Raw genomic sequence first — 144,179 nt, 5'->3', positions numbered from 1 at the left:
TGAGGAGTCCATGTGTATTTGCTTAAGAATGTCAAAGTGCTAGTAAAGCTAGGGTTTGTTTTGCTGTTTTCAAGGTCATCCTTTTCACCCCCACTTTTTCCCCACATCCCTTTACCACCTCCCATATCATTTCTACCTAATCCCCCTACCAAAAAATACCAAAAACCCTAGAACCCTACCCCTATTCCTAAAAATCAATAATATAACCCTAAACCCTATCTCCCATAAAACCCTTGCAAATTATAATTGTGTGATGGTGTATATGTCATGATTCCTTCCCTTAATTCCATATTTCATATATTTTCCCTAATTTCCCTTAAAAGTCTCCCCTCCCTAAAATCTCCCTTGTGTTATTTGTCCCCTTGAAACAGCATTTCAACAATTAAAACAGCAGATTTTTTAGCAGAAGCAACAGTACATTTCAGCCACTTTGCTCTTGAAACCATGTCAGAAACCGAAACCGACTATGAGCAAAGTGATGACCGTGAGTCAACACCAGAGGTTGAGGTACAAAGGAGGCCTCACAGGGGTGGTAAGAGTGGTCACCATGTGAGAGAGGAGCCCACCTCTTTGACCTATTTGCAGGCTTGTCCACTTGCAGTCACATGTTTCCGCCACCTCTCATGTTATGAATTTTGCGAGAGGATTTCTCAAATTCAGCACCATAGGGAATTGGTCCGCTTGTTTTTTTTGCATCTGCATGATGGGCATGTAAATATTGCAGGGGTGGATTTTATATTGTCATCTGAAATTATTGCTCAAGCAACAGGGATACCCAATGTGGGAGAAGAGTGGAACAAGCGCAAACTATTGGACAGATTTCAGTATGAGCCCTACATTAAACCTGCCTACATGAGGTACATGACTAGTGTATTTCCTTTCATATTTTTGAGGGATGAGTATGCTCCCTTGATGAGGCTCATTATGCGCTATTTCACCTGTGAGGGCATATTTTCATGTTTGTATTCGTACCATATTCGCTTGCTGATGCATTTCACACGGGTACAGATGATGAACATACCATTTTTCATGTGCCGGAATATTGAGAAGATGGTGCCCTTGATGCTGAGAAAGAGCCCAGCACAGCAACACAAGAGCATCTATCATTATGGTTTGATCCAGCTTGTGGTCATACATCAGTTGGCTCAGCAGGGTATCCCACGGGAGGATTTTATCTCTCGAGATTTCTTCACAACACCAACATCATCACCCCCTGAGGTTGTTCATGAGGAGGGAGGGCCTTCATAGCAGCATGATATTCCTGAGACCAGACATGTCAGCTCCCCTCCATGGGTCAAATATCAGAAAGGCCACAGGGCCTTATTTGCATCAGCTAGGCGAGTATTTTCTCCACACCAGGTGGAAGGGGTCTCGCCTTCTTCATCAACACCGCGAGTGTTATCTCCACACTAGGTGAAAGGGGCCTCACTTCCGACAGCAGCACAGGTACAGGAGAGAGGCAAGAAGCCCAATATTGATGAGGGGCCATCAGGTGATCCAGGCATAGATGTTGTTGACCTTGATATCAGTTCTCCTAGCCTAGAGCCAAAGGAGATCATCCAGCACCTAAGGGCTGAAAATGACTCATTGCAGCAAATATTGGAAATGGAAAATTGGACAATCACCTACTTAGAGCAGCGCAACAAGCAACTTGAAGATGAGCACACTCTTGATGAGTTGCGGAGGATCCATGAAGACCGCAACTTGGCTCGTAAGAGACCCGGTGATTTGGTACCCGTTGAGCAAGAGGCTATGCTTCTCCAGGTCAATGCTCATTTGGAGAGGTTTTTGGCCAATGTTGAAAAGTGTGCAACAAGAAATGCTTGTTGAGAGTGCAACAAGATGATGGAGCTTAGTGGAAAGAGTCGCCTTCACTAAGTGGGCCCGCAGGCTATTTTTGGCGCAAGTCTATTTTTAGACTATGTCTATTTTTAGACATATGGATCATGTCTATGTTTATGGATGATTGATCAAGTTGGGAAAAATAGATGGACTTCTATTTTGGATGAAAGTGTGAGTGATCACAGTGTGAGTGATCAAAGTCTATTTTAGACTGGCTGTCAAAAATAGAAAAGTCAAATATTATTATCTCACAATAATATTTGGACTATAAACTTATTCTTATTCTCTTGGAGCACTTCAATTTGAGCTACAGAGGTGGCACATGCAGCTGTCAGAAGGAAATACGCTTTTCTTATGAGTCAGTTGAGTTGTTGCATGCATGACTTCAGTTAGAACTCAAGTGAGTTGAGTTTAGTGGACTGGAGGTACAGTTGATGGAGTTGTGTTCAGTTTGACTTAGTTAAACTAGTTGTAGTTAGTCTAACTGCAGATAGACTAATGATGAGTTGTTAAACTAATTATTAACTCATAATACAACTAAAGAATACATCAGTTAACTCAGTTGCATGTCAGTGCATGTTTAGTTCAACAGGGACAAGTGGTAGAGAATCAGATTGCTATCAGTTGTGACTATAGTTGTGCATCAGATCTTGCACAATCAAGGGATTGAGTATGCCAATGAGTTTTCTCACGTATTTGGCCCACATTTTAGCCTTTTCTCACGTCCACAAAGAGTGAGTGACTATTTTGCAGGTGAAAAACGAGTTTGGGAAGCCATTCTCATCAGTTCTTGAGCAGGTATTGAGCAGTGGAGGCAGGCAAGCAGCGGGGGAGATTTGGAGATCAAATCTGAGTTGTATTGTGTGTAACAGGTGGAGATACTTGTGAGAAGTATTATGCTTTGTATTGTTACATGATTCAATCAATATAATATACAGATAGTGTGGGGTTTTTAGCGAGATGCTTTCCCCGGGATACATACTGTGTTTATGAGTCTGATTGATGCTTCTATGTGCGCCTGTGAATGTTTCTGCTTCTGTAAATTGATGATCAACGTAGAGGAGATTATGTATTATACATGTTCCGCTTATAATTGTATGATCAGGATAATCTCTGTGAATATGTGTTAATTATTCAAAATTTCTACATGGTATCAAAGCTACTTGATTTGTAGAAGAGATTTTTACAGGATATCAAGCGAGGATTGATCATCAGATCTACCATTCAGGAAGTGTTTACATTCTATTTGTCTAGGCAGAGCCTGTAATCGGGCCAGCTAGCCTCTGGATTCATCCTTCCTTTGGAAGGTGAAATATCCGGTAAAAGCCCATACAGTCAATCTCTGTACGAGAAATATTTTGTTCTCACGAATTCTAGATCGGAAGCAGTTGAGTTGGTTGCTGGTGGAATTCGAATTTGCAGCAGTGTTTTCTTGGTGACAACGCACAATGTCTTTCAACAGATTGCGATTGGAGTATGCTCTTGAGGGCAGCTCAAACTATATTGCATGGAAGGACAGGATGGAGGCAGTATTGGATGATAATGGGCTGAAGGAGTTCATAGAGACGGATATCCCAAAGCCTACTGATGCTACTCAAGCTGATGCTTGGCAAAAGAAGATCGCAAAATGTCGAAGGATTCTGTTGGAGGGCGTGAAGGATCACATTGTGTCCAGCCTCCATGGAAAGGCTACTCCATATTTGATGTGGAAATCATTAACATAATTATTCCAAAGCAAGAGTGATCAGAGGAAGTTGGCGCTCAAAGATAAACTCAGAAACATCAAATGCGAGAAGGGAGACAGTATTCCCAAGTATCTCACGAAGTTCACTCAGTGTCGAGATGAGCTGGGAAGTGTGGGGGTTACTGTCGATGATGAGGACTTGGTGAGCTTGGCTCTCCTTGGTCTTCCGAAGAGTTGGCATTCCTATCAGGACTCTGTCAATGGTCGGGAGAAATTGCCAGGATGGGAGAGACTTTGGTCGGATCTTGTGCAGGAGGAGATCAGGCGAAGCACCAGAGATGGTTCTTCATCCATGCAGGATGAGGAGAACTGTGCCTTAGCGAGTAAGGCGAGGAAGGAGAAGGGGAAGGTTTCTCTTTCCGAATCCAGTTCTTCCAATGATGGGAAGAAGGTTGACAAGGCGAAGGTGAGATGCTTTCGTTGTCATGAGTTGGGTCATTATGCTACTAATTGCCCAAAGAAGAAGTCCAAGAAGGGATCCGAGGAAGGATCTGAAGGTGAGGCAGCCTCACTTGCTTCATAGTTTGAGTTGGACTTCACACTCTTCGCATGCATGGTTTCATCCATGATGGGAAGTGGTTGGTTTCTTGACAATGGAGCTTCTTTCCACATGACCGGTTACAAAAGTTTGTTCAGTACTTTGGAGGAGAAAGATCTCCAGATACTCATAGGGATGGGTAATGATGAGAAGTATAGTGTCTCAGGTGTAGGCACGGTTATTTTTCAGAGGGAGCATGGAGCTCGCCTTACCTTGACCGATGTCAAGTATGTACCAGGACTGAAGAGAAACTTGGTGTCGATCGCGATGTTGGAAGACAGAGGATATGATGTGGTCTTTAGTAAGGGAAAGGTTTTCCTTAGACACATCATCACTAGACAGGTGAAGCAGATTGGTTCACGGGTCAAGAACCTGTATGCTCTTGAGGTTCAAGATGCATGCAAAGCCTTGAGCAGAAAGGCAACTGATGGAGACTTGGTGGTTGAGAGGGAGCGTATATTACCTCTCAACATGCAGAGCCAGAAGAAGTCTCAGACGATTGTGGAGGAGCCACGATTGGTGCAGCAGCTTAAGGAGGTTGTGGAGGAGCCACAACAGGGGAAGCTGAAAGGAGATCGAGTAGAGACATCTACTCATCCAGAGACCTCCAGTAGGGGGAAACTTCAAGCCAGGTGGGCTGAGGGATCGCATGCAGCCATACCTCCAGGTAGGAGGTGGGGTGATGTGGATTGATTGTCCCAAGGAGGAGGGGCAGGATCCTTGAGGTACCCAACCTCTTGGATGAGACCTTGCTACGGGAGCCCTGATGTGTAGTAGCAGGAACTGACTGATTGGGTAGAGACAACTGCGGATGGAGTGGCAGAGAGAGCGATAGTGCAGGGAATCCCAGGACAGCGCATAGCTAGTAGGCTGTAGCAATGCGAGAGGCACAAGTGTTTTGCACAGTGCTAGGTGGCACAGAGAGGTGTGCAATGGTGCGAGATGCATGGAGATGTTGCAGTAGCGCAGATGTCAGAGAGGGAGCACTTGTCAGCAGCAGGTAGAGCTTCAGCATCAGAGGGTGTTTCTATCCCAATAGGGAGGTCAGTTGGGAGGTGCAGTGCGGATGCAATGCTGGGAGATAGAACCAGCAGCAGCACGTATGCAGTCAGAGATCAAAGTGACAGAGGCTAGAGCAGTCAGATACTGAAGAGCACAGAGATGCAGAGTTTCAGTCGACAGAGGCAATAGCAGTCAGAAACTTTGATGATAGAGCAAGTGGACCGGCCAGATGTGTTGCATGGAGAACATTCCAGAGTTACAGGATCGGGTTTGAGATGAAGCCTTTCTTGTTGAGAGGGAGTGTTGAAAAGTGTGCAACAAGAAATGCTTGTTGAGAGTGCAACAAGATGATGGAGCTTAGTGAAAAGAGTCGCCTTCACTAAGTGGGCCCGCAGGCTATTTTTGGCGCAAGTCTATTTTTAGACTATGTCTATTTTTAGACATATGGATCATGTCTATGTTTATGGATGATTGATCAAGTTGGGAAAAATAGATGGACTTCTATTTTGGATGAAAGTGTGAGTGATCAAAGTCTATTTTTAGACTGGTTGTCAAAAATAGAAAAGTCAAATATTATTATCTCACAATAATATTTGGACTATAAACTTAATCTTATTCTCTTGGAGCACTTTAGTTTGAGCTACAGAGGTGGCACATGCAGCTGTCAGAAGGAAATACGCTTTTCTTATGAGTCAGTTGAGTTGTTTCATGCATGACTTCAGTTAGAACTCAAGTGAGTTGAGTTTAGTGGACTGGAGGTACAGTTGATGGAGTTGTGTTCAGTTTGACTTAGTTAAACTAGTTGTAGTTAGTCTAACTGCAGATAGACTAATGATGAGTTGTTAAACTAATTATTAACTCATAATACAACTAAAGAATACATCAGTTAACTCAGTTGCATGTCAGTGCATGTTCAGTTCAACAGGGACAAGTGGTAGAGAATCAGATTGCTATCAGTTGTGACTATAGTTGTGCATCAGATCTTGCACAATCAAGGGATTGAGTATGCCAATGAGTTTGCTCACGTATTTGGCCCACATTTTAGCCTTTGCTCACGTCCACAAAGAGTGAGTGACTATTTTGCAGGTGAAAAACGAGTTTGGGAAGCCATTCTCATCAGTTCTTGAGCAGGTATTGAGCAGTGGAGGCAGACAAGCAGCGGGGGAGATTTGGAAATCAAATCTGAGCTGTATTGTGTGTAACAGGTGGAGATACTTGTGAGAAGTATTATGCTTTGTATTGTTACATGATTCAATCAATATAATATATAGATAGTGTGGGGTTTTTAGCGAGATGCTTTCCCCGGGATACATACTGTGTTTATGAGTTTGATTGATGCTTCTATGTGCGCCTGTGAATGTTTCTGCTTCTGTAAATTGATGATCAACGTAGAGGAGATTATGTATTATACATGTTTCGCTTATAATTGTATGATCAGGATAATCTCTGTGAATATGTGTTAAATGATTCAAAATTTCTACAGCCAAGGCCAATAAAGATAAGGACCTGCTCCGGAACATGAAGAACCACTATTGGGCCCGAATGCACGTATGCAAAGCAAGAATGAAGGTGCTCCAAAGACGGTTGGCCAAAGCACTAAAACGAAGGAAAAGGCCCGATCCCCTCCACATCTTGGTTGAGGCTTTCTTGAAGGAGCATGATGCTAAATGACTTAACTCCAGCACAAATTTCAAAAAAAAATTGAGCATTTTTGGGTCACTTGTGAATTTTTGGGCAAAAAACAGGTTTTCTCCACCAACACGTCGCGCGTCGCGCGCGACCCTTTCGATGGGCAACTCCATTTCGATAAAACTCAGCATTTTTGGATTTTTCATGCAAAGATACACCTGCTCAGCAATTACCAAGAGATTTCATCAAATTTTGAGCCTCCAGAAGGTCAAAAAACAAGCAAAAAATGACTTTCTGCCACCTTTTTGACACACAGGAAGCAGTCTTGGGAGATTGCAATTTTGGAGGGGCAAATGGCCACCAAATTCAGAAATTCCACTTGGGTTGGAAAGTAGACATCCAGACCTTTCCAGCCTCATTTGGACACCTGGAAGTGCCTCAAAATCAGCTCCAAAGGCGCGCGATGTGTTCAGGATCAGGGCGCGACGTGTTGGGTAGCTTTCACAGAAATTCACCTACAGCTCAGCAAAACGCAGTTTTGACTGGATTTGACTTTTTGGAGTAGATTTTGATCCTCCTTGTTGTAAATGATGTAATTTTATGATATTTTGACACTTATTTATCTCTTCTAGAAGATTCATTCATGAGATAGGCAAAAATTTAATGAATGAATTGGTTTCCTAGCTTATAGAGGCAAGTTGTTTTGACTGCCTAGTTTTTAGTGCTCAGTTTAGAATTGGTTGAAACAGCTCCTAGGATAGTGAGCTCGAACCCTAAAGGCAAGGAAAGATGTTAGATTGCCTATATTATGTACTTTCTTGGTCATTTTCATGGTTGTACTCTTGAGGGAGAAGCTTCTATTGTATTACTCATTGTATCTCTGCAATTTTGGCAAAGGAAGAAAGACCAGGGTTTTGCAGTCCTTTTTGGGATTCCTGTGGTTACATGTATTGATGGTGTGTTTCTATTTGTACTTGTAAGTTTGTTATGTGAATCATCTCCTTACTTTTCCTTCTGAAAATTAGGCAAATGAAGTGTTAAAGTAGAATTCATGATTGCCATGCTCTGCTTTTAAGTTTGCTTAATGTTTATGTTTTCATCTGTCTAAAGAGAACTCTTGAAGGTTTCTTGCTCTCTTTAGCTCCTCACCTGTCATTCCTATCCATTCACTTATTTCAAAGGCATCAATACAGTCTCCTACCTTGCCCCAAAGAACCCCCTGCAAAAATTGTGTCCAATCCCCGCACCCAAAATTTCCTTTTCCCGATTTTCCACCAAAATCCTAAAACTTCCCAATTCAAACCTTTTTATCAGTTTACTAGCCTAAAATCAGTGTTTCCTTATTGGTTATCTCGCCCGTTGAAGATCTTTACCAAGACAGACCGGAGAGAGCCCTCTCCTGCCCCGTAGGGCTAGCTACGAGGCTAAGTGGTTTGATGTTGCCTTGGAGTTTACCTTTTTCAGCCTGAGGTGAAATTTCAAGCGCTAACAGTAGGAAGGAAACTGAGAAGAGAACTCCTCGAGACAAGTAGACATGACTGTTCAGTGAGGCAGGAATGAGGAATAATGATGAGTATCATTCCAAGGTGGTTCCTCCAGAGAAATTACTTCCATGATACTCTCATCAGCAAGAAAAGTCTTGGTTAAGGGATTAGGAGATTCTAAAGCACCAAGCCATGGGGGCTGAGGATACGTATTGAAGGAAGTTCTCGAAACAGGAAAATTAGAGGTTATGGAACTTGAGGCCGAAACAATTTCCTCGTAATTGATTTCATTAGGACTAAGTGGCATAACCTTGCCCCAAGTATCAACAAGATCTAGTGAAGGTATGACCCAAGGATCATATTTGACTGAGATCGTGTTGACAGAGGCAACATGAGGAGGTGGGAGTGGAAAAATCCCCATCAAGGCAGAATCTTTAAAAATACTTGCCCCCACACTCTCATAAGGAGCAACAGTGTGTTTGACAAACAAAACATTGCCATTTGAGGAGGAAGAGGCAAAGAAGGACAGTTGGTTGACTGTGATGATCATCCCTTGATGGGGAAAACAAATCACGCGGAATAGGGAGGAGGCTACAACATGCATGGCATGGGTCCAGCTCTATCTGAGTAGAAGATTATAATTGAGATTAGCGTCAATAATTTCCACCTTGACGTGTATTGTCTTGCCCTCCAAAGTAATGGCAAGGTTGGGTAAGACACCGAAGGGTCGTGAATCGCACCTGTCGAAAGCTTCCAAAGTGTTAGGGGATTGGTTCAAAGTATGAGAACCAATTGCCTTCCAGCAAGCGACTGACATGATGCAGGTAGAAGTACCTTCATCGATGATGGTCCTATGAATGGTTTTCTCATTGAGGATCACCTGAATGAGAAATGCAATATGATGAGGCAGGCGCAGAATTTGGTTTTCTAGGTCAAAACATATCAAGTTGGAATCAGTAGGATCAATGCCCCCAATAGTCGACAACAATGATTTCCGCTAAGACGGACAGATTTGGAGTACCTCGAGAGTAGACATAGTTGATGGCACCTGAGCCAAATCCTCAACAATATTATAGTGCTAAGCATCTTGAGCATTGGGATTGTATGAGGAATTCCTTAGCACACCTCGAGAAGGTGGTCGAATGGCAGAATCAAGGTTAGGGTGCTCTATGTGAAGAGGGCCAGAAATCGGGGCTAAAGAAGAAGAGGTGGCCTCTTTCTCTTTCCCAGATGTTGGAGCAGGAGTTTGGTAATCTTTTGATCTAGTAGCCACATTAATAGGCGTATTCATCATGAACACTTGAGATCCTGAGGAAGCAAATGATTGAGGTTGGTCTACCATTTGAGTATGTTGAGCCGGAAACAGATCTTTCAAGATAACTAGGGTCCCTTTGAGAAAACGACTAACTTCAGACCATTGGGGACAATCCTTAGTATAGTGATCCTCCTCGAAAATGAGGCATGGATACTTAGGCTTTTGTTGGGAAGAATCACCAGCAGATGACTTAGGAGGACCTTATTTTGGGGCATCTACTTTACCCTTGGCTTTGCCTTTCTTCTTACCTTTAGAGAATTTGTTCGTTGTGGTAGATCTAACAGCGTGAACCTCTAAGGTTTTACCAGGGCCAAGTGGATTCTAGGAGGAGCTATTGGAAGCAGTGTTTGAGAACGACTTATGTTTGGAAGAATATTTGGTAGGGGTCTGGGACACTGAACCAATTACTCCATCAAGAGGAGGTGTAGCCTGTGACTTCGATGTCGTGGGATCGGATGATGGCCACGGAGCATCGAGTAATAACTCATACAAAGTGTTAGAGTGAAAATAAATGAGATCTAAGTACTGGGCATGAGCAATGGCTTGTTCTTCGATAACGCATCCACCCATAGCTATATCGCAAGAAATTGGAGCGGCGAATGACTGGGTAAACCATTCAATGAGCAACTGATCAACAATCTCAAATCTGATCGGGCGATTTCTACGTCTCCATTCATGGATGTGATCAGAGATTTGTGTCATAGTATATTTCTTAAGCGATGTGAGTAAATAGGAGCCATTTTCATAGTGAACTCGAAACTGAAAATGCGTGAGGAAATCCATGGCTAAAGAGTTGAAGTCATGGTAAGTACTTCGAGGGAGCTCAATGTACCGCTTGGCTGCAGCACCTGTGAGGGTTCATTGGAAAAGACAGAGATGAATAGAATCATAAATGTAGGAATTTGAAGAGCACCAGAGGTGATATGTCATCACATGGGCTTGAGGATATTCTTTTGCTTTCCCATTGAACTTGGGACAACCGCTCGGGATCTTAGACGATGAATGAAGAATTGGATCATTCGTGAGTCAAGACACATCTAGCAACTCTAGTGTAGCCAAGAACAGCAATTGAGTATTGAAAGGAATTGGAGGTCGATAAGTGGGTCCGACCGAAGGAGCTCATCCCTGCTAGTAAGGATTTTTCCCCCATAGTGGAGGGTTATGGCCATATGGAATTTGGTTTTTCCCCTACTGTAGGTTAGCTTGGCCTAGGGAGGATTTTTACCTTGAACACCTTGGAATTGTCCGGCCATAGGTTGTTGGTAAGCAACATATGAGTTAAGAAGTTGTTGAGCGTGTTGACCTTAGACATATGGATATTGCACCTGTTGTCCCTGAACATATGGGTTTTGAACCTATTGTCCCTGAACAAGAGGATTTTGGACCTGCTATCCTTTGACGTAAGGATTCTGTGCTTGTTATCCTTGGACATAGGGATTTTGGACATGCTGCCCTTGGGCAAAAGGATTTTGAGCCTCTTTCCCTTGGACATTAGGATTTTGGGCCTGCTGCTGTAGGACTTGACTCTAACCTTATCCCTGCAAGGGTTGACCCTGGTTATATGTATATAAGAGTTTTTTCTGCCCGGGTTGGCTCTGCTGCTGCAAGGATTGACCTTGTGGCTACGAAGGTTGTCCCTGCGGCTACAGAGGTTGGCCCTGTGAAGACATAGGTTGGGAGGTTTTCGGAGCATACTGCATCTGTTTTTGCATGGTTTGTTGCAACTATTACGAGGGTTGCCCCTGTGGTTTTTGCAATTGTCCTTGTTGCGGTACCATCTACCCCTCTTGTTGCGTGGATGGCCCTTGCTACAAAAAAGGTTGCCCTTGTTGCTACAGACGTTGTCCTTACTGCTGCAAGGGTACTTGAAAAGTTCCTGGAAATTTTCCAAATTGAATCTGGCCATAGCCACCTGGAAAAGTGGATGGCCCAGGCTGAACATACTGTCCAGACTAAAGAACGTAAGGCGTATTGACCATTCCTTGAGAACCATATGGAATATAAGGAGCTTGGTACTAAACCTGAGCCTCATAAGGTTGCTAATACTAGAAATTTCTTGACCCAGACAGACCAACGGGATTTTCGACCTATTGGTATTGGACATTGCTCTATCCAGCAGGACCAGCAGGGTTTTGGATAACACCATAAGAAGGTTGGTTCATTCCAACCATGTGAGCTTGTGAGCTACTCACATTGGTGGTGCGTGACATCATAGAAATACTCAGATTCTGCCCCCCAGGCAGTGGCACAGCTTGTCCACTTACTGGAGGGATCGAAGAACTAACAGTAACATGCCTCGACTACCAGTTGAACTGGATGGGTGACTGAGACGGACTAGACAAGAGGGTTTAGAATGGTGGGTTGCACCAGGACTGGGGTAACGGCCTGTTGGGAGGTCGAGTTCGCAATGAATGAACTTGTAGTAGGCATGGCGCCAGATGCCCAGACAGGGTTGTGATAAAGTGATGAGGCACTAGGTGTACCTAAGACCAATTGTGCTAAAGTCACATAATTAGGTGGAAAATCCTGATACACATTGATGGGAATGCTCTTCGTATAGGGGAAACCTTCAGGAGGAAATTGATGTTCTTCCTCTTCGATAGTGTCTGGAGTAGAAACCTTCGATTGATCTGGAGAGGTAACTAGAGCATTGCCTTCGGGTTCCATAGCTGGGAACAACGATGACGAACGACCAAAGATGTATGAGGGGATAGTTCCAAAGGAACACTCGGATGATTGTACAGACTATACGGATGTTGCGGTGATATCACAACAAGGTCGAACAAAGAATTCGGAGGATATATAACCAATCCAAACTGACCGTCAGTAGTCGGCGAACTCTTAGGAGTCTGAATGGGATTGTCGGAGATTCTGGGCCAATATCAGCAAGTGACCCAGTATCTGAAGTATGTGGAGGATGAGATAACAAAGGTTGAATGCTCAGAATGATTCTGAGTTGAACACCTTGGCCCTCAAGTGACTCTAGTAATTTAGGAAAAGACTCCTCAGACAATATTTCAGATGGAGGAGAGGAAGAGGAACTAGGTGAACCAGATGGTTCAGCCACGATGACCTTGTCTTAGTTAACAAGAAAAGAGAGATAAATTTCAAGGCTTTAAAATATACTTAGGGAAAACTCACAATTTGATCTAGAAAAGACTAATAGGATGTTATAAGATTGTGGACAAAAATTTTTTAAGATGCATAAATAAACTGGTGCTCTTTCATGTTTTAAGAGTCAAGAAAGAAGCAAATATGACTCTATCACTTTCGATTGGAAACGAGCTCGAAATTAGAAGTGCTCGAACGATATTTTAAGTTTAATGAGTCGAAAAGATCCAATGAATACTCCGAATGATCTAGGTAAAAAGGATTACCCGGCAAGCGTGAACTGCAGAATACCTCCCGGTGAACCAAGAAGTACGGGTAGGCAATCTCCCTGAATGTTATGTTTGATGTATCATGTTTGCAAGGTGGCGCACTCAGATTCCTATGGATAAAGGATTTCAGCCTAGAGGGGTCTCCCGTTATATACTTGACAGTAAGGGGAGCACAAGTTTGTGCTAGCACTGTCTAATGAAGAAGCTAATGACAACTACTAGGTTTAAAGACGTCGGAACACGTCTCTAGCCTAGACCTTCTAGATGTGATTGTTATATTTCAAATGTGCCTTAGGTTAATTGAGTTCATTTTAAAGTTTATCTTGAATTATGTCTCAGTTTTCAGGTCTTAGCGATGTGACTCCAAAAGCCCTAAATGCAGCTAAATGAGATAAGACCCTTTCAATTCAATGAATTGTCTACACTAGAGTGGGTAGAAACACAATCAAATGCAAACAACCAAGCAACTGAAAGAAAACTAATTTTTCACTACTTCGCTTTTCGAGAAAATAAACTAATGAAAAAATCATTCCAATTCCTAATTTCCTAACAAGTACACTCCAACATTCCTTTCAAAATTAAAGAGAAATATTTTTATTTTTAAATTCCAATGCAATCCTAGTCTTCAATGAGGCTAACTACCGTAACATACTGATGCAGCAAACTAGAATTTTGTACTTTTCATGAAATGACAAAATTAATTTCTCATAAAACACTTCAATGAAAAAATTTCGAGAATGTTGATTCTCAAGAAAAAGAAAAACATGAAAAGAGAATCTATTTCAAATTAATGACGTGATGACTTTAACAAAAACAATACAGGCAATGTGATCTATTCCACAAAAGAGACGTTTAGACAAGCAAACAAAACTACTCAAACTTGTGTAATGGAAATCAAAGCCATAGTAGGACCATAGATGAAATGCAAGGAGTAAATGCACCAACAATTTGACTCACCAAGTTCACAATCATCTGAATGGATGACAACCTAGACACCCTAGGACCACAAACCATCCAATGACCCAAGAAATCAATCGAAACAAAGGAAAATCAACAAGCAAATAAACCAAATGAAAAGTAGTGTTCTAGTCAGGGAGAAGATGGTCTAAACAGCTTACAAGGCATAAATCAATAGAGCAAGACACACTAGCCAAGATCTGGGGTGAACCCTAATCTTCACTTACGGACATCGGTGTGACTGCCTAATTGACAATAAGCGCCAGAAGGGGGTCGGCGTGACTATTTCTAAGCATATCGCGTTGATCGGCACTACTGTTAGTGCAATAAGTGCGCTGAGTGAGGATGCAAAGAAAAAAATAAAAAATTTCAAAAGTTGGGAGCAGACTTGCTACTATGAATTTCAAACCCAAAGTAGCAAGCAGAGAAAAGCAGAAAAAACTAAAGGGAAATGGTGAAACTAGAAAAGTTCACACAAAACCATGAAATTCCAAGCAAACAAATGCAAGGATTGGTTCCCCAGTGGAGTCGCCAATTTGTGGTGAAGTAAAATTCTAATTGTGGACACAAACAATTCCTCTAGCCCGATAGCGGGTCTAGCCACTAACAATACATTCTATGGAATATTTCCTTAGGTTAGAACCAATTAAGAGGGCCTACCTCTTAGTACGCTTATCCAATTTGGTGATGGCATTTCTTACTTGCTCCAGCTATCTCTCGTTTCCTTCCTCGAACACCTAAAACAAGTAAACAACAACTGTGATAATAGAAAAATTGTAATTCAACCTACTTAACAAGTCAAGAAGCATTAATCCATAAACATGCGAGATGATAGATTATGTAGGAAATCAATCGATAGTTGCATATATACTAAATCAAGAAGAGATTACAACTGTTGTCCTGATGTTGTTGTTCTCCTCCGACAAATCCAGGTTCCCACACACTTTCGTTATCATTCCATGATGGCCTCAATGATAATAGTTTTAAGGCTCTTCCCTTTAGTCTTCACACTAAACCAAATTCACACTCTTCCCTCACACACAACTAGAGAGCTACAACTATGAATAACTTGTTGATTACTCCAAACTTAATTAGCACTATCAGACCAACATTAACACTAGCTTGTGCTTGGGAAAAAGGGAGGTTTATATAGCATGAATTGAGGGGAGATGGTTCCTCTTCTCATGAGAGAAGGTCTTATCTCTTGAGGTAGTTCCATTCTAATAGGGGAAAGGAGCCCAAACTGACATCCTCGACTCCATCCTACCCAACCATTTACCAGACTTCCATTACGAAGCTTCTAGAGTTGGAAGCTTCAGATCCTTATTTAAAAAACTTTCGAAAAGAGGATTGGCATGACTAGAACAAGGCTCAGTCACTCCAGTCGGCACTAGGGACAGTTATAATCCTTGCATATCGGCAAAGGAGGACAAAGGTCATTAGTTCCGGTCTTGTAAACTAGGAAAAACAAAAGATTTGTGGGAAATGATGCAAAAGGGAATTGTTCTACTCATGAAGAGGGACACAATGGGAGTTTCTTCATAAAGGGGAAGCATGTAGGGTTCACTGTAGAGGTCCTCCAGGATCATGAAACAGGGAGAACATGGATAGTGACAAAATTTTGTGTAACAGTCACTATAGCATGACCCCATTGATAAATTTTTGTTTGAGCCTAGTGAAAAAATCAACTGACATGATTTAAACAAACGGAAAGAACAAATGACTACTATCTTCCAATGTAGGTGCTTGTTGGAAGTAGTGACCAAGAAAATTTTCAAGCAACCATGTGAAAAATATTTGAAGTACTAGAAAATTGTATGCTCATGGACCTAGATGAGAAAGGAAAATTGAGAACCCCACATGCATATAAATATGCCAATCATTGATGTTATTCAATGTGGAAAAAACTATGGAGAAATGCATGAAATTCAAACGAAGATATTATCTTCTATCTAATAAATATGTTATTCCAATGTAAACGGAGGCAAATGAGTTAATTTTTTATCATCTATTGAGGTTGAAAATCATTATGGGAATTTTGAGGTAAAAAATGGGCCTAAAAAAATGTACTAACAAAATAAACTTTAAAAGAACCAACAAAATTCAAGATGATGATTTCATCCTATGGGTAAATATTTTAGGAGGGAAAAGAAGAAAACTACTTTTTTAATTTTATTTCAGCTTATCTCCTTGTATGTTTAATCAAATGTCAAGTGTGGGCACTTATTGGATTAACTTATGCATCCAACGGGCACCCTTCGCATACTTTTGAGTAGATCCACACTGATAAAAAAAGATGAAAATAGATGAAAAGAATGTGGAGTGGTTACTCGCTAGAGGCATAATTCAATTCCTCATCTAACAGGTGTATGCACTTGACATTTGAGTAACCTATAAGGAGATAAGATGAAAATATAATAAAAGATGTATTCATTGACAAAACATTTGAGAAGTTATCAAGTTAGTTGTTGTAAAAAGAAATGTGAGAGAGTTAGTTTGTTAGAAACAACATAACTTTTGAGTTTTTTTTTGCTACAAAGTATAAAGGAAAGTAAAATCAAGGATGGAAAAAACAAGATTGAAAAGGAACTTTATACAATTTCACATTTTGGTAAATGTAAAAGTAGAACTAAAAATTCAGAATCTTATCCTTGTGAAAAGTAGGTCCTTTGAATGGTTAAACATAGAAAAGGAAATATAATTTGGAACATGGTATGTCAATTAAGAAGAATGTGTACACTTGTTGATGAAATTCCATATAGGTTTCCCTAAAAATGAAATTTTCGATGAATTTACAATTGGATAGGTTTGATAATGTTATAATGGTAGAATCTGTTATGCTCTTAACCTGCAAAGTAATACCCGAACACAGAATATGCGAAGAAAAGATACCCAGAACACAGAATATGCGAAGAAAAGATACCCAAAACACAGAATAGCAATGATTTTATTATTCAGAGAGAAATGTTCACAGGCCTCTTCGAGGGGGCAACCTCCAATAGAGCAGAGCTCGATTACAAAAACAAGACACGATACTCCTCGCAGGGAGTCTCTATCATTTATATATGACTCATACATGCAATACCACGGGCCAATACCGTGGGTTTTATTAATACCATCTATCTAATACTACCGCCCATTTACCATCTATGTAATACTACCGTCCATTTGCAACTAACTGTGGTCCCGTCATTAATTGTGGGTTAACCACTTACAAATATTAATATGGCCTTTATTGACTCTTGACTATGACGTGATCCCATGACATAAATAAGGGGGTTAGGGTGGGACCCTAACATGCCCTCCCCCTTAATACTAGCCTTGTCCTCAAGGCTGAAGCTGCGGAAACTGCTGAAGAATAGTGGTTGGTTCCCAAGTTGCATCTTCCGGAGAGGTGTCTTTCCATTTGACGAGGACCTCCTTAATCATGCGGCCGCGCAGGTGCTTGTCTCGTGTGTCTAGAACCTGTTCAGGTTGAAGCCGGATTGACCCTTCTTTGTCCAATTCAGGTAGACTGGTTTGAACTCGGCAATTGTTCCCAATCACTTTCTTGAGGCACTATACATGGAAAACTGGGTGGATTTTTGTTGTAGGTGGCAAAGCCAACTTGTAAGCCACTTCTCCAATGCGCTGAAGTACTTGGTATGGTCCGTAGAATTTTGGAGAGAGCTTTTGACAACCCTTGTCTTTGAGTGATGTTTGCTTATATGGTTGCAGCCTCAAAAAGACCTGATCCCCTTCTTGAAATTGGCGCTCTGAGCGATGTTGGTCGGCCTGTTGCTTCATACGGTTCTGAGCTTGATGAAGATTCTCGCGCAGATGGGCGAGCATGGTTGCGCGGTGCTGTAGGAGTTTATCCACGGCTTGTACTTTGGAGCACCCCTTGAGATAAGAAGTAGGGGAAGGTGGAAGTTGACCATAGACTGCTTCATAGGGAGTCATTTTGGTGGTGGCATGATAGTTGGTGTTATACCACCATTCAGCCAGAGGTAACCACTGTACCCAAAGGTGTTGCTTTTCTGAAGTAAAACACCTAAGGTAGGTTTCTAGAAATTTGTTGACGGCTTCGTTTTGACCATCTGTTTGCGAATGATATGAAGTACTGAGTTTGAGTTGAGTGCCTTGTATTCTGAAGAGTTCCTGCCAAAAATTACTGGTGAAGATCGGGTCGCGGTCGAACACAATAGAAGTGGGCATGCCATGCAATTTGAAGATCTGATCCATGAAAGTTTGAGCAACCAAAGTTGGTGTAAACGGTTGGGGTAGGGTGCAGAAATGAGCATACTTCGATAGTCGGTCCACAACCACCATGATGACTGACTTGTTCCCAGACTTTCGAAGACCTGTAATGAAATCCATGGAGACCTCCGTCCAAATTGACGCTGGAATGGGCAATGGTTGTAATGTGCCTGGTGTGTTGACGGTTTCCCCTTTGTGGCGTTGACAGACGTCACATTCTGCTACGAAAGTAAGGATGTCCTGATTCATGCCGGTCCAAAAAAATGATCTTCTGGTGCGAGCATACGTCTTCTGAAAGCCCGAATGTCCTGCGATGGGAGATGAGTGCAATTCTGCCAAAATGCGACTTTTGAGGGTGGATGTTGGTGATATTACGACTCTGTCCTTGTAGCGAAGAATATCATTTTGCCACGAGTAGCCCTTGCTGGAATTAGGATCTACCTGCAATTGAGAAATGAGTTGGGAGAGCCCGGGATGTGAAAACCATTCCCTGCGAGCCTCTTCAATCCAGTCTGGAATGGGGAGGGAAATTGCGAGCAAAGTACTTTCCTCCTCAAATTGGCGCGACAATGCATCTGCTACACTGTTGTCTTTCCCTTTCTTGTAAATGATCTCATAATCATATCCCATCATTTTGGCTAACCATTTATTTTGTTGTGGGGAAGATAGGCATTGCTCCAAAAAATATTTAAGACTGTGATGATCTGTGCGGATTTGGAAACGTCGCCCCAACAAGTAAGGTCGTCAGGTCTCGACTGCATGTAAGATGGCCATCATTTCCTTCTCGTAGGTAGACTGGCCCAGATTCCTCACACTTAGTTGTTGGTTGGTGAAGGCCAATGGTCGCCCTTCCTGCATTAAGACCGCTCTAATACCTGTACCTGAAGCATCACATTCAATGACAAAGGATTTGGTGAAGTGAGGTAGTGCTAAGACGGGAGTGGAACACATGGCGGTTTTGAGAGCGGTAAATGCCTGTTGTGCTTCCTCGTTCCAGAAGAAGGAATTTTTCTTTAGGAGTTGAGTTAGGGGCTTCGCTATGCGGCCATAGTTGCGGAAAAATTTACGATAATAGCCTGTGAGACCCAAAAATCCTCTCAAGCTTTTCAAGGTCTTAGGTTGAGGCCATTCTTGCATTGCCTGGATCTTTTTGGGGTCCACCTTGACACCTTCACGCCCCACAATGTGGCCCAAATACTCAACTTCTTCCATGCCAAACGAACACTTAGACATCTTGACAAATAATTTATGCGTGCGGAGCAGTTGCAAGAGTAGATCTACATGCTGAAGATGTGCCGCCCAAGTTCCACTATAGATGAGGATGTCATCGAAGAAGACAAGGACAAATTTTCTGAGATATGGTTTGAGGAGGTGGTTCATAAGGCTCTGAAAAGTAGAGGGGGCATTACAGAGACCAAATGGCATGACCAGGAACTCATAATGGCCTTCATGAGTTCTGAAAGCCGTCTTGGGAATGTCGACTTCCTTCATGCGAATTTGGTGGTAGCCTGAGCGAAGATCCAACTTAGTGAATAATTGAGCCCCATTGAGTTCGTCCAGCAAATCGTCAACCACCGGGATAGGAAATTTATCTTTGACTGTCAACTTATTGAGGGCCCTGAAGTCGGGTCACATTCGCCACTCCCCATCTTTCTTGAGGACCATGACCACTGGGGATGAATAAGGACTAATGCTGGGACGAATGACACCTACTTCCAACAATTCCTTGATGATTTTTTCTATTTCATTCTTTTGGGTGAACGGATATCCTTATGGCCGCACATTTGGGGGTTGGGCCCCTGGAACCAATGTGATGCTATGATCATGTTCCCCTCGAGAGGGTGGAAGCTCATGAGGCTTGTCAAAGACCGTCTGATGTTTATTTAAAATCTGTTGCATCTCAGGATGAATTGGCAGAGACATGGTGTCGACTACCTGGATGGCATTAAATTGAGCTACCACTCCATGATGGCCCTTTTTTAACAATTTTTCCATCCTATGCGAGCTGATGATAGAGGGGGATCCCGCTTGTAGTCCACGGAGGGTATGTGTGGAGTTGTTCTGCTTAAAACTCATATATAACTCCTGGAAATCCATTGTGATTGGCCCAAGAGTGCGGAGCCATTCCGCGCCTAGGACAATGTCGCAACCCCCCATGTGTATTGCAAACATGTGGGTTTTCAATTGATAATCCCCCATTTGAAGTTTGACATTTTCATAGTGACCTTCACATTTCATTGTGCCCCCATCTGTAATCTGGACTTGGAAGTTAGAAACTGCCCGGACATAACAATGTGCTGCTTCAGCGATCTTTTGATGGATGAAATTATGGGTACTTCCACTATCAATCAAGACTACTACTGGGCGATGTTTAAGAAAACCCCTGATTTTGAGAGTTTGAGGGGAAGAAATTCCTGCCAATGCATTTAGCGAAATAATTGGTTCATCATATACAATCTCCTTTTGGTTATCTTCTTCGATCGCCTCCGGTTCCTCAAGTGGTGGATCTTCCTCGGTGGAGCTGTAGTCAGTGGCATCTATTTGAAAAATCTTGGGCTCTTTGCATTTATGACCCGGGGAATATTTTTCATCACAGTAGTAACATAGTCCTTGCTTCCTTCTTTCAGCCATTTCCACAGGTGACACCTTTTGAATCTTAAGTGTCTGAGTCGTGTTGGGAGCCTGTGAGGGACGACCTTTAGCGGGGAAGTTGGGGTGGCTGGATTGGGCTGTTAATGCACGTTCCACCTTACGAGCTACCTGGAAAGCCTCTGTCCATGTGGGAGGGTGGTGGAGTAGAACCTGAGCTTTGATGGCTTCTTTAAGACCGCTGATAAAGCATTCCATGTAGAACTCATCTGTGAGACCCTTAGTGCGGAAGGCTAAGGCTTCAAAAGCAGTAATATATTCCTCCACTGTACCCATCTGTCTGAGCTTAGTGAGACGCCCCAAAAAAGAGTCTTCCTGTTCAAAGCGATTTCGAAGAGCTTTCGCAAATTGGGCCCAATTCTGAAAATGTCCATTGCAACGCTGATGCCATTCCTTCCATTGCCATCGTTCATTGTCCAAGTACATGGTGCCCACCATAAGCTTAGTCCCCTCATCTATGATATGATTCAATTGGAAATACTGCTCCATTTGTGCTAGCCATGCGGACGTGTGAGAACCGTCAAATTTATGCATATCCAACTTGGGAGGTCGCTGACTGGGTGGTGGATGGGTGTGCCAGACATGAGGAGAGTGGCTAGACTCACCCTCATGGTATTCATGGCCATTATACGCCTCCTCGTGGGCTGGCTCCTTGCCCTTCGAGAGTGCATCATGTATCTGGAGACTTATTCCTTTAAGCTCAAGTTGGATATCCTTCACCGCAGTTTGGAGGGAGTTCACATGGTCTTAAATTTTGTCTATCCTTTCATTGGCCATCGCTTCAGCGCGAGTTTCTACCATACACCAACCTGATGAAAAATTGGGACCGCCTAAAAAAATTTTACTAAGAAATTGAATGGTACCACCGTGCTCAGCTCATCGTCCTGATTCTGATGGGCTAGATCACCAATAAGCGCCCCGGAAGATCTCAGACTCGTTTTTTTTTTTGGAAAACTCTTAATGGAGTTTTACTCCTTCCTGATCAATACTGCAGTTGCCAAATCCTCAAAATGTCAATGCCGCCAAAATTCCTGCGAAAAGTATATCCAGGTACAGGAATCCTTCACAACTACTCTGATCTAGTGGATCTGAGAGATCTGAATGGTGGAACAACTGCTGCTGTTGATCCGATGGAGCTGCGGGACTGATGTCTGCTGTTGTTGCACTTTGTGATCTGGAATAGATGATGTCTGATCCCCCGATAGAAAGGGAACTATGGTCTTGAGGAGTGTCAGGTGCTACAGATCGCAACATACATAAGGGTCTGACAGTAGTACTCGGCCCAATGTTTCAGGGCTCTAACCAAGGAGGGTCGACCGTACCCTTAGCCGTACAGACTGACTACCCTATCGTACGAGCGAGTAATATCTCTGAGTGCTGTTCTCGGTGTACTGTAGCCACAAGATGGCCGAAGGTTTATCTATGGCGAGGTTTCAAGGGAGCTAGGGGGCTTCCTATATACCCAGAGGGTACGTGGAAGACAGTCCGTGCGCGGTTCTGTCTAATGCGCTACTACTCGAATGGGTACCCACAGGGGTTACAAGGGAGTCCAATAGACATGACCACCTCTTGTATTTCTTGCGTGCATGCCTCCCCAAATCCGTAGGTTTATGCGCTTAACGACAGATCCCGTGGTTTAAAGACGTCAAAACACGTCTCTAGCCAAAAAAAAATTGCTAAAAATTAGAGATCCCACCGAGCCCTGGAAAGTGCTCTGATACCAATTGTTATGCTCTTAACCTGCAAAGTAATACCCAAACACAGAATATGCGAAGAAAAGATACCTAGAACACAGAATATGCGAAGAAAAGATACCCAGAACACAGAATAGCAATGATTTTATTATTCAGAGAGAAATGTTCACAGGCCTCTTCGAGGGGGCAACCTCCAATAGAGCAGAGCTCGATTACAAAAACAAGACATGATACTCCTCGCAGGGAGTCTCTATCCTTTATATATGACTCATACATGCAATACCACGGGCCAATACCATGGGTTTTATTAATACCATCTATCTAATACTACCGCCCATTTGCAACTAATTGTGGTCCCGTCATTAATTGTGGGTTAACCACTTACAAATATTAATATGGGCTTTATTGACTCTTGACTATGACGTGATCCCATGACATAAATAAGGGGGTTAGGGTGGGACCCTAACAGAATCAGGGTTCTATCCATTGTGATTATGGTTTTCCTAGTCATGTATGCATTCCCTCCTATGCTTTTATTTGGCCTCTCTTTCTTCTCCATGGTTAGTTTTCTCAACTGGCTCTTTTGGGATTTTGGTTTAGTGTGGTTCTTTCCTCCCCAATGGTTTTGTTCCAAGAATGGAAGAGCATATCACCATTTCCTTGATGCCTCTCTCCTTTATTTCATCTATTTATCACTAGGAATCCCATCTTGCTGACTTTGGGAAGTGTAGGTGAGAAGACTTGCACAAATATTGTTCTCTAATTTCTAATATGACCAATGATTGTAGATATGGTTCTCTTCCTCCTAATAAATGGTACAAATGAGAGAAGGCAGAGGAAAACTTTCCTCACCCATTCAATAGAATATTTTGGGGACTAAAATCCTCCAAAAATGGGGAATTTTGATCTAGATCAGATCATTATATTGTTTTTCATCCATCTTGATTCTTTCAGAGTGGAAAAAGTGGAGGAATCACTTCAGAGGACCATTTTTTCTAGTGAGACCCAGTTTGGAAAACTAGGGTCTAAAACCTCTTGACAATAGTTTGAGGAATCAAATGGTGCTTTTTGGGGGTAAAACATTTCCACTTTGTGGTATTATACATACAAATACCTTCTAATTGCACAAGAATCACCTCAATTGGAGTTCATATGAAAAAGTTATACAACTCAGAAATTGACCTTCCTGTTTTGACCACCATAATTCGAGAGGATGCCACGTTAGACCCCATCATTCATTGAAAAGGGCCTAGCCACATGATTATGATTTAGAACACTAGAAGATTCAATATTATAACTCTAGTTAAGATTTGCAGAATTCAAGCCTAACTACTAGTAGGCTATTGGGTTGTGTTATAACCATGCCATTAGGAGGAAAAGGGGTTCCATTCTATTAGAGTGCATTTTGTTCCATAGATTAGAAAAGTACCCAAGGGATGATAGTCAGAGAGAAAACATAGAGAATTTGTACATATAACATCCCATGGTTGCAAGCCTCATTTCATTGTAACTACATCCATCTTCCAATTAGAGAAAGAGAGCAAAGAAACTTTACCTTCCAGCTATATTTTCTTCTTAAAGGGTTTCTCGGGTATATATTGTGTTCTTATTGTTTTGAGTGATTGTATTTTTGTATATTTTTCATTTTCCACATTTTACATATTGCATGCAGGAAACTATAACTTAATAAATCCCAAAGTTTAAGGAAAAATTATCTGCATAGAATAGATTTTGGGTTTTTAAGTATAATTGTATGATATATATTATAATGAACTATCCAGTGGAACATCCATGGTAGTGTTAGGAAAAATATGAGAGCGGGGAGGGTGAATAATCAGTTTTAACTCACTTTAAATTTTAATTTCACATTCAGAATTGTATACGTTATTGTTCTTCATGCAAACCACGTGTGTACGCGACTCTAGTGAGTGCAAAACACATATATATAGTTTACTTATTTTTTCATATCTTTCATCAGTGAGTTAACTTTAACCAATTCATTAACCATCACGAATACATTAAAAAATAGATAAATCATAGCACATAAGCAACACATAGAATACCAGGATTTTAGGTGGAAACCCAATGTGGGAGAAAACAATCGTTGTCGTCATCTTTGTCTCCTTTCTTATTATATAAATAAAATATTCATTACATCTTGTACTAGTTCAGACTCTTACCAGCATGCAGGCACCCACCTGCAGGAGGCTACAACTTCCACTCATTCTCCAAAACCCACTGGAAGGGAGCTACAACCCCTTAATCTCTTTTACTGGATCCTACTGCAAGGAAGCTCCTATCCCCTCACTAAAAGATGCAACCCTGAATACCTTGTGGACCATGTTTCAAAATGTTTCACACTAGATCCACTTGTCAAACAATCATCAAACAACTTGTAGGCCACCTTTCATCAAATTTTCACACTAGACCTACACCCGACATTATGCTCAATACCAAACTAAATACTAAATCTGAAATATAATTACTAAATCATTGTAACATCATCTCACTGAATACTAAAGCAAACCGATTACTGAATTGAATCTCAACTAACCATTGCAACCAGATCAAATCAATGCACAACCATGTAGAAATTATGGTATAGTGTTATTGAAATATTTGGGCACTGCAACCCCGATAAAAAATGTCCATAAACCAAGGGCTTCTAAACCCCTAAAAGTGTTGTTTCATACCCTAAAGGAACAAGGTCAGTTGATTACATCATTTCCCAGAAGTTCTCCCTGAAAAACTGCTCAGAACTGGTCAAAACTGGACCATACATACTGCTCCATGCTAAGGGTGCGATGCATCTCACCTATTACACACTAGGGGTGTGATGCATATTGGGAATCCCTTCTGTAGGGTGCAATGTGCAAGAGCAGACAAATGGCAGAAGCAGTTTGCTAGGTGGAAACTCGAAGAATCTTCTAGAAACTGCTCATATGACACTTAGCTCTCTGAATTCGCCCAGGGATGAGTAAGAGATCATGAAATCTCCAATTGGAACCAAGAACTATGAGTGAAATGACACTAATCAAAATCCCAGAAGTTGACTCACTCTCTTGCAAAAATCTATATATGGATCCCTCATCCTAGAGATCTAGAAGCTGGAATTTTGTAATCTGTAAGGAAGTGTTGTTGGTTTCTCTTTGAAGACATTGTTGGGTGATCTTGCTTTGTATGAGGTGAAGAGGGCTTTCATGCTGGGAGGATGATGCTGGATCAGACAGCTTGGTTGTAATCCTCTCTTCTACTACTTCTATCAATAAATCTATTTGAGTTTTCCTCCATATGCTTGTATATCTCTGAATCTTGTATTTGTATATTCATTTATATGGTTAATGTACATTTGATCCTACATTGTTTATGGTTATAGATCTCTATGCTTTGATGGTATTTTTCTGCTTTGACTCTACATGTGTTCTTTGAAGTGGGACAAGTGAGGAAGGAGTGGTGAAAGCTCTATCAAAGGAGAGAGGAAACAAGCAAGGAGACTAGCGAAAGATTGAAATTGGTACTCTCTGCTTCTCTCTCATCTATCCCTCATAAAGGAAAACACAAGTAACATTAGTTTGTTTGTTTCTAAGATAGCTACTTGTCTTAGTGGCACTAGCAGCTCTGAATGGACACTAGTTTTCCCAATAACGAAATGGTGACTCCACTGGGGAGCGAATAGTTTGTTTTTTTTGCTACTGTTGTTTTCTTTATAAACCACAGACGGAGCCTGAAGTTAAGCGAGCTAGCCTTCGAACTGATTTTGCTATGAAACTGCAAAGTAGATCAACGCTGCTTCAGTCAATCTCTGAGTTCGTTTATGAACTGAACATCTAACTTGCAAACATCCTAAGTGCCCTGGTGGTAGCTCAAATAACCTCATTAGATCAGCCCCTATACTTTGTGTTTACTGTCTATCATTAGCTAAGCCTAAACACCTGAACTTAGCTGCAAACTGTGAGTGAAAACCAAGCTCAATCTCGTCCCTAGACCATTGCATTGTCTCTTCTTTGCAATCTGGATGCATCACACCTCCCGTGTGTTGCAGGTGAGATGCATCCCTGTGTTACAGGTGCGATGATTGAATGAGACTGTTTCTGCCTCCAGATTTTGTTTTTTTCTTCATTGTCTTCAGCTTTATTCAGTAGTTTTTCTGTCTATGATTAGTATATCACTGTTGAAACCATCTTCCTTTGCATTATTTCAGCCTCCATCAGAAGGAATTGTGAATTTTTTTTAATGTATTTTTCATCATTTACAGTTCTCCTTTGCAAATAGTAGCTTAATCTAACTGTCGTTTTTTGATTTGAAAGTGTCGCAAGTGTCATTTTCAGTCAAGAAAAAGAGTGTCGTAAAATCTTCCTCTTTTAGATAGTTGATTACACTTTTGCCATTGTATTTGATTTGAATTAATAGTATTTCAAGTGCCGAAAGCAATTTTAAATTTGAAATCGCAAAGTGTCGTCTTAGCCTTCATTTCGTTCTTTGAAGAGAAAATTGTTAGTACTGTCGCTTTGAAAGAAAATAATTCAACTCTGTACTTAGTTTTCTTTTTGTCATTCTCACATCATGGAAACTGAAAAACAATACATGCATGTGCATTTGCATTTAGACTGCATGCTGAAATTGATTTAGAAAAAGTGCATTTAGTGTGTGCTCTCTGCTCTATGTTGAAAGAATTTCATCTCTCTTTCCTTAGTAGCTAGGATTTTCATTGCAAAAAGAAAGTAAACGAATGTTTATCATCTTAGATTGCACATTTAGGAATTGTATATCTACGTCACACAGTGAACCTTAAAGGAAAACTTCTTAAGAAAGATCAACTATAAAATAAACCTCAATGAACATAAAAACTCTTTGGAACCTAACGCACAACATTTAGAAGTCTAGGCTAGAGACGTATTCCGGCATCATAAAGCCTGGTAACTATCACTTTCATCGTAGGCTGGGTGATTCCTCCTCTTTGAAATGACAAGTGCCAGTACGGACTTGTTCTCCCACGTACCGTCGAGTATATATTGGGAGACCACAATAGGCTACATCCTTTATCCTTAGGAAGTCGTGTCTGCTGCCCTATCAATCGCAATGCATTGAACACAACATTCGGGAAGATTGACTGTCATGCCGTAAAAATTATTCTGTAGTTTTGAGATTGGTTTGGTAATCCCTCTATCTAGATTTCCAGAGAAGTCACTTTCATTCCTTTTCAACCTCCTTAAAAGAAAAGGTCCATCTGAGCACTTGTCACTTTAGGCTCATTAAAAATCGAAGGCGACTAGAGTCATCTTCAGCTTTTTCTCGGCTCTTAAAAATTGAAAAAGCAAGCTGTGTCAAAGCTTCATAAAATTCATTTAATTCAGAATAACATTTTCCCCTTTTTATTTTGAGTTGATCAAATAATCCACAATCATGGAAGAAAGTCAATCAAAACCCCGTCATTCGCGGGGACTAACGAGTCAACCATCTTTGACTTCAGAAACGAAACCATTCCCGGCCAAGCGGTCTCGTTTAACTGGGTCAAAGTCTCTTGGTTTATTTGAAACTTGTGCTTAAACATCCCTAGAGACAACAGTTACTCCAACTATTTCTGGTATCCCTGCTTCTACAGAAGAAGTTCCACAGTTACAAGAGGACACTAGAACTGATGCTAATGTAATGGTAAGCACATCTATTCCTGAACTAGATCCATCTAGGATTGATTCGGAAGGTGTCACCCCTCCAAAATATGTCGCTACAGAGTGTGTACCTTCTTTGGTACCAAAAATATTTTACGAACCTGACGGTCTGCCTCTTCCACCTAGACTGATTTTGATAGAAGAGATTGTGAAGGATCTTCCATCCAGTACCCCATTACATTTTGAAACTGGGATCCACCTATATCCTTCTAATTCAGAAGTTAGTCACCATTCATCGCAAGTTCCTATAGAATCACTAGGAAGTCTTTTGGATAGACTCAATATGTCTGAACAACCATCGACATCTAGGACTATGTCATCCGATACAACAACAGCAGAACCTCCTGCCACTACTCCAACAATGTTTGCTAGTATACCATCTGTCCCAACTAGCTCTCAACCGCTAGATGAAGTTTGCCCAGAGACTGTTTCGATAGTATGGTTTGTTCCCTTTTGTTCTTCTGGAATAATATCTAGAATTTCTTGTGTTGAATCTCAGCAAATTGATCCTTCACGACAGTATCAATTTGGGCAATCCAGTCTACAAATACCAATGTTCTCTTTGAACACTGGATTGCCGCCATATGGGGGTAGTATTCCTTTTCATTGTTCCCTCTAGGAGAACAACCATATGAGAGTTCACAACAGAATTCAGGTCAAGCTGGAATTACATCCAGTGATTGGGTGCCAATACTACCTCAATGCAATGCAACCAAATCTACCTATGTCGAATATTCCCACTACACCGGCTATTGTGACGATGTCACAAGTACAAGTGTTTCCTATTGTATGTCAACCTCAAGTCTCTCAGGTCGTAATACAACAACCTCTTATCTCAATGACTCAACCACAATCATCGATTAGTGGCTCCTTAACTGAAGCGACTCAGGCTCAAATGGGTACTATCACCCCTCATCTTGGTCAAACATCCAGTATTGGACAACAGCAAATGGTCTCACAACCATGGCTGGTGCAATATCAACAACCGCAGTTCCAGCAAGCTTACCGAGGACCTAAGAAACAAAGCTTTGTGGGTAATGGACAGCCGTATATTCAAAACGGTCACCATCAATCATATCATAATGGTTATGCCCATCAACCTTATCAAAGTTATCAGCATCAAATACATTATGCTAGTATGCAAAGACCCACTGCTCAGGTGATCCCATCTTATCCTAGGTATGCTTCGCCAAACCTAAATCAGCAGTTGCCTTTCGTTGCAACTTTAGAATTACCAGATCTAAATCGGCTAACAAATGATCCAATTGCTTATGCCCCTTGGTGGCTAGCGATTCCTCATAAAATTCCGTCAGATATTCCTAAATTCAACGGAAATCCAGGTGAAGATCCATCAAATCATGTGATGACCTTTCATCTATGGTGTTCATCCAACACTCTCAATTATGATTCGATTAGGCTTCACTTTTTTCAGCGAATGTTAATTAGTCCGACAGCAAATTGGTACATCGAATTGCCTAGAACTTCATTCGGTAACTTCAGCACCTTGCCACCACCTTTTTAACCCATTTTCAGTTACCCATAAGGTACGAAACAGGAAAGGAACTTCTTACCAATTTTAAGTAGAGGACAGCCACTCACATATCTGATCATATTCATGAATGGCGATCTCATCGTTGAATGGTAAAAACATATGTTCCTGATCAGCTGCTAGCTGAATGGTTTATTAAGTCATTGTTACCTTCTATTACAGAAGATGTGGCTAAGGGGGGAGTTGTCATTGAAGAGAAAGTCATTGCTCGTGCGCAATATCTAGACTTGATATATACCCAATCTGGCACGCTCTATGACAAAATTCCTGATGCTCCTAGACTAGAATTTTTCATTCCTCCTCCTCCTAAATCAAATAAAGACTCTCATGCCGGCAATGGCGTGATAGGTACAACCAACATGAAAACCACAAAGGCTACATCTAAGAAAGCCCATATGGTTTCTAGTCAAAAAGCAAATGAAGAATTTCTTGCCTCAGAGGTTAATGTCGTGTCAATCGACAAAGGCAAAGAACCGAAGCAAACAAGGGGCAAGAAGAAAGGGAAAATCAAAAAGAAGAAACAGGATGATTCATCTCCTGAAAAATCTTCTGCAAACCCTTCTAGGAAAAAGAAACCTCCTTCACCATGTCACATATGTGATGAAGACCATTGGATGAGAAATTGTCGTATAAAGCTGAGATTAAGAAGTTCTTTAAGAGTTCAAAAACCTCAGCAGTTGTTGAATTGAGGCTTTTGTGATCCATAATATTTATAAGTAGGACTTCGGCGTAAATCACATAAAGAGAGACATTTGTCGACGCGTTTCGAACCAACTAGTGTGGTTCTTAACGGATCCGTTTCCAAACCTAGAAACCAATCTAGTTGCTAGCGATAATTCTTCCCCATCCCAAGTGCTTGTGTTGTCCATTTTGAAACAGCAAAACAATGCTTTGATATCGACAAGGAATAACGATTACGGGAATCCACAGCTGTCGAACAACAAGGCTACAAATCAACCTAGTAGTTCGACAACAACTTCAACCGAAGTTGTGCCACCCATAATTCCTGAGCTAACAATAAAGCCGCCATAGGGAGTAGTACACAAATCGACATTTAATCCTCATGCTCAAGCAGCACAAAATTATAATATAGTAGAGGATCTGGCCCAATCATCGTCTGCTATGTCGACACTTGAAGTATTGCAAAATTGCCCCTCCCAAAAGCAGGCTCTATTATCAGCAATAAGTGGGATTGACCAAACGGATTCCAATCTCATGGCCTTTAATCATAAAGGATATGAACCTTAGTTATCAGCACAACTCGCTTTCCTCATCCAAGTGAAAGTCCTCAACAAAATTGTTCATTGAACAATTATTGATGAGGGGGCATCTACCTGCATTATGTCAATGAGTTGCTGGAAAACTTTAGGATCACCACCCTTGTCAAGATCATCAACGACATTAAAATCATTCGATCGACGAACATACACCCCTTACAGGATTTTAAGTAACTTACAAGTTGAAGTGGGGGGGGAAACAGTAGAAATTGACGTCGAAGTTATCGATGGAAGCCTCGATTACAATATCCTACTAGGAAGGCCCTGGATTTATGCTATGGCTATTGTTGTATCAACTTACTTTAGAAATATTGCATTTCCTTTTCAAGGATGAATTACAATCGTTGATCAACAAACCTTTCTCCCCAACAGTTCACAAGTTACAGGAAGCATTCCAATGATCCATGGAAGCTCTCATTCACTTCAAAATGTCTGAGTAGGCTTACTAAAAGACCCTGCCTTGATGGGTACTTTTTCCCTACCACCTCCAACTAATCTGGAGGAAGTGGTAGAAGTAGGAACCTGCAATATGATATCTTCCATTCATAAGACTTCCGAACATTTTGTTAGCATGGATCATCAACAAGTATTGCCTCCAAGCCCAATAGAGATTTTGTAGCAATCACTTTTCTCAGCCTGGGTGGCAAACCCGAATCAACGTTGATTAAGTGTTTGGGTAGATAGGTCAAAGGAATATGGCACCTCTTTAAATCCTTGGTCACATGTACATTCTACAGACGAAGGAATTATTTAGTCGATGATGATAGGAGAGGCACCATGGGAAGATTACCACCATCGTTCCCATCTTCCGAATTACAACGAAGATTATTCCAGCGACCTTGATCATCCTTCAGTTTTTGATTTTCTATCAAATACTATAAATATGGTGGATTCCGAGTGAAATCTATCCAATATTGAAGAAACTATCACCATAAATATCTCGATAAAACCTAATGTTGTAGAGAATATTCATGTCGGCAAATCTTGTTCTTCATCAGAACTGGAAATATATTATGCTCTCTTTCACGAATTCAGAGATGTCTTTGCATGGTCATATGAAGAAACACCAGGAATTGACTCAAGCATAGTCGAACACGAAATCAAGATGTATTCAGATGTCAAACCGGTACAACAACGGCTTCGATAGGTGCACCCGAAGAAAGTCACTGCCATCAAGGCAGAAGTTGAAAAAATTTTACATGCTGGTTCCTCTAATTGATTGGGTATCGAATATTGTTCCTGTGATGAAAAAGCAAGGAACAATTAGAGTCTGCATTGATTACAGGGATGTAAATCAAGCTTGTCCAAAGGACAACTACTCTACACCCTTCATCGACCAGATAATTGATGAATGCGCCGAATGCGAAATATTTTCGTTTATGGATGGATTTTCTGGGTATAATCAAATAAATATCTGCCCACAGGACTAGTCGAAGACTGCATTTATATGTCCATGGGGCACATTCACGTACCGAAAACTACCTTTCAGTTTAAAGAATGCAGGGGCAACCTTTCAAAGGGCTATGAATTATGCCTTCCATGACATCAAGAACATCATTCAACCATATCTCGACGATCTTCCGACCCATTCACGAAAGTAGACTGATCATCCGCAGCATTTGAGAGCTATATTTCTACGTTGTCGTCACTACAAGATACGACTCAATCCACACAAGTGTGTGTTTTGTGTCGGTTCTGGTCGTTTACATGGCTTCATGGTTTCTAAGGATGGAATTCGACTCGACCCATGTAAGGTTTAGGCAATCATCGATATGCCTCCACCTTCAAATTTTCTTCAGATTCAGAAACTACAAGGGAAAGCAAACTTTCTGAGGAGGTTCATTCCACATTACGCCGAACTTGCTAAAGGTTATATGCGTCTTTTGAAAAAAGAAGTACCCTTCAACTGGGATTAGGTTGCGCAAGCTTCCTTTGATGCTCTAAATGAATCCCTAATAAAAGCATCATTAGTATGCTCCTAATTATCAAAAATACTTTAACCTATATCTAGCTGCAACAAATACAACCATCGCAATGGTTTTAGTTCAAGAAGAAAATGGAATCGAACATCCGATCTATTATTTAAGCCGAAAATTAAATGATACAAAAAGCAAGTACTCCTGTGTTGAAAATTTGGCTCCTGCAGCTGTTCAAGCAGTACAGAGATTTCGACACTATATCCTCTTTCGCAAAACTACCATTTTGTCAAATTGCAACCCCATGACTTACATTCTGTCGCGTCAGTTACTTGGGGGAAAGTATTCAAAATGGATAGCTATTTTTCAAGAGTTTGATCTGAAATTCGTAAAATCCAAATCAAAGAAATCTCTAGTTTTCGCAAAGTTACTATGTGACTTCCCATCATCATCCAACGATTCAACATCCAAAGCATTAATCATGGATGAATCTTTGTTTCTGATATCATCAAGCGATCAATGGTATGGAGATATAATCATCTATCTCCAAACCCAAACACACAGACCCAATACCTCTCGCTCAGAACAACAACGTACTCGATACCAAGCAAAAGACTACATGATCATCGGTGATACGCTTTACTATCGCGGTATTGATACAGTTATGTGAAGGTGCCTCACCCATGAGGAGGCCGAAAAAGTCCTGAATGATTGCCATTCAGGTGCATGTGGGGGGCCTCAATTTGGTTATGCTACGGCACAAAATATTTTACGAGCAAGTTACTTCTAGCCAACAATGTTCAAAGATTGCATAACCGCAGTCAAAAGTTGCCATGCTTGTCAAATCTTTGACCGCAAAACCAGAATACCACCCACACCTCTGCATCCAGTAGTTGTTGTTGGGCCATTCGCTAAATGGGGCATAGATTTCATGACATGTAACCCCACCTTGGCCGGAGGGCATGGGTATATCATAGTCGCAGTTGGCCATTTTAAGAAATGAGCCGAGGCGATGCCTACATTAAACAATAGTGGCGAAACGGCTGCTCTTTTCTTTTTCAATCATGTAGTCTCTAGGTTCGATGTTTGACAGGCTATAGTCATAGATCATGGATTGTATTTTTGCAATCACATGATGGTCGAATTGGCTGCCAAATTAGGATTGTCCCACGACAATTCTACTCCATATTATCCGCAAGCTAACAGACAAGTTGATGCCATCAACAAAGTCCTGAAGCGCATGCTACAAAGGATGATTGGAGTCCACAATGGATTTGGCGCCTAATCCTGTACTCAGCCTTGTGGGCATATAGAACCTCACTAAGAAATGCGACCGATTTTACACCCTTTCCGCCGGTGTATGGCCTGGAAGCTGTATTACCAATTCAGTGTGAGATTTCATCTCTCAAGCTCGCAATCGACCTTCTCCCCGGAAGTTCAGAGGAAGAGGCTCATTTCTTGGAACTAATCCAATTGGATGAAACCCATCATGATGCTGCCTTGGCTAACGAAGCTCATAAGAAGTGAGTTAAGGTGCAATTTGACAAAAAAGTCAAACACTGTGTCTTCTCAAAAGGTGACCTGGTCTTGCTTTACGATCAGGAATCCGATAAATTGGAAGCAGGTAAGTTCCAATCTTTGTGGATGGGTCCCTACATTGTTAAATGAGTGTTAGCAAAAGGAGATTATGAGCTAGTAGATTACGATGGGATTCCACTGGCGCACAACCCCGAAACGGATTGTACCTTAAGCATTACTATGCTTGACTAAGTGTAGTAATCTCTTTATATGCTTTTTTTGCATTTTTGTTTTCGTCAAGAGTGATTGTTTTGGTTAGGAAATCCACTTTTACATTTGTTGCAGATGTCAAACCTATTGGAATCATTTGTTGGATATGCCGACGGAGCTATTCGTAGTACTCGGAACCTATCTTCTGCGGCTTGGACCATTTTTTATCCAAGTGGCAAGTTAGTGAGTTTCAGAGGAGTATGTATTGGTCAGTCAATGAAAAACATCGCTGAGTATAGCGCGTTGATGGAACTTCTCTCTGATGCCATCACACGTGGCATACGCCGACTTATTGTCAAGCTAGACTCACAACTTGTCATCCTACAGCTTATTGGCATCTATTATGTTCAGAATCCAGCTATCTATCGTATGTTCCTAAGGGTCAAGACTTTGGAAAGATAGTTTGATTCTATTCAATATCAACACATTTCCAGAAACTTAAACACATTAACTGATTCATTAGCAAATTATGTGTTAGATAGACATTTGCAGCATTTATAAAACAAATCATTTTAATCAACATTTGCAACAGGATCATATAACTTAACCAAAATAAAGCTCCGAAAATCAAAAATATATATAACTGTTTATAGTTTGTCAAAATTTTCTGTGTCCAAGACAAAATTGGTCACATGATCTAAAAAACTAAAAAGTGCAAGGAAGCACCCTAGACTAATGGTGCTGGTGATAACAAGTCACCGCCTATGCAATCATACGTAAGAGCCTAGTCCATCAGCTTGGCATGCCAGTAGTATGGCGTTGTAATCTCAGAGGTAACTCGTCAGTCCTCATATCCTGAATACCAAGGGTGAGACCCTCGATCTAATCCTGCAATACTGCAAGGGTCTAAACTACGTCCAAATCGCGAAGAACAGCCCTCCCTACAACCTCTCCTACTGGAACGGCAACTTCTACCCTCGGGCGCACTGCTGGTCCCATTGGTCCAATATCTGCACAAATATATGGGTTTGATTAAATCTTGATATCATTTAAATGACACAAGAACATTATAAAAATAATAAACGGAGATATGGTCAGATATTTTTACCTATAACACCCCACTACTCGCCAGCCGGCAGCACCAAATCTGGGTCACCCCGGAAATCCATCCCAGCATACGGATAGTCGGCAAAGACCATCTCCTGATGGTCGAATGACTCAAAGAAGGCATCAGAGAATGAAATCTGGGACTGAACAGCATGTCTGGCCATAAGATCAACCCATCTCTGCATCCGTAGTTCCATCGGTACTGGCGGTCAGAGTGAAATGTATTGTGGCTGCATCAATGGGATCCTCTCCAAGACGAAAGCAGTCATAATAGAACCATAATCAAAGTTCTTGGATCTTCCATTCTTCACCTTGGTAAGTTGTTCTTTTATAACTGGAACTACTGCATCACACCAGTTGAATACCTTTGGTTCAAGGCATTCCAAAGCATACTGCATATAGGTCCTGTTGGCCAAATGAAGGGCCGTCCTACCAGCCAATCTAGCAAAGGTGAATAAAATAGTCCTCAAGGACCAATCAGTGACATCTCGGATACTGATCTTGCCATCCCTGCTCGGCTGAGATCCATATCTACAGAATTGGTGAATATAATCCCTCACGGATTCACCCCCATGGGCGAATCCTGATAGTGAGAGAGGGGCACCACGCCTCGATAAATCGGTCAAGAAGTAGATATTCTCAATTGTCAAAGGGATGGATTTACCTCGAATCTAGAACACTTGGTTGGTAGGATCCCATGTGTTATCACTTAAGAATTCTAATGCCAAAATTTCTCACATTAGTTTGATGGTAAAGGTCGGTGCTAGTCTAAGTTTGATTTTTGTTTGCCTTAGAGTCTCAGTCTTAGGAGTCTTGAGTCAACTATGCATTCTCATTCATCACCGGTCTCATAACCATGTGTCAGTTTTGTCCAAAGGTTACTATGTGCCACAAAGCTCTTTAGGTGATTTCGTAGTGCATAAATCATTTTGAAGTGTTTTCGCAGCGCATAAATCCTTTTTATCAGTTTCGCAACGCAACATGTTTTAGGTGATTTCGTAGCGCATAATTCAAAATTTACACTGACTGTGCTATGAAATCGGAGATTCGTGCAATCCGTAGCAGATATTTCCTAACTGTCAAATATGTCAAGTTCAGTTATGGTTGCATCATTCATTGTCAGCTTATACACTCCACATATCATGTCCAACTGCTTATCTCCATCATTACAGCCGCTAGGTACCTTGGTACACATGGATTGCAAGTTCCAAGAAAAGCCAGGTATTCACAGTCTTAATGATAATTGTATTCGTTACATGGGGAACAAGTCTCCAAGTTTTCAATTTGAAGGCCTTGTTATCAAGCGAGGTAGTTATCAAGCGAGGCATCCATTCAAGCGAGGCAGAGATTGAAGTTTGAGAAGCACTAGCATTTCAAACCTCCATTACGCTGAAGTCTCATGGAGGGATAAGCAGAAAGAAAAGACCACAGATTAGGCAGCTACTTGAGAAATGAACCTGAAGGTATAGACATTGTCTTGAAAAATAAAGAAGTTGAGCATGCATTCAAGCAGGTTGGATGTTGGAATTTTTGTGAGAAACTCCAGGGAGGTCATGCACAAATCACCAAGGAATTTTCTTTGAATTTCACAGGCCTGAATTCGAAGGTTGGGATGATCGAATTGCAAGTCTCACCAGAGGTAATATCCACAGTTACTGAGATTCCAAGGGGACAAGAAACTTTGTTTAAGAATTTCAAATTTGATATGAACCCCTACAAATAATTTCTGAAGCCGGAGTACATTGACTCAAATTTAAACAAGTCTGTGCCTAGAAATTATGTCAAGGACTCATATGCCAATCTTCTTACCTATATATAAAGGTACCTTACCTGTGAAGGGAGATATAATAAGGTGTATTCATACCATTTCAAGCTTCTGCTACATTTTACAGGAAAGATATCCATTGATTTACCTTTTTACTTATTTCGTAGCTTAAGAAAAATGTGTGATAAGGTGCAGCTAAGGAAAGAAGCCTGTGAGACCTCATTGTTTCACCACGATTTAATTAAGTTTATTGTTCTACATGAACTCCAGAGAGTAGGTAGGGACTCGCCCACATTCATATTCATGTCTGGTTTCAAGAACGACAACGGTCTCAATCCTCTAGCTGCAAAAGATCTTCCAACAACAACTGGTCATCAGGCAGAAACAAGATCCAGGAGGTTTTCAATGTTGAAGGCTAGGAAACAAGTAAGAGAATTCACCAAGCCACTGACTATCCAGGATACACCCCAGCAGTCCCTAAAAGAGAAAGCTTAGATCAAAGAAGGTGCACATGAATCAAGCACAGGTGAAGGAATTCAAAGAAGAAGGACTAGGAGCCAGGTAGCTAAAGAAAAAGGAAAATCAGTGATTATTGAAGAAAGCCCTGTTTCAAAGGGAGACTTAAATGACTTACTGCAAGCCATTGACATTGAAGAATCTCCCCTGGTTCAAGCAGATTTAATAGAGTCAGGAAAAGACAAGGCTAAGAGAGTCAAAGCCTCGAAAAAACTCAAGTTTGATGATCAGGTTGATCAATTTGTATTTAAACCAAGGAGACCCATAACGAGGAATTTTAAACAAGTACAGGAGGTACTTCCAAGAGCAGATGAAACAGGGGAGATAACATAGCCTCATGAAAGAAAGGATAAAGGCAAAGCGTTTACCATTCAAGAAGAATATACTGTGGAAGACTTGAAAAGGAGGTTGGAATTGGCAAACTTTGAAATTGCTAGATTGAAGAAAGCCTCCAGGAAATTTGCAATTAAGGAGGCTTATTTTAACCAAATGCAAGCTCGGTGGGAGGACAAAACATTTCAAATACCCGAGGTGGTGGATTGTAATGTTCAATTCCGTAGTTGGACTGTCCTTGCAATAAAGGAAGCACAGTTTATCAGAAAGGTCAATACAAAGCTGAGAGTTGGGATCAGAGTCATGAAGAAACAAATTGAAGACTTAAAGATACAGTTAAGCCAGCAGAAAGAATTTCCTTAAGGCAGTCACACATCAAGTAAGGTTATGTTTCAAATTTTGATGGTTTTCCTTGTTATAATCCTTCTTGAAGAATCATACCTTTCCACTCAGTTTTGAAAAGATTTGGAGCAATTGAAAAGGATGTTTAAATATCAAGAGGCTCAAAATAGCAAAATTTTGGTTGAAACTGTGTTTTTGGAATTACACAACAGTTTCGTAGCGCACTACGAAACTGTTGAAGATGATGACTAACACACAGCAGTTTCGTAGCGCGCTACAAAACTGTTGAAGCTACATAATCTAAACTCAGTCAACTGATTTTGAAATACAAAGGGAAATTTTTTGAAAAAGGAATATCTTCAAGGGATCATCAGACAGGTGGAGGAAACATATATTCGAACCCAACTCTAAACTTTTTGTTATAAAGTGATCACATTTACTACAGTCCAAGATATGTCCAATAGCTTGGAGGAGCTTTGGTCTTCACACATGGAAAAGGTTGACAGCACATCAAGGACGTGGCATTCTAATATATTTTATATAATCAAAAAATGAAGGGCATGGTTCATTGGATTCGAATATCTTTGAGGAAGACCAAAGCCAGATAAACAGGGGCAGTTTCCTATTTTTCAGGGGCAATGGAGAAGATGTGACATTGAGGACCAGTATGGAGCTTCGAACATCCACCACCGCCAACTAAAAAAGACCACTTGTCAAAGAAAGATAATGATTGTAATTAAGGTTATTATTAGCATGATATGGAGTTATACTCCTATTTGACTTAGATCTCTAAAAAGTCCAGTAGCAGTTTGTTACATTTAATAGGTAGTTAAAATTTGAATAGGTGTCATAAGAAGTAGAAATCGAGTTCCCCTGATGTTGGAGGAGGAATCTCATCTTTGTAAAAGAACTCTATATATAGGAGAAAGGGCAATGTACCAGGGGTTGGAAATTTATAAGTGAAAGCTCTGATATTTGGCTTATGTAAAGACTCTGTTTTTTTTTTGTAATACAGTACTGGCTTATGCTTCTCAAGAATCATTAAGAGTTCAATGTAATGAGTTTCTTTTGTTGTCTTTTCATGTTATCTATAGTGTATGAGTATCTGATTACTTAGAAATCTCTTACAGTGCTCTAATTTCCTTCATATACTCATAAACTGCCTTCTATGTGTTTGGTGTGTTGAAATCTGAATGCCTTGACTTCTATGCAAAGCCAACCCTGTTAATACTGAATCATATATGACTCCATAAGCCCAATGGATACTTGTTAGTTGTGTTTACACCATTTTCATTTCTTAGTTGTTTCACAAGAGTTAGCCATCTTGATCACAATCAAAAACCTTTAATCCTTTGAGAGAGCCCTCTCAGGTTGGGGAGGATAAACCTTAGCCTAAAGTAGGTTTGAAACAGTTACTTGAAGTCTTCCTGGTCTGCAGCCTTCCAGGGCCTTATATTGAGATAACACCATGCATCAAGAAAATATTGCAACAAATTGATTTATTGCCTCATGCTGGATATGCGGAAGAATTTGAGCAAGCCATAGTTCTGAAATGTAGTCACCGTACCCAGATCATGTAAAGCAACCATGTCCTCATCTTCATGCTCGTTTTCACGCCATGTAATGACCATCTTGATCTGATGAATCTCTGAAAAACAAACAAGAGAAGAATTAGGATCCTGATTCAGGCAAAAACAGGGAAAATTTCCATGAAAAACAGTGCATAAATTTTCCTTTTTGCGCCCATCGCACCCCAGCTGTGAACTAGGTGGGATGCATCCTGACTGGCCGATGGACAGCTCAGTATGCATCGCACCTTTCGATGTATACTAGGTGCGATGGGGAGAGAACGAATTGTTCAAACCCTAGAGGCCCAGAAGAATAAGAAAACATGCTCAGAATCAGAAAAGGAAAGAATGCAATTGAAGAGCTTAGGGTTAGCTCCTACCTAGTCTAGACGGCACCGAAAATAATCCACAGAATCTCCCAAAATCAGCTGGTAAAAATAGAGAGGGAAAACACCTCCAGAGCTCCAAAGATCCCAAATTTGAATGAAATGGTAAAAACGAGAGGTAAAAACTACTTTTATGTTACTATTCACGTAGTTCAAGTAAAATATTGTTGTTTAACTCATTTTTCAAGCATGTATTTACATTTCTAATCAATTTGATGAAGTAGTTGAACAAGCAGTACGACCGTCAGAAGAACATAGTGTTAATGGTGAAATCAACATCTCTGACTATTATCACGAGTAGTTTTATGCGAAGTTCAAGCTCGTTAAAAAATAAACCTAGCAATGAGCACATGTTCCCCCAGGGTTCAAGCTCATTAAAAAATGAACCCACCTTCGGTAAATAACCATTGCGATCACATAATTATCAGCTTTTGAACCTTGGTCGTGTTCTTACCATCACCTCCACTCTTTTTTAGCCGATCATGTGCCTCCATTTGATTGTTTACCCCTTTGAGGAATAGCTGCGACGAGTGATTCTATTAGCCACCTTCTTTACACTGTCGTGATTGAAAAGTTCCAAACCTTACCTGGAACCAGTTGATATCCAAAATATCACTCGTTCCTCAAAAAACGAATCTCCTTTAAGCTCTTTTCATCTGACTCGTAAAATATGAAAAGATCACCAAGAAATTGGCCTCTCCAGCTCGTTAAAGCGATCGGAAGTGCCATCCCTCCTCTAGATTTTAATCTTTTTGGACCTAAGGGATCATTACACAAAAATATTGAGCGCTTGCCTTGTTTGTTTGTTAAAACTATCGAAAAGTCATCCATTTCATATTATTTTATACTTTTTTGGACTTGAGGGATTATATTACGAAAAAGGACTACTGGAGTTGCCTTTCCGTCCCTTTTTATACTCTTCAAAGTTGAAAAGGACCGAGTAATCCTTGTCGTTAAACTCATTAAAACAATAGTGACAAACTTGTCCATGTAGACAAGAGAGAGTTTCATTGTCCCTAGGCTCATTAAAACATAGCAACAGGTTTGCCCGAAGGGCAAATTATAGAACAAGAATATGTTATCCTCCTCAAGCTTGACAAAAATAAAGAGGTACTGGTCAGCAATGACTGGGGAAAAAGGGAAGAAAACTTGAATAACTTCATTGGTAGCAGGTCGTTCTTGAACATGACACTTTCACTCCATCACCATGATTGAGTCAGGTTGGGTTATTCCGTTCACCAGTCATATCACCATTAGTCCATCGTACCATCCATATTAGGGTCAATGCTACCAATCCATTTCAATGTCACCAATATGTTCAAGAGAAGTCGCTCAGAGAATTCATCAACCTAGCTAATGCCTCATCCGCTGCAATACCTTCACTCTCCATTTTTCATGACCGCCACCCTGAACCTTGTATCATCGGTTCATTTTCACCTCCACAAAATCATTTGCTCCATTCTGTGTCGTAGATGTGGGATTCATTAAGGCCCTCCTATGACGGGTCACTTCTTGTCGACATCAACTCATTATCCAAGAAGTTGACTTAGGAACAACCCTTTTAGTACTTTGAATCTTGCATGCCTCAATGGTAAGTTTCTCACTTCCGGCAACAGGTTTACATCAATGGCCTTTGACCGAAAGATTTTGCATGGTGTTCGAAATCAAATCATGTATTCACACCATGTGAATTGTACTGGAGTACCTTGAGGGTCATTATCATTATCAATGATTCCTCTCGCGCCTGTTAATAGCTTACATCATTGGCTAGTAATCAGGTGATGTATTTCCATGTTCGACATCAGAACATCTTTTCACATGGATCAACTTGTACTTCGGGCAAAGATTGAACGAGTTGGAAGACCCCAGATCTAGTTTCATCCTTCCGGGCTGCGATATATTCAGGAAAAACAAAGACATCAAATGTACATCACAGCTGCATAGATAATCACCTAAACTAAGGGATGATGGCTCTACCAGAATCATCAGTCTGCCACGCAGACGATTGTCTGTCTCATGTACATGAAAATGAATTTATAAAGCTGAGCATGGGAATTCCCACCTCAGCTAGATCATGAAAATATTATGAAGATAATGTATTGTATTGTATCTTATTACAGGTCACCTTCCAGTTCAAAAAACCTCGGATCCTCATTATAAAACATTTCACCTGACATTAAAAGATTTACGACCTCATGCTTTAGGGGGGCAACTATTATAGACATATTTGGGCACTGCAACCTGTTGTGGTCACCAACAACCCCCCTCTTTGTTTGATATTAGCAATAACACCAAGCAAAGAGGGACCCTTAACAAAAAATCCAAAAAAATATTTGTATCAAAATTTTTGTATTTCTACTCCCTAAAGCTAGATCGCATTGTGAAGAGAGAGTGAAGCGTTTCCTATGCGCATAAATGAGCTGAGAAGAAGCGACGGGAAATCATTGCATTGCATATATTGAAAGCGCCCTTAAAATAAAAACTTAAGGAATTGCCGACGGCCGATATGCGACGTCGCATATCGCAGCATCGCATCAACAGCACACAGTAAATGAAAACGCAATCTGCGATCTTGTGATCTGCGATCTTGCGATCTGCAATCTGCGATGAATGAGACTATCAATTCCTACGATGACACTTCTTGACATCGCAATCCTCAATACTGCGATGCGAATCGCAGGAACCACTCATCGCAGGATTCCCTCGACATGGTCTGTAAACCCAAAATTGAGCGCGCACCTTAAGGGAAATTAATGATTGTACGCAAAAATATCCAAGAATGATTGTGTTGCATTTTTCGAAGAGTCAAGTCATTATGAGTGTCATGATTATGCATTCATTAGAACTTAAAACTTTCATGTCAATATTTTCGTCATTTCTCTTTTCCCTTGCGTAAACTGTAAGGCAGCAACTAATATAAATCAATATGCAGGAAACATCTAAGGAAAAGGGGAAAGCGCCAATACTAGGAGAACAGAGAGGAGATGCCTTCGCAAATGGATGCCGCATGCAGCAGGACCACGGATTCCAGAGTATCACTCAATAGACACTGATGAAAATAGACTATCTAAGACTCAGAGTCAAAGGCGCACAAAAGCAGCATGTTTGCAAAAGATCCTGAAGCTCAGACTGGGTAAAGCAAAAAGAAAAACGCTAAAGAGGGAGGACGCTCCAGAAAAGCCTGGAACAAAGAACGGAAGCAATTTTCAATACGGAAGATTTTTCAGGCAACAAAATCCCTAACTCATTGAGTCATTCGCACGGCCGGAAACCGAAATAGCAACAGCACAATCAGTTTGAAAGAAATCTGGGTTATACTAAGTATACACACAGCAAATACACCCAGCCAGAGGAAGATTTTCGAAAATATCTTCTAGTTTGTCAGAAAGAGGTGCCAGCTTTTGTTATTTCCACTTTTATCGCTCAAACGAAAGGAAAAGACAACCAGCCGACTCTTTTCAGGCGAACGTTGCATCGCTTACAGCACTAAGGAGCAGATACAGAAACGGTTAGAAATTAGATTCAATTTTTAGAAATAAATTTGTTTTAGTAAAAGGGTGGTCATTTGAAGCCGTTTCCTAAATTTGTGTAATTAAGATTAATTAGTTAGTAGTATTTAACCCTTCTCATGGCATTTGGAGAAGGGTCCAGAAATTTGTCAAAAAACTTGTCCTTAGAACATGCACTTTTGCACCCTCGGAGGGGGTTTTTGATGAATGGATGGATCGAGATTTATTTATGTTTGCATTTTAATGTCTGCTACTGATGTTGCACTTCTGTACTCTTAGTAGATATTAGAACAAGTAGAGATAAATCGTTATTGCTTGAAGTTTGTGAGTGAAATCAGTCATAAATGGTACTTTTATCTCTTGACGAATTTCTGCTTATATTCTTAGAGTGATATGCAGCTGAGTTGTTTATGTGTTAATGTATGAATGTGTGGGTTACCATTTGGCACTTCTGTACGGTGGAGTCTTTTATTTATGCTTGACATATGAATAACTTATTATGCGATATGTTGTTCACAACTGTTTTGCCTAACTTTTTATGCAGAATGGTTTATCTTAATTGATTTCTATTCTTATGATAGCTGAATAATATTTATTACCAGTTATTGTTCGAAATCTTTTTAGATCGCATAATAGAGGAAATCTACCCCGGGTTAGCGTAGATTATATGTGTTGTTTTTGTTAGATTACAGTAGCATAGAGTCAGTTTAGAAGTTAGAATTAAATTAGCTTAAATTACTTCTAGATCAGCATCATCAAACTCTACACACACATACACACCCCCTTACATTGGGAAACTGGTCCCATTATCCCCAGTCAGACCCGCTATACCAAACTGACAAGGAGTTGCCAACCAAGTTCCAGACCGGGTGGGTATCCCCCTTGTTGTTGACCCGATTTCCGGGCCCTCAACATATTTGGCGCTAGAAGGAGGGCACGAACTATGAATGGCAACTAAGTCAAAATCTAAATACCATTCTGAGAGTAAATCACCCTCATTAACTCCCCTGACTTCTCCAGTACGGTTAAACCCGGAGGTAGAAGTCGCTCGAGTATCCACCGCTGCGTCCTACCCTAATATATCAGACCAACTTATCATTGAACCCCCTGAAATTCAAACTTTGATTCGTAAACTCCAGGGATTCTCTATTTTTTCTCAGAGGTCTGATAAATCTCACGGCAGCGTGACTTCGCAGTACAATCCTGCTCATCCCCTGACCAGATTGAAGAGTGAAAAATTTGGCATTCAACCAAGTGAACTCCCTCTCCCTACTAGGAAAAGAGCAAGGAAAACACCACCAGAGTCTGACAGTGAGACTCTTTCATCTACTTCGTCCATTTCAACCCCCTCACCGCGAAGTCAACCACCCACATCCTCATCCCAAATCACTCATCCATCTTCCACAACCCTTCCTCTTCAATCATCAAGGATCATAATATCTTCATCGTCTCAGCATCAGGGACCATCCTCTGCACTTTCATTAACTAGCAGCTCAATGATGGCCCAGTCTCCATGGAACAATCTTGGGGTGGTTTTAATGCCTCCACCCCTGAGCCCAATACCGGCCCATCCTAAGAAATGGCTACCTAAATTCAATCCAGAAAGAGGCATGCTAGCTGAAGAGCATATCAATAATTTCATGCTTTATGTTAATCTCAACGGAGTTACCAACGAGGATGCTATCGTCTGGATTTTTCCCTATACAATGCAAGGAACAGCCGGGTCATGGTACTTTTTGTTACCTTCCGGGTCTATCACAAGTTGGGACATTTTTCAAAGTCAATTCCTCACCAAGTTCGGTGATGACAGATCAACATCGACATTGATTAACGACCTATCTAATCTTAAAGCTGAGGCTAGAGAACCCATTAAAGATTTCAATTTACGGTTCAATAAGATCCTCAATAAAATTCCCGCTGCTTCTCAACCCAGCAAGGAAGTAAGATGTGAATGGTATATCACGGCCTTACCATCAAACTTGGCTATCTTCGTAGATAGGGAAAACAAGACAACCTTAGTTGAAAACTTGACAGAGGAGTTAGCAGTAGAAAAGCGTGTAGTAGCCCTAGAAAAGAGATCTGCAATAAAGGAACGCAAATCTAAGAAAATCTCTTTCAAAGAAGACACCAAGAAGAAGCAAACGAAAGATCCTTTCGATATGGAAGTATTACAAAAAGTGTTAAAGGCCATGTCTAATGAGATGATTGACATAAGAAAACAAGTTGCAAAAACTTCTTCAAAAAATCCCTACAGAGCTTTTAAAAGAAATCCTACCATGGAGGTAAAACCACCCAATGCTATCTCAAACGTCGAATCTGAAGAAGAAGAAGAAGAAGAAGAGAGTACCACTGAAGGGCAAACTGATGATGAAGAAGTTTTGGAACTACAAGGAATGTGGGATTTCATCCTCCCACAAGAAGAAGATCAAGAAGCATTTTCGGTTAGCACACGAAGCAAAAATCAACTTGATCCTCCCAAAACTACCCCTAAACAGAAGGGCGCAAGCCCTGCAACAAAAGATAAGGTCGCAACAAAGAAAACAACCGCTAGAGCGACCCAATTTAGCCCAGTCCAATCAGATCAAGCACCTCTATCAAGAACACTGATAGTGTCGGATGAAATGGAGTATAACATTATCGATGACATGAAAAAGACTAGGGCTAATATCACTCTTTACGAATTGAGCAAATTGAAACATCAACAGAAAATAATGATGAAAGAATTACATGTTGTGCCTACTACATCTTTACCTACAGCTGTAGCTTCCCACAACATGGGAAGACCTCCAACCAACATGATCAATAAGATTGATCCAAATGACACTGCCTTGATTGGAGGAAGATCAAGATCTCATACTCCTCCTTTTCTTCTCACTTATGAAATTTTCAATAAAAACGTGCACAATTGCTTGGTTGATTATGGTGCTTCAACGAATATTTTACCCAGATCAATATGTGCCAAATTGAATGTTCAACCACAAAAATCCGCAGTGCGCATAGTTCAACTTGATCGATCTCAAGTCGAAGTGATTTGTGAACTTAACCAAGTGACCATAAGATTGTCGTCTAACCCGAAAGTATGCCAGGTTATCGACATTCTAGTAGCTGATATCCCTGAATTCTATGATTTAATTCTTAGCAGGGATTGGTCTGAAAAACTCCACGGATATTTCTCAACTGACTGGTCGCATTTGTGGTTACCCTACAACGGTAAACCGAATCAAATAAAGGTTGAACGAGAGTTACACCAAAAGTACATAGTGACTAAATTGGAAGGAGAGAATGAAGCAATAGCATACAACAGCAGTATCATATGCAATTACTCGGTAGATTCTTTCCTCGGCAATTTCAATGCTCATATTTCACCTTACTTAGAAAATTCAGTTTTGTCCCAAGTTGAAAATTTTTCTCAAACTGATAATTCAAAATGTGTTAATTTTTTAGATAACCCTGTAAATACATCTTTGTTTTGGAAATTATATTTTGATGGCTCTAAATCTAACGAGGGAGCAGGAGCAGGATGCGTTCTGATTAGCCCAGACGGAAATAAGACCATGCTTGCGTGCAGACTTGAGTTCGATTGCACGAACAATACAGCGGAATACGAGGCCTTGGTGCAAGGCCTATACAAAGCAATCGGACTGAACGTTAAGTATCTTCAAGTTTTTGGAGATTCTGAGATTGTCGTCAAACAGGTACGTAACACCATACATTGCCTGTCGAGCCATTTGAAGCACTATCAATCTTTAGTACAATATCTGACTGCACATTTCATAGCATTCGATATTTCTTCAATCCCAAGGCTCCAAAATGCGAGTGCAGACCTGTTAGCTAACGTAGCCTCTAGATTTATTCCCTCCGAAGATTTTAGTCTAGATAGATTCTCAATAGAATTAATCTTTAGACCATCCATCCCTGACAACATCACCAACTGGAGAGTATTCAACGACGATCCTAACATTGTAAATTTCCTCACTTCTGAAGGATCCTACTCAAATCAAATAATTGACGAAGACCATCATGATCACCAAATACAGCAAACTGGCACTGATAATGCTATACCTAAATCGGTGGTTAAGTTAGAAGATTTATATGATTTAAAAAGTCGGTTTAAAAGGTTTGCCAATTCTAAACTCTACAGTTCAACTCTGAATTATGAATTAGTGAACCTAGGAACCGATGAGAAGCCACAAAATGTTAATCTAGGCCACGGCCTAGCTCCTGAAGAAAAATCAGCATATATCCGTCTTTTGAGACAATACAAAAACGTTTTTGCATGGAATTACGATGAGCTAAAGACATACAACACTTCTATCATTCAACACACTATCCCTATGATTGACAATGAAAAACCTGTCCAGCAGAAGCTCAGAAAAATCCACCCTAACTTAGAAAATCAGATAAAGACTGAGCTGAATAAGTTGTTGAGAGCCAGAATAATTTTCCCCCTCAGACATTCCAAATGGGTATCCAATATGGTGCCCGTTAGAAAGAAAAATGGAGATATCAGGATCTGTATCGACTTCCGGAATCTCAACAAAGCCTGTCAAAAAGATAATTTTCCCCTCCCACCTATGGAGCAAATATTACAGGCAGTAGCAGGCTCAGAGTTAATGTCTTTTCTGGATGGATTTTCAGGATACAATCAAGTGCTGGTATATCCCGATGATCAGTTAAAAACCACATTCGAACTAAATGGGGCACATACGCATATCGGAAGATGCCATTTGGTCTGATCAATGCCGGTGCTACCTTTCAGAGAGCCATGGACGTCGCGTTTAAAGGTTTAGTCAATAAATCGGTAGTGATTTACCTGGATGATATAACAGTGTACTCCAAGAAACGAAGCGACCATCTCAAAGACTTGAAACAAATCTTTCGAAGATGTTTAAGGTATGGGATTTCACTTAACCCAAAGAAATCTTTTTTCGCATTAAGTGAAGGGAAATTGCTAGGATTCATAGTGTCAAAGTTTGGTATTCACATTGAACCTGACAGAATCAAAGAAATTTCCGAAATATCCGTACCCCATAACAAAAAGGCCATGCAATCTTTCCTTGGTCAAATCAATTTTGTAAAGAGGTTTGTCCCGGATTTTTCATGTATTATTTCTCCTCTACAAAATATGATAAAAAAGAATTCAAATTTTAAATGGGGTCAAGATGAACATGAAGCATTCAACTTAATCAAGCAAGCTATCATCAACGCTCCATCTTTAGCAACCCCAAATTTTTCAGAATCTTTTATCTTATACACATTTGCCTCAGATAAATCTTATGCCGCGATTTTAACTCAAGCAAATCAAGAGAAGGCGGAAGCTCCAATCGCATTTTTTAGCTCGAACTTACAAGGTGTTGAACTCAATTATTCAGATGTGGAGAAACAGGCATATGTTGTTTTCAAAGCAATTAAATATTTCAGACCTTTCTTACTTAAAGCCCATACCAAAGTCGTAGTACCGTTTCCAGCGGCAAGAAACCTTCTGATACAGAAGGATGTGGGCGAAAAGAGAGAAAATTGGATTACCGCCTTACAAGAATACGATCTTGAGATCAAGCCAGCAAACATCGTAAGAGGTCAAGGCTTCTACAAGATGTTAGCTGGAGCATCGCAAATTCCTGAGAACTCATCTGAAGAGGTACATACATATGAGGTAAGCCTAAACGACGCAGAATCATTATATGCGGACACCATTTATTATCTTAAGAACGGGTATGCTCCATCACACCTGGACCACACCAAGAAAAGAGCTCTAAGATTGAAAGCTAAACAATACCAGCTCATAAATGATGTTCTGTTTAAAAGGAATTACGATTCTGTACTTCTTAGGTGTCTTGAGAAAACTAAAGCCAAAAAGGTTTTGCAGGAACTCCACGATGGACCAGCAGGTGGACACTATGCTGGAGAAGCTACTGCACATAAGATCTTACGTGCAGGATATTATTGGCCCACGCTGTTCAAAGAATCATAAAATTACGTAAGGAAATGCCAAATCTGCCAGACTGCTGCAGGGAAACAAAAGAAATCGTCCATGCCACTACAGCCGGTTAACATCGAGCAACCATTCAGCCAATGGGGCTTGGACATAATAGGTGAGATCGTTCCTCACTCTTCTAAGCAGCATAGGTATATCCTCAGGGCAACAGATTATTTTACTAAATGAGTAGAAGCAGTTCCTCTCAAAACAGCTAATTCTGAAAACATTATTGAATTCATAGATCAATTTATCATCACTAGGTTTGGATTTCCAACAGCCTTAATGTTTGATAATGCATCATACTTTTCTGGAAATACAATGACTGAGTTTGCACTTAAAATAGGGTTCAAACTGAAGTAGTCTACCAACTACTATCCGCAAGGTAATGGGTTGGCTGAATCAACAAACAAAAACCAAATCAGGATTATTAAAAGAACAGTCGAGCAAAACCAAAAGAATTGGCACAAAGCGCTGGTAAATGCTTTATGGGCAGATAGAATTACGAAGAAAGCTTCAATCGGCACTTCTCCCTTTAAATTAGTTTATGGGAAAGAAGTGGTTCTTCCAACTCACTTAGTCATTCCCTCTTTGTCTTTAGTACAACACATCGATGAAGTATCTACTTCCTCCTTACAATTGAGACAAATGGAAATAATCAAACTAGAAGAACGACGAGAACAAGCTAAGAAAACCCATGCTCACCACCAAGCGCTAATAAAATCCTCTTTTGACTCAAGCATAATGACCAGAAAAAGCTTTCAGATGGGAGATTTAGTTTTAAAATGGGATAAGGCTCATGAAGAAAAGGGCAAACATACGAAATTTCAGAAGCTGTGGCTTGGTCCTTTTCAGATTGTAGAAGTCATAGGCCCATCGACGTTTGTGTTGCAGGATTTGGCAGGTAGAAGAGATTCTTTGCCTGTGGATGGACAGATTCTTAAAATGTATTTTCCATAGAAGATCATTCTTCTATTTTTGTAGGATAGTTTTATTTATTTTTATTTGTTTTTCTCTTTCTTATAAATAAAACCGGTTGTAAATGATCATCAAAAAGGATTCATGAAAGAGCACACCAATTCTCTATCAGATTTTGATTTCGCTTGTACAAATAGCAAAACTTTTCGAAAAATCTGATTTTTATTATTGACAAATAGAGTTAACTTTAGCCTAAATATGATGTTAGTTTCAACCTCAAAAAACTTTGATGAAAGCAACCTTTGGTAAAAAAATGTTTTATGTCAGCACAATGAAAGGTATCATCAATAATAAAATAAATATTCTCTGTAAAGCTGTTGTTTTCAAACTCTATTATTGTCATCCAGAGCTTTCTTAAGGAAAAACAATGACTTCCTCCCTGCTAAAGGAAACCGCAGCATTCAGAGAAACAATCCAAGAAAACACTATATCTCAAAGAATAAGAGGTCTCATCACGAGCCGGCTTATCATGATCACAGATATTATAACTTGCTGACTTTGCCAATACTATCTATCAAAACAGGGCAACGACTCAAGATTGTTGCAATCAAAAGACAAGGGGTCTCATCACAAGCCAGCTTGTTTAGCAAAAGTGTAAATCAAGTGAATGACTGTGTCATAATTTGGCCACCAAACCAAGACATTGTTCTTTAGAGAATAAAAAAGGAAAAAGTGTCAAAAAGGATTTTCCTCTGAAATGTTGTAAATAACCTCAAGCAGGATAAAGGATCATTGCTGGATAACAGGTAACCCTGTCGAGGCTATCGACGCCTGCGGGCAGCAGAGGCTCTACCTACGACAAATGAGCATATTTTAAAAGCCAGTACGTAGAGAAGACCTTATTTTATCTTTAAAAAGACCGAGTAATGTCTGGTATGAATGCAAGAATTAAGCCTGAGGAAGCAGACAATTGGAATAAAAAGGTTGTGACAAAGAATCATTGACAGGATAAGGAGTAATGTACTCTATCTGTCCATAACAAAATTTAGGCATATGAAAATTTTTCTGTTTCGGAAGTGAAAATTCAATAGAAAAGTAGAGATAACTGGTTCTTCGCAGTGAATCGCCATTTTTGTGGTCACCAAAAACCCCCCTCTTTGTTTGATATTAGCAATAACACCAAGCAAAGGGGGACCCTTAACAAAAAATCCAAAAAAAAAATTGTATCAAAATTTTTGTATTTCTACTCCCTAAAGCTAGATCGCATTGCGAAGAGAGAGTGAAGTGTTTCCTATGCGCATAAATGAGCTGAGAAGAAGCGACGCGAAATCATCGCATCGCATATATTGAAAGCGCCCTTAAAAGAAAAACTTAAGGAATTGCCGACAACCGATATGCGACGTCGCATATCGTAGCATCGCATCAACAGCACACAGTAAATGAAAACGCAATCTGTGATCTTGCGATCTTCGATCTTGCGATGTTGCGATCTTGCGATCTGCAATCTGCGATGAATGAGACTATCAATTCCTGTGATGACACTTCTTGACATCGCAATCCTCAATACTGCGATGCGAATCGCAGGAACCACTCATCGCAGGATTCCCTCGACATGGTCTGTAAAACCAAAATTGAGCGCACACCTTAAGGGAAATTAATGATTGTACGCCAAAATATCCAAGAATGATTGTGTTGCGTTTTTCTAAGAGTCAAGTCATTATGAGTGTCATGATTATGCATTCATTAGAACTTAAAACTTTCATGTCAATATTTTCGTCATTTCGCTTTTCCCTTGCGTAAACTGTAAGGCAGCAACTAATATAAATCAATATGCAGGAAACATCTAAGGAAAAGGGGAAAGCGCCAATACTAGGAGAACAGAGAGGAGATGCCTTCGCAAATGGATGCCGCATGCAGCAGGATCGCGGATTCCAGAGTATCACTCAACAGACACTGATGAAAATAGACTATCCAAGACTCAGAGTCAAAGGCGCACAAAAGCAGCATGTTTGCAAAAGATCCTGAAGCTCAGACTAGGTAAAGCAAAAAGAAAAACGCTAAAGAGGGAGGACGCTCCAGAAAAGCCTGGAACAAAGAACGGAAGCAATTTTCAATACGGAAGATTGTTCGGGCAACGAAATCCCTAACTCATTGAGTCATTCGCACGGCTGGAAACCGAAATAGCAACAGCATAATCAGTTTGAAAGAAATCTGGGTTATACTAAGTATACACACAGCAAATACACCCAGCCAGAGGAAGATTTTCGAAAATATCTTCTAGTTTGTCAGAAAGAGGTGCCAGCTTTTGTTATTTCTACTTTTATCGCTCAAACGAAAGGAAAAGACAACCAACCGACTCTTTCCAGGCGAACGTTGCATCGCTTACAGCACTAAGGAGCAGATACAGAAATGGTTAGAAATTAGATTCAATTTTTAGAAATAAATTTGTTTTAGTAAAAGGGTGGTCATTTGAAGCCGTTTCCTAAATTTGTGTAATTAAGATTAATTAGTTAGTAGTATTTAACCCTTCTCATGGCATTTGGAGAAGGGTCCGGAAATTTGTCAAAAAACTTGTCCTCAGAACATGAACTTTTGCACCCTCGAAGGGGGTTTTTGATGAATGGATGGATCGAGATTTATTTATGTTTGCATTTTAATGTCTGCTACTGATGTTGCACTTCTGTACTCTTAGTAGATATTAGAACAAGTAGAGATAAATCGTTATTGCTTGAAGTTTGTGAGTGAAATCAGTCATAAATGGTAATTTTATCTCTTGACGAATTTCTGCTTATATTCTTAGAGTGATATGCAGCTGAGTTGTTTATGTGTTAATGTATGAATGTGTGGGTTACCATTTGGCACTTCTGTACGGTGGAGTCATTTATTTATGCTTCATATGAATAACTTATTATGTGATATGTTGTTCACAACTGTTTTGCCTAACTTTTTATGCAGAATGGTTTATCTTAATTGATTTCTATTCTTATGATAGCTGAATAATCTTTATTACCAATTATTGTTCGAAATCTTTTTAGATCCCATAATAGAGGAAATCTACCCCGAGTTAGCGTAGATTAGATGTGTTGTTTTTGTTAGATTACAGTAGCATAGAGTCAGTTTAGAAGTTAGAATTAAATTAGCTTAAATTACTTCTAGATCAGCATCATCAAACTCTACACACACATATACACCCCCTTACATTAGGAAACTGGTCCCATTATCCCCAGTCGGACCCGCTATACCAAACGGACAAGGAGTTGCCAAACAAGTTCTGAACCAGGTGGGTATCCCTTTGTTGTTGACCCGATTTCCGAGCCCTCAACACAACCCCAATCACAAATTTCCATAAAACAAAGGCTTCTAAACCCCTAAAAGTGTTGTTTCATACCCTAAAGGAACAAGGTCAGCTGATTACATCATTTCCCAGAAGTTCTCCCTGAAAAACTGCTCAAAACTGGTCAAAATTGGACCATACAGACAGCTCCATGCTAAGGGTGCGATGCATCTCACCTATTACACATGGGGGGTGCGATGCATACTGGGAAGCCCTTCTATATGGTTCGATAAGCGAGAGCAAACAAATGGCAAAAGCAGTTTGCTAGGTGGAAACTCAAAGAATCTCCTAGAAACTGCTCATATGACACTTGCCTCTCTGAATTCACCCAAGGATGAGTAAGAGATCATGAAATCTCCAAGTGGAACCAAGAACTATCAGTGAAATGACACTAATCAAAATCCTAGAAGCTAACTCACTCTCCTGCAAACATCTATATATGGATCCCTCATCCTAGAGATCCAAAGGCTAGAACTTTGTAATAAGTAAGGAAGTGTTGTTGGTTTCTCTTTGAAGACATTGTTGGGTGATCTTCCTTTGTATGAGGTGAAGAGGGCTTTCATGCTGGGAGGATGATGCTGGATCAGACAGGTTGGTTGTAATCCTCTCTTCTACTACTTCTATCAATAAAGCTATTTGAGTTTTCCTCCATATGCTTGTATATCTCTGAATCTTGTATTTCTATATGCATTTATATAGTTAATGTACATCTGATCCTACATTGTTTATGGTTATAGATCTCTATGCTTTGATGGTATTTTTTTGCTTTCACTCTACAGATGTTCTTTGAATCAGGACAAGTGAGAAAGGAGTGGTGAAAGCTCTATCAAAGGAGAGAGGAAACAAGCAAGGAGACTAGCTAAAGATTGAGGTTGGTACTCTCTGCTTCTCTCTCATCTATCTCTCATAAAGGAAAACACAAGTAACTTTAGTTTGTTTGTTTCTAAGATAGCTACCTGTCTTAGTGGGACTAGTAGCTCTGAATGGACACTAGTTTTTCCAATAACATGTAGATTTGAAACTGATCATGAAATTTACTAAAACACGTGACTCAAATCTACTCTACTACTCTGTGAAATTCAATTCCAAATAGAGAACACAAATCATAAACATGCAAGAATAATTATCACGCATGCACAAATATTTATCTAGGGTAAATAAACTGCTCAAAACCCCTTCCTATCTGTATTACATTAATCAAATAATAGAGAAGTAATACATATACTTTCTCAAACTTGAGCACAACCTACAAGTGTATAGTCTATCTCTCTGCCTGACTAACTGACCCTAGCCAACACTTAGCCAATTTTCAAGCCCTTTAAGCTCTTATTTCCTTGTGTTTTTTCTTGAGGAATTAGTCCCCTATTAATTAGGAAATCCCATCAATTAAATTGCGCAATTCCTTTAGGTTGGTCCTCTCACTACATGCACCACTTGTACACATTGGAATAGTCTACAATTGATAGTATACTGCCTTGGAATCCAAATATCAATGGGGTAACTCAAATTCTCTGCATGCATCAATTATTTTGGGATGATTGATTAGTTAACTAGTTTATCACTGAGTTTGGTTGAAGTCACACTTCCACAACTTGAACTTCCACTAGTTCCTCCAATAGTTAGAACTAGTTTAACTGACAATAGCTCAATTTAACTTAAATAGATTGTTACAAATTAGAAATCAATCATACTAAATTGAACTCAAGATTCCCCAACTCAAATTAACTGAGTTAACTGAGTGACAAGTTCCATGTCACCTTAGTTAACTACCTCCAATATTTCTGTTGAAATGGAAATTCGAATTTTCTCTAGTTTGATCAAGGAAAGATCAAACTGAGATTTTATTGCTGCATTTTCAACATTCCCTCTTAGCAAGAAAGGGATTATCTGTCACCTATTCTTGCCTCTATAGCACTCGAATTTTCCTCTTGAAAAATCCTTTGTCAAAATGTTTGCATCTTGTTCCTCTGTTGGAATGTATTCTAACAACATTATTTACCTCTGCACACAATCCCGTAGATGGTGATACCAAATATCTATATGCTTGGATCAGTCATGAAATATAGGATTTTCAAAGAGCTTAATGCAACTTTTATTATCACAGTAGATCACAGTTGGATCCATCATCTGACCAAACAGTCCCAAAATAATCTTTCTCATCCAGATTGCCTCAAATGATGCTTAACTGAAAGCCATGTATTCTGATTTTGCTAAGATGAGTTCCATAGATATTTGCTTCATGTTGTATCAAGAAATAGTTGTGGACCCAACATTAAAAAATTCCTCCTGATGTACTCTCCCAGTATGATGGACTCCTAGCCTAATCTGCATCTGTGAAGCCATGTATCTTCACTCCCTCTATTCGTCTATACATAGTCCAAACTAGGTAGTGCCTCTGAGGTACCATAAAACATGCTTAGATGCCTTCCAAAATAATTTGGTTGGCCTAACCATAGCTTGACTCAAATAGTTGACTGCATGGCACATATATGGTCATGTGTTCATAATATACATTAGTGAACCCACAAGTCGTAGATAAATGGTAGCATCCACTTCCTCACATAAAGTGGCATCCTCTTTCCTCCAATTGGTTGCTAGAGGAGTATCCATGGGTTTGATACTCTCCATGCAGAACTTCTTCAATATCTCATTTTCATACTTTCCTTGAGAGACAAACAGTTCCCCATCTCCTTTCCATACTTCCTAACCGAGGAAGTAGTGCATGAGTCCCATGTCCTTCATTTCAAATTCTCTTGCAAGGTACTCCTTACAATATCTAATCAACTTCTCATCACATGCTAAAATCAAATCATCAATGTATAAGACAATAATCAACAATTTACCTTCTAGCACAATATGATAAAGGTTTGTATCCGCTTAATTTTTGTTGAATACCAACTCAGTGAGATAGTTGTCGATCTTGGTGTACCATGCACGAGGTTCTTGCTTGAGCCCATACAATGCTCGCTTGAGTTTGCATACATGTGACTCTCGATCAAAGGTTTCAAACCCTTTTGGTTGCTCGATGTACACCTCCTCCACAATAAATCCATTGAGGAATGTTGTTTTTACATCCATCTAGTGGATCTTCCACCCCATCTATGCATCCATTGCAATAATTGATCTAATGGATGAGTACCTTGCTACTAGAGCAAAGGTCTCCTCATAGAAAATTCCCTCAACTTGAGAGAAACCCTTGTCCATAAATATGGTCTTGTAGTTCTTTATGCTTCTTTCTGTTGCATGATTTACCTTGAAGATCCATCTCAAACCCACAATTGTTTATCTGTTGGTTTTGGGACCACTTCCCAAACACTATTATTTACAATGGAATCATATTCCTCCACCATTACATTAACCCATTCAGATTTCTCTATTTCTTCCTCGAAAGAGGATGGCTTAGTCTCTACAAGCTCAGTCATTAGAGAAATGTAGCCAGTGAATCGATCAAGTGAGCCTGCATTGTGAAGTGGGTGCTCCCACAATCTCTCTAGCATCATGCGATAATCTCTCAGATTCCTTGGTTCTTTTCCTTCCTTATCTGGATGGTTGAGTGGCTGTCTCCACTCCATGTTCCTCAGTTTGTGTTTGCTCCACAACTTCCTGATTCCTTTGGAGCTAAAATCTCCTGATCTAGTTGCAACTGAAGCTCCCTCTCAAGAGAACATATCATTGTTTTCTCCTCATCAAACTTTACATCCCTTTGTACAACTGTCATTCTGAGGAATAGAAATTACACACGGTGGTTGTGAGTATTTTCTGTGTAACCTATAAATACCCCCAACGTTGTTTTTGGCTCTAGCTTATTCCTTGATTCTTTGGAGACATGGTAGTAAACTAATGTGTGACACATCCAAATTCCTCCTTGAGAAAGCTTCCTTCGGTGTACTCATGCCAAGAATCTAATGAGGAATCCTGTTTTTCAAATAGACTATTGTGTTGCATGCTTTAGCCCACAAATGTAGAGGTAGACCTTGGTCATGAAACATATCCCTTGCTTCTCCCACAATGCTACGTTTTTTCCTCTCAACCACGCCATTCTATTGTGGATTATGGGGTGTTGTCAAATATTGTCGAATTCCATATTTTTCACAATTTTTTTTAAACTCATTTGACACGTACTCACCTCCATTATCGCTCCTTAGAGCCTTCACAATCTTTTCGGTTTCTTTCTCAACCAATGCCTTCAATTCAACAAACTTGAAGAATGTCTCATGTTTCTTCCACATGAATAATATCCATCACTTATGTGAGAAATCATCTACAAAGTTAACATAATATTTTTTCCTAGCAGTGGAGGTTATAGAGAAAGGTCCACAAACATCAGTGTGGATCCTTTCAAGGACTTCATGTGCTCTATTGTCCCAATCATGGAATGTGGATTTTATGTACTTCCCCAAGGTACACCCTTTGCATGTATCTTGCTGCTCAAGTGCTCCTTTGGGGAGGCCTATGGTTATCTACTACATAATCTGCAGGGCACCATGATGCAAATGGTTGTCTTCTATGCCAAGTATCATCGACATCATGACTTTGCAGCTTCTCTGTCTTTGTGCTTAATGCAACATTGTCTTCCACATATAGCTTGTACATTTTTTTTCACATGAACCCCGATTTTCTTCACCTGTCCTATGGCTATGTGTCTCAGGAATTCTTTCCCTTTGCTGAAGATCACATGATAACCACAGTCTTCCAAAACTATAATGGAGATGAGATTTTTATTTTGGCATAGAACAAACATGACATCCTTGAGTCTGAGAGGGGATTTTGACTCCCTCTAAAAGGTGACTGTACCAATCCTTGTTATGCTTTACCTTCCATCATCTCCCATCTCAATGTGCATCTGGGTATCTTTCTCCTTCAGGTCACTAAAAATTTCTCTATTCCTTGTCATGTGGAATGAGGCGCCACTATCCAAGTACCACACGCTCACCATCACTATGCTTGCCATGCATGTGATGAGAGTGAATTCAAGCTTGAACTATGAATCTAGGGCTTCACCTGCCACTCCTCCTGAGGTATTATTGCTTGCCTTCTTTTGTAGACACTTCGTGGCATAATTCCCAAATTCATGACAATTTAAACACTTAATTTTGGACAAGTCTTTCTTCTTGCCCCCTTGACTAGATTCTAGTTTGGATTGGGATTTCTTCCCTCTTCCCGACTTTTCCTTTCCAGCCAATGCACAATTTTCTTCATCCTCGCCCTTAGATGAAGTCCCATCTCTGGTATTCTGCCTTATTTCCTCTTGCACCAAATCAGACCATGAGCGTTCCCAATTTTGTAGTTTCTCCCTCCCATTCACTAAATCTTGGTAATTATGCCAGCTCTTGGGAAGGCCTAGAAAGGTTAGGCTTACAAAATCATCATCTGAGAATATGACACCAACTCCTACAAGTTAATCATGACATTGTGTGAACCTACTCAGATATTGTTGAATAGATTCATTCTTCTACATCTTGATATTTCGAAGTTTATCCTTGAGCACCAGTTTCCTGTGGTTGCTGCTACTCTGGAACAAATTTGTCATTTCTTGCCACATCTCATATGTATTTTCTTTCCCGTGGATATTTGAGACAATGTGGTCTCGCAATCCCTCCAATAATATTCTCCTCACCTTGGCTACACACTTCTTCCATTTTGCTATATTCTGGGAATTAGCAAATCTTGGTTTCGCAATGTCATTATCAAGAAATTCCTTCAATCCATTGTCTTCTAGCACTCTTTCCATACAGTCCTTCCAAGCAACAAAAATTGAGCTTCCCTCAAGGGCATACTCGAGTCTTAGTCCATAGAAATCCAACCTTCTAGCTCTGAAGAATTGATCCTGCAAGTTCGATCCTCCTAATAAACAACTTCGAAATTTCTCCTGTACTATGAGTCCTGCTCTGATACCATGTAAAAATTATGGTGTATATTTGAAACTGCTCATGAAATTTATGAAAACACAACACTAAAATCTACTCTACTCCTCTACATAATTCAATTCACAATCGAGAAAACAAAGTTATAAACATGAAAGAATAATTATCACAGTGCAAAAAAATTTATCTAGGGGAAAGAAACTGCTCAAAACCCGTAACACATACGCTTGCTCAAGCATGAGCACAGCCTACAAGTGTATAGTCTATCTCTTTGCCTGACTAACTGACCTTGGCCAAAACTTAACCAATTTTCAATCCCTCCAAGTTCTTATTTCTTTGTGTTGTTTCTTAAGGAATTCAAACCCTATTAATTAGAAAATTCCCTCAATTGAATTGCACAATACCTTTAGGCTAGTCCTCTAACTGCACACACCACCTGTACACATTGGAATAGTCTACAACTGATAGTACATTGCCTTGGAATTTCAATCTTAATTGGGTAACTCGAATTATCTACATGCATAAATTATTTTGGGTTGATTGATTAGTTAATTGGTTGAGTGTGGTTGAAGTCACACTTCCACAACTTTATCGTCTACTAGTTCCTCCAATAGTTAGAACTAGTTTAACTGACAATAACTCAATTTAACTGAAATAGATTGCTATAGATTAGCAATCAAACATACTGAACTGAACTCAAGATTCCCCAACTCGAATTACCTGAGTTAACTGAGCAAAAAATTCCATGTCACCTCAGTTAACTACCTCCAAGATATCTGTTGAAATGGAAATTCAAATTTTCTCTAGTTTGACCAAGGAAAGGTCAAACTAAGATTTCCTTGTTGCATTTTCAACAAACCAATCCACAACTGATATAGATCATCCTAATCATGACATCATTGACATACAACAACAAATGCAATAGAACTCATCAATTTTCATCATCTTGCAGCATTGCAAACCCTGACCAGATTTTAACTAAGAATATATACATGACTGTTATTAATCAGACCTGCATATATACACGCTTATCATGTGAAACACCCGCATACATATTTCAATGTAATAAAAAACATATCTTAGAATATATGTGTGACTAAAAAATAAATAAATTAAAATAAATAATAATAATAATAATAATAATAATAATAATAATAAAATAATAAATAAATAATAATAATAATAATAATAAATAAATATATGTCTATGTATGCGACTATCTAGAAGCAATACCTACATATAGATCTTAAATCACAGAAACAAACCTTCATTGCATACACAACTCACATTCTAAAAACTTCATTGTCACACATTCATATCATTATAACCACAAATATATCATTGTTAGCTACTTAAACATTTGCAGCAAGCAAATCAATAAATAATATATATCAAAATATCTTCAAATATTTCATATATGAGTCTTCTCCTTACTTCTTGGTGCACACCTGTTCCAAATCAGATCGCACATGAACAAACCATTTTATTCACACACATAACACCTTGATATCCATCTCCTTATATAACTTTTTCCTTGGCCAATACCTTAGGTAAATCCCTTGGTAATGTTGTTAGTATTTGTTGACGGGATCAAATAAATGTTATCGCCACAGTCAATATGGGAAATTACCATGGTAATGGCCCCTAGTATCTAGATTTCCATGGTTCCGATAATGTATGCATTTTTTTCTCACATGAACTGCATATGTACACAAATTCACAATAACCACAAATACTTTTCAATCTTCACTTTTTTCATCCATCTATAACTGAACTACCATTTCTCTGTCCATATCCTTTGTAATATTTGTACCAATATTCCTCATAGCCTCACTAGTTACACAATCATCATATTATTATGATGTTGACATCAAGGACATATTTATCAAGCATGTTGCCATTGTTGAAAAATGTGTAACTAGGTTCGGTCTTCATTAGTATGAATTGAATTCTTGTATATATAAAATGAAAAATAAATTATTATTATTATTGGAGCATGGGTTTCATGCTCAAACTCTTTTATTTTATAAGTCAAGCACCCATTGGGTGCTTCTAGGTTTTGTCCTATGTATAAGAGTCATTGTCATATATGGAAGACCATGTGGGCACATTGTAAATTGTAAAATAAATTTTATTTTGTCTTGAAAATGTCAAAATACCTCTAAGATCAAGTCGGACTACATGAGCTGTCAAGTCAACCTAAGTGAAGAGACATTTCCACCCTTGAAGGAAGCCTATATATAATAGAAACTCATCCTCCATTTGGATCATTCATTCACTCATCTCTCATACGAAATCTGGGAAGCAGATTCTTCTAGGTAGCATAATCTTCTAGGGCAGTAAAAAATCTGGTTAGCAGTTTCTTTTGGGCAACAAAATCTTCTGGGGAAGTGCGAAATCTAGGCAACAATTTCTTCTGGGCAGCAGAATCTTCTGGGGCAGTACAAAATCTGGACAGCAATTTCTTCTGGATAGCAGAATCCTCTGGGGCAGTGCAAACTCTGAGCAGCAAATTCTTCTGGAAGTAAGAAGTTAGGGTTTTTGCACTGGGAAGTCTAAGGTTTGATTTTGAAAGCAAGAAGAGAAATAAGGCAAGCAAAGGTCCCTTAGGGTTTCCTACTAGACCTAGGACTTGAATAAAGGCAAGCAAAGTCAAGGGAAGAGAAGTTAGAAGGAGATCGAAGTCTCCTAGGGAAGAAGTAATAGTCGTTGGGCAACAAAATTTCAGATTCATTGGGAAGTCAGAGATATTCTAGCTGGACGCTGAGGAAGACTTGATCTTGGATGGTATTTTTCTGAGTCTAGGTCATGGTATTCATCAATTGAAATATCTAAAAGACAAGAAGATATTTTCGGTTTTTCCCCTCAAGAGGAGGGTTTTTGTTAGGATATTCCGACACATAGGATATAGTTAAGTTCAACTTGGTCTAGTGTAGAGTTAGGTATAGAGTTAGGTAAAGTGTGTTTCTTTACCGTTGTACATTTTGTAACTTACAATCCGACGGTCACGATATGTAGTGATCTGACGATTCACTCTCTCCTCGGTATTACCGACACTTGATCCGTGGCTTGACACCCGATTGGTCCATGAGTTCTATTTAAAGCGCATGGAGGGTCATTGTTCGGGTAATCCGTGCATGAGAGAAGCTTATGTAAATTTTCATTCTTTGATTAATAAATTGCCTGTAGTAGCCACGTTGGCGCAGGCCGTGGAGTGTTTCCCTCTTTGAGGGTTTTAACCACGTCAAAAATACTGGTGTATTGATCTGTGATCTGGTTGTGAGCGGTGTCCTTTTGGTGTTCTTTCTGAGGAACTTACCCTGTAAATTCCTACATGGTATCAGAGCTATTTGAGGGCCGCGTCCGTTGGTGATCCAAATCTGAAGCTGGTAGAACTGCATGCGGCTGTCGTTTCCTAGATCTGTTGTTTCTGACTGCTTTCGGGCCGAGAGGACTGCTCTGTTGCGTTCGGAGCATCTATTCCAGTAAGGAACCCCTTTCATTTCACGCGAAAAGGTTTCCGGTAGCCCTAGCTGCCTCATTTTTCAGATTGGGAGGTATACAGTGTTTATTTGTAGTTTACTGTTATTTTCTATCTGCTTATTTCGGTTTCGGTTTATTTAGCCCTTTTTTTTAACCGGATATATACCTTTCATTTCTGCGTATGCTCTTTGCCCTGCGACTCTGTGCGATCTGGGCAAATCAGAAACAGAAAGGAAGGATTTTTCTCATGCGTATGCTCTTTTCCCTGCACCTTAGTGTGATCTCGGAAAATCAGAAACATTGAGAAAAATATTTAGTTTTTCGGCTAAAGCTAACTTTGAGCCGCAAGGTTCATTTTTTTTTAAAATATCTAATTTTTTGGCTAAAGCTAACTTCGAGCCGCAAGGTTCGTTTTTCTTTGCATATTCGTGTTGGGTTTTGTGTTTTGTGTTTTGTAGGGAAAAAGAGCTTTCTCAAGGCAAGCACGCAAACCAAGGCCCCCCCCCCCCCCCTCTCTCTTTCTCTCTCAAATTTTTTGTATAGATCAATTGGTTCAAAGCTATTTTAAGAGAGTAGAGGTCTTGGGTTCAAGTCTCCATTTTGTGGGGGCGGATTTTTTCATTCCCACACATTCGCGCACTTTGCCGGCAACTTCAACAAATTTTTTTTCAAAAAGCCATAACTTTTTCATCCGGAAGCCTTTTTCAGAGCCGTTTTTTTTAAAACAGCCTAATTTTTCAAGATCTATCCATTGAAACACTTACTTTCAGCATCTTCAGCTTCAATTTTTTTTTAAAAAAATGGAAAGTCCATGCCAAGTCATTCTTGACAGCACTAACTACTTCCAATGGATAGCCTACATGGAAGATTTACTTAGAAGTAAAGGTCTCTACAGAATAGCCACAGACCAAGAGAAGAAACCAAAAGATGAAGACAAGGCTGCAAAATGGGAAAATAGACAAGATCAAGCACGTGGTTTGATAGGGATGTCTATTTCTCCTGATCTTAGATTCCATATTGCAGAACTTGAGACTCCTCATGAAGCATTGGAAAAAATCGCTAAAGTTTTTGGGATTAAAAATGAAATTAGAGCCCATCAACTTGAAAATGAGTTGCTTACTTTGGATCCTAATAATTTTTCTTGCATTGAAGATTTCTTGTCCAAATTCAAGACCCTTAGATATCTCTTGGAAGGTGTTAAGGTTAACAAAGAATATGGTAACCTTATTTATTCCATCCTTACTAAGTTGGGACCAGCCTACTCTGTATTTGTTTCCACTTTCCATTCTACAAGGGAAGCTTTCATTTGTCAAGGAAAAGACTACAAGGCCCCTTCCTTTGACTCCTTTTGTGATTCCTTAATAAGAGAACAAGAAAAACTCTTACACCTTGGTCTTCTTAATCTTGGAAACTCTTCCAAGAAAGTGTTAGCCGCCCAGCAGCAACCAAATTCAAAGAATCCTAAGAAGTCATATCCTAAAAAGAATGGTCCTAAACCAAACAAGGGTCCTAAGCAAACTCAGCCTCAAAATGAAAGATCATTTCAACAAAATGATAAGACCAATAAAAACAAATGGAAGAAGACTGATAGAAATTGTAACTTTTGTAATCGAGATGGCCACTTAGAATCTAAATGCTTTAAGAAGATGGAAGCCTTGGAATCCGCAATGAAGAAACATAACATCCATGTGGAGCATACTTCAACTTCAACTTCTGGAATGGCACTTTCTGCATGTCGTTGTCAATCATCTCAGTCTGGTTATGCATTAAATGTATCTTCTTCTTCTCCTTCTCATGAGTCGCTCATTGATTCTGGAGCCTCTTATCACATGGCCAAAAACCAAGCCATGTTTTCTTCTTTAAATGATTGTAACACCAAAAATATATATGTTGGTGATGATAGATCTCTTAATGTTGTAGGGACTGGAACTGTTCATCTAGACAATGGTCAGTTTAATGATGTATTATGTGTTCCAACCTTATCCTGCAACCTTCTATCTGTATATCAGATAACTCATTCAGGTGAAGGTAAAATTGTTGAATTTTCACCTCATGATGTTGTAATCAAGGATCTAAGAGATCCTAAACAGATTCTAGCTACTGGTATTGCTGATGATTCCACAAGGTTGTATAAGTTTCACAACTTTGGGTCATCAAATCTTCCCTCAGTATTTGTTGCTCATAATGATGAAGTGAGCAAACTTTGGCATGAGCGATTTGGTCACTTAAACTATCGCTCCCTTCAGCATCTATGTAAAGAAAATATGGTGACAGGTCTTCCTATGGTATCTTGCAGAGATGGTGTTTGTTCCGGATGTGTACTCGGAAAACATCATCGGGACAGTTTTGAAAAACGTACCTCTTGGCACGCCTCAGCCCCTTTACAGCTTGTGCACAGTGATTTATGTGGTCCACTTCCTGTTGCTTCATTCTCTGGCTGCAAGTATTTCTTAACTTTCATTGATGATTTCTCCAGACGCACTTGGGTATACTTCTTAAAACTCAAGAGCGAAGTATTTAACACATTTTTGGCCTTCAAAGCCTTTGTTGAAAAACAATCTGGACATCAAATTCTTAAGCTAAGAACTGATAATGGTGGAGAATATGTTAAAAACACATTCATCAACTTTTGCACCGAAAATGGAATTCAAATGCAACATACTGTTCCATACACTCCACAACAAAATGGTGTAGCTGAAAGGAGAAATCGCACCTTAAAGGAAATGGCTAATTGTATGCTGCAATCTAAAGGACTCAGTCTTAGTTTTTGGGCCGAAGCAATTAATTGTGCAAATTATATAATCAATCGCACTCCTACTAAGGTTCTAAAGAATATCACTCCAGAAGAAGCTTGGAGTTCCATTAAACCAGATGTAAGTCACTTTCGTGTTTTTGGAAGTGAAGCATGGGCCCATATTCCAGATGAAAAGCATAAAGCTTTAGAACCTAAGAGTGAGAAATGTACTTTTGTTGGATATTCTGAAGATGTAAAAGGTTAAAGACTTATTCCATTTAAGTCCAAAAATGTTATCATTCGAAGAGATGTAAAATTTGATGAAAATAAATCGGCCTGCGAGCCTAGTCCGACGGATGTGCCACCTCTTCCTATCTCTTCTACTTTTGAAAACATTTCTTCTTCCGATGATGAAAGTGAGGATGATAATCCTCCCCCACCTTCTCAGGATCCTCAACTTCCAAGATGGGTCCGTGCTACTCGGGATGCAGCAGGTGATCTTGCCGGTGATCCTACAGATCAGCGACGTACACGTTCTCAGTTTGAAAGAGCCTCTTCTTTACTGGCTCAAGCTCCAGTAAATCATGATCCTGACACTTTTGCAGAAGCTTCAGGCCATCCACATTGGGAAGCAGCTATCAATGAAGAATATCATTCATTGTTGACAAATGATACATGGGATCTTTTTCCTCTACCAAAGGGACGCAAACTTGTTAGATGTAAATGGGTTTACAGAACCAAGTATGGACCAGATGGGAAAGTTGATAAACATAAAGCTCGTCTTGTTGCTAAGGGTTTTTCACAGGTTGAAGGCATTGACTACACTGAAACCTTCTCCCATGTTGCCAAAATGAACTCTATCTGCCTTGTTCTTTCCCTTGCTGCCTCTTTAAAATGGGAAGTCCATCAGATGGATGTTAAATCTGCCTTCTTGCATGGGGACTTGCATGAAGAAATCTATATGGAACAACCCATTGGCTTCATCAAAACAGACTCCAGCCTTGTATGTCGACTTAATAAATCTCTCTATGGTCTCAAGCAAGCTCCTCGGGCTTGGTATGCCAAAATGGATAGCTTTCTTTTAGAATCTAGCTTTTCTCGGTGTTATTCTGACAATATTGTCTACACCAAGAAAGTGGGCAACTCTCTTATCATCCTTGTTCTTTATGTTGATGATCTTATTCTTACTGGTAGTGATCCCAACCTTATCAACCATGTGAAGTCCAGCCTTAAAAAGAAATTTGAAATGACAGACTTAGGACACTTACACTATTTTCTCGGTCTTCAAGTCTTGCAATCCAAGGAGGGTATTTCCCTTTCCCAGTCCAAGTATGCTTGTGATATTCTTCGTCATTTTCACATGGAAGACTGTAAGCCAGCCCCTTCTCCCTTTCAGTCTGGAGTCAAACTTTCAGTCTCTTGTACTTCTCCTGAAGTTGATGCTACATTATACCGTCAACTTGTAGGAAAACTCTTGTATTTAACCCATACTCGTCCTGACCTTTCCTTTGTTGTTGGCCTTGTTGCTCGGTTCATGCAAAACCCCCGTGAAAGTCATTGGAAAGCAGCTAAAAGAATACTTCGTTATGTTCGAGGTACAGTTCAGTTTGGGATTCATTACAGTGCCAAAGCAGCTCCTCTATTAGTTGGTTTCACTGATTCTGATTGGGCTGGTGACCCTGATTATCGGAAGTCTACTGCCGGTTATGTCTTCACTCTTGGTTCAGGACCTATTACATGGGCTTGTAAGAAACAGGTTTCCATTTCTCTTTCGTCAGCAGAAGCAGAGTATCGTGGTGCCGTGGAAGCTAGTAAGGAAGCCTTGTGGCTTCGTCAGATCCTATCAGAGTTTGTCTTTGAGCAGCAGCATCCAACCACACTTTGGTGTGATAATCAAAGTGCCATTCAGCTATGCAAAGATCCAGTCCAGCATCAGCATAGGAAACACATTGAACTACACATGCACTTCATCAGAAAGCTCATTCATGACCATGTTCTTGAAGTGCAATATTGTTCAACAGATGATCAGGTTGCAGACATCTTCACAAAGGCTCTCACAAAGGCGAAGTTCACTAAACTTCGATATATGCTTGGAGTTCAGGAAGTTGTCACTAAGGGGGGATAGGCTCTAGTGCCTCCTTCCTTCTCCTATTGTGTCATATTTTTAAATCCTTCAATCCTATCCCAAGTTGTTCTTAAGGGGGGATGTTAGGATATTCCGACACATAGGATATAGTTAAGTTCAACTTGGTCTAGTGTAGAGTTAGGTATAGAGTTAGGTAAAGTGTGTTTATTTACCGTTGTACATTTTGTAACTTACAATCCGATGGTCACGATATGTAGTGATCCGACGGTTCACTCTCTCCTCAGTATTACCGACACTTGATCCGTGGCTTGACACCCGATTGGTCCATGAGTTCTATTTAAAGCGCATGGAGGGTCATTGTTCAGGTAATCCGTGCATGAGAGAAGCTTATGTAAATTTTCATTCTTTGATTAATAAATTGCCTGTAGTAGCCACGTTGGCGCAGGCCGTGGACTGTTTCCCTCTTTGAGGGTTTTAACCACGTCAAAAATACTGGTGTATTGATCTGTGATCTGGTTGTGAGCAGTGTCCTTTTGGTGTTCTTTCTGAGGAACTTACCCTGTAAATTCCTACAGTTTTGGCCCTGGCTTGTAGCCTATATACAATGTCATTGTTCTTACTGTTTCGGTAGTTGTTTGATGTAATTCACATTGGAATAATAAATATCAAAGCTAATAAGTAAAAATGTAACACAAAAAATTATCAAGTCAAAGAGAATTAACATATACATTTCCCTACTGAATTCTCAACATGTTATTGTAGCTTTGGTTATCTAAGGGCATTATGAAGATCTCCTCTACAATGAAGAAGGTCATCAAAAGGATTGCAAGCCATCTCAAGAAAAGCATCAAAGAGGTATGGAGTCTCATATTCTCTTCAAATAATGAATCAATCATAGAAAAACATGAAGGACTCTTCTCTTCTCTCTCTGAAGCATTTCAAGACGAAGACATCTAGGTAATTGATAGTGATGCATCAAGGAACATGACTGGTCACTCTCACCAATTAAAGACCTTATCAAAAGGAAAATATGCTTACTCTGTGGAACTTGGAGACAACAACAGTTATCCCGTGAAAGGCAATGGATCATCATCAATAAAGCTATAATATGGAAGCAACATCCACCTCAACAACATTCTGTTTGTTCCAGTTTGTAGGTTTCCCTCAAGCTTCAGAGGGAGCCACCAACAACTCTCAAAGATAAGTATCTCATGTCTTTTTACTTTTGGGTTCATGTACTCATTTAGTCTTGATTATATTAAAAACTAATCACCTTTCTCCCTTTGTTGTCTTGATTAGGAAAAAAATCTGCAAGAAGGAGGATCTCTCAAAACAAGGTTAGTTAAGAAACAAAGGTATGCTTTGAATACATTGATTAAAATGATTATTCATTTGATAATCTATTACTAAATTTGTCGTGACTACTTGTATTGAATCTTAGTGATTATTGTTTGGTGATACATCTCTTGATAAATCTACCCACCCTACTCATATTCTTGATTGACTATGTAGAACCCTAGACAAGTTCTGGAAAACCCTAACCAGAGGGTATGCTAATGTGAATGTGTGAAAGCTGATTAGGGATATTGTGAAATGCTAGTTGAAGTCTTCAGTGGTGATTTCATGCTTGGGATTTTGGTGTGATTGCAAAATCCTAACTTGTTAGGATGGAATGATAAGGTCTAAAATCCCGGAACTTTTGATTTTTTGGTAATGTAGGGTTTGTTCTACATTGGAACCCTAGCTCATTAGGGTTTGGTGGAATGTGTGAGAAAGGCCCTCATATTGTCTTAGAAATGTTTTCCTTGGTATAATTTTTTTTTTCTGATCAAACCCTAGTGTAATAAAGATGATTGTGTGTCTAACTCTTATTGATATTTGTGAAGTTGGGTTTGACTAACACATGATATGATATATATTTGCATGATGATAAAATCTAGGCATATATATGGATATGTTCTTTTGGTTAAAGTCCTAGGTTGGACTAGGTCAAATGTATTTATGTTATTAGACATATGATATGTTGATGTATGGTTATGATTTCCTAGATATATGTTGACCTAGTCATTGATGGTCATGATTTAATAGAAGTCCTTGTCTGAGATTCTAGGATGTTGATGTTTGGAAATCTAGGGTGTTATAGCTAAACCCTAGTGAACTTAAAATTGTCTAATGTGTGTAATGTAACAATCTAAGATCTGCGGTTTTTAAGTGAAACCTTAGTCAGAATAAAATCTCTAAAATATGATGATTTGAGATATGTGAAAGATTGTTGAAATTCTGAATCTTTGTTTGAGATTTTTCAACTAACCCTAGTGATGGTTGGTCATGTTAGTGACTATTTGATGGTTAATTGAAAATCTAAGAGTTGGAACTAACCCTAGTGGAAGGTGGTAAGGTTAATGAATAAGTTGTGATTAACTATGATTGATTTTGTTGTATGAGCGCTAGGATTCGTATGAATCCCTATTGAGAAGTTTAACATATATATTTTGAAATATTGTTAGATACTTTTTAGATCTATATTTGTGTGAATTGTTTCTAGGGTTTTCTATATGTTGTATTAAGGTATGTCATACCTTTGGAACAAACATTGAAACCGTAGATGGAATGAGAAAGTGTTTTGAAGTAGTCTAGGGTGTGTATAAAAAGTCCCTAGCAAGATGTTAAAGAGTATATGTCTCTTGTTTAAAAGTTTGGGTATATGATTTGTATAAAGTTGAAATGCTTCCATGATTCTAATATGGCTAACATCATGCTTCTATAGATTTGGTTGTACTTGTTATCTAAGTCGTGCAGGTACACAATCTTCAACTTGGGGAAGATGCTCAATGTGACAAGCATAAGAGGGATTCCGGATAAATAGGTGCTTCCTGGTTGAGAGGGAGTGACAAATGTGGTTCTCTGCTTCATGTGTCATGCACTAGACCAAGAATAATAGTTGTAAGTCTGAGGGAAGGCCATGAGTAGGAAAAGGAAACTCGAGAATGCATTTAGTAGTGCTCCTAAAAGAAGGAAAGTAGGATTCGATTGTAGAATATGTTGCAACATGTGAAGGTAGTTGGGAATAGTTTGGTTAACGAAGTTGGTGTATGACTTATTTGAAGGACCGATGAACCCTACAGTGATACGTTGTGATAACAAAAGTTGTATTCGTTTGTCTGAGGACCCAATGTTTCATAGGAAGTCAAATAATATCAAAAACAAGTATCAATATACGAGAGCTAGTACAAAATGGTGTGGTGCAGCTACAATATATCTCCACAAATGAGAAAGTAGCTGAGATATTGACAAAATCACTTCCAAACAAGAAGCTTGTATACTTAAGGGACAAGCTGGGTTCAGTGGATTTCTCCTCTTAGATTGAGAGCAAGGGATAGGCACAAGCATTCTTATCTTCACTTAGGAAGAAAGAATGGAGGGTTGGGTAACCATCTGGCATTCGATACTCTTAGAGAATATGGTAGGGAATTCAAGATAAGAGTAGTTTTGGAATGATATTCTTTGAGGATTAGCTACCCAAGATAAGAATAGTCCAATGAGAGGTCATACTTTGTGAACACCTAGGTGGGGTATGTACCTTGGAGAGGCAATGATGTTGGTGTCTACACATCATTGGTCTTGCCAGCATTGTGCTCTGATCTTGTGGAGAGATAGAGTTGTTAGTCAAGGCCTTGCTATATAACAATGTTGGTCATTATGATGTGAGACAGATGGGTTACCAATCTCACTCTTCTTATGAGATCTCTTCAGGTTGAGAATGTCCATGTACCTTCTATGAATACCTCCCTAGTAAAGAGGGAGTGATGAAAAATGTGTAACTAGGTTCGGTCTTCATTAGTATGAAATGTATTCTTGTATATATAAAATGAAAAATAAATCATTATTGTTATTGGAGCATGGGTTTCATGATCAAGTTATTTTATTTTATATTTCAAGCACCCATTGAGTGCTTCTAGTGTTTGTTCTAGGTATAAGATTCATTGTCATATATGGAAGACCCTATGGGCACATTGTAAATTGTAAAAGAAAATTTATTTTGTCTTGAAAATGTCAAAATACCTCCAAGATCAAGTCATCCTACATGAGCTATCAAGCTGGCCTAAGTGTAGAGACATGTCCACCCTTGAAGGAAGCCTATATATAAGAGGAACGCATCCTCCATTTGAATCATTCATTCACCCATCTCTCATACGAAATTTGGGCAGCAGAATCTTCTAGGTCAATACGAAATCTGGGTAGCAAATTCTTCTAGGCAGCAGAATCTTCTGGGGCAGTACGAAATCTGGGTAGCAGTTTCTTCTGGGCAGTAGAATCTTCTGGGACAGTATGAAATCTGGGCAACAGTTTCTTCTGGGTAGCAGAATCTTTTGGGGTAGTGCAAATTCTAAGCAACAGATTCTTCTGGAAGTACAAAGTTAGGGTTTCTGCACTGGGAAGTCTAAGGTTCAGTTTTGGAAGCAAGAAGAGAAGGAAGGCAAGTGAAGGTCCCTTGGGTTTTCCTACTATCCCTAGGAATTGAATAAAGGCAAGTGAAGTCAAGGGAAGAGAAGTTAGAGAGATATCGATGTTTCCTAGAGAAGATGCAACAGTTGTTGGGCTGCAAAATTTTAGATTTACTGGGAAGTCGAAGATATTGCAGCTAGAGACCAAGGAAGACGCGATCTTGGATGGTATTTTTCTGAGTCTAGGTCACGGTATTCATCATTTGAAATATCTAAAAGATAAGAAGATATTTTCGGGTTTTCCCCTCAAGAGGAGGGATTTTATCCCTCCTCTGTGTCATTGTTCTTACTATTTTGGTAGTTGTTTGACGTATTGCACATTGGAATAATAAATATCAAAGATGATAAGTAAAAAGGTAACACGAACAGTTATCAAGTCAAAGAGAATTAACATATACATTGCCCTATTGAATTCTCAACATGGTATCATAGCTTTGGTTATCTAAGGGCATTATGAAGATCTCCTCAAATATGAAGAATGTCATCAAAAGGATTGCAAGCCATCTCAAGAAAAGCATGAAAGAGGTATGGAGTCTCATATTCTATTCAAAGAAGGAATCAATCATAGAAAAAGATAAAGTACTCTTTCTTCTATCTCTGGAAAATTTCAAGACAAAGACATATGGGTAATTGATAGTGGTGCACCAAGGCACATGACTGGTCACTCTCACCAATTAAAGACCTTATCAAAAGGAAAATTTGCTTATTCTATGGAACTTGGATACAACAAGAGCTATCCTCTCAAAGGCATTGGATAATCATCCATAAATCTAGAATATGGAAGCAACATCCATGTCAACAAGATTTTGTTTGTTCCAGTTTGTAGGTTTCCCTCAAGCTTCGGAGGGAGCCCCCAACAACTCTCAAAGATAAGTATCTCATGTCTTTTTAGTTTTGGGTTCATGTACTCATTTAGTTTTGATTATATTAAATACTAATCACCTTTCTCCCTCTGTTTTCCTGATTAGGAAAAACATTTGCAAGGAGGAGGATCTCTCAAAAACAAGGTTAGTCAAGAAATAATGGTATGCTTTGAATACTGTTAACACCCAGGTTGTTCCCTATGACTCCCAAGGGAATACGGCCGGGGTAACCACTAACCAATCTTTGGATCACAGTTTCTAGCCAGACTGTAATCAGAGAGGGCTCTCTCTTTATGATTTGTCTTTGTTATGATGGTGTTTTAGGCTAGCTATTATGCTCAGGTTTTGGTTTATGTTTTGGTCGAAGGATTTCTTTCAAGTCTTATGATATAGTGTTTAGATAGTGAAATACCATTGGGCAATGGAGTCTGGAGTTGTGAAATGACTTTATATGCAGGATTGGTGGTGTTCAAACTGCAGGGCCTATTGTGTATCATAGACAAACAAAATTAGCTTAAATGGTGATGTATGTCAACCAATAGAAAGCAATTAAGAATTTTCTATTAAGTTGGTGAGGTGAAGGTGAACACACTGCACAGGAGCATAACTTGAATTCCTGTGACAAAGGCCACTGTGAAAGGTGTATCCTGAAAGTGCAGCAATTAAGAATTACACTTATCTAGATTACAGCTGAAGAAAACATTCATAAACAACACAGATTGAACTCAGGGTACTCAGTGAATAAATCCTGAAAGTTATTCTTTTTCCTTGTTGCTTAGTATTTAAAATTAGATAACATATATGGATTTTAACAAAACAAATAATTAACAGAGAGAGTTACAGAGACTTATTGTATGGTGAAATACACAGGAATCCAGCAGTCATCAACATACACCAGAACGCATTCAACACTTCAGAAATCCGAGAAATTCCATCACTTTCTTTATTAGACTTCAGAAAGGATTACAGCATAAGAATTTCTTTAGGAGAAATAAACAACAACCCTTGCAAGCTCATACGAAGGGGACTTTATAGGAATGTTTATACAAAATATCTCAGGCATTGAGTCATCTGAGAGAGAAAATATCCTCATAACTTCGTACAGAAAGTAGAAAAGAAGTTATTACAACTTTGAATGCAGCATAAATGCTCTTTATGTCTGTCAGAGGATAATTTGACCTTTGGAGGTTAGTGAGTCGGTTGAGCCACTTTGATTTAATGCTGGAGAACACGTCTTTATGCTTGTTGCGCTGTATTTTCTCGGGTTTGCCACCTGCGATTGTGATTGCTGCTGTGGTGACCGAATAGCCCTGCTGAGTTGGATCAGCTTTTATCTTTCCTCTGTATGCTTATCTACCAAAATTATGCCTGTGTATGACTACTTATAAACTGGACAAAAATTAACATTTACAGGTTCTGGCTTGATAATATTATCTGTGTCAAATTTTTCCAGACTTCCTGTGTGGGAAATTGGTGCTTCACAATTGCCTCTATGGTTTCATCTGCTTCTGTATACTTAAAGAAATTTGGAGGCACATCAAACAGATGATTGATCTCATTCATAATAAAAAATAGGTTGTCCACCCTATTGTATAAAATTTGTCCTGATGCCGGCCCTGATTCTGCTGAAGTGTTGGGCTGTCTTGCAATTTGTCCTGCAGCATGGGCATCAACCCTCTTGATGTAGTTTTAAAGGGTAAGCAGTCTTCCTACACTGCTTAATATGCTGGGGAGGCCTCTGTTCTGTAATGCCTGAAATCTGTCCATGAACTTGTTGATTTCAGTCTGCATATCCTGGGTTCTTCTTTCCAGTGTTCCAACCAGGTTCCGTAGTGTCAGGACCCTTTTAACCATTGAGATTGTCTCAGTCCTGTGAGCAATTCCCATGGTGGCCAGTTGAGAGCTTGTCCTGTTATTTAAAATATTTATCATTCTGGTGGCAGCATCAGGCATGTTGCCAAGGCTGGCTCTAGCTTTGTGTATTTCCCTGTTGGCCTTTGTAATGAGTACTGTTTTTTCATCTATAGTCTCAATGTACTGCCACTGATTGGTGATAGACCGACCAATATTGCCCCAAAGGACTGCTTTTAGCTCTGCAGTCACCTTTTCTAGTGTGAGATCCTTCTCAAGCTCAGTTATCCTCTTCTTTAGAGCTTTTATCTCTCGTTCCTTTTCAGCTGTATTCTGTTTGCTCTTATCATATCTCTCATTTATTTTAGCCAAAGATTCTTTGGCTGAATTGAGCTCCAGCATTTGAGCTTCCAGGACTTGAATTTCATTTTGGAGTTTCTGCATATCCAGACTATGAGTCTGTTCTGTTGCTGGTGCAGTTGTTGATGTAGTTGGTGCTATAGGCCCTGTTTGCTGAGGAGGAGGGGCAGTTGTTGGAGCAGCTTCTTCAAGATTGATTATTTCAGGAGGAGGCTGGGAGGTTTGACCCTCTTCTTTTTGTTTCAATGCTGCTGTAGTGCTGCCTTTGCAGCCTCTGATTCTCCTAGTTTGTCTTGAGTCCGGATTAGCTCCTTGTATAGAGATATCAACAGGGTTGTGGCCTCTTGATCATGCCTTTGCTGGGCCACATCGTCTGTTTGAGGGTGGATTGTGGCAGGGAGTTTCATCTTTCTCCTCAATGCTGCCATGTCAGCATCCCTCAACTTCAATATCTCTTGGATCCCTTTGATATCTTTGGGATCATGTCCAATCTCAATGATTATTTCTTCCAAGGACCTTATTCTGTTGTCCTTTGCCTGGGATGATGCCCTCTCTAACTCCAGTTGAGAGGCTGTATTGTTAAGGCTATTTTGTAGCCTATAGTTATCCAAGGTCTGGTCTGCCAGAGAAGCATAGACCATCTCACCCGTTTGCTTGTGCAGTTCTATTTTGTCCATTGGGTGGATATCCTTGGCAAGGACTTCCAAGTTAGTCCTCAAATAATCAGAGGCAGTTTGGGGCTGTACTGTTGTTGGCATGAAATGACTCATGATCATTTTGCCTCCCTGCACATCATATGTAGACATGAGTCTTTGCTGATTGGTGGGAGCCAAGTTTAGCAGATGGTTGTACAACTGTCTTTTGATGGGCTCATTTCTCATCTTAATATCGATGAACTGTTGTTTGATACTAGGCCCACCTTCCCTTTGCTGCCTGGAGGAACTTACTTCTCCTCCCATTGCCCTATCCTGTTCCTGTTGAAAGGAACTTGCTGATGTTTCCCTGCTGGGTGGGACCATACCCAGCGGCTGCCCTATTGGCATCTCTTCCTCTGAAAGAGGATTGATTCTCTGCCTCTTCTCCCCATGAGTTTCTGACGTTGTAAGGGGAGTTTCTCTGTCCCTTTTCCTGCTTGTGTCCTCCTTTTGTGGAGTCTGGAGTGTAGATGCCTCAGCTGAAGTCTCTTGCCTTGGAGGCTCAGTTTGTTCAGTGGATTTAGGGACTTCCACTGTTTTCTTTTGCTGGGCAGGCTGTTCCTGCCTTTGTTCCTTTTGTTGTTGCTGCTCCTCTTGCTGCTGCCCTTCACCCTGCTACTCCATCTCTTCTTGTTGCTGCACTAGGGTTTCCATTTCCTCTTCGGTCATAGGAGGTGGTTGTTCCACCTGCTTTTCTTTACCCTTGTTGACTGTCTGTGGAGGATTCATGGCAGCTTGAGGATGCTTTGTTGAGGACGAGGCAGCTGCTCCAAGTTGTTTTTTGTATGAGAGGGGAACCTGTCCACAAGTTTCTAAGTCAGCTTCCTTTTGAATATTTCTAGCCTCTCTCTCTACAGCTCCTCACTAGTAATTTCCTCTTCTAGGGTACCTTCTTCCCAGCTTAATGTATTAGCATACTGCTCAATCTCAGGTTTCCTCACATGTGAATAGCTGCCCAATTTGTATTTTATCCTCCTGAGGGAGACAAAGTGATTGGGGTCATAGGGTATCCATTCAAAGCTAGTTTGCAGTCTGAGGGCCTCTAGGATACTGTTTGCCTCTTTCCACCCCTCCTCTTTTCTGTTGTATAGGAAAGGGCCCAGCTGGCTCCTTACTTTTAACTGTGACTTCTTGTTCTTGCTTTGAAAGTGGAGGTAGTCGGCATTCCCAAACTGCTTGAAATATTCTAAGGCAAAAAGCCTCATGGGGACATACCTCGGCAACCTAAAAGGCTTCAACTCACAGCCATATATTCTGATGACTGTGTGGTCTTGGTAGAGGTACCAATTACCAATGCTGTAGGTTTTGTTCAGGTGGAGAATTCTCCTCATGTCATCAGTTAACCTTGGAGGAGGAACACCATACAATACTGTCATGGCTGGATGAATGAATAAGTCAATGAACTCAGAGTATGTGTATGGTGATACAGAGGCACAATGAAAGACAGAGGTCCAAAACACAACTGACCTTGGATTTCCCTGGGCATTGACTTGCTTCAAGGGAATAGAGAAGCTGGCTGGCTGATAAAACAAGAATAGGTGGTATATGTATGAAGTATACCTGAACAGTCTTTCCCTCTTCAAATTCATAAGCTGGTCATGGATCTTATCTGCAATGTATGTAGCATAATCATAATGTACAGTTGGGGGCTTACCAGGAGAGAATATAGACAGCATTGCCATTATGATTTCATCCACATCCTCCAGTCCCTTGAACCCTAGGACATAGCTGATCAAATCTACTAGCATTCTCCCCAATTCATTCAAGTATTGATATCCAATAGGAGGAGTTCTGATGGCTTCAGAGCTTGGTTGTACAAACAGCTGGTTGATTTTGATGAGTTGGTCATTTGACAACTTGTTCCCCTTCTTTATCAAGTTCTGCATGTGGAGGGGGGTCAATGGCTTTGTAGTATGGAAGTGCAGCATCTCATTTATACTCTCTGGGGTGATATGGAACAGGACTGAGCCTGTAGGGCTGATGACAGCTCTCTGGCCTGGGTCATAGCACTCCTGGCATCTGTAGATCAACTCTGGCATAGGATTTACCTGGGGGAGGTTGTAGATAGGCAAGTTTGAGTCCCAAATCCCTAAGATGTCTGCTCCACTAAGGTGCTGGGCTTTCAACTCATTTAGCATCTGAATATTATATTTGGAGCCCAATGGAAACCAGTCTAGCATTTGATAATCCATATCTCCCAGGGCTTTCCATTCTAATTCCTGGTGAGGGGCATTGAGAGGCTTGATGTTCAGTGCAATTGGAGTCTCCATGGTCTATTCAGTTTCTGTCTTGCAGGTGAATTAGTTTCAAGTGAGCAGTACAGCACAGAGGTGAGTTTTTGCAATGCAACTGTGAATTATGGGGAGCAGAGGGTGGAATGGACACGCAGCAATTGAAATACTACTCAGATTATAAATAAGACCAATGCCTGGTCTCCCTCTGTCTTCTATGGCAGGTTTTAAGTAACTTGACCAACTGTCTCACGTTTGCGCGAGCAGTTTACAGTTTTTGACCCACAACTCGGGAAATGAAGGCTCTGTTGGTGGTTCCAAGGTTGCAATTGTAATTAAAAGTGCTTGCAGAGGAAAGCTATCGGTGAAATAGTGAGTTTCAGTGTTTCTTAAGCATTCTGAGCAATTTACAGTGAATTTCAGGCGTATGGAGGATGAACTATGAGAAATACCTGGCTAACCGCGAACAGAGGTCGTAACTGTGGGTGGAATTGGTGCTCTGGAGGTCTTCAGGCCGTTTCCCGCAGGTGGCGCAGTTCAGAACGTAAAAATAGCATGCAAAGGAAACAGTAGCAAATGAGCGAAAAGTACAAAAAACGCGTTTTTTGGCTAAATATGGACTTTTTGCAATTTGGCGCTTTTTCTGTGATGACGTCACCATGACGTCATAGGGTGGGGTTAGCCTTGGATGACGTCAGCATGACGTCATCGGATGAGGTGGCGGGCTGCCATTGGTCCACGGGGTGACGAGGTGGCAGGCGCATTGGCACGGATGCGGACCAAAGTGTGATGCGGTGGCAGGCAGGGTGATGACGTGGAGACTGCGATGGACCCTTAAACCGGGCGGTGAGGGACCTAACGGTTACGGTTTAGCCCTAGCCGCCACGGTTTCTCGGGGCGGTTATGATACGGCCCCGCAATTTTCAGAGATTGCTCCGAGAGCCCTCAATGGGCGACGCGTGGCCGCGCCCTGACGTAACGCAACGTCACTTTCTCGGGCGCTAAACCTCTGTCGCGGGGGTCGCTCCGATATTAATACGGACCGTCGGATCTCTTGGATCTGATACGACGGTGGACGGGGGAATGATATGTTCGGGGGATATGCATGCGGGCGGAAACCTTCGGATATGGGTTTTTTTTCAATGTTTTCAATGTATTTCAAAAAATAAACCAAATGCATGCGCCAACTTTGGTTTAGGCGGTCAGAAGTGGGTTTTTTGGGTCTTTTCGTGATTTGAAAGGGGTTATGGGTAAAAGGGGCTTGCATAGGGTTTTTCTTGGCAAATAATGGATTAGTGAGTGGAATGACTTGAGGCAAAGGGGGGGGTAGATGAGGTGTAGGTTTATCCAAGTGGCCAGATGTCACTTTGATCCCTGACATAGGACTTATTGGCTATAATGCCAAGGGGAGGGGTATTTATACAAAATTTGGGGTTTATACACCATGGTGTTTAATATTAGTAGGGGAGAGGTGATATAGGGATTTATATAGTAAAGTTAGAGTTAATATGGATGAGGGGAATGAAGGGGGAAAACACTGAATTTGTTTGTAAAACACTTGGTTTAAAGAGTAGATCAAAATGAAAAGATTTTTACACAAGAAATGTGGCTTTTGAATGAACAAGAACCATCATGAAACCATGATCTTCTTCCATGAATCTCAGCTGATAAGGGGATGTTAGTGATGAAAAGAAAGGGGGAAGGAGGGAGGTTAGTCATGCTCCTTGCTGTAACTTGATGAAGATGAACACCTTGTCAATTTATAGACTTTGCCTTGGTAGGCACAGTTAACACATCTGCAATGGTAAAGATAACCTTTCTGCAACCCCAACTACTTACCCAACTACTTGCCTAGCATTTTTTATTTCTTCTTAGAGGGTGCACTTGGACTTGCAGACCCTTACTTGCCTTTTCTTTTCTTTGGCTTTTCCTTTGTTTTTTCTATCTACTTCTACCCTTATCTCATCCAAGGTCCCAGATTAAGCTATTGGGAGCCTTTTCTTCTCTACCTGAACTACTTGTCTGCCAAGTTTAAACAGTTTGGACAGACTCCTTTCTCTATTCTACAACTGCAAATTTAAACCATGGAATGATCCAGATTAAGCTGTTGAATCATCCATCAAAATTTGAAGCTCATACCAAGCTATAAGCATAGATTGAGTTCTCTTGGAAATATGTGATCTTTGAGTCATCAAAGCATAGCATATTTGGACCTTCCATAGCCAATCATGAAATATGAAACCTATTGGTATAGGTATCTAACAGACGCTCCACATGGGGATGGTTTTTCTTTTGAAATACCAAGAACAGCAGGTCAGAATGCCTTGGCCTTTTACTGCTTTTATGAACTTGAAGTTTTGCTGCTCTGAATTGCCCAAATTGTGTGTTTTTCTTCTTTGTAAACCTCTGATTCTTTTCACCTTTTGCTGACAACTAATAACACTTGAGAAACTGCATTTTTCAATTTTAAATAGAAAGTAATATATACATTTGGGTATGTACAATGGAAGCTCATGCCGCACTTAGGGGTGGTATTCAAAATAGTGCTTCAGCATCCTGCCATTCACAGGACCTTCATCCAAGTCAGTTTCACTAAGACTTTTGAGGAAGTAAGTATTGTTTCCTTGCACTGCTTGGACAGTAAATGGTCCTCTCCATAAGGAATCGAATTTTCCATGTTTTCCTTTCTCTTCTCTTCTTGCATCCCACTTGAGGACTTTATCACCAACATTAAAATCTTCTACTTTGGTTCTTCTGTCAAAGGCTTTCTTTAGTTTTTCTTGTAATACCTGAACTCTGCTGAAAACTTGATCTCTGGTTTGATGCAGACATATGATTTGATTTATCCTTCTTTGCATATCATTTGGCTCAACTTGGCTTTCTTGAAGAAGCTTCATAACAGGCACTCCTAGTGAAGAGGGGAATTTGGCCTCTAATCCATAAACCAACTCATATGGGCTGGTCCCAATTGATCTCTTGGTTGTTAGTCTATCTGCCCATAAGGCATTGACTAGTTTCTTGTGCCAGTTCTTTTTGTTCTCTTCAAGTACCTTCTTTATAATGTTTACAAGGCTTTTGTTTGATGATTCAGCAAGGCCATTTCCTTGGGGATAGTATGCAGTAGAATGGCCCAAAGTAATATGAAATTTGTGACAGAAATTCACCATTTTCTTGGATCTGAAAGCAGCAGCATTGTCTGTAATAATTTTATCAGGGCAGCCAAATCTAGCCAGTATGTTGTTCTCCAAGAACTGAATGATTACTGAATCATTTGCTTGTCTGCATGGGGCAGCTTCAATCCACTTAGTGAAGTAGTCTGTGGCTGTTAAGATCCATCTATGTTGGCCTGAAGATGAGGGATGAATTTCCCCAATGAAGTCCAATCCCCATTGTTGAAAAGGTCTCTCTGTTGCAATAGGCCTTAAAGGAAGTGGCAGCAGTTGTCTCTTTCCCTCAAACACTTGGCATTTATGACATGATGTGATAAATTTCTTGACATCAGAGAACATGGTGGGCCAGTAGTATCCAGCCCTTAGTACTTTATCCACAGTGGACTTCCAGTACAAGTGTCCACCACAGTCTCCTGCATGAAACTCTTGCATGATATTGTTAGTTTCATTTTCAATTAAACAGTGGAGCAATATCCCTTCATGGTTTTTCCAAAGTAAATTGCCATCCATCACACAAAATCTTGATGTTTTCATTTTTAGGAACCTACATTTAGTTTTGGACAGTCCTGGGGGAGCACACAGGTTTTGTAACACATAACAGATATCAGAGTACCAGGGGGATTGTTCAAAGGCTACATTGATCTTTGGAGTCGCCGGCTCTGTTTCACTGTCCAACTGATTGATGTCTAAAGCTTGAAAATTTGTTTCTGTCATTAATTTGGCCAAGCCTTGCCCTTTTATTAGTTTTGTAGGTTTTATCTCAATGTCAAATTCCAAGATGCTGGCAATCCATTTTCCTCTTCTGCCTTCTAAATTTTCTTGGGTGAGAATGTCTTTGACAATAGGACTCGGCACATATGCTTTGACATGGGAATAAAGGATATAAATCCTAAAGTCTTTGATTTCTTTGACTAAAGCATAAGCTTGTTTTTCCATGATTTGATACTTCAAAAGTGCATCTCTGAGAGCTTTGCTAAAGAAAGCAATTGGCTTCTCATTTCCTTGGTCATCCTTTTGTAATAAAACAGCTACAATAGTATGTTGGGAAGCAAAAGAGAAAATGATAAATTCTCTATCAAACTGAGGATTGGTCAAGACTGGGGTCTGGGTAAGGGCCAATTTTATACCTTCAAATGCTTGATTGGCTTCAACAGTCCACTTCACTTTTGAATCCTTTTTCAGCATGTTATTTAATAATCTGGTTAGCTCAGCTAGGTTTGGGATAAACCTTCTCAAGAAATTGATTTTTCCCAAGAATCCTTGTAATTCTTTGACATTCCTTGGGTGAGGCATTTGCAGGATAGCTTGTATCCTATCTGGGTCAATTCTAGTGCCATCTTTTGAGATGATGTGTCCTAAGAGCTTGCCTTCTTCTAAACCAAAGAGGGATTTCTTAGGGTTCAAGGAGATTCCATATTTTCTGCATTTTAGGAAGATCTGTCTTAGATGTTTTATATGTTCTTGGTCTGATTTTGAGAAAGGTGTTAGGTCATCTAGATAAATGACTAAAAAGTCATGAATTTCCTTGGCAAAAGCGATATCCATTGCTCTTTGAAATGTTGCCCCTGCATTCTTTAATCCAAAAGGCATCTTTACATATTTGAAAGTTCCCCATGGAGTTGTGAATGTCGTTTTGTCCTGATCATCAGGGTGAACTAAGATCTGGTTGAAACCGGAAAATCCATCCAGTAATGAGATCCTTGAGGCCCCCACCACCCTTTGAAGAATGTGATCCATCTTGGGTAAGGGGTAGTTGTCCTTTAAGGATACTTGGTTTAGATTCCTTAAGTCCACACACAGCCTGATCTCACCAGTCTTCTTTCTTGTAGGGACTAAGTTTGAGATCCATTCCGAGAATCTGATTGGTGCTATGATGCCTGCTTTGAACATTTTATGTACCTCTTGTTCCATTGCTGGGAGAAGCATAGGATTGATTCTCCTCAGTTTTTGTTTAAAGGGCTTTTGATCAGGTTTGAGAGGGATAGTGTGTTGGATTACAGAAGTGTCATAGGACTTTAGGTCCTCATAGCTCCATGCAAAAACATCCTGGAACTCTTTGAAGAGGTCAATGTATTTTGGCTTTTGGTCAGGAGGTAAGGAAGCAGATAATTTAATTATCTTGGGTTTGTCAATTGTACCTATGTTGCACTCTTCAATGGCTGCATTCAGGGGCTGCATTTTTGGTTTTCTAGGAATATCATTTGAATCAAAGATGTCCTCTAGTGGGGTTAGGCCTGTTGGTAAAAAATTGTCTTTTAGCTCAATGATTTCAGTTTCAGCATTGGACACTCCCTCTTCCCAGTCAACTTGTTGAATTTGCTGGATGTTTTCTATATTGAAAATAGTTGGATTCAGCATTTGCTTTGCAGTCCTAGTTGATATTGGCTGAGCGGTCTGTTGAAACTGTATTTGTGATGGACTTGCTCCATTGAGTATTTGTGATTGACTTGCTGTATCAAGTATTTGTGATTGACTTGCTGTCTCAAGTATTTGTGATTGACTTGCTGTCTCATTGTCAATATTTAATCCTGCAAATTCTTGCTGCAGAGTTAAAAAATGGTTTATTTGCTTGTCATCCTCAAATACTTGCCAATCATTGATGTTGTTTGGAATAGAGGGTCTGTGTTTTACTTCAGCTGTGAAACAATGGTGGGGCTCAAAGGGCAACTTGCAGGTACTTGCAAAGGTGGCTAAACTATGAGCATGTAGATTCTGGGTTCTGGGAATTTTAGTGATTTGGAATTCAGAGAAGAAGTTTAGTACCTCGGCAACAGCAGACCTATAAGTCCTTAGTCTTTTGTCATTGGTGACAAAGTTTCCTTTCACTTGTTGGATAACTAAATCTGAATCTCCCATGATTGAAACCCTGGCAGCTTGTAAGAATTTTGCCAACTTGAGTCCTAGTAAAAGAGCTTCATATTCTGCCATGTTATTAGTACATCTGAAATTCAATCTATAGGCTCTGCCTTCTGCATGACTATTTTCTTTATTGTGTACCCAAACTCCAGCTCCTGCCCCTAATTTGTTGACCGAGCCATCAAATTCAAGGAACCATAGAATATCTTGTTGGGGAGGAGGTTTTATGATCTGTTCATGGGCTGGTAATGTAAGTAGCAATTGTGGTTTTTTCTCTGGCTTGTCTTCTAGGACAGTCTCATCATTTAATTGGATGTTCTTGACAATTAAGGCAGCAGCACTATCAAATGTTTGTTTGACTGTTGTTTCATGAGTGATACTACTCTCATTTGCATCTTCCTCCTGTATGAATATCTTGGTTTCAACTTCACCTTTTGAGGGAGTAGTTGTATCATTGAAGAGAATGTATGAGTCTATGTCTGAATGGACAGCATATATAGGAAAATTTTGAGGTTTTTCTTCACTGCTGACCATGTACTTCATTAGTGTTTCTCTGTACAATCTTTTTGGTTGCCCAAACACAGAGATGGTAGCATATGACATGTCTAATTGTAGGGAACCTCGGAGTTTGGCTCCCCATGATCTTGATAACAGCATTCCATACTTAGGTGGGATATCAGCAACTACCACATCCATTAGGATTGTCTTGTTTGGGTATTGAACTAGAGAGACACATAAGTCTTTTATGAGACCTAGACACTTGACTTGGCTGGAGTCAAAGGAAAACAGGTCCTTGTATGGTCTTGTTATGTCTAAATTCAATCTCTCCATGACTGCTTTTGGCATAAGATTGTGAGAAGCACCTGAGTCAAACATCGCATTATGTAGTATTTTGTCATGAATATGTAAGCTGACATAGAAAGGCAGTACCCCTGTGACTACTGTTTTTCCATCCACTTCTGGGCCAAAGAGGAGTTCTGGGGTGTCATCCAGTACATTGACATCATCTTTGTTGCTAGTGAGTTGAAGGGACCTTTTGATTTGCAATTTATAGCTGTCATGCTTGGCTAATTCCAAGAGAGGAATAGCTATTTTTATTTTGCCAATTTCAGTTTCTAAGTCAAAGGGTTTCTCAACTTGGGCCTTGTGGTTGTAGGTGACAGTCATTTCCTTGTTCATTAAGTCTCCTTCTAGATTTTTATCTTGACTTTGAGATTTATCCTTTTTACTCATCTCTTGAGGAGTAACATTTAAATTAGGATGAGAAGGTGAAGTGTCCAGAGACTGTTGTCTTAAGGATAGTGGCTCAGTGATTTCTTCAATAATCACCTCTTCTGTAGGTGAATTTTGTTTGTCACTAGGTTGTGTGACTATAACTCTTTCAGGCTGCTGATTATCCTTTTTCTTTTCAGGCTGGTTGACATTCACGGTTCTGCTCCTTAGCTTGTACGGTTTATGGACTTCATAAACAGCAGTGTCATAGCCTTGTTTAAAGTCAAAGGATTCACCTGATTTAGTCTGGAACAGTTTGATTTCCTCATCCTCATGATCTTCTTGTGTTAGGAAAACTTGACTTTCACCATCCAGCCCTATTAAATTAATCTCAGGATCTTCATTGGGCTCTGCTGAAGTGGAGGTTTCAGCATAATTTTCTTGGAAAGGGGGTCTGATTTCTGGATCAGGGTTTTCCCTGCCAACGTTCGGGTTTGGATTTCTCCTAAAATTTGGATTCCTAGGAGGGTTGTTTTGTGGTGCTTCCCATGATGCTTTTCTTTCAACTGATTCCACCCTGTCACCCAATCTTTTCATGCTGTTGAGTATGGCATCAAGCTTTTGATCAAAGGCTGTGGGTTCTTCTTTGTATATGCTTCTCTTTTCTAACCTTGCCATGTTTCTTTTGGCAATCAGGTTTGCTTCTACTGTGACAGCAGCCTTCTGGGCGTCTTCAAGGGTCTCAGGTTCTCTTTCCTTCAACTAATATGCCATGTCAGAATCAAATCCATCAGGGAACTTGTACAAGGCCAAATCAGGAGGAGGTCTTAGGTTTTGTGGTATTGCATTGTACACATTGTTGAATCTAGCACAATACTCCAGAACGGTCTCTTGAGGACCTCTCTTGATTGTTTCATATTCACCAAGTATGTGCAGGGGATCTTTCTTCTTCTCCCATCTGGTAGTAAAGGCCTGATAAAGCTCATCAGGGGTCGTGATAGTATTTGCAGCAATTGACCTGAACCAGGTTCTAACATCACCTGTCAGGCTTTGGACAAAAATTCTCATCCTCACACTGTCATCATCTATCTCATAGTTTTCAAAGTGATCTTGCATCCTCTTAGCATGTTGAATAGCAGAGTAAGGACCAGTGGAGTCAAAATATGTGATTTTGGTTTGGTAATCCTGGGGTAGAGCTGCAGGATTAGTAGGTAGCTGCAAGGGTGCATACCTATTTGCCATATTTGGAGGGTTGGGTGTATTAATAGGTGCTGCTGGGATAATAGGAACAGTGGGTACCACAGGGGTAACAGGTGAAGCTGAACCTAAAGTGTGGTTCAAGGGGATATGTGCAGTGGATGGAGATGGGGGATGAGGGCTTTGAGGTGTAGATGGTGAACTAGGGGAACTTGGAACAGAACGAAAGAGGACCTTAAGGGGAGTAGAAAGGTTAGGAAAGTCTGTAACTGAGGTCAAAATAGCAGGCTGATCCTGCCTTTGTTGCTTCCTGATGTTTCTAGGGATGGTATTTGGATTATTAACAATGATGGGTGGATTTGGGTCAGGATTAGCCCTAGTATGCCGTGGATTTTTCTTAGGAGCCAGTTTCTAACTGTTTTTGGGATTTTGTGGGAAATTTTTATATCTGAAGGGACTGGATGAAGATTTTGGAATGGTAATATATTCTCAGAGCTAAGATGAAGATTCCCAAAACAAGCTCCTCCCTAAAACTGCTAATGTGATACAGAAACAGATTAAAGGCCTCTTGACTTATTTCAGGCTTGATAGTAGCTATATGGAAGATATATAGTAAAAAATCTCAAGCACTCCCCAGTGGAGTCGCCAATTATGTTAACACCCAGGTTGTTCCCTATGACTCCCAAGGGAATACGGTCGGGGTAACCACTAACCAATCTTTGGATCACAGTTTCTAGCCAGACTGTAATCAGAGAGGGCTCTCTCTTTATGATTTGTCTTTGTTATGATGGTGTTTTAGGCTAGCTATTATGCTCAGGTTTTGGTTTATGTTTTGGTTGAAGGATTTCTTTCAAGTCTTATGATATAGTGTTTAGATAGTGAAATACCATTGGGCAATGGAGTCTGGAGTTGTGAAATGACTTGATATGCAGGATTGGTGGTGTTCAAACTACAGGGCCTATTGTGTATCTTAGACAAACAAAATTAGCTTAAATGGTGATGTATGTCAACCAATAGAAAGCAATTAAGAATTTTCTATTAAGTTGGTGAGGTGAAGGTGAACACACTGCACAGGAGCATAACTTGAATTCCTGTGACAAAGGCCACTGTGAAAGGTGTATCCTGAAAGTGCAGCAATTAAGAATTACACTTATCTAGATTACAGCTGAAGAAAACATTCATAAACAACACAGATTGAACTCAGGGTACTCAGTGAATAAATCCTGAAAGTTATTCTTTTTCCTTGTTGCTTAGTATTGAAAATTAGATAACATATATGGATTTTAACAAAACAAATAATTAACAGAGAGAGTTACAGAGACTTATTGTATGGTGAAATACACAGGAATCCAGCAGTCATCAACATACACCAGAACGCATTCAACACTTCAGAAATCCGAGAAATTCCATCACTTTCTTTATTAGACTTCAGAAAGGATTACAGCATAAGAATTTCTTTAGGAGAAATCAACAACAACCCTTGCAAGCTCATGCGAAGGGGACTTTATAGGAATGTTTATACAAAATATCTCAGGCATTGAGTCATCTGAGAGAGAAAATATCCTCATAACTTCGTACAGAAAGTAGAAAAGAAGTTATTACAACTTTGAATGCAGCATAAATGTTCTTTATGTCTGTCAGAGGATAATTTGACCTTTGGAGGTTAGTGAGTCGGTTGAGCCACTTTGCTTTAATGCTGGAGAACACGTCTTTATGCTTGTTGCGCTGTATTTTCTCGGGTTTGCCACCTGCGATTGTGATTGCTGCTGTGGTGACCGAATAGCCCTGCTGAGTTGGATCAGCTTTTATCTTTCCTCTGTATGCTTATCTACCAAAATTCTGCCTGTGTATGACTACTTATAAACTGGAAAAAAATTAACATTTACAGGTTCTGGCTTGATAATATTATCTGTGTCAAATTTTTCCAGACTTCCTGTGTGGGCAATTGGTGCTTCACAATTGCCTCTATGGTTTCATCTGCTTCTGTATACTTAAAGAAATTTGGAGGCACATCAAACAGATGATTGATCTCATTCATAATAAAAAAATAGGTTGTCCACCCTATTGTATAAAATTTGTCCTGATGCCGGCCCTGATTCTGCTGAAGTGCTGGGCTGTCTTGCAATTTGTCCTGCAGCATGGGCATCAACCCTCTTGATGTAGTTTTCAAGGGTAAGCAGTCTTCCTACACTGCTTAATATGTTGGGGAGGCCTCTGTTCTGTAATGCCTGAAATCTGTCCATGAACTTGTTGATTTCAGTCTGCATATCCTGGGTTCTTCTTTCCAGTGTTCCAACCAGGTTCCGTAGTGTCAGGACCCTTTTAACCATTGAGATTGTCTCAGTCCTGTGAGAAATTCCCATGGTGGCCAGTTGAGAGCTTGTCCTGTTATTTAAAATATTTATCATTCTGGTGGCAACATCAGGCATGTTGCCAAGGCTGGCTCTAGCTCTGTGTATTTCCCTGTTGGCCTTTGTAATGAGTATTGTTTGTTCATCTATAGTCTCAATGTACTGCCACTGATTGGTGATAGACCGGCCAATATTGCCCCAAAGGACTGCTTTTAGCTCTGCAGTCACCTTTTCTAGTGTGAGCTCCTTCTCAAGCTCAGTTATCCTCTTCTTTAGAGCTTTTATCTCTCGTTCCTTTTCAGCTGCATTCTGTTTGCTCTTATCATATCTCTCATTTATTTTAGCCAAAGATTCTTTGGCTGAATTGAGCTCCAGCATTTGAGCTTCCAGGACTTGAATTTCATTTTGGTTTATCTGCATATCCAGACTATGAGTCTGTTCTGTTGCTGGTGCAGTTGTTGATGTAGTTGGTGTTGTAGGCCCTGTTTGCTGAGGAGGAGGGGCAGTTGTTGGAGCAGCTTCTTCAAGATTGATTATTTCAGGAGGAGGCTGGGAGGTTCGACCCTCTTCTTTTTGTTTCAATGCTGCCTGTAGTGCTGCCTTTGCAGCCTCTGATTCTCCTAGTTTGTCTTGAGTCCGGATTAGCTCCTTGTATAGAGATATCAACAGGGTTGTGGCCTCTTGATCATGCCTTTGCTGGGCCACATCGTCTGTTTGAGGGTGGATTGTGGCAGGGAGTTTCATCTTTCTCCTCAATGCTGCCATGTCAGCATCCCTCAACTTCAATATCTCTTGGATCCCTTTGATATCTTTGGGATCATGTCCAATCTCAATGATTATTTCTTCCAAGGACCTTATTCTGTTTTCCTTTGCCTGGGATGATGCCCTCTCTAACTCCAGTTGAGAGGTTGTATTGTTAAGGCTATTTTGTAGCCTATAGTTATCCAAGGTCTGGTCTGCCAGAGAAGCATAGACCATCTCACCCGTTTGCTTGTGCAGTTCTATTTTGTCCATTGGGTGGATATCCTTGGCAAGGACTTCCAAGTTAGTCCTCAAATAATCAGAGGCAGTTTGGGGCTGTACTGTTGTTGGCATGAAATGACTCATGATCATTTTGCCTCCCTGCACATCATATGCAGACATGAGTCTTTGCTGATTGGTGGGAGCCAAGTTTAGCAGATGGTTGTACAGCTGTCTTTTGATGGGCTCATTTCTCATCTTAAAATCGATGAACTGTTGTTTGATACTAGGCCCACCTTCCCTTTGCTGCCTGGAGGAACTTACTTCTCCTCCCATTGCCCTATCCTGTTCCTGTTGAAAGGAACTTGCTGATGTTTCCCTGCTGGGTGGGACCATACCCAGCGGCTGCCCTATTGGCATCTCTTCCTCTGAAAGAGGATTGATTCTCTGCCTCTTCTCCCCATGAGTTGCTGACGTTGTAAGGGGAGTTTCTCTGTCCCTTTTCCTGCTTGTGTCCTCCTTTTGTGGAGTCTGGAGTGTAGATGCCTCAGCTGAAGTCTCTTGCCTTGGAGGCTCAGTTTGTTCAGTGGATTTAGGGACTTCCACTGTTTGCTTTTGCTGGTGTTATAGACAATTTTGTGCCTTACAGCAACAAGCATGAATTGTCAATAATCCAAGGGATCCAAAGTTCCCTAAACATGATGTTCCTACCCCTAGAGGAACAAGGTCAGCAAACCAACGGCTCTCAGATCAGTTCTCCACCTGAAAACACTCAAAAACAAGCAATCCTGAAATCAAAGCAGGTGCTCCACTAGGCTTCTGCGCTGAAACACAACTGCTCCATGGTGTACCTGCGTTGCAAAGCAGGTAGAACAAAGCCCACCTGCGTTGAGCGAGTTTGGACATGTGGCACACTGAGTCATTGCTCTGGAATCTTCCAAAAATGACACTTGGATCAGGGATTTCACCTTGTGATGAGTCAGAGGCTTTGTTTCTCCAAGTGGAAGCAAGGTTCACCAAGTGGACTCAAGAACTGAAGATCAACTAAAGATTAACTGAAGAGAGAGAGGACACAAGGCAGCTACACATCAGTTGCAAGCTGACTCATCCTTTCTCAATTCATCTATATATTAAGCTCTCTCCTATGAGCTCAGGAGGCTGGAATTTTGTGCAAAGTAATGATATGCTGTTGGTTTCATTATTGAGTTATTGGGTGATTGTTTGAGAGAGGTGAAGAAGAGCAATTCTTTCTGCTGGGAGGTGTTGCTGGGTTGGAGCCTGCAATGGTTGTAATACTCTCAGAACCTTTATTTCTTCATTAATAAAAGCTATTGAGGTTCTTCTATGTGCTCTTGTTTCAATTATACATTGTGATGATTGCATGTTTGGTTTACACTAATCCATGAACCAGTTATGATTGCATGCCTCTTGTAGTTTCCTTCTTTGTTATTGTGCAGGATCTCACTGTAGCTGGGCGAGCAGAAGAACAAAGAGCTAGGAGCAAGCGGCCAAAGAGAAGAGTTTGGATTCGACATTAAGCGCAAGGCAACGGTTAGTGCTTTCTCCATTCTCTTTTGCTTTCATAAAGAAGTAAACCCTTAGTAGTTTGTTTTACAGTTGTTGCTAAGGAACTGTCACCCTTAGAGTGGGATAGGGTCATCCGAGTCGAATTCTTTTCCCTACAACAAACTGGCGACTCCGCTGGGGATCGTATCCATTTGATTGTGTTTGTAGTATTTTGCTATTCATTTCCTGAACAAAAGAGTACCAAATCGAAAAGCTTTTGACTATATCAAAAGCGAAGTAGAGGGCAGCTACTCTTGCTCATTTTCTGAGCAAATTCATGATTTGAAGAGCTGATCTACAAAGATCCTTGTAAGCTCTTAGTGATAGCTTTGCACCTTCTAAATCATCCCTTTGAGTGTGCTTGACTGATTGCTTCTGATTTGAGCAAAAACCGTGCATTTTTTAGAAAATTATGACCCGGAAACTGTGAAAACGCAATTCTCGTTTTCCAAAGCAGGTAGTACACAGGCTACCTGCTTTGCAACGCAGGTCCCGAACTGACTACCTGCGTTGAGAGCCAGTTTGACTGAGCAGAGCCTGCGTTGGCCCAAATTTGCTTAGTGCATTTGGGGTTTCCTCCTTTCTCTTGCCTGTTTTCACTTAGTTTTGCTGTTAGGTGTCAGTCTTGTGCCTGTTTTGAAACCAATATTACTTGCCATCATTCCGCCTCTGTTATATAACGAAATTGTACTTGTTCTTTGTATTTCTTACTCATTTACAATTTCCCATAACGAAAAGTAAACTAGTCATGCTTTTGGCCTCTTAGATCTGAACCTGTGTTAGGCATTTTGCTGGTCTAAAGAGTTAGCTTGTTTGCTGTCCATAGCTGATTAGTCATTTTACTTTCGTTAGTATGGTTTGATTTCATGTATTTCCAGTGATTAAACAAGTGAATCTTAAGGTGTCTTTTGGTTTTGGACAAACTTGTTTACTTTCGCTTTAAATCGAAATCAAAGTTATATAACCACTTTCTTTTTGTATCCATCCACATTAAGAAAGGGAAAAGAAAATACATGCATTGTGCATATTGCATTTGACTATGTGCTTGACGATTTAGGAAAAATTTGCATTTTAGTGTGTGCTCTATGATCTGTGTGAAAAGATTTGCCTTTCTTTTCCCTCAGTAGTTAAGGCTTTCAAAGTTGAAAGATTGAAAAGTTTGCTTCTCATCTTAGACTGCATTCAGGAATTTGTTATATACATCTCGTGGTGATCCTTAAAGGCAAACTGATAAGCAAGATCAACATTAAAATAAATTCAATTTACATAACAACGCTTTGTAACATAACGCAAACACATAGAGGTCTAGGTAGAGACGTGTTCCGGCGTCGTTAAACATAGTGACTGTCGATCTCTACGAAGGTGGGTGATTCCTCCTGAGAGTCGGTGGCTGCTCCCACGTACCGTCGCGTATATATTGGGAGACCCCTATAGGCAATTATCCTTTATCCATAGGAAGCCGTGTCGACCGCCCTACTGATCGCGATGCAGTGAACACAGCATTCACGAAGATCGACCACTCGTACCGTAAAACGTATTCTGTGGTTTCGCGAAAAGTTTGGCACACCCTCTGCCTAGAACTCCAGAGCAGTTTCTTTTGGCCTTTTTCAAACTCTATAACTGAAAAAGTCCATCCGAGCATTTGTCACTTCGGGCTCGTTAAAACATCGAAGGCGACTAGAGTCATCTTTAGCTTTTTCTCGACTCTTAAAACATGAAAAAGCAAGTTTGTGTCTAAAAGCGTCGTTAATAAAATTTATTTTAAGCGGAACATAATCACCTGTTATTCCCACGTTGATCTTTCAGTTGAAAAGTATGGAGCCCACCAACCAAGGAAATAACCTTGGAGGAAGTCCAAATCCCTTCTCCTCTTGGGGAGATGTTGGTGCGCCTCATATGGCAACATTGTCACTTCCAGGATTGACAATTGGCCTACCTGTATGGCTCTTTTCAACTAATGTAGTCCAGATCGCCACTAATCCTGAGCAGTCGAATCAACAGTCAGAACAGTCTAGAGCTACCCACCAGCCTTCCACTTCTTATAATTCTTCCTCTGATCCTTCATCTTCACAAGGTAGAGCCGGCAAAAGTCAGCCTCCCGTGGAGAAGAAGGAAAAGAAGAAGAGAGAAAAGAAGCAGAAGGAGCCTATGGTGAAGGCGACTGGGGGCAAGCAAAAGACAGCTGACAAAAACCCACACACTGCACCGATCGGGCCTAAATCGCCATGTGTCATTTGCAAAGGGGCCCACTTCCATCGTGATTGTCCTTGTATTCCCCGGATACTAAGGGACTGGTCCCCAAGGTTGCACAATCCGGTAGCATCAACCTCTGGCAGTCATGTTGATTGCAGTCCGTCAACTAGCGAGAGTGAAGGACGAAGAGGGAGACCAAGATCACCCTGTATATTGTGTGAAGGCGAGCATGCCATCCACCGATGTTCGTTCTTAGATGAAGCAAAGAGAGTTTTAGAAGATCGTCCGGTTTCACCGTTACGACTTCCTCCTGGATACCAAAAACTCGCGCCTAATCCCTCGATAGTTGAAAATCCAGCTGACCTGCCCAAGTGGTCAGCTGAAGTGTCGGTCATTGAGGATGAACCTACTGAATCCAGACCAGACGAAAGTCTAAAGGTCGAAACGGCAGTTGACCCGGTTCTTCCTTCAGAGGTTTCACCGTCCAATGACTCCGTCATTGAAGACCCATCTTCAAATGACACCCTCACTGAAGAGGATAAGGATGACACCATCCATATTCTTTTCATCAACACAGACTCTGATGAGCATCAGGGCAATGCGCCCATTCCTTTATCGCAGGAAGGAACATCGTCAAGGTCGTATCCGGCCGTATATTCGGTCCCACCACCAAGCAACCTAGTTGTATCCTTTGATTGGAATCAACTAGGCAGACCCCGGTTACCAGCCAGTATCCCATTCAGAATCATAGTCCAAATCTACAGAATGGTGATGGCTGGAACTATCATTGATGAAGGGGCATCTGTGAGTATCCTTTCCTCTGTTGCTTGGAAAGCACTGGGTTGCCCGGCGCTTTTACCTGAGATGAGAAATCTATCAGGTTTTGATAAAGGAACCAGTCACCTGTTAGGGATTCTCCCCGATGTTCCAGTTACATTGAAAGGGAAGACAGTTCGCATGAACATCATGGTCATCCAGGGACCCTTGGCATATAACTTACTCCTTGGACGAGACTATCTATATTGCATGGAGGCAATAGTGTCCTCGCTCTTTAGAGTCATGTGTTTTCCGCACGAAGGAAGAATGGTCAAGCTCGTGGACCAACTTTCATTTCCAGGATCACGCATTGCAAATAGTCAAATACCATCCCTTAACGGTTTATTCACTCAAGGAATGCCACCGCCCCTGGTTCTACTTCCCGATGAATGCGAGTAATTCGAGAAGAAAAGAATGGGGACCCAGGGGGCATGCACCCTGGCCTGCCTCGGGCAGAGAAAACCTTAGGTATAAAGTTAATTTCCGCAGAAGGATGGACTAGTCCATACCCCGTCCGGCAGAGGAAGAGAGGGTAGTTCTAGGGTAAAATTCTTTTGTCAAAGTTATGTTGAAGCGAAGCAATCGCTCCCTTTGTCTAAAGAAGTGGGCTCTCCTAAGGAGGGGATCTATTGGTGGCAGCAAGAAGCCACCATCTTTGAATGTCAAGCCTCACCCATTAAAACAATATGTTTTGAAGGATAAGTAGGGGCAGTCTCCAAAGAAAGAGATGAAATTGCTGCAACAAGTAGTCACCATCCTTAGCAACCTAATGATAGACATCGTCGAGAAAAGAGTTTAGTTTGCGGCAGCAAACAAAACCATTTTTCGGATAATAAGTAAGAGATGGCAGGATCTCGAAATTATACTTTATACCTGGGGGCATGCAAACCTTTTGGAGTGCAAGCACGGGACGACTATTTATTTTTTTAAATTTTTAGGTCCTCCCTTTAAACCTGTAGGTCTAACCCGTTAAACTCGTAGGATTAGCCGTTTCCAGCTTGCATAAAGAAAGGATGAAGGGCAAAAGTTAAAACCTGCCAAATTGGAGTAATTAGTGAGGTATCGCTCCTTAAATAAGATTACCTCACCTAAAGCATTCCTTGTATTAAGACTGGTATAAATTGAGCAGTTTTAGCAATGTTCATGCTCGTTAAAAAATAAACGCAAGAATCGAGCAGTTTTTGTGTAGAGTTCATGCTCGTTAAAAAATAAACATAAATTGTGAGCAATCTTTCCCTAGCAGTTCAAGCTCACCCAGAAAAATGAACCGGTAAACAACCTCGAGAAATGTAACCTTTGAAAGCCATATTAAAAAGCCCTTGGTCGTGTTTATATGCCATCACCTCCATCCGTTCATTTGGCCAATCGTTCATCTCCATATGTTTGTTTACCCATTTTGAGGAACAGCTGCGAAGAGTGATTTCACTTAGCCATCCTTGTGACACTGCCGTGATTGGAGAATTCCAACCTGTACCTGGAATCTGCTGCTATCCCTGTTCATCACTCGTTCCTCAAAAGACGAGTCTTCTTTGAGCTCTTTTCACTGACTCGTAAAATATGAAAAGTTTGCCGAGTTTTGGCCTTCCAGCTCGTTAAAGCGACCGGAAAGCTATCCCTCCTCTAGATTTTAATCTTTTTGGACCTGAGGGATTATTGCACAAAAAGATCGAGCGCTTGTTTTGTTCGGCTCGTTAAAGCAACCGAAAATTCATCCCTTCTGTATTGTTTTAAACTTTTTCGGACTTAAGGGATTAGATGACGAAAAAGGAATTTTGGAGTTAACTCTTCGTACCTTTTTAGACTCTCTAAAAATGAAAAGGACCGAGTTTTCTTTGTCGTTAGACTCGTTAAAATGATTAAATAGCGACAAACTTGTCTTTAGACGAGAACGAGTTTCCCTATCGCTAGGCTCGTTAAAACATAGCGATAGGCTTGCCCGAAGGGCAGGTTATAGAACAAGCATATGTTATCCTCCTCAAGCTTGACAAAAATAAAGAGGTACTGGTCAGCAATGACTGTGGAAAAATTGGGAGAACCTCACAGCATTAATGGTAGCAAGTCGCTCTTGAACATGACACTTTGTCCTCCGTATCACATCGGGTTGGGTTGTTTCATTCACCGGTCGCATAACCATGGTCCTCGCCACACCATCCACAATTGGGGTAATGCTACCAATCCATCACATCAGTGTCGTTATATGTTCAAGAGATGTGGTTCTGTAAAGAGTCGACCGTGTTCCACCCACTGCCATACATTATCCTTCATCCACTTCATGACCGCCACCCTGAATCATACATCACAGTTTGTTTTCACCTCATCACAATCACTAGCTCCGTTCCGTGTCACTGATGTGGGATTCATTAAGGCCCTCCTTTGACGGATCGCTCCTTGTCGACATCAGCTCATTATCCAAGGAGTTGATCTAGGAACACCCCCCTCAGTACTTTGAAGCTTGCATGCCTCAATGGCAAGTTTCTCACTTCCGGCGACAGGTATACATCAATGACCTTCGACCAGAAGATTTTGCATGGTGGTCGACGCCAAGTCCTTTATTCCCACCATGTGGAGTGTACTGTCGTACCTTGAGGGTCATCATCCTTATCAGTGACTCCTCTCGCGCTTGTTAACGGTTCACATCATTGACCGGTAATCAAGCGATGTCTTTCCATGTTCGACTTCAAGAAATTCTCACATGGATCGACTTGTACATCGAGTGAAGATCGGAAGAGATTGAAGACCCCGGATCTAGTTTCATCCATCCGGGCTGCGATATATATTCAGGACATAAAGACATTTGATATGTACAACATTACAGCAGATGATCATCCTTCTCAAAGGATGATAACTTCGGCAGAGAATTATCAGTCTACAATCAGACGATCGTCTGTTCTATGTACCAAAATGTATTTATAAAGCTGAGCATGGGAATGCCCGCCTCAGCTAGATCATGAAAAATGTATGAAAAATAATGTATTGTATTGTATCTTATTACAGGACACTTCTCAGCAGATTGAATGAACTTCGGATCCTCTCAATAAAGCATTTCACCCGATAAACGACCTCATACTTTAGGGGGCATCTGTTATAGACAATTTTGTGCCTTACAGCAACAAGCATGAATTGTCAATAATCCAAGGGATCCAAAGTTCCCTAAACATGATGTTCCTACCCCTAGAGGAACAAGGTCAGCAAACCAACGGCTCTCAGATCAGTTCTCCACCTGAAAACACTCAAAAACAAGCAATCCTGAAATCAAAGCAGGTGCTCCACTAGGCTTCTGCGCTGAAACACAACTGCTCCATGGTGTACCTGCGTTGCAAAGCAGGTAGAACAAAGCCCACCTACGTTGAGCGAGTTTGGACATGTGGCACACTGAGTCATTGCTCTGGAATCTTCCAAAAATGACACTTGGATCAGGGATTTCGCCTTGTGATGAGTCAGAGGCTTTGTTTCTCCAAGTGGAAGCAAGGTTCACTAAGTGGACTCAAGAACTGAAGATCAACTAAAGATTAACTGAAGAGAGAGAGGACACAAGGCAGCTACACATCAGTTGCAAGCTGACTCATCCTTTCTCAATTCATCTATATATTAAGCTCTCTCCTATGAGCTCAGGAGGCTGGAATTTTGTGCAAAGTAATGATATGCTGTTGGTTTCATTATTGAGTTATTGGGTGATTGTTTGAGAGAGGTGAAGAAGAGCAATTCTTTCTGCTGGGAGGTGTTGCTGGGTTGGAGCCTGCAATGGTTGTAATACTCTCAGAACCTTTATTTCTTCATTAATAAAAGCTATTGAGGTTCTTCTATGTGCTCTTGTTTCAATTATACATTGTGATGATTGCATGTTTGGTTTACACTAATCCATGAACCAGTTATGATTGCATGCCTCTTGTAGTTTCCTTCTTTGTTATTGTGCAGGATCTCACTGTAGCTGGGCGAGCAGAAGAACAAAGAGCTAGGAGCAAGCGGCCAAAGAGAAGAGTTTGGATTCGACATTAAGCGCAAGGCAACGGTTAGTGCTTTCTCCATTCTCTTTTGCTTTCATAAAGAAGTAAACCCTTAGTAGTTTGTTTTACAGTTGTTGCTAAGGAACTGTCACCCTTAGAGTGGGATAGGGTCATCCGAGTCGGATACTTTTCCCTACAACAGCTGGGCAGGCTGTTCCTGCCTTTGTTCTTTTTGTTGTTGCTGCTCCTCTTGCTGCTGCCCTTCACCCTGCTGCTCCATCTCTTCTTGTTGCTGCACTAGGGTTTCCATTTCCTCTTCGGTCATAGGAGGTGGCTGTTCCACCTGCTTTTCTTTACCCTTGTTGACTGTCTGTGGAGGATTCATGGCAGCTTGAGGATGCTTTGTTGAGGACGAGGCAGCTGCTCCAAGTTGTTTTTTGTATGAGAGGGGAACCTGTCCACAAGTTTCTAAGTCAGCTTCCTTTTGAATATTTCTAGCCTCTCTCTCTAGCAGCTCCTCACTAGTAATTTCCTCTTCTAGGATACCTTCTTCCCAGCTTAATGTATTAGCATACTGCTCAATCTCAGGTTGCCTCACGTGTGAATAGCTGCCCAATTTGTATTTTATCCTCCTGGGGGAGACAAAGTGATTGGGGTCATAGGGTATCCATTCAAAGCTAGTTTGCAGTCTGAGGGCCTCTAGGATATTGTTTGCCTCTTTCCACCCCTCCTCTTTTCTGTTGTATAGGAAAGGGCCCAGCTGGCTCCTTACTTTTAACTGTGACTTCTTGTTCTTGCTTTGAAAGTGGAGGTAGTCGGCATTCCCAAACTACCTGAAATATTCTAAGGCAAAAAGCCTCATGGGGACATACCTTGGCAACCTAAAAGGCTTCAACTCACAGCCATATATTCTGATGACTGTGTGGTCTTGGTAGAGGTACCAATTACCAATGCTGTAGGTTTTGTTCAGGTGGAGAATTCTCCTCATGTCATCAGTTAACCTTGGAGGAGGAACACCATACAATACTGTCATGGCTGGATGAATGAATAAGTCAATGAACTCAGAGTATGTGTATGGTGATACAGAGGCACAATGAAAGACAGAGGTCCAAAACACAACTGACCTTGGATTTCCCTGGGCATTGACTTGCTTCAAGGGAATAGAGAAGCTGGCTGGCTGATAAAACAAAAATAGGTGGTATATGTATGAAGTATACCTGAACAGTCTTTCCCTCTTCAAATTCATAAGCTGGTCATGGATCTTATCTGCAATGTATGTAGCATAATCATAATGTACAGCTGGGGGCTTACCAGGAGAGAATATAGACAGCATTTCCATTATGATTTCATCCACATCCTCCAGTCCCTTGAACCCTAGGACATAGCTGATCAAATCTACTAGCATTCTCCCCAATTCATTCAAGTATTGATATCCAATAGGAGGAGTTCTGATGGCTTTAGAGCTTGGTTGTACAAACAGCTGGTTGATTTTGATGAGTTGGTCATTTGACAACTTGTTCCCCTTCTTTATCAAGTTCTGCATGTGGAGGGGGGTCAATGGCTTTGCAGTATGGAAGTGCAGCATCTCATTTATACTCTCTGGGGTGATATGGAACAGGACTGAGCCTGTAGGGCTGATGACAGCTCTTTGGCCTAGGTCATAGCACTCCTGGCATCTGTAGATCAACTCTGGCATAGGATTTACCTGGGGGAGGTTGTAGATAGGCAAGTTTGAGTCCCAAATCCCTAAGATGTCTGCTCCACTAAGGTGCTGGGCTTTCAACTCATTCAGCATCTGAATATTATATTTGGAGCCCAATGGAAACCAGTCTAGCATTTGATAATCCATATCTCCCAGGGCTTTCCATTCTAATTCCTGGTGAGGGGCATTGAGAGGCTTGATGTTCAGTGCAATTGGAGTCTCCATGGTCTATTCAGTTTCTGTCTTGCAAGTGAAATAGTTTCAAGTGAGCAGTACAGCACAGAGGTGAGTTTTTGCAATGCAACTGTGAATTATGGGGAGCAGAGGGTGGAATGGACACGCAGCAATTGAAATACTGCTCAGATTATAAATAAGACCAATGCTTGGTCTCCCTCTGTCTTCTATGGCAGGTTTTAAGTAACTTGACCAACTGTCTCACGTTTGCGCGAGCAGTTTACAGTTTTTGACCCACAACTCGGGAAATGAAGGCTCTGCTGGTGGTTCCAAGGTTGCAATTGTAATTAAAAGTGCTTACAGAGGAAAGCTATCGGTGAAATAGTGAGTTTCAGTGTTTCTTAAGCGTTCTGAGCAATTTACAGTGAATTTCAGGCGTATGGCGGATGAACTATGAGAAATACCTGGCTAACCGTGAACAGAGGTCGTAACTGTGGGTGGAATTGGTGCTCTGGAGGTCTTCAGGCCGTTTCCCGCAGGTGGCGCAGTTCAGAACGTAAAAATAGCATGCAAAGGAAACATTAGCAAATGAGCGAAAAGTACAAAAAACGCGTTTTTTGGCTAAATATGGACTTTTTGCAATTTGGCGCTTTTTCTGTGATGACGTCAGCATGACGTCATAGGGTGGGGTCAGCCTTGGATGACGTCAGCATGACATCATCGGATGAGGTGGCGGGCTGCCATTGGTCCACGGGGTGACGAGGTGGCAGGCGCATTGGCACGGATGCGGACCAAAGTGTGATGCGGTGGCAGGCAGGGTGATGACGTGGAGACTGCAATGGACCCTTAAACCGGGCGGTGAGGGACCTAACGGTTACGGTTTAGCCCTAGCCGCCACGGTTTCTCGGGGCGGTTATGATACGGCCCCGCAATTGTCAGAGATTGCTCCGAGAGCCCTCAATGGGCGACGCGTGGCCGCGCCCTGACGTAACGCAACGTCACTTTCTCGGGCGCTAAACTTCTGTCGCGGGGGTCGCTCCGATATTAATACAGACCATCGGATCTCTTGGATCTGATCCGACGGTGGACGGGGGAATGATATGTTCGGGGGATATGCATGCGGGCGGAAACCTTCGGATATGGGTTTTTTTTCAATGTTTTCAATGTATTTCAAAAAATAAACCAAATGCATGCGCCAACTTTGGTTTAGGCGGTCAGAAGTGGGTTTTTTGGGTCTTTTCGTGATTTGAAAGGGGTTATGGGTAAAAGGGGCTTGCATAGGGTTTTTCTTGGCAAATAATGGCTTAGTGAGTGGAATGACTTGAGGCAAAGGGGGGGGTAGATGAGGTGTAGGTTTATCCAAGTGGCCAGATGTCACTTTGATCCCTGACATAGGACTTATTGGCTATAATGCCAAGGGGAGGGGTATTTATACAAAATTTGGGGTTTATACACCATGGTGTTTAATATTAGTAGGGGAGAGGTGATATAGGGATTTATATAGTAAAGTTAGAGTTAATATGGATGAGGGGAATGAAGGGGGAAAACACTGAATTTGTTTGTAAAACACTTGGTTTAAAGAGTAGATCAAAATGAAAATATTTTTACACAAGAAATGTGGCTTTTGAATGAACAAGAACCATCATGAAACCATGATCTTCTTCCATGAATCTCAGCTGATAAGGGGATGTTAGTGATGAAAAGAAAGGGGGAAGGAGGGAGGTTAGTCATGCTCCTTGTTGTAACTTGATGAAGATGAACACCTTGTCAATTTATAGACTTTGCCTTGGTAGGCACAGTTAACACATCTGCAATGGTAAAGATAACCTTTCTGCAACCCCAACTACTTGCCTAGCATTTTTTATTTCTTCTTAGAGGGTGCACTTAAACTTGCAGACCCTTACTTGCCTTTTCTTTTCTTTGGCTTTTCCTTTGTTTTTTCTATCTACTTCTACCCTTATCTCATCCAAGGTCCCAGATTAAGCTATTGGGAGCCTTTTCTTCTCTACCTGAACTACTTGTCTGCCAAGTTTAAACAGTTTGGACAGACTCCTTTCTCTATTCTACAACTGCAAATTTAAACCATGGAATGATCCAGATTAAGCTGTTGAATCATCCATCAAAATTTGAAGCTCATACCAAGCTATAAGCATAGATTGAGTTCTCTTGGAAATATGTGATCTTTGAGTCATCAAAGCAGATCATATTTGGACCTTCCATAGCCAATCATGAAATATGAAACCTATTGGTATAGGTATCTAACAAATACATTGACTAAAAGGATTTTTCATTTGATAATCTATTACTAACTTTGTCATGAATATTTGTATTGAATCTTAGTGATTCTTGTTTGGGTGATTCCTCTCTTGACAAATCTACCCACCCCACTCATATTCTTGATTTACTATGTAGAACCCTAGACAGGTTCTAGAAAACCCTAATCAAAGGGTATGCTAATGTGAATGTCTAAAAGCTTATTAGGGATATTGTGAAATTCCAGTTGAAGTCTTCATTGATGATGTCATGTTTGGGATTTTGGTATGATCAGGAAATCGTAACTTGTTAGGATGTAATGATAAGGTCTAAATTCCAAGAACTTTTCAGTTTTTGGTAATGTAGGTTTTTTTCTGCATTGGAACCCTAGCTCATTATGGTTTGGTGGAATGTGTGATCAAGACCCTCATATTGTCTTAGAAATTTTTTCCTTGGTATAAGTCTGTTTGTCTGCTCAAACCCTAGTGTAATCAAGATGATTGTGTGTCTAACTCTTATTGATATTTGTGATGTTGGGTTTGACTAACACATGATATGATATATATTTGCACGATGATAAAATCTAGGCATATATATAGATATGTTCTTTTGGTTAACATCCTAGTTTGGACTAGGTCAAATGTATCTATGTTATTAGACATATGATATGTTGATGCATGGTTATGATTTCCTAGATATGTGTTGACCTAGTCATTGATGGTCATGATTTAATAGAAGTCCTTGTGTGAGATTCTAGGATGTTGATGTTTGGAAATCTAGGGTGTTATAGCTAAACCATAATGAAGTTAAAATTGTCTAGTATGTGTAATGTAACAATCCGAGATCTATGGTTTTTGTTAAACCTTAGTCAAAATAAAATCTCTAAAATATGATGATTTGAGATATGTGAAAGATTGTTGAAATTATGAATCTTTGGTTGAGATTTTCCAACTAACTGTAATGAGGGTTGTTCATCTTAGTGACTGTTTGATGGTTAATTGAAAATCTAGGAGTTGGAACTAACCCTAGTGGAAGTTGGTCAGGTTAATGACTAAGTTGTGATTAACTGTGATTGATTATGTTGTATGAACACTAGGATTTGTATGAATCCCTATTGAGAAGTCTAACATATATATTTTGAAAGATTGTTAGATACTTTGTAGATCTATATTTGTGTGAATTGTTTCTAGGGTTTTCTATATGTTGTATTAAGGTATGTCATACCTTTGGAAGACACATTGAAACCCTAGATGGAATGAGAAAGTGTTTTGAAGTAGTCTAGGGTGTGTAACAAAATTCCCTAGCAAGATGTTGAAGAGTATATGTCTCTTGTTTAAAAGTCTGGGTATCTGATTTGTATAAAGTTGAAATGCTTCTGTGATTCTGATATGGCTAACATCATGCTTCTATAGATTTGGTTGTACTTTCTATCTAAGTTGTGCAGGTACACAATCTTCAACTTGGTGAAGATGCTCGATGTGACAAGCATGATGAGGTTGATGATAACTCTGATGAAATGATTGGAAGCCACAAAAATATTCTCCTATGTCAAAAAAGAAGAAGTTGATCTCCCAAAGGAAGCATGAATAGAAGAGATCTCCCTAAGATTAAGAGGGAGTCCAGATAAAGAGGTGGTTCCTAATTGAGAGGGAGTGACAAATGTGGTTCTCTGCTTCATGTGTCATGCACTAAACCAAGACTAACAACTATAAGTCTTAGTGAAGTCCATGAGAAGGAAAAGGAAACTAGAGAATGCATTTAGTAGTGTTGTTGAAAGAAGGAAAGTAGGATTCGATTGTAGAATATGTTGCAATTTTTTAGGTTAGCTCGGAAGAAGTTTGGTTAAGGAAGTTGTAGTATGACTTATTTGAAGGAAAATTGAACCCTACTGTGATACTTTCTAATAACACAAGTTGTATTCATTTGTCTGAGGACCCAGTGTTTCATGGGAAGACAAATCATATCAACAATAATTATCATTATATATAAGAGCTAGTACAAAATGGTGTGGTACATCTACAGTATATCTCCACTGATGAGCAAGTAGTTGACATATTGACAAAATCACTTCCAAACAAGAAGTTTGCATACTTAAGGGACAAGTTGGGTTTGGTGGATTTTTCCTCTCGAATTGAGAGGGATGGATAGACAAAAGCATTCTTTCATTCACTTGGGAAGAAACAATGGAGGGTTGAGTAACCATCTGACATTCGAAACTCTTTGAGAATGTGGTAGGGAATTCAAGATAAGAGTAGTTGTGGACCGATATTCTTTGAGGATTAGATACCCAAGATAAGAATAGTCCAATGAAAGGTCATACTCTGGGAATGCCTAGGTGGGGTATGAACCTTGGAGAGACAATGATGTTGGTGTCTACACATCATTGAACTTGCCATCATTGTGCTCTGATCTTGTGGAGAGATATAGTTTTTAGTCAAGGCCTTGCTATATAACAATGTTGGTCATTATGATGCTAGACAGATGGGTTACCAATCTGACTCTTCTTATGAGATCTCTTCAGATTGAGAATGACCATGTAACTTCTATGAATACCTCCCTAGCTAAGAGGGAGTGTTGAAAAATGTGTAAGTAGGTTCGGTCTTCATTAGTATGAAATGTATTCTTGTATATATAAAATGAAAATGAAATTATTGTTATTGGAGCATGGGTTTCATGCTCAAGTTCTTTTATTTTATAGGTCAAGCACCCATTGAGAACTTCTAGGGTTTGTCTTAGGTATAAGATTCATTGTCATATATGGAAGACCCTATGGGCACATTGTAAGTTGTAAAAGAATATTTATTTTGTCTTGAAAATGTCAAAATACCTCCAAGATCAAGTCGGCCTAAGTGAAGACACATGTCCACCCTTGAAGGAAGCCTATATATAAGAGGAACTCTTCCTCCATTTGGATCATTCATTCACTCATATCTCATACGAAATCTAGGCAATAGTTTCTTCTAGGCAGTAGAATCTTCTGGGGCAGTATGAAATTTGGGCAGCAGAATCTTCTGGGGCAGTACAAATCTGGGCAGTAGTTTCTTCTGGGCAACAGAATCTTCTGGGGCAATACAAAATCTGGGCAGCAAAATCTTTTGGGGTAGTGTGAATTCTGAGCAGCAGGATCTTCTGGGGCAGTACGAAATCTGGGCAGCAAAATATTCTGGGGCAATGTGAATTCTGAGCAGCAGATTCTTCTGTAAGTACGAAGTTATGGTTTCTGCACTGGGAAGTCTAAGGTTCAATTTTGGAACCAAGAAGAGAAAGAAGGAAAGTGAAGTTCCCTTAGGGTTTCCTACTAGCACTAGGACTCGAATAAAGGAAAGAAAAGTCAAGGGAAGAGCAATTAGAGGGAGATCAAAGTCTCCTAGAGAAGAAGTTGTAGTGGCAACAGTTTTTGGGCAGCAGAATTTCAGATTTACTAGGAAGTCGAAGATATTGCAGCTAGAGGCCGAGGAAGGCTTGATCTTGGAAAGTATTTTTCTGAGTCTAGGTCATGGTATTCGTCAATTGAAAGATCTAAAAGATAAGAAGATATTTTCGGGTTTTCCCCTCAAGAGAAGGAGTTTTGGCCCTAGCTTGCAACCTATATATTGTGTCACTATTCTTATTGTTTTGGTAGTTGTTTGATGTATTGCACATTGGAAAGCTAATAAGTAAAAAAGTAACACAAACAATTATCAAGTCAAAGATAATTAACATATACATTGCCCTATCGAATTCTCAATAGACATCAAGGACAACACATTAGCCATAATGCCAACAAGCTCCCTTTTTGGACTTGATGGCAACCACTTTCTTGTTTGGAAACCACCTACAAACACCAAGTCTTCTCTCCCCCTTTGACATCAAAGGAAAATGGTTGAACTAGGCTGAATCAATTGATTCCCTTTTAGATCTCAATATTGTAAGTATGATCTACTGATATGAAATATGTATATTGACCATGCTCCCCCTGAGTATATGTTATACCTTCTGAATATATGCAATAGAGTACAAGACTTGAAATATATGACCAAACATGGATGACCTTTCCTATGACCAATGACTCTATGCTCTGATGGTTACATCAATCACCCAACATATTAGGTTTACATATTGGACTCAAATTTTACATCAATGCCCCAAAATAATGGGATTTCATACATGACATGACTTCACCCTAATATCCCTTACATGACTAAATTTTACAATGATTACAACATGGGTCTTTTTATGATTTTTACATCGAGAGATATACATGACATCTTTAACTATATCAAGGATCTCAATAATGGAATATGTTTTTTAGAAAAACCATGATAATCATCAGCAACCATCATGCTCCAAATGTGCTTCTGCAACATAATCATCTAATAGAAGCAACATAAAGTGACATAATAATAGCAAGATGAGCATCCTCATCACCAAGAAGTAATCAGGTAGATAAGAAAGTGTAGCATCAATATTTCCAATATCATCAACATGTGACCAAATATGCAATGTTTCCAATCATCACCAATCAACTGTAGCAAAAGCATAAAATTATGCAATAAATGTTTGTTACCAACTCATCCCCTTGACCTCATGTCATCAAGGTCATCACATTCTTTCCATATATAGGAAGAGCCACAATCATCAAGAAACAATATTAACCTCTTTAACACCATAGGTAGCATATACATGCATCAACAACATATGTGCAAAGAGTACCTCCAGTCATCAAAAATAATTACATAGAACTGATCAGTAACATCATCAACCAGCATCTTCAATGAGCATAACATATATATCTTCCTTATTAATATTTGACAATAGTAAGACTAAGACACCAATATTAGCTTCTCCAAATGCAACTCAAGCAACATATAGGCATCATCCATGACATTACCACAATCAATCCATGCATCATTGATAGCTCATGACATAATGACATCAACATATGTATCTTCAGTAGTAACAACCTTAATAACCATAAATCTAGATTACCAAAAATTATATGTACTTCATCATAGTCAACATAATGCAACAAGGAGTGCTCAAGAAACCATAATGCTAACAATGGAGCATTAGAAGCATAAAATATGCTCCCCATGAGCAATGCCAACTTTTCACCATCAATTTTGATCTCATTGTATCCATCTCATCAACCAACAAATGCACCAAATAACTATTTCAACAGCAACAATAACATTTTGCAACAACTCATGGACCAATATTATTCTAAGCAACATATGAGCATCATCAACAGACTATAACAAATTAATGCCAGAACCAGAATGCTAATAATGAACTGATGGAAGCATATGAGAATATCGCCTTGAACCTATTCCACTTATTTTTCATTAATGAGAAGCATATGTGACTGTCTAGATCAAAAATTGTGTATACATGTGATTGTATTTCAAAAGAGCTGCATAAAAAATCTAAATTGTCGTTTTTTATAACCATAACCTCCCCTGAATGTGTCATGTCTATTCTTTATCAATGTTACTTTATGAGATGCAATGTCAGTGATATATACATCACGAAACGAATATCAAAACAACTTAGGGAATCATTATCAAGATACACATGCATAAATCCCCTTGATATTATACACCACTAATCATGTGAACCTAATAATCATCACCTGTCCTTCATGAGTTTATGTACCTCACATTCATTTCTGCAGTCATTATTAGAAGGTAAATTTTAAGAACAATGGACTCCAGTAGGGACAATCTCCCCTACGTCCCTAACTGATGTTCCTTCTTCCTCCAAATCTGCTTGCAAATTCTAATTATGCGATCACACTTATGCAACTTATCCCATATTTTTATTTCATTCCAAATGCTTGACCTACAATCAGTGACCTTATGCCCAAATGAGTTACAAGAAAATTAGTATCCACGAAACCATCCTTTATGCCTAGGGACTGATCTTAACTTTGATCTAGGTGATTTCCTTTCAAATATGTGACTTAATTCAATTTTCTTTTGAAAAACCTTATGTTGGATGTTCTTTTCATTACACTGTGAATCTAAAGCCATGTGGTTGTATCCAATTCCTATTTTGATTAGAGGAGAGCGTTGTTCATTGATAATATTCTCTAGTGATTCATATGCCTTTACCCATTTGTTGGTTTTCTCATAATATTTCCTTAGATACACAACTTCTAATTCTAATTTTTCACAATTCCTTTCCTTTTCTTGATGTTGTTTTGCTAAGACTTTTGTTCTTCTATTGGCTGCTTCCAAATTCATTCTCAACATGTTTATTTCCTTGATCATTTTACTTTCTAATGTTTCCAGTTCTTTGTTTACATTCCTGAGTCTATCATTTCTTTCAATGCTTTCCTTAAATCGTCTTCTTCACAACTATCTGATTCACTAATTGATTGATCTTCAAGAGCCATAAATATTTGATAGCAAGTGTTAGAATCTGAATCTTCCTGATCATCAGATGTGCTTTGACTATCTTCATTAGAATAAAAACTTTTCTTGGTAGAGCACAACATTTATAGGGAAACTTACCTTTAAATTTACCAGTTCCCACTTGCAAATTTCTCACGAAATTCGCTTCTTCCTCATCTAAAATGTATCTTGTATCTTTAGACTTTGATTTTTCTTTCCATTTGTATGTCACTTTGAAGACTACTTCTCTAATACCTGATGTACCCCCTTTTCTCATCTCAAAGGTTTTCAATATCCCATGGGGTTGTTCAAGGGTAAGTTTCTTCAAATCCTTCATTTCATCAATGGAGGAGACTTTGGAATCGAACTTTTGAGCTAGTGATATCAAGATATTTTCAAACACAACAATTTCCTTAATTTCGTCACCAAGGCTATTCATTGTGTTAACAATTCTTTATACTTTAAGAAAAAGCTTGCAATGTTTTCATCATCATGCATTCTAAGAGTCTCATACTGAATTCTATATGTTTGAATTTTAACACCTTTTACCTTAGTGTCACCTTCATATATTTGGACAAGCTTGTCCCATATAGCCTTTGTCGTGCTCAGTTGCATGACTTTCACAAGCTCAGATTCAACTAATCCTCCCAAGACAAGATAACATTTACTACCCTTGCATTGGTCTCATGCTGCTTCTTTTCTTCTTTATCTGTGGGAATAGAGGTTGGGTATTGATATCCACTTTCAATAGCTGCCCATACATCATCTCCTAATGATTGTAAATACACTCTCGTTCTAAACTTCCAAAGCATAAAGTTAGTTCCATTAAACAAAGGTGGTTTGTATGAAAATACTCCCTCTTGATTGCTCATTTTGACAGATCTCCCTTTAAGTGATCAAACTTCTTCTTAGGAACTTGATATGATACCAATTGTTAGCAAAAATACTAAGAGGAGGGGGTGAATCAACATTTTTAATTCACTTTAAAATTCAATTTCACATTCAGAATTATGTATGCTATTGTTCTTCATGCAAACCGTGTGTTTACGTGACTTTGGTGAGTGAAAACCGTGTATATCTAGTTTACTTAATTTGTCATATCTTTCATCAATGAGTTAACTTTAACCAATGCATTATTAATTCATTAACCATCAAGAATGTGATAAAAAATAGATAAATCATAGCACATAAGCAACACACATAGAACACCAGGAATTTAGGTAGAAACCCAATGTGGGAGAAAACCATCATTGTCGTCACCTATATTCTTTCTTGTTATATAAACAATATCTTCATTACATCTTATATTGGTGCAGACACTTTCCATCACGTAGGCACCCATCTGCAGGAGGCTACAACCTCCACTTGTTCTCCAATGCCCACTGGAAGGGAGCTACAACCCCCTAATCTCATTTATCGGTTCCTACTGGAAGGGAGCTCCTACCCCCTCACTGAAGGTTGCAACCCTTAGCACCTTGTGGACCACATTTCATAATGTTTCACATTGGATCCACCTATCAAACAATCATAAAACAACTTGTAGGCTACCTTTCATCAAGTTTCACACTGGACCCACACCTAACATTATGCTCAATACCAAACTGAATACTGAATCTGAAATACAATCATTGAACCTACTGAATCACTATAACATCATCCCACAGAATATTGAAGTAAACCAATTACTGAATTTAATCTCAACCAACCATTACAACAAGATCAAATCAATGCACAACCAATCCACAACATATACAGATCATCCTGATCAAGACATCATTGACAAACACCAACTAATACAACAAAACTCATCAACTATTATCATCAAGCAACACTGTAAACCCTGACCAGATTTAACTCAGAATATATACATGACTATGATTAAGCACACCTGTGTATATACACACTTATCATGTGCAACACCCGTGTACATATTTCAATGTACTGGAAAACATATCTCAAAATATATGTGCGACTAAATAGAAATAGATTTGCGTATGTATGCGACTATCTAGAAGAAATACTTGCATACATATCTTAAATCACTGAAACAAACCTTCACTACTAACACAACTCACATTCTGCAAACTTCATTGTCCAACATTCATATCATTATAACCACATATCTATCATTGTTAGCTACTAAAACATTTGCAACAAGAAAATCAATAAAGCATATATGTCAACATCTTCATATTTGAGTCTTCTCCTTGCTTCTTAGTGCACACCTATTCTAGATTAGATCACACATGAACAAACCATTTTATTTGTACACATAACACCTTGATCTCCATCTCCTTATATAGATTTTCCCTTGGCCAATACATTTGGTAAACCCTTGGTAATGTTGTTAGTATTTGTTGACGAGATCAAATAAATGTTGCCACCCTAGTGACTATGGGAAATTACCATGGTAATGACTCCTAGTTTCCATATTTCCATGGTTCAGATTGTGTACGTGACTTTTTCTCAGAGGACCTATGTATGTACGCGGCCCTACTTTACAGGAACCACATATACTTTTTGATCTTCACATTTTTCATCCATCTATAACTGAATTGTCATTTCTCTCTCTATATCCTCTGTAACATCTGTATCAATATTCCTGATATCTCCATTAGTTCCAAAATCATCATATTATTACGATGTTGACATCAAGGACATATTTTTCAAGAAGGTTTCCATCAAGGACAACACTTTAACCATAATGCCAACAGGTAGTTTATGGATCACATCTAGATCTAGTTTTTCAAAAAGGCATGAGTTAAAGAAGTTTTAGAATCCCAACCTTCTAGATCCTTTAGATATCTATATTCCATAAAATGACAAGAAATAATCCTTTGAGTTGTCATATTCATGATCCTATAGATATCTATATTCTATCAAATGATGGGTAATATTTCCAATAACCAATGGAAAGGGTAAGTTGATGGATTCCACTCTTAAATTTCCTTTATATGAGTTTGTCATATTTAAGGTTCCATTCCTCTAGACTATCCACTACAAAACTTTCAAGGGTTTTCTTTTAGTCAGTTTTCTAGATACCCCTATATTCAGATATCTGGATATCTGGAACATCATTAAACAAATTCTATGATTTAAACTAGAGAAACTCAATGTTGTCCTCAAACTTCTGCACTCATGTAAATATGTTGTTGGGGTGTGGAAGGCATGGTTCCAATAGTCTAAGGTTCTGTATATCCATATTTATTTGGATTTTAATTAAATAAATTTTTGGATGCCTAGATATCTAGATATTTAAAACATCCTAAATGTCTTATTAACAATAAAACTTGGATAACCAGAATGTTTTATTCCTGTTGGACCTTCACCCTCTATTCCCCTATCCTTTATTAGCAATTAGTCACAGCCACTGTTGGCCCATATGAATTGGGGCTAAGGAATTTTTTTACTAATGTGCGCTTGAAAATCACAATCAGGAAATTTGAAAAAAAATGCATCAATTTGCACTTTAATAGATGTTGGTTGCATTTTCTAATGGAATAATCCATGTCAAAAGAGACACATGAAACCACTATAAATGAAAAAAATATATCATAACGATGATAGGAGAAGCGAACGAAATGATGAAATTTAAGAAAATGATAGTTCAAAGTTAGCTTCCAAAATGTGTTTTCAATAAATCACATGGGAAGAGACTTGTTAATGTGTACTAGAAACATTTATTCTATTTCGTTAATTCCACAAAGGACATAAAATAAACTATAGAGTTATATACTATGCATTCTTTCAAATAGCATGTAATAAATTTTGCAAGTTTCATAATTCAAATGAAAACAATTTTTTTTGTTTACTCATAGCATATTCAGAATTTATAGCTAGATTAATGGTAACAAATTAACAGAGGTATAAATATAACTTATCTCAATGCGATGAGGATTATTAAAAAAACCTAGTAGAATTAATGATTTTCACCCAAATATAGCTAGTTGGTTATATAACTCCACCCCTTAACCAGACTATGATACCACCAGAACAAAGTAGGAATAATGATTATTGGTTTATCCTATAAGAAATTCAACTAGATAATTCTTATAAGTTTTGTGATGATATAGTATCTTTAGGAACCCACATCACCCACCTCTCACAATGTAGACTTATTTCTCTTCTTACTCAGTCCCTTAAAAGTCTCCCTTTTAGTGTTTTTTTTAGTGAGGGCATAGAAAGGTCTAATTGATGTCACAAAACTTCTTGCATATTTTCCTAGTTTCCTAGCTCTTTCAACAAGTATATCTACATATTTTCATGGTTGGTCTACTCTATATTATCATGTCACTTCTTTTTCTACTCTTGTAATCTCTAAAACTTCTCCTTTCTTCCTTTTCTCTTAGCCTCCTTCATATTTGAATTTTCAATGCATCCTCCTCAATAAGAAGCAAAGAAAAAGGGGAGACACCTTGGTAAAGTATAGGAGTGGTGGATTAACTATAGAAAATAGTTTTCTCCACTACTCCTACATGAAATAAGGTGAATATGTCAAAGTATGATATATAAACGGAATAATAAATAAATCCCTTAGGTCACATTACCTTTCCCAACTTGTGGTATCATATACCATATAGGCACTCATATCTGTTAGTCTTGGTCATCATAATTTCCTTAACTAAATTCAATATATTTACAATGTTTACAAAAACATGGTATATCTACCTCATGGTGATCAGTGAAGAAGAAAACTAAGTTGCCCATGAATAGTTAAAAAAAATATTTAATCACAAATTTCCAAGGAACAAAATTGGGATATTTCATAGATAATCATGATCATTCATCACTCCAAGATCCAAAACATTGTAGGTTTAATGCAATACCAAGAATTGCTTCATTCCAAAGATATATATTAGGACGTTTGATGGTAAATATCCCACAACATGGATATTACAGATGTAGCAATGCTTTGATATACACCAAGTGTTAGCCTCACAAAAGGTAAGTATTGCATTATTTTATTTAAAATAAGATAGTTTTTTATGGTATCAATGGCTTTATGAAAAGAAAAATGATTCTATTTATTTTTATCAATTTTTACAGAGGAATTGAAAGCACATTATGGGGACAATTAAGAGCAATACATTTTTAGTCAATTGGTAAATCTTCAGAAATGATGTCCAATTATAGAGCACATCCAGAAATTCCAAAATTTGAGTCTCAACGTAAAGAAAATTTTAGAGGAAAATTTTTTAGACCTCTTTATGGGAAATATAAAGGAAAACATCCAACATGAGGTGCATCTCTTTGAACCTAAATCCATAGAGCATGCTTTCATTATGACAAGGATAATTGAAAGTAAAAAAATGGATAATATAAAATTGGTCACTAAGAACTATAAAGAACATCATGTTTCCTCTCCTAACCTCACTCAACTAGCAAGGTTTACACCTCAACAAATGGATGAACAAGGTAAAAGGGAATATGTTTTCGTTGTGATAGAAAGTACAATAAGGAGCATAAAAGTAGGGAGAAGAAATTTTTCTACATAGACAATGAGGAGGAAGAAGTTCAAAATTGGAACTATCTCAAGATCAAGAGCTAGAAGAGACTATTCCAACAATATATTATCATGCATTGGCCAACATTAGTATTCCAGAAACTTTCAAGATAGAATGAATATCAAAAAGAAAAAGTTAATAGTGTTGATTGATTCAAGTAGGATTCATAACTTTGTCAATTACAATTTAGCAAAAGTTTCCACTTGCTTTGTATTTCTAGCACCATAATTTCATGTAATGATTGCATATGGAGATACTCTAAATTGTTTAAGGAAATTCCATAGTATTAAGCTAAACATGGAGGAGTATTTATTGGATAGTACAATGATTACAATACAAATTGTTGGTGTTAATTTTGTATTAGAGGTACACCGGTTATGATCATTGAGAAAAGTGTCCTTAATTTTTAAGATATTTTCATGATATTTTCCTCATAAGGAAAGGAAATTGAGCTTATAAGTATCCAAGAAAACCCTCTATAGTGATAAGCTTTAATAGCATGGAAAAACTACTCAAAATGTGGCAGCATGGTGTAATTACATAATTGTTCTCACTATATATATATATATATATATATATATATATATATATATATATCTCTCTAGTGGATCTCCAAAAGGATATCAACAATCATTCCAAGGAATTTGGAGAAATACCTAAGGGTCTTCCACTTGCTCAAGATCATGATCATGTTATTCACTTGGAACCTAGAAGTGTGGCACCTAACATTAGGCATTACAAGTATCCATATGTGATCTAGATTAGAATCACTTATAATTTTTAATCCATTTCAATGCTCTTAAAGAGGAAAAATTAGAGGAAACAACTTATAGGAGTAGTTTTATCAATGGAGCTCAATTTGGAGAATATAGGTTTGAAACCTTATAGGGATGTCTTGAGGTCTTAAATGATATTTTTTTAGGGTAAAAATTTCTTTGTTAATATTCAGATATTTTTACACTATTATATTCTCAAAGACATTTCCAAGGGTGCAATAAAGACAACAATCATAATTTGGATGCAAAAATTATGCTTTTCAGAAGTTTATATCTCATGATTGACAATAGTAATTTGAGAGGTTGAATGCCAACCCCCATTAATTATGGAAAAATGGAATGGCCACACGATTAGTATGAAGAATACTCTAGAAGGGTCAAAGTTGTAAATCTAATTGAGAGTTCAAATAGTCAAACTTAATCCGTTATCCATCTATGTTATAACCAAGCCACGAGGAGGAAAATGGGTTCCATTAATTTTTTAATTGTATCTTGTTGCACACTATGAAAATTCCTTGATTGCAACTAACCAAAAATGTATCTCCTAATTGTTTTGCAGTTTATTTGTTATTACGACAAATATCGATAAACTCACAATTGAAATCTTCACCAAAATAAAATATGTTGCAGAAAATAAAAATTAGGAACTAAGAAATAGATGTACACACATAAATCTCAACACAAATATTTTTGGACTAAAGTCCCCGGAAAAAATAAATAAAAATAAAAATAAATAAATAAAAAATAAATAAAAATAAATAAATAAATAAAAAATTAAAAAAATAAAATAAAAATTAAAAAAATAAAACAAAATAAAATATAAATAAAATATAAAATATAAAAAAAATAAAATATAAAAAAATATAAAAATAATAAATAAATTAATAAATAAAATAAATAAATAAATAAAAATAAAAATAAAAATAAAATAAATAAATAAATAAAAATAAAAATAAATAAATAAAAATAAAATAAAATAAAAAATAAATAAAAAATAAATAAATAAATTAATAAATTAATTAATTAATTAAAAATAAATAAATAAATAAAAAAAATAATAAATAAATAATTAAAATTAATTAAAATAATAATAATAATAATAATAATAATAATAATTAAAATTAAAAATTAAAAATTAAAAAAATAAAAAAAAAATTAAAAAAATTAAAAATTAAAATTAAAAAAAAAATCAAATGAAAAACCGAAGCAACAGATGAGGGTTTACTTTATTATTATGTAGCAGTAAAATATGAGTACAATATCTAGATGCCCAACTAGAAATCCTCTAGAAAATAATATTTCCAAAATAATTAAGAGAGAAATTTTCCCTCTGCAAATAGAACTCGACCTCCCTCTGGCCTACTCACACTGCCTATTTGGTTTCTCTCACTACTTCCCTGCACAATTAGTATGACTTGTGGAACTGCTCCAAACTAGGCCTTCTAGCCTTCTTCCACCACTGGAAAAAATAGCTTTACCTTCTAGAATGTCTTTCTAGCCTCCAGAATTTGATCCAAACCCTTCCCAACAATTCTCTCAACTGGATTGGCTAACTCGCACCACCTAGACAACTTTCCCTATAAAATATTTTGGCTTCCCTTCTTCTGAATCTATGCATAGGAAAAATCCACTAGAATTCTCTGTTGATGCTCCCTAAATATCTTATGCTTCTCCCTCTAGCTCAAACTCTTACCTTGCTAAATTTATGTGCATCGGGTAGCTCGATCTACCTTGATCTTGCTCTCGCAACTATGTCTATCTCCATCCCATCGACTTACTCTTATAATCTCTCGTTATAGCTTCAATGACCATGATTATATCTTCATCAATGGCTAATATCATCTTAGACTCGATCCATGTGAGTCTCTAGAGAATTCTCAATCTTCCTTAATTAATTCCCATTAATTGATCAATTTTCCTAAGTTAGACTTAGGTATTTTTTAAATTATTAATCAACTAATTTAATTAAGGCTTTTCACAAGCTTATCTCGCGAAACCTTTTCTGGGTTTTGTATATCTCACGTTCCTTAGTCCCATAAACACAAATCAAGACTAGAATACCTGTCTGATGTTACCAAAATCTAACACTCCCTATTAGCGAAGAATGTGTTCACTCCCATACCAACATCTCCTCTTTGTAGTTGGACCACATTGCTGGTGTTTGACATCTGCAATAACCTGTCACTATCCACCAAGCTATTACACATAATTTGATTCATTGCTAACTATGTAGTTGAACCACTCAGTAATTATGTTGTTGCTGACATTGAATTATGCCTCCCTGCACTACTTCTAACATTGCATGCATTTCATTCATGTTGTTGCAATTATTGCAACTAAGAATTGATCTATTGTCCCTGCAACTAGCTTCTACAATTATCCCTTGAATCTCTGATTGCAACTAGATTTTCTCTATCTTAAAGTATTTGACTGCATCAAACTATTGTTGCGCCCCTCTAGTATATGACTGCAACTATCTCTACACTATCTCTCAAGATCTAACTGCGTCTTGCTGACATATTGATCCTCCTAGTACTGAATATTGTGGGACCTCGTAGCCAAGGTAATGATCCAAGAGATAACACCTATCTAATGCTACCCTCCACAGATCCTGTTGATGAGTATCATCATTGAGTAATTATATGGGCCTTAATTGGCCTTAATTCACCTCCTAGCTCAATCAAACCAACTATTTTCACAACTTATTGCATATTTTTCATTATATTTTGCTTTGTGGTCTAATGTGCATGTAATGCATGGATAAAAGGTAAAGGAAAGGAACTATGGTAAAAGACCTTGGTAAAAACTCAAATGGGACAAGCGAGAGGAATTAACGGAGGTAAATCCTCCTCATTTACTACCCATCCATTCAAATATCCCTCCATCAGCTAAAAGTACACACAGCCAAATCAGGAGTACTAAAAGACAGCCAAGCAAGTGGAAGTACAAGCAACCTCCCTACTAGAAGGCATCCGATCTAGTGAAAGTGAAAGGACAAGTTACCATTAAGTTGGGAGCTGTACCTCCCTAATTTTGAGGGAAATCATTGAGACTTCAGGTGTATAAATAGAGAGGCTTAGGACCTGAGTTTTTTTAGTTAGTCAGCTAGGCAGTTAACCAATAGTCAGTTAGTTAGTTGGCAAGTATTCAGAGCTTTTGACTTGTAACAATTTGATGTAATACAGTGTTCTTTAATAATGAAGATGAGTTTTGATTTGAGCCAACAGTGAGTTAACTCAGAGGGCTAAAGCTCTTGGGTTAGGACCCAACCCTAGCAGCCAAAGCTCCTCTTTCTTGTATTGTATTCTAGCATAGATTCCTGCTTTCTATTCATTAACTTAAGCAGTTCATTTCCATTATAGCAGTAGCATAGATGCATGGTTTGATTGTTCATTTGGTTAAATAGATGCATTTTCATTACAGTGGTTCAACACAGATTTCTAGTTTCCTGCTCATTGACTTAAGTAGTTTCATGTTTTCTATCCATTTGCGTGAATAGTTACAGTTTCATTACAATGGTGCATAATAGAGTAGTTTTGTTTCAGTTTGTTCCATTCATGCTTTCATTTAAGCAGTAGGTTGGCAAAGAAAAACATCCACAAGGTTGTTCACAGGTGTCTTGGCCTCACCTCCTCCCCCTGGGACTATGGTGTGAGGAAGAAACCCTGCAACAACCCCAAAAACACAGGGTTTTGATTTTCATGGAGTTTTGTCGTTTAATACAGTCCCTGAAGTCATTTCATAGTGCTCTACCCCTTTAATGGTCATCATCTTGTTCGCCCTCCTTCTGTCTCTCAGGCCTCACTCACATTCCCCTGTCTTTCTCTTTTAGCCTGAAACGCTCAGCGAGAGCTGTTAATTCACGTTCAAACATATTTTAACCATCGATCGCCTTTCACACGGAAAACCCACCAATCGCTACTCAAATCCAAGTTTCGCATTTGAATTCTTGCCCTTTAAATCCCCACCATTGATCTGCCTTGTCAGATTCGATGGTTATCGCGCACCCGCTCACCAACATGCTCGGTCACCTCTCTGTCGTAGATCTGCTTTGCTAGATCCGATAGCCTTCGCGCCATATCGGGTGGATTTATGTCCAAACGTTATCGAGCTAAGAGCACGCGAGATGGGTAGTTTTCCCATGCTACGTGTCGGTCAAGGAGGCTAATCGCATGAATTTTCAAAATACAATTTATGGTTTTGAAGGCACGCGAGATATAGCCTACCATCCTCCAAACTCGCTCGTCATTTCCGCACATTTCTTTTCACACTCCAATCTCCACCTTCGATATGTCTCTTGATCCAACGACTGTCGTTTCACCCTATCGCCAACTGGCTTGGCCAATCTCTGTCGTTCATCTGTTGGTCACCTCCACGATATAATCCCAACCATCCATCCTGTTAGTCCACCATGTCCGCCCATTTGCCTACATACCCTCCTACTATCTGATCTCAACCGTTCATTTACCCTTCACCCGCCTGATCCAACGGTCCTCATGCGTTGTTGCTCATTACGTCCTCTTTTTACCATTTTGACCTTCGACTGCTCTTCTACCTAAACACAGACTTAGCCTAGTTTCCATTGTTCACCCCTTAGTCTAGTTTTATGCTCTTTGACTTCTGCAACTTAGATAGTTAGCATTAGATTAGTGTTGTTTATCCATTCTACCTAGTTTAGCTGTTTTCATGATTAATTAGGTTATGGTGATTTAGGTTTGTGTGTTGTTTTCTTCATTTCTGCAATAGAATAGCTCTCCCCTAGAACAGGTTTGCTCTCCTTCCATCAAGATCAAGCTTCTTCTGACTCTATAGAAGTCTGGCTTGGAACCCCTGGGGTCTCTTGCCAGATGAGCAGTGACAACAGGCAGTACCTTCACTTCCACTTGTGTATATAGAACAATCACCTCCAAGTTTGTACAAACCCTAGGTTGATAAGTAAAGTTGGTAGCCCTGGGAGTTGCAGCATTCTTCCTACAATACCTAGACTCATCACTTTTTGGCGCCGTTACCGGGGAGGTGTCAGAGTAGTAGTGATTATTGTTCCTTTCTTCTATTTTCTAGTTTCCAACTTTCTTCCATTAGTTTATTTTTGCAAAAGTAATCTAGTTTCTTTCTTTCATTTTTTCATTTATCTGCTTTCCTTTCCATTCTGCAAGTTAATCTAGTTTCCTTTCTTGCAAGTAGAATTTCAATTTAGTAAGTAGTTTCCTTTTGTTAGTGGTTTTCATTCAATTCAGCAATTTCATTCTGCAAGTAGTTTCCATTCTGTTAGTTGTTTTTCATTTAATCAGCAATTTCCTTTCTGCAATTACTTCCCAGCTTTAAAGAAAAATCTCACAAAAACCCAAAAACATTTCCTTTCATGCCTCGTAGGATTAGGGATACTTTAGGAAAATTCTTGCCAAACACCCCCACCTCATCCAACAGTCAACCTTCTTTCTTCTTCACTGACGGTGAATTGGAAGCCCCTTTAGGTGAGCAACCTGACATATTTGAGGAACCTATAGGGGAAGAAGAAGAAGAGGAAGAACCCATTCCTACTGAACCAATGGCTGAACACTTAAATGACAAAGGAGATAGAGGGAGAATTGGGAGTGCCTTCCCCATTAGGGAAACCAATGGGGACACTAAAATGAAGAACATAAGCCCCTCTGCTCTACCTCATTTCCATGGCTTGACCACAAAGGACTCAGACACTTTCCTATTTGAGTTTGTTGTTGTCTTCCGAACCTATGACTACATAGATGATAAGAAGAAGTTGAAACTATTTCCATCTACCCTCAAGGAGGCAGCATTGCGCTGGTTCATGGGTTTACCTAGAGATATCATAACAACTTGGGCTCAAATGCAGCAGGCCTTTAACAAAAAATATAGGGACTATTGTAGGTCAAAATACACTAAGGATGAGATTTTCAAGATGACCATAGGCCATGATGAGTCCCTAGAAGACTATGAAGAAAGATTCCAACTCAGTTACAAAAGGGCCAGGTGCACAGTTGACCCTGAGTCACTGAAGCTAGTCTTGCTTAGGGAATAAGGGAGGATATCCTAGACACCTTACACATGTTATCGGGAGGAGATATCTACCAACTACCCTATGAGGACATCAAGACTATCTTTAGAAACCATTCTAGGGCAGCCAGAAATAAGGATAGAAGTAGTCAACATATGGCCAGTACATCGTCCTCCAACTCATCCATCAAGGGTGAAATTGGAAATATGCTGGAGGAATTCAAAAGTGAGATGTTGCAAACCCTTGCCTTACAATTGGATACCATGAATATCAGAAGAAAGCAAGAAGAAGTAGAGAGATCCCTGGCCATCTTCTGTCCTAGGTGCGCCAGAAGGCGTCCTAGGAATGAATGCCCATTAAACTATATTAAGATTTGCGAGGTCTGTGAAGAAAACCACTCCACAGACAAGTGCCCTTCCTTACCTGGACTCAAAGATGTATATCAAAGAGCTAAAGGGGTCACTGAGCAGCTTTGCTACATTAACCAAAGGATACCTCTTGGGCCTAGACCATACCAGCAGGGTATGCAAGGACCATCCCATGCATATTATAGACCCAACCAAAACACAGCTACACCTTCTTGGGACCCCCTTCCAATCCTTCCTAGTCTACACCCCCCCTTGGGCCTATCCATCTCAATATCATTCCCAGCTAGCCAGCCAGTCTTTTGAAACCTACAATCAGCCACAACATCAGTGGGATACCCCACCCCAGTGGTGGATACCCCAATTCAACAATGTTCCAGCTCTATTGCCTCCATCACCTACCCAACTGTAACTCCTGCACTTTGCTCCACCTAGGCAACCCCAAATACCTTCCCAGCCAAATCCAAACCCAAACAATAGGTAGGCCCAACAAAAATATGGTAGAGAGACATCATACCCAGCTTATGTTGTTGAAATTTAGGAGATCAACCTAAGATCTGGGAGACTTCTCCCAGATAACCAACTTCCCTCTCCACATAAGGAGGTTGGGGAAAAAAGAGAGGAAAGGAGCCTTAAAGCAAATCCACCCTTTCCTGAAAGATTAGCCCAACCACACCAGCCTACCCTAGAAAAAATTGAACTTCTAAGAGAATTGGAAAACCTATGTGTAAAGATTCCCCTTCTCCATGTAATAAAAGATGTGCCTATTTACAATAAATTGATTAAGCAGAAGTGCTTTAAGCATCTAGGAAGAAGAAAAATGGATGCCCCTACCATTAATGTCATTGGGCAGTTATCTGACTTAATGTTGGGGCAGGCAATATGTCCAAAATAATTAGACCCCGGAAGCCCAGTAGTTGATGTCCACATCAATGGCACCATTGTCCCACACACCCTGATTGATCTTGGGGCTGCCATTAATGTGATGACTAAGGACACCATGCTCAAGCTTAACCTCCAAGGGTCATTAAGGAAGACCACAACAATGCTGCAACTTGTAGACCTTTCCACAGTCACCCCTAAGGGAATTGTGGAGGATGTGATGGTCTCCGTTGATTCCTAGGAGTACCCAGCAGATTTCCCAGTTCTCAAACCTAAGGATAAGCTTACTGGTTACCCTCTCATCCTTGGGAGGCCATGGCTGGTCACATCTGATGCCTACATTAGCTGCAGAGCTCAGAATATGACCATCAAGAATGGGCATATGTCCAAACAATTAGTCCCATACCATCCTGCTCAACCCTCCCTAGAACATGACTTACCTTTATGGTTGGAGGAGGAGGAAGAAGATGAGCTTTATTCTGTCGAACTGTATACTTTGGAAGCCATCATAGGAGGAGGAAAACAAGATGAGGATGATGTAATTGAACACATGCTCCAAAGTCCAACTTGTAGAAATTTTTCTACAAATCAGCTAGCTCTGATACCATGTAGAAATTCCCACTGTAGATCAACTGATAATGCAATAGACTAAAGCAAAATACTTGATCTAATTTTACAACCAATTTAGTGGAAGCTTAATCGAACATGAGCAACATCAATAAGAACACATATAACTGATATGGAGAAATCAATCACACATGACACAAAAGAATTTACCCGCGGAAAGCCTCAACCTAAAACCCCAACTCTGTATTCTCATACAAGTGGAAATATAGCCAGTATTACAAAAAGAATCAGCTCAAAAGCTACCCTGCTCTCTCTACAATAACTTTTCTTCTCATAGACAGTCAAAGGCCTCTATCTAACCTCTGGTCTACCCTCCAAGCCTCCTATTTCTTTGCGCAATTCTGATTGGGGTCCAGTGCAACCACTTGTGTGAATTGGCCTCTTCACACACTCACTAACCTTTAATCCAACTACGCAGTCCTGAAGGAGATAAATCCTCATCCATGGATGAGCTTCTTTTATAGGAAAAATTTCATCCAACTGATAGTACACTGTCCCTTCTTTGATCTCAATTGGGTCTCTGTCTGAACTGACATGCATGAGTTATTCATGAGAGAATCTTCAGTTATCTGAAGTGCAGCAATTATATGCAAGCATGCATTAACTAACTGAACTTACTTAATTTAAACAAACTGTTTAAATCAATTATAACTGGACTTGACTTAGTTAACTGAGCCAACTAATTACTACTCAAATTAGAACTCGTCCTTTTCTCTTTAACTGATGGATAAATTCTTGAATTAATAGAGAAACTGTTGCATGTCCTCACTGTTATCACACAAAAATTTCTCAAGGTTAAAGAAAGAGATTTTCGAGGTAACCACAAACCAACTTTTAGGCTCGGGTTCTAGCCAACCTAAGTCCAGAGAGGGCTCTCTTTTATAATTTAACTTTGTTTTGGGGGGATTTTAGGCTAGTTCTTAGTGCCCATGAGGTTTTGATTTCGATTGGGTGGTATAATTCTGGGAATAGATGGGCAGAGCAAGCCTTCAGGCCATTGGGCTATGGATTCAATCAAAGAGTGGCTTAACTGGATCAGATCAATTACTAAAGAAGGATTTCACAGGGCAGGCTAGCACATCAAAAAGAAAATCTGCAGGTTCAAATGGATGAGGTAGTCCTAACTAGGGTAAAAGTGCAATGAAGAATCCTTAAACCAGGATCAAGATGAAGAACAGAAGGATATCAGTAGCAAAGGGCAACTAAGAATCCTTTACTATGGACCCGGGGGGGCACTACGAAAGTAAGGGAGAAATTAAGAATTCCCAAACTAAGATAGTTTAGCAGAAAACAGTGAGAAAGTAAATAGTCAAGAGAGAGAGAATTAAAGCTAATTCTGAAATATCATTCCTTGTTTGCCATTCAGATTTCATAGAGAAACATGTGAATATTTATAAACATGAAGAGAAAACAATAATAAACATGAAGAGATAATACTTATTTGATTTCCATTGTGCACAAGAATCCTGTGAAATGTCTTTAACTTTATTTCATGATCCAGCAAGCCAGTCTATTCTTGATTACAATAGCTCCTTAACCTGATATGAAATGTCTATAGAAATGTATTTTAATCCACCCAAAATACTTCAAATGAAGAATTATTTATAGAATGTCTAAACTAAAATATCTTGAAAAAATATCAAGATTGGTTAATAAATATCTCAAACTGTTTTACATTAATAGAACTTAAATAAAGGACACTCAAAACTAATGAATCTATTCGGCACTATATTTATGGATTGAGGGTGAAAAATAAGAGAAAGTCGAATTTGATATCAACTCTTAATTGATGATGAGGCATCCAAGTCACTAACTGCATCCTTTCTTTGTGCATTCTTTCCCAACAATTCTGCAAACTTAGGGTCCATTTATACTTTTGTATATATCAATCCGAGATAGATATGTAAAAAGTGAAAGAAGTTATTATAGATAAGAATGTTTTTGAGATAAACCTCTCTCCGTTTCCCAAAATTCGGCTCCATTTGTTCACAAAATTCTTTGCAAAATGATGTCTAAAACAGGACTTTACACACTCTAGAAAATAGGTTGTAAAGATATGCATTTACCTCACTTTGGGTAATACCTGTGTAAAAAGTGAGATATGTTTTTATAGATTAGCCTTTTAGAAACATTAACCTCCTTTAGCTTCTCAAAATGCATCTTGTGTTGGCCACAATAGTTTCTAAAATACTATGACTTAAATTGGAAATTTCTGAAGAATGTACCATTTCTGCTCTGATTTCATCTTTTAACCTTAAATTTCTTTTAACTGTTTTTCACTTTTAATTTGGATAAACTTCATTGTTGTTGGTGAAAGTGTTTGATCTCTATTTAACCCTTACTGTCTCCATGTTTACTTTTACTGCTCTGTTTTTTCATCTATCTTCTGTTTGACATGAATCTGTATGCTTTGTAACTGTCTTCCCTGTTGTTTGTCTTCATGCTAGCTGCTTTACTTGACTTGGTATTCAATCTGATACTCTTTAACCCTGATACACTTTGACTATTCTTTACTGTGTCCTTTTACCTTCACTGTATATTTTAGGTTTTTACTGTCTATTTCAACAGTAAATCATTTAATTTCATGTTTCCTCTGCTTGTCTTTTAACTGTATGTTTATTTTCCATCTCTGTTTGAATAGATTTGATAACAGTCTCGGAGTAAACAGGTCTTATGACTAGTATTAAGATTGTTTATCCAAGGCTGCAGTCTTTTGATCGCCTATAAAATAAAAAAAATTATTAGGAAAATGTTGGGTTGACAGGGAGGGTCATTAATGGCTTTATCAAGCTTGATAGGCCTATGGAGTGAGTCCAAAGTGCTTTTGGGAGGTAAACCATGCTTGAATTGGTTAGCAGAGGCTTCAAGTGGCGCAAAAGGGTTACACAAGGTTTTACTGCACAAACAGGCGAAAACAAGCAAAACTGGGGTTTTTGTGTTTATGCGAAAAAGTCAACTTTTGGCAGGTAAGGTGAACAGTGGTCGTTTTGGCGTGTAGCGGATTGGCGGTAACGGTTTATTTTCACACCTCTTTTTGGCACTGGTGATTTTGGGGGGAGGCCGCCCGATTCCATAGATTGAATGACATGTAGCACGGGGACTCGGCCTAAAACCACTCATATCAGGTGGGTAACGTTCAGACGTCGGGCCCACCCGATATGGTTAATAACCGTCGGATCAAAGGGGAGGCGATCGCATGGTGATCGGGCTTGGGAGTTGTGTGGAGGGTAATGGAGGGGCTCAGCTAATGTTTAAGCGCGGTGGTTTTAATTAAATGATGAATTAAGGCGGGGTTAATGCATCGGGCATGATTTGATTGGTTAATGGGTTTGACTTTTTAATTAATCACAAATCGATTAATTTACGTCGTTTGTCAGGGTTTTATTTATAAATTTTATATTACAAACTTCGAGATAGGGGTATTAATATTAAGGGGGTTTAATAAAATATATGGGAAAGGGGTGTTTTTGGGATTTAATATATAAATAAATTTAAAAGTTAATATGAATGAAAGCGGTAAATGGATTTAGCACTAAGTACAATGTACATTTATAATTCATTGGCTTTGTATAAACACATTATAACTTAGGCTTAGTGTTATTTTTGTGGGTTTTCTTAGGAAAAGGGGTTTACTTGGGGGTAATGGCTTTTCCTTAGGGAAAATGGTGTTTTACCTTAGGAAAAGGGTTTCGTTTGGGAAAATGAGTGTTTTGAAGGGGGTGACTGTTTATGAGGGGAATTTTAGTACTTAGGACATGTAAGTCATTGGGCCGAGGGTCCGCTCCCTCCAGAAGTCAAAGAAATGCTCTAAGCCCCTTTGACTTAAGAGTTTAGGTACTTAAAACTTTTCTTGGAAATTAGTTAAGTGAAAAGTGTAATGAGTGGGAGAAGTTAATCAATTTGACTTTGTGGATTTGATGCATGCCCAATTATTATCCATACTTAGAACTTTGATGATGAAGGTGTTCATCATGATTTTATCTAACAATCATCACAATTCTGCAACCATTCTTCTACTTACCCACCTACCCATCCTACCATTTTTACTTCTCTCTATTAGGGTGCACTTAAGCTGGCAAACCTTTATCAAACATTTTTCTTTCTTTTACAACAGTAATTTAACTAAATCTAGCCTTATTACATCCAAGGGCTTAGATTAAACAGTTGAGCTCCTTTTATTTACTCTACCTAATCTACTTATCTACCAAGATTACATTGTTTGGTCAGATTTTATTTCTCTATCTATAAGCATGAAATAGCCAAGTTTAAACATTTTGACTATCATGGATTTGTAGCATAGGTTACAAACTGCACAATCATTTATTTTGCATAAAAAAGTAAATAGTAGTGTCATTTTGACTAACACACTTTCCTGGTCTTTTCTTTCTTTGGGGTTCATATTTTTCATCTTTTTTACCTTTTTATTCTTTTTGTCCTTTTATTTTTCTTTTAGGACATACCCTCTTTACATTTTTTAATTTTTTGAATATGGAAAACATTTGCAGTAAGCAAAGGTATGTACATATTACAGGTTTAATCTCATTCATTCAAAAATTATGACTCCTATTGGTATAAGAACCTAACAGTGGCTCCACTTGGGGATGTCATTTCCTTGTGAAATGTCAAGAACATCGTCAGCTAGTAGCCTAATCCATTGGGCCAATCCCACACATTTATATGCTCTGTTGTATAATCTTTGTGACTAAAACTTTTGAACTGAAAATACACCGTTTTCTGCAAACTGAAATCTAATCTAACATAAACTTGCTGCTGAAAACTGAATTTATTCAAACTGAAATTCTACCTACTTATTGTTTGGTCAATTTAGAGTGTCCTAAATTGCTATATTAATTGTCAATCTGGGAGTCATAAACTGTTGAAGTGTGGTGCACTATATGTGCAAGATAACATATTTCTTACTTTTTTGTCGTTTTTTATTTTTATTTTGTTTTTGGGGGTTTTTATCTTAGTTTATCTCCTATTTGTGAAATGGAAATTCTAAATGGATATAGATATTCAAGGCAATTATGTCCTTTGAAATGATTTCCAAAACTTCAAACTTCAAAAGATCTTAAAACATGCAATGATGAAATTAACTCCTAAAAGAAAATGAAAATGTGCCACTATTCTAATTAAACAAATAGTGAACTATTGATCATGAAACCATTATCCCTGCTACTGTCTGAATACCAAAGAAATGAATTAAGCTACTATACTCAAAGAAATCCAAAAATTGCAAGTAAAGTAAAGCTAAAATCAAATTATATCAGTTCATATTCTGACCCCTCGCCAGTTAGTTTCACTATGGCTTTTGGAGGTAATCATCAACAACCTGAGCAATCTGATATCTAATTTGTAGAAAAATAAACTAATATCAAATTACACACTCATACTTCAATCCCTCACCATTAGTCTCGCTATGGCTTTCAGAGGTAACTGATAATGACATGAGCAATCTAATATCTAATTTGCAGAGAAATAAACTAATATCAAATTACACATTCATATTTCAATCCCTCACCATTAGTCTCGCTATGGCTTTCGGAGGTAACTGATAATGACGTGAGAAATTTAATATCTAACCTAACTAATAAAGCCAATGAACAATATTGAAATAAACAAAACAATACTAGAATTAAAAGCTAAGAAAAATAAATCAGCAGAAAGACAAGACTGATTCCATGTCATTCGTCATTGTGGAAAATATATGCAAATGCCTGGGCTGCCTACTGTAATCTGGAACAAATACACTGATTAGCGTTAACAGCAATGTAAATCATGTAGAATTACGAACAAAAATGAAACGTTAATACCATAAGAAATGCAATATATACAAGTGAATAACTATGGCATAATGAACGTAGAGAAACACAGCATGAAGTTGTACAGTAATAAACAAAACCTCGGCGTGTGCAGGGGCCCTCTGCACAACCTCGGGCAACAACTATCAACCACGAATTATGCTCAGAAATAGAGTCTTCTCATATATTTAGAACGCAGTCATAACAACGAAACAATGTCATGGCACAGTGGCCTCATTAACAGTCAACACTACATTTAAAAGACTAACTATTATGCGTATGGAAACGAATATTTATAACAGAAGGCTACATAACTGATTTCCTAAAAACTTCGCTGACAGAGGACACGTGAACGACAATGTCCATGGATCTAGCATCATGGCTTCCGTGACGATTAAATCTATTGAGGGTGGCTGTTGGATTCACCTTATGGAGCAGTCCACAGGTGTTGATATGTCCCTAGAGATCTAGGAACGGCCACGCAAGTCTTCACGTGCTTAGAAACGGAGTCTTGTTGCTGTAGGACTCCTATATTTGACCACCTTTGACCACAACCTTCTTTGATGAATTTGACTGAGCCAATAGGACTCGGTCCATGTCCACATCATTTTCAACTTGCCCATGTGGCTCGATTTGCCTGAAGACACCTGCAATATAGAGTTTAACAAAAAGGCTGTGGAAAGTGACAAGATTTCGCAGCTTATGAGCAAAAATCTAGTTCAAACAGCAAACACAAGAATAGTTAGAAAACCACTTTATGTGCTCTTTTAAACTCAATATGCAATGATGTTGATAGCTTAGGAGGTCCAGGTAAATGGAAAGAGTCTAGGAAAGTGTATAGGAAAGATGCAAGTTTTGGGCTCTGTTAGTGTCAGACTTTCCAGCCTTCCTCCAGTGATCAAATATGCTCTTACAAAGTGATCTCTGAGTGTCAAGGTCAAATTTTGTCATTTCAGTGAGTCTTCAAGCAAAATTTGGTCACTAGGCATTAGGTCTAGGGTTTGCTCTCACTCTTTTCAAAGTTGCCCAAATGCCAATCTATGTCACTATTCAGCTTAGTCTATCATCATTCATAGGGTTGTCATTATCATCTCAGTGTCTAATGAGTTATTTTACACCTTGTTCATGCCTAGGTAAGGCCATTTCCCTCTCCTAGTGTTTTGAAAGCTAATTTCTCTTGGACGGTCAAATCATTGGCAAAACTTGTATCCAGATGTTCATACACCTTCCCCTATCCTTCATGTACCTTATCAAATGCTTCCCATCACTGAGATCCCCCAAAATCCTCATTTTTGCACAAACCCTAGTTTCTAGCTACAACCTGGCAATTTTCTAGGTTGGGCCTGTGTTTTTCCCTTTTGGACCCCTTCCCCTCACTCAATCTCTGAGATTCCACTTTCCCCTGCTTTCTAACATCCCTCCCTACTTCCAAAAATTTCTCCAAGAATTTAGAAGCCTCTTATCCCCTTCATTTCGCTTCATTTCGACAAAATCCCTTGTTCCACACATCGGGATAAGTTTCCCTCAAAAGCCGTTTCAGAGCAATCAAAGATGAATTTTGGAAAACTGAGAGTGGTTTTTGTCCATAACATGCCAAAGAAGAAAAACCTCCTTCACTTTTTGCACAGGTGTCATGGTTTTCGAGAAATGTCAAAATTTCAATCGCTAGATCCAAGGAGGTTGGCCAAGGCACTAAAACGACGGAAAAGGCCCGATCCACTCCAAATTTTGGCCAAATCCTCTTTGAATGAGCATGGAACTAAATAGCTCAGCCCCAGCACAAATTCCAAGAAATTTTGAGCATTTTGGGTGATTTTTGGTTTTTAAGGCAAAAAACAGGTTTTTCTGCTTGACGGGTCTCACCCCCCGTGCGACCCTTTCACTTGGCAACTCTATTTTAAAAAAACTCAGCATTTGTGGATTTGGCATGAAAATTTACACATTGTCACCCATTTCCAAGAGATTTTATGAAGTTTTGGGCCTCCTGAAAGTCAAAAAACAAGCAAAAAATGACTTTCTGCCACATTTTTGACACACAGAAAGCAGTCTTGGGAGATTGCAATTTTGGAGGGGCAAATGACAACCATATTCAGAAATTCCAGTTGGGTTGGAAAGTAGACTCACAGAAATTTCCAAAAAGCCTACTCTTGCCTCATTTTGACACCTGAAAGTTCCCCAAAAGTGCTCTCAAAGGCACGCGACCTGTCAGGATTTGGCGCACGACCCGTCAGGCAAATTGCTCAGGATTTCAGCCTACAGCTCAGCAAAACGCAGTTTTGACTGTGTTTGACTTTTTGGAATGTATTGTCATCCTTCTTGTTAAATGATGTAATTTTATGACATTTTTACACTTATGTATCTCTTCTAGAAGATTCATTCATGAGATAGGTGAAAATTAAATGAATGAATTGGTTTCCTAGTTTATAGAGGCAAGTTGTTTTGACTGCCTAGTTTTCAGTGCTTAATTTAGAATTGGTTGAAACAGCTCCTAGGATAGTGAGCTCGACCCCTAGAGGCAAGGAAAGGTGTTAGCTTGCCTATATGATGTATTTTCTTAGTCATTTTCAGAGGTTGGAAGGTTGGACTCTTGAGGGAGAAGCTCTTATTGTATTACTCACTGTATCTCTGCAATTTTTGGCAAAGGAAGACCAGGGTTTTGCAGTCCTTTTTGGGATTCTTCTGGTCACATGTATTGATGGTGTGTTTATCTTTGTACTTGTAAGTGTGTTATGTGAATCATTTCCTTACTTTTCCTTCTGCACATTAGGCAAATGAAGTGTTAAAGTGGAACTCATGACTGTCATGCTCTGCTTTTAAGTTTGCTTAATATCAATGTTTTCAACTGTTTAAGGGGAATTCAAGGTTATTGCTTGCTCTCTTTAACTCCTCACCAGTCATTCTCATCCACCCATCTCTATCAAAGGCATCAATATTGTTTCCTACCTCGCCCCAAAGAACTCCCTGCGAAAACTGTGTCCAATCCCCTCACCCGAAATTGCCATTCCCCAATTTTCCACCAAAACTTTAAAAATCCCAAATTTAAACTTCTTGATCAGTTTACTAGCCTAAAATTAGTGTTTTCCTATTGGTCATCTCGCCCATTGAAGATCTTTACTGAGATAGACCGGAGAGAGCCCTCTCCTGCCCCGTAGGGCTAGCTACGAGGCTAAGTGGTTTGATGTTGCCTTGAAGTTTACCTTTCTCAGCCTGAGGTGAAATTTCAAGCGCTAACATATTGGCGACCATACTGGGGAGAACAAACTTGTTTGTGGATTGATGTGTTTGTTTCATAAGTCTTAGACGGAGCCTGAAGTTATGCCAGGTAGCCTTCGAAACGCTTTTTCTTTGCATTAGCGGAAGTAGATAAATGTTGCTTCAGTCAATCTCCGTGAGCTTGTGAATACGACCACTTCATTTGCATTTTACCCCAGTACATGTATCAAGTTCAGATCTGATTGTTGATAGTGGACAACGATCAGACACTGACAAGGCTGAAATCATTCACCTAGCGACTCCTTCACTGAAAACTCCAGAGATCAATGCTTCATGGTGACTTCACTGCAGAGAGATCAATAGCTGTGAGATTTTCAAGATGGACCGAATCACAAGAAGATATGCTCCCTTAAGCCGAGATCACATCCCTGGTTTTCAAAATAAAATTCCAAAGGTAGATTGGTCAAGGAATCTACCTATATTTAATGATGATGGTAAGAAGGATGCTGCTTTACATCTAGTTAGATTTGACATGCATATTCGCAAGTTGAAGGTTGTTTTTCCTGAAGATTGCTTGATGAAGATATTCTTGGCCACTCTGGAAGGTGAAGCCCAATCATGGTATGAAAGTTTGCCGCCTGCTTGTATTTGTTGTTTAAAGGATTTTCATGCCTTGTTCATTGAAAGATATCAAGCATCTTATCCATCATTAAATTTGGTTCATGACTGTTGCAAGCATGCTTATGGTTTTATTGAAAGCCTTGAGAAATATTGTGAAGATGATAATTTTATGGACGTTGAGATTATGGAGGCTCTGTATGAGAATCCATTTCAGCAACATGAAGAGAACCTAGTGGATACCCCTCAAGATGATCAAGACATTTTGCAGCAGAATCAAGATCAGCAGGATGAAGATAATATGGCTGAAAATGATGAAAGGGAGAATGACATTTCAGATCTGCCCACAGAAGGCAGCAGCATGCAAGTAAGTCCAATGCTGATTGTAGATTGTGATAATGTCCAGTCAAGTACTCCAGGTTCTGTTGAAATCATTTGGAATGTAGAAGACATAGTAATTCATACTGTTAGTCCATCATTAGAACCGAGTCTTCATGAGGAGGTCATTCTGTCTGCTCATGAACAGCAAGGTGAGATCTTTGCTCAAGCAAGTGAAAAAGTTTCTTTGAGTGAATTTATGGCAGACGATGTAAATGATAATATTGAAGAATGTAATAAGGAACTTGATAATTTGGTTGTGATATCATATGAAGATGACCTACCACATTGTCAGACTACAGAAGATCATAGCATACAGGATTACCTTTCAGATTCTTCATATGTTTCATGTTTTGAAATGTTATTTCAAGAGGAAATCTGCTCATCTACTTGTTCATAATTTTTTGAGGCCCAGGAACATACTCTCTCGGAAGCACATGATGAAGGCAGATCAGAATTTGAAACAAAGGATACCTTGTTCTTTCAGCAGGAGGTGGCAATGTCAAGTCTTCATGTTTTCCAGGATCCAATGGCAGATTTGTTACAGTCAGCAGTGAAAGCGATTATTGTTGTGTTCAGTGATGAAGGAGATCATGGTCAGCTATATTTTTGGATGCCCAATTACCAGTATTCATTGTTGACCAGAAGATCTGATCAGAAGAATCAGTCAAGAAGCCATCTTCTTGATTGGTTGCATTGGAATTTTGATATAGTTTGATGGTATATTGTCTTGTAAGAAACACAGGTGGTTGTCATCATGATTTCAAATCTTGATGGACTGCTGCCCTTCAATAAGCTTTGTAAGTTTTTGTTTTAGTTAAGTCAGTCATGAGTCATTTGTGAGTTAGTTTTCAGTCATGTAGGTTTCATAATTGTGTCGGCTTGAGTCAGGTTTCAGTCAATAAATGAGTCAAAGTCTTGTATTGTTTGTCAAATAATGACTCCATTTCCCAATGATTATAAAGCACTGGTCTACTCTCCCAGAGGTCTAAGGTTCTTGGTACCTCCAAGGAGCTACCATCCCCATTGGAGCCAATGTTAGTGTCAGTCTTTCCAGCCTTCCTCCAGTGATCAAATATGCTCTTACAAAGTGATCTCTAAGTGTCAAGGTCAAATTTTGTCATTTCAATGAGTCTTCAAGCAAAATTTGGTCACTAGGCATTAGGTCTAGGGTTTGCTCTCACTCTTTTCAAAGTTGCCCAAATGCCAATCTATGTCACTATTCAACTGATTCTATCATCATTCATAGGGTTGTCATTATCATCTCAGTGTCTAATGAGTCATTTTACACCTTGTTCATGCCTAGGTAAGGCCATTTCCCTCTCCTAGTGTTTTGAAAGCTAATTTCTCTTGGACGGTCAAATCATTGGCAAAACTTGTATCCAGATGTTCATACACCTTCCCCTATCCTTCATGTACCTTATCAAATTCTTCCCATCACTGAGATCCCCCAAAATCCTCATTTTTGCACAAACCCTAGTTTCTAGCTACAACTTGGCAATTTTCTAGGTTGGGCTTGTGTTTTGCCCCTTTGGACCCCTTCCCCTCACTCAATCTCTGAGATTCCACTTTCCCCTACTTCCTAACATCCCTCCCTACTTCCAAAAATTTCCCCAATAATTTAGAAGCCTCTTATCCCCTTCATTTCGCTTCATTTCGACAAAATCCCTTGTTCCACACATCGGGATAAGTTTCACTCAAAAGCCGTTTCAGAGCAATCAAAGATGAATTTTGGAAACCTGAGAGAGGTTTTTGTCCATAACATGCCAAAGAAGAAAACCCTCCTTCACTTTTTGCACAGGTTTCATGGTTTTAGAGAAATGTCAAAATTGCAATCGCTAGATCCAAGGAGGTTGGCCAAGGCACTAAAACGACGGAAAAGGCCCGATCCACTCCAAATTTTGGCCAAAGCCTCTTTGACTGAGAATGGCACTAAATATCTCAGCCCCATCACAAATTCCAAGAAATTTTGAGCATTTTGGGTGATTTTTGGTTTTTAAGGCAAAAAACGGATTTTCCGCTTGACGGGTCTCACCCCCCGCGCGACCCTTTCACTTGGCAACTCTATTTTCAAAAAACTCAGCATTTCTGGATTTTCCATGAAAAGTTACACATGCTCACCCATTTCCAAGAGATTTTATGAAGTTTTGGGCCTCCTGAAAGTCAAAAAACAAGCAAAAAATGACTTTCTGCCACATTTTTGACACACAGAAAGCAGCCTTGGGAGATTGCAATTTTGGAGGGGAAAATGAAAACCTAATTCAGAAATTCTAGTTGGGTTGGAAAGTAGACTCACAGACCTTTCCAACAAGCCTACTCGTGCCTCATTTGGACACCTGAAAGTGCCCCAAAAGTGCTATCAAAGGCGCGCGACCCGTCAGGCAAATTGCTCAGGATTTCAGCCTACAGCTCAGCAAAACGCAGTTTTGACTGTGTTTGACTTTTTGGAATGGATTGTCATCCTTCTTATTGAAAAATGAAGTAATTTTATGACACTTTTACACTTATGTATCTCTTCTATAATATTCATTCATGAGATAGGTGAAAATTAAATGAATGAATTGGTTTCCTAGTTTATAGAGGCAAGTTGTTTTGACTGCCTGGTTTTCAGTGCTTAGTTTAGAATTGGTTGAAACAGCTCCTAGGATAGTGAGCTAGACCCCTAGAGGCAAGGAAAGGTGTTAGCTTGCCTATATGATGTATTTTCTTAGTCATTTTCAGAGGTTGGAAGGTTGGACTCTTGAGGGAGAAGCTCTTATTGTATTACTCATTGTACCTCTGCAATTTTTGGCAAAGGAAGACCAGGGTTTTGCAGACCTTTTTGGGATTCTTGTGGTCACATGTATTGATGGTGTGTTTCTCTTTGTACTTGTAAGTGTGTTATGTGAATCATTTCCTTACTTTTCCTTCTGCACATTAGGCAAATGAAGTGTTAAAGTGGAACTCATGACTGTCATGCTCTGCTTTTAAGTTTGCTTAATATCAATGTTTTCAACTGTTTAAGGGGAATTCAAGGTTATTGCTTGCTCTCTTTAACTCCTCACCAGTCATTCTCATCCATCCATCTCTATCAAAGGCATCAATACTATTTCCTACCTCGCCCCAAAGAAATCCCTGCGAAAACTGTGTCCAATCCCCGCACCCGAAATTGCCATTCCCCAATTTTCCACCAAAACTTTAAAAATCCCAAATTTAAACTTCTTGATCAGTTTACTAGCCTAAAATCAGTGTTTTCCTATTGGTCATCTCGCCCATTGAAGATCTTTACTGAGATAGACCGGAGAGAGCCCTCTCCTGCCCCGTAGGGCTAGCTACGAGGCTAAGTGGTTTGATGTTGCCTTGAAGTTTACCTTTCTCAGCCTGAGGTGAAATTTCAAGCGCTAACAGGCTCAACACTTACTCTAATCAGCTTTCCAACTTCTGGTTAGCTAAAATGAAACATCCAATGCAACCACTCAAGCATTATATACATTGATGGATTTTGCTACTTGGGCTTGTTTGTGATTAAAACTAAGGTTCTAAAGCCAAATACAACCTTGTCAACCATGAGAAGATAAGGAAATACTTGCTTTCCTTTGTAGGCTCTAAAAACTATACAAAAGGATCTTTCAAAATATACACACTATTGTTCAACTGATTTAAGCAACTGCACACTTGTTCTGGATGGCTTCCATGCCATGAAACTGAAATATCACTTTTATCTTCAACACCCTGCAGACTTTAAGATGAGCTTTGTGATGATACTTCTACTAATTGTAATCTCTGTCTGGTGAAACCTTTATCATCTTGATTTTTACTCTCATAGTATGTCAATGGAGAAAAATTTTTTATTGCATTCACTATCCAGCACATTAGTTATGGGATCATGAAAAACTTGGAAGGATTGCTGCAAATTATTACTCTAGGTTTGAATGGAACTTCATAGATTTCTACAAGCTACTCATCCGTTTCTTTAGAGATGTTATACCACATTTCCTTTAAAAACTGAAATGATTCAAAACATAGAGGCAAAGAACTTTCTTGTATTATTTGATCAGGTGTTTCAATGGAATTTGACAACTGTAATTGTGAAAGTGAAGGATCTTGATCAAGAATTTTATTGTCTTCTTTGTTGTTAATGTCAATACCTAAAGATTGTTGATTTTTTATTGCTTTAAAGTTTTCTCTAATGAACTGAAATGAAGAAAAACAAAGAGGCAAAGAAGCTTCACTTATTTCCAAATTTTCTGCACTTTCTTCCTCACTTTCATAGCTGATATGAATAAGATGATCATTGTTTTCAAGCTGTTGAAACTGAATTTCCTTATTCCCCAAACTAGTTTTTGATTGCTCTGTAAAGTTAGTTTGGATTTGAAGAACATAATTATCATCATACTGATCATATTTAGGCAAATCATCAAAAGAAGTAATGTCATCAAACATACACATTAGATTAGGAGATTTCTTCTCCACATATTGCTTTATGAATTTATTTTTTGATCTATGGTAGTTGGAATTAGTAGGAATTTGTTCATGATTCTCAATCTCTTCTTGTTGTGGAATAAATGTGTCATGGTGATTTTGAGCAAAAAATTCATCTTTCATGGTGATCCTCTGCATCATTTCCTCTGTTTTCTTCATCAAAATGTCGAGTTTTTCCTCTTTTTTTGCTTTCAACTCTCCTCTTCTAATTTGCAGATTAACTTCTACATCTACTGCAATGTTCTACATCTATTCCAGTGTTCGAGGGTTTCTTTCTCTTAGCTAAAATTCTATCTCTGGATCAAATGCTCTTGGGTAATGCAAAAGAGCTAAATTAGGGGGAGGTCTTATATTTGATGGCATTGAATAATAGGCTTGATTAAATTTGTCTAAAAATTGTTGTATTGTTTCATCTGGATATCTTCTTAACTGATTATATTCTTCTATGACTACAAGAAGATTCACTTTGATTATCCATCTATCAAGGAAATTTTTGACAAACTGTTGGAAATTTGAGATGCTTGCAATAGGTAAATTTTTGAACCAACTCTTTACTCTACTTTGCAAAGAAAGAGAAAAAACCTGATAATAACATCATCTTCATCAATTTCAAATAAGTCTAGATAATTCTCAAAACCTTGAATATGTTTTTGAGCAGTGATACCATTCTCTCCATCGAACCTAGGGAGATGCTTGTAATAATTGTTAGGGAAAGCATGGAATGTAGGAGGCAAGATGAGTGGCTTATATCTATCAGGAACTTTATGAGTTATTGGAATATGTACAGGGATTGTATAATTAGTCTTAATTGTTTGATGCTCCTCAATTGGAAAATGATCTTCATAAGAGTTAGAAGAAAGTTTTTCAAATATGTAAGGAGACTTTATATCTACAACTTTTAAAGGAAAATAATAAAAAATTGATCTAAAATATTCTCTAAAATACAATATACATTGAAAAACTTTTTCAATGATAAAGAACATAATGTCTTGGATAACAATCCAAGTTAAAAGCCTGATCTTTTCACACAGTTCTTTCAAGTTCATTTATCCAGTGGAGTCTTGATTATGAAATTGATTTGGAGTCACCAGGTGGATTATTTTAACCTTTGTGTGTCTGATCACTGTCCACCGTCATAGATCAGATCTAAACCTGTAAAATATTTCTGAAGAAAATGTTAGTTCTCCCCAGTATGGTTGCCACTATGTTATCACTCAGAAATTTCTCAAGGTTAAAGAAAGAGATTTCTGAGGTAACCACAAACCAACTTTGGGCTCAGGTTCTAGCCAACCTAAGTCCAGAGAGGGCTCTCTATATAATTTAACTTTGTTTTGGGGGATTTTAGGCTAGTTCTTAGTGCTCATGAGGTTTTGATTTTGATTGGGTGGTGGAATTCTGGGAACAAATGGGCAGAGCAAGCCTTTAGGCCATTGGGCTATGGAGTCAATCAAAGAGTGGCTTAACTAGATCAGATCAATTACTAAAGGAGGAGTTCACAGGGCAGGCTAGCACAGCAAAAAGCAAATCTGTAGGTTCAAATGGACAAGGTAGTCCTAAACAGGGTAAAAGGGCAATGAAGAATCCTTAAACCAGGATCAAGATGAAGAACATAAGGAGATCAGTAGCAAAGGGCAACTAAGAATCCTTTACTATGGACCTGGGGGGGGGAACTATGGAAGTAAGGGAGCAATTAAGAATTCCCAGACTAAGACAATTTAGCATTAAACAGTCAAGACAGAGAGCATTAAAGCTAATTCTAAAATATCATTCCTTGTTTACCATTCAGATTTCATAGAGAAACATGTGAATATTTATAAACATGAAGAGAAAACAATAATAAACATGAAGAGATAATACTTATTTGATTTCCACTGTGCACAAGAATCCTATGAATTGTCTTTAACTTTATTTCATGATCCAGCAAGCCAGTCTAGTGTTGATTACAATAGCTCCTTAACTTGATATGAAATGTCTACAGAAATGTCTTTTAATCCACCCCAAAATACTTCAAATGAAGAAGTATTTATACAATTTCTAAACTAAAATATCTTGAAAAAATATCAAGATTGGTTTACAAATATCCCAAACTGTTTTACATTAATAGAACTTAAATAAAGGACACTCAAAACCAATGAATCTATTTGGCACTATATTTATGGATTGAGGGTGACAAAGAAGATAAATTTGAATTTGATAGCAACTCTTAATTGATGATGAGGCATCCAAGTCACTAACCGCATCCTTTCTTTGTGCATTCTGCCTGGCAATTCTGCAAACTTAGGGTCCATTGATACCTTTGTATATATCACTCTGAGCTAGATATGTAAAAAGTGAAAGAGATTATTGTAGATAAGAAGTTGTTTTAGATAAACCTCTCTCAATTTCCCAAAATTCGGCTCCACTTGTTCACAACGTTCTCTGCAAAATGATGTATAAAACAGGACTTTACACACTCCGAAATATAGGTTGTAAAGATATGCATTTATCTCACTTTGGGTAATACCTATGTAAAAATTGAGATAGGTTTTTAGAGATTAGCCTTTTAGGAACATAAACCTCCTTCAGTTTCTCCAAATGCATCTTGTATTGGCCACAATAGTTTCGGAAATACTATGACTTAAGCAAGAAATTTCTGAAGAATGTACCATTTCTGCTCTGATTTCATCTTTTAACCTTAAATTTCTTTTAACTGTTTTTCACTTTTACTTTGGATAAACTTCATTGTTGCTAGTGAAAGTTTTTTCACCTCTATTTAACCCTTATTGTCTCCAAGTTTACTTTTATTGCTCTGTTTTTTCATCTATCTTCACTTTGACATGAATCTGTATGCTTTGTAACTGTCTTCCCTGTTGTTTGTCTTCATGCTAGTTTCTTTACTTGACTTGGTCTTCAATCTGATACTCTTTAACCCTGATACACTTTGACTATTCTTTACTCTGTTCTTTTACCTTCACTGTATATTTTAGGTTTTTACTGTCTATTTCAACAGTAAATCATTTAATTTCATGTTTCCTCTGCCTGTCTTTTAACTGTATGTTTATTTTCCATCTCTGTTTGAATAGATTTGATAACAGTCTCAGAGTAAACAGGTCTTATGACAAGTATTAAGGTTGTTTATCCAAGGTTGCAATCTTTTGATCGCCTGTAAAATAAAACAAACTGTTAGGAAAACATTGGGTTGACAGGGAGGGTCATTAATGGCTTTATCAAGCTTGATAGGTCTATGGAGTGAGTCCAAAGTTCTTTCGGGAGGTAAACCATGCTTGAATTGGTTAGCAGAGGCTTTAGGTGGCACAAAAGGGTTACACAAGGTTTTACTGCACAAACAGGAAAAAACGAGCAAAACTGGGGTTTTTGGGTTTATGCGCGGAAGTCAACTTTTAGCGGGTAAGGTGAACAATGGCTGTTTTGGCGTGTAGCGGATTGGCGGTAAGTGGTTTATTTTGCACCTCTTTTGGGCGCTAGGTGGTTTTTGGGGGGGATGACACCCAATTCCATAAACTAAACGACACGTAGCATAGGGGCTCAGCCTAAAACCAGTGATATTGAGCGGGTAATGTTCGAACGTCAGCCCCGCCCGATATGGTTAATAACCGTCGGATCAAACGGGAGGCAATCACATGGTGATCAGGCTTGGGAGTTGTGTGGAGGGTAATGGAGGGGCTCGACTAATCTTTAAGCGTGGTGGTTTTAATTAAATGATGAATTAAGGCGGGGTTAATGCATCGGGCATGATTTGATTGGTTAATGGGTTTGACTTTTTAACTAATCGCAAATCAATTAATTTACGTCGTTTGTCGAGGTTTTATTTATAAAGTTTATATTACAAACTTCAGGATATGGGTATTAATATTATGGGGGTTTAATAAAATATACGAGAAAGGGGTATTTTTGGGATTTAATATATAAATAAAATTAAAAGTTAATATGAATGAAAGCGGTAAATGGATTTAGCACTAAGTACAATGTACATTTATAATTCATTGGCTTTGTATAAACACATTATAACTTAGGCTTAGTGTTATTTTTGAGGGTTTTCTTAGGAAAAGGGGTTTACTTGGGGGTAATGGCTTTTCCTTAGGGAAAATGGTGTTTTACCTTAGGAAAAGGGATTCGTTTGGGAAAATGAGTGATTTGAAGGGGGTCACTGTTTATGAGGGGATTTTTAGTACTTAGGACATGTAAGTCATTGGGCCGAGGGTCCAGTCCCTCTAGAAGTTAGAGAAATGCTCTTAGCCCCTTTGACTTAAGATTTTAGGTACTTAAGACTTTTCTTAGAAATTAGTTAAGTGAAAAAGTGTAATGAGTGAGGGAGGTTAATCAATTTGACTTTGTGGATTTTGATACATGCCCAATTATTATCCATACTTATAACTTTGATGATGAAGGTGATCAACATGCTTTTAGCTAACAATCATCACAATTCTGCAACCATTCTTCTACTTACCCACCTACTCACCGTACCATTTTTACTTCTCTTTATTAGGGTGCACTTAAGCTGGCAAACCCTTATCAAACATTTTTATTTCTTTTACAATGGTAATCTAACTAAATCTGACCTTATTACATCCAAGGGCTCAGATTAAACAGTTGAGATCCTTTTTTTTTACTCTACCTAATCTACTTATCTGCCAAAATTACATTGTTTGGTCATATTTTATTTCTCTATCTATAAGCATGAAATAGCCAAGTTTAAACATTTTGACTATCGTGGATTTGTGGCATAGGTTACAAACTGCACACAATCATTTATTTTGCATTAAAAATTAAATAGTAGTGGCATTTTGACTAGCACACTTTCCTAGTCTTTTCTTTCTTTGGGGTTCATATTTGTCATCTTTTTTTACCATTTTATTCTTTTTGTCCTTTGATTTTTCTTTTATGACATACCCTCTTTACATTTTTTAATTTTTTGAATATGGAAAACATTTGCAGTAAGCAAAGGTATGTACATATTACAGGTTTAATCTCATTCATTCAAAAATTATGACTCCTATTGGTATAGGAACCTAACACTCACATAGAATTCATGTTTGATGTTTTCACAACTAATTAACTCATGGTGAATTAATTAATTTATTTTCAAACAGCTGTTAAGTTCAAATTCGAATTTTACTTCCTATTTCTAGTCTAGGGACTGACTAAAATATGAATACATACTGAACTGCTAAAAATAGCAATTCTATTTTTAGCACTTCCATTTTTCATTCCCTGTTGCCCATTCCAACATTGATACCCAAACTACTATTTATAGCAGTGCTATTTTTAACACTTCTATTTTTAGTATTTCTTGTTGCCATTTTCAACACTCCCTCTCAATAAGAAAGGCTTCAGCTCAAACCCGATCATGTACCTTTAGAATGTTTTGCATGCAACACTTCTCCCAAGTGTGGTTGCTCCAGCAACTCTAGAAACAAAAAAACTCCCCACTGACCTCTCTGTTGGGCTAGAAACATACTCTGGTGTTGAAGCTCTACCTGCTGCTGACAAGAGAAACTGTTGCATGTTCTCACATAGACTTCATGTTTGATTTTTTCACAACTAATTAACACATGGTGAATTAATTAATTTATTTTCAAACAGTTGTGAAGTTCAAATTTGAATTTTACTTCCTATTTCTAGTCCAGGGACTGACTAAAATAGGAATCCATACTAAACTGCTAAAAATAGAAATTATATTTTAGCACTTGCATTTTTCATTCCCTGATGCCCGATCCATCACTGGTACCCAAACTGC

The sequence above is a fragment of the Pinus tabuliformis genome, chromosome 6, assembly GCF_031772625.1.
Source record: "Pinus tabuliformis cultivar Carrire ecotype Pingquan chromosome 6, CPIR1, whole genome shotgun sequence".
In the NCBI taxonomy this organism is placed as follows: Eukaryota; Viridiplantae; Streptophyta; class Pinopsida; order Pinales; family Pinaceae; genus Pinus; species Pinus tabuliformis.
Note: the sequence above shows the minus strand (reverse complement) of the source record.